Below are 122,848 nucleotides of genomic sequence, written 5' to 3'. Positions count from 1 at the left end.
CGGTCTGTTAGCGAGCAAATTGCGGCAGACATTTCAAAAATTCTCGAAGTATCCTGTTGAAAAAATTCTCGCGGACGAACAATGACTGTCATGCTACTGGCATTATGGATTACGCTGATGACGACGCTAGCCAACACTAGCTAACGCCAGCAAACAACACAGACAAGCGGCAAGCATCGCTCAAAGGAAAAATAGAAGAAAAATCATCAAGACGAACGAAGCTATCAATCTGTGTGGACACCTCTACAATGTTTTGGATCTGCTCCCGATTAATTCTTAGCCGGTAAAGTGCATTTCTCATTTCTGAATAAATTGTAACTTGTTATTGGTGTTATTAGATATTAGCGCACATATGTCATGATTATTAATCACAAGCATAGTACATACGTTTCTTATTCTGATTTTACTTCATAAATTTATGTTCCCAAGGGCAACGCGCACATAAACTCATACTGTAGTTATATCTTATATTTGTTCTGCGTAATCCACGCATCATAATCATAATCGAGAAATTCAATTTGAACTAAAAGTTAATGTATTCCTTATTCCCCTATCGACTTCTATCTATACTTATTTTTCAATATCATGTTTTGTGGTAGATGATTTTTTTATTTTATTTTTATTTGCATGGACACAGGCTAACTAAGCCAAATACTTATCAACGGTCACTTTCACCCCATTGTCTACCTACAAAGCATTCTTTTAATCTTTTCTTACGCTAAGCACTTTTAGCTACATTATATTAACCCACCTTTATTGCTTCATAAATGACTTACATTAAGTACAAGCGTTAACCCACGCCGTACGATTATTTTGCCTTGTTTGTCATCATATACCAGGTTGCAAGCTGCCACCCTGTATAAGTCAGAATCTGTTAATTTGTGACTGTCCCGATATAGCCTCGATTTACACATAGGGTACCGCTAAACTTGCATACAACAAATGCAAGGAGAAAACGAATTGAGGCGAATCGCGATATTAAGCTTATTATTCAGACTGATCGAACTTTTATTTTCTTCTTTTGCATTGCAAACCCTCTTAACCTTACCCACCCTTATAGCCTACTTACATTTTCTTGCAATAAAAATTCGGAAAACCAAACGCGTTGTCCGATATCAGTTGTGTCAAAATATTGAAATGCATTTAGTTATAATGGCAATCATTTCATTCAAACTGTTTGTGTTAGGTTTTGTGTGCAATTACATTTACGATACTTTTATGTTACTTGGGTTGTGGTAAAAGCTATAAAAAAATATCAAAATATTTAAAAACCCTTCTATACAATATAGTATTAGTGAAGAATGTTTACTGCTATTTTTTTTCTTTTGCATGTTTCCATTTGTGTACGTTCGTTGACCGCAAGAATCTGGCTGGAGAGAACACAAATGCTGCATTCTCATTGCAAGCTGCCAACAAGAAACTCTTGCAAGCTGCCAGCGCCGACATTCCTACCTCGAAGCTTTTCTGAGTTGGGGGAGTTACTGTGGCGTTTAGATATAATCAAATTAAACAAGTTCTATAATTGGCATTTGTTAAGCAATTTTTGTGTTCCCAGTCAAATTCTAAACAAATTTGAAATGTATTGTTACTAGTTTAACCTTTGTCCTACTGCATAATTTTACACCGCTAAAAGGCGGTATGGGTACAATTGTACCCACATACATTTTGTATTGAAATTCCTAAGTTGGTTATACTTTTTGTGCGGTGTGCCGTATTTAATAGTCCGAACGTTTAAATATTGTGCTCTACGGAAGTATCACACGTGTTGTTAGGCCACGTAGGCATTGGACAACGCTATATGATATGTTATCTTTGTGACCTCGGTTATACTCAAAAAAACAGCTCAATATGCCCCTGTACTCAACTCTCATAAATTTCCGCTGATATTGCATGGCATTTCACTGATTTGAAATTTACCATAGATTCTTTAGCATTTATTGGCATCCTTATTGTTGCTGGTGTACGCAGAAATAACAAAGATAATCTGGAAGCTATGTGGAAAGTAGATGCTTTGCCTCTTGTACGTGCAGCTATGTTTCGAGATCGCTTCAAGATGATGCTTAGATTTATTAGATTTGACAACGAAAATACCTGTGCAGAGCATGTGTAAAAAGATAAAGCTGCACCAATACGAGATATTTGCCTCATGCTGAATAAAAATTAGGAGAGTGCCTACAAACCACATTAATGCATCACCATAGATGAACAATTGTTTCCATATCGAGGACATACTCAATTTACACAGTATATACCATCAAAACAAGCTAAATATGGCATCAAGGATTTCTGGGCTTGTGATGCATCAAACTCCTACCCGCTACATGGTCAGATTTATACTGGTAAACCAGTAGATGGTCCCAGACAAGCTGAACCTGGCCTGTTTGTATAAAGGCTCTGGAAGAAATGTCACCACCGATAATTTCTTTCTTCGTCACAGGCACAGCTAGCTAATGTAATGAACACATGATACATGACTTTAGTTGGAACAGTCAGAAAAAACAAAAGGTTTTTGCCTAGCAATATGCAGCCTGCCAAGGAAAGGGCTGTTTACTTGACCAATTCGTCTACCATCAAGATGCAGGAGTCTGTTCATATGTGCCAAAGAAAAAAAAATCGGTCGTGCTCTTCTATCATCCATGCACATGACTGGAGAAGTCAAAGCGACGCAACCAAGCAAACCCTAGATAATCAAGTTTTATGTCAAAACCAAAGGTGGGTTGGACACGATGGACAAAATGCTGGGTGAGTAAACGACGGACATTGCGTTGGCCATTGACGTTTTTATGATCGACTTCACTGGCTTAGCGTCGTTTATCATCTACAGGGAGCACAACCAAGAGTTCTGAAAAAAGGACCAAAGGAGAAAGTTTCTGAAAGATCTTGCGAAACAGCTATGTATGCCTTCAGGGGAACCTCGCTCTGCCAACCGGATGGTGATGAGATATCGTTTCCTTCGTGCTGCAGTGGAAATGGTTCTAGGACGGCACACTGCGACACCACCAGAAGGCGAACTAACTCCAAAGAACCTCATGGAAATCGTGGAGCTACACTGATTGTTGGTAACTGCTATGTTGCAGACACCAGAAACGAAAACGACGTTAGACCAGGAAAAACTGCGTGGTTTGCGTTCAGCCTGTTGGCGACGAACACTCAGTAACAAATACAAAGTGTATTACTTGTGAAACGGACTTAAACCACCTCGATTAAGTTTTCTTTCATATTTCTGTATCAAATAAATCATTTCTGTAATCTGTTTCATTGAACATTCGAAAAATTGTCTTTGTTTTATGTATTCCGGCGTCATTTCGATACAAAATGTGTAAGGGTACAATTGTACCCATGCCGCCTCTTAAGGGTGTAAAAACAACTCGATCCTCTATCTCGGTAACGTGTAAAGATTTTTTTTTTGAAATTTAGTTTACCTAATCTAACACAAAAATGTAGAGATGTCAGGAAATTTCAGGTCTCTCAGGTTTCTAGAAAAAATACTGTCTTAATTTAAAATTGGAAAGGTTACAATTGTACCCATGCAGTAGGACAAAGGTTAATCCTTATTCGATCTTAGTTGCAAATCGACATGTGACGTAGTTAAGTGTGTCAAGTGGTTTTCTGTACCCGATGTAAATCGATTTTAATTCTTTGTGATAAAAGCTTAGAATGTAACATGGACAAGTGTATACGTGTGATGGTAAAGCTAGCTTGGCATTCGCTCATTGGTTAAAATACGGGAGTATAAAAGCTAATGTTTCGTTTTAAATCGCTCTCTTCTAAACTTCTCTTCTCTTAGGATTTCTTTTGTTCTGCTGAATTGAAGCTATTACTGAATTATTCGGAATTGGAATCATTACTGAATTCGAGTTATAGCGATGTTTAAATGTGGAAAGATGGTGTAAATGTTTCTAATTTGATACAACCTATTCGGACAATATATCAATTAGACTTTATGAAGCTGGTATTGATTTGAAGAAACATTATAGAGACAGTAAACGCAACGGAGTCAAAGACAATTATCTCGGAGTCTAACGGTAAGACTATTAGTCTTGGCTTTAGGCCAACCTAAAAGCAAACTACACCACCATCATCCCCATACAGGTATGCATAATATATCTTTTATAAACTTATTAGCCTGATTGCATTTCATAACATTTTTACTGATTTATGACTAGCATCTTTATTTATTTTGTATTGTATTGTAACCTATTATTTTTTGTGAGGCATCAAAAATAAAATGCAAACTTTTTTACCAATATAGCGAGATGACATGATAACTTTGCAAATAAACATTACATTGAATTAAAATAATAATGTTTATCTATAGAGTTAGATTGATCTATCGTGTTATATTAAATGTAGTGTAAAATATAAGACATTATGAACTTGACCGCCAACACAACTATTGGGACGTTTACTTCATTTAGTGAAGGAAGTGGTGGATTTGTGGATATTCCATTAGCAATAAAACATCCATTACAACCACATCTACAATTTTCTCCACAAATACTTCAGTTTCATCGACTGGTGTTGTGCTGGTAACTAGGTCTGACCCTGTTACCATTGACACACAAGAAGTTGGGACACCAGATTATACTGGGAATCCACTTGTGTCTGCAACAGTTATAATTGTGGTCACTATAGTGATATTTTTGTTGTTATTAGCTGCTATAGTTGCATGTCGTTCTAAGAAACAGAAACACCAATTTAGTCCTCATCGCATGCCTATAATTGAATACAAGGATGACAATATAAGTGTTTTAGGATATTCAAATGGTGGTTATGGAACTTACAGTGACTTAGAAGATGGTTACTTATCACCTGATGTTCCTAGCAAAATAGATGGCCAATTAAAACTGGGCTTCTTCGGCACAAAGAAGGAGGCAGTGTATGTAACCACTTTAATAGAGTTACATTGCTTTCATTTATAGTGGTCAGTTTGACATTGTGATTTATGTTTATATGTTTGACTATAGCCTGTATGTCTGCACAGAAAATAGTAGATTTACCTAATGATACCTGTATCATTATAAATTCAGATACTATTGGTGATATGTATTCTCTGATACAGCCAGCTGCCTAGTAATGTCTTGTGCTAATAGTGTGATTTTTATTGAGGCATATATATTTGTTTTTTTTTAGTTGGTATCTTTTTCAAATGTTGTTTCAGTTGTCAGTTTTTTCTGTAACATATAGATTTGTTTCTATATTTCATGAACTGCTTTCATAAGATAACTTAGTGATGCCGTAGGCTTTCATTCTGTATACTAACGTGTGGTGTTACACGTACTAGTTTTTGGTTTGGTGACAGTTAATCACGCGACACTTAATCACGCGACACATAATCACCGACACATAATCACTAGGACATTTAATCACGCGACATTTAATCACGCGACACATAATCACTAGGACATTTAATCACGCGACACATAATCACTAGGACATTTAATCACGCGACATTTAATCACACATTTACAATATTTTTTTACATTTACAATTTACAGCAATGTTATGCATAGGAAATGTAAGCAACTGCACTTCGGTTGTTATACGAGCCTGGCACCGACTTTTCTGGTAGAGTTTGCAACGCCACTGAATCGTTCCGTTTGCGTACTCACGGTGTTTGACAAACTCGTACTGTTTGTGCAGCACCGATTGATTCCCTTTCGATGTTAAGCTAAACTGCACTGTCTTATTAGTCATAGTAGCCCTAATGTCCGTTCGCCCCGACATTTCTGGTAGAGTTTGCCACGCCACTGAATCGTTCCGTTTTTATTAGTCATAGTAATGTCCGTTAAATTAAAATAATCACGATTTACAACGGTAAGACAGCGGCAGGCTATAGTATAGACAAAGACACTGTATAAATGTCGTGTGATTAACTGTCTAGTCATAGTAATGTCCCCTGAATTGAAATAACCACGAGTTACAACGGTAAGACAGCGGCAAGCTATAGAGTATAGACCAAGGGTCCGCAACCTAGGGCCCGCGGGCCGTATCCGGAACGAGATTGTCTGTAGACTGGACTAGTCGTTATAGATACAAAGAGATGTGGCGGTCGTGATAGTAAATTGTAATAATTTATTCATTGGCATTGTTCCAGAGTTCCAAAACCGACACAAAACAAGTAGCATTGTATTTTACGGTGTAACGTTTTGATGGTACTTTGGTCAAGAGCTTCGGTGACAATACAGTAGAATAATGTTAGATATTACATAGGTTATACTTTCGGACAATATAACAATTAGACTTTATGAAGCTGGTGTTGATTTAAAGAAACATTATAGAGAAAGCTGGCGCAACGGAGTCAAAACAATTGTCGGGGAGTCGCATCCAAGTGATTATGTGTCGCGTGATTAAATGTCGCGTGATTATGTGTCGGTGATTAAATGTCCTAGTGATTATGTGTCGCGTGATTAAATGTCCTAGTGATTATGTGTCGGTGATTAAATGTCGCGTGATTATGTGTCGCGTGATTAAGTGTCGGTACACCCTAGTTTTTCACAAATACGATTTTACAGTATGGATAAAGAGCTTATTAATTATTTACTGTGGATCAATTTTCTCTTCAGCCACAGATGTTTCAGGTTATATTTTTGTTGCTTTCAGCTTAATATAAGTTACAGTTTTTTGTGTATAATGTCATTTTTGTAAGTTATTTTTATTCATTATTTTTACTTGTTAGTTTGCATCAAAGTTTACACAACTATCATCGCTTCTTCAAATTTTGATAGTCTACAGAAGTATTGCTAAAAGGCCTATTACATATTCTTTGAAAGATTTTTACTTTTTCAATAATGTTGTTCCAGCATAATGTGCAATATGGATTCTACTTTTACTTTAATTATATAGCCAGTGATATTATGATTTATGACAGTTCACATTGAATGTGTATTCGAGTACCTGTGACAAAAAACTAGAATGACACATGATGACATTTAAGAATGAATGTATATATAATGTATGTTATATGCTATTTGTTGCATTTCTACCAATGGTGTTGACTCCACACTAGATAAACTACTGTCTGATGCATAGGCCTAAAGCTTATGCTTGCCTAAAGAATTACACAAACGTTTTTCCAACAGCCATTGTGATTTCAGAATTTAGTTAAATTGTATGATACTTTTGTATTTTTGATACATGTTGTCAGGAAGCATGCTGCTGTTTTCCAATTGTATTTTTTACCTAAGGTTCATTAAAATGATATTCATATTTCATACTATGTGTACTAAAGGCATTTTGCCTATGATTTCCTTGCTGTATCTGCCGAATTAATTATCTAGCTGGCTAACACTGTTAAGATGTTATCTGTATACTTTTATTGCATACTGTTCAATTTTCTTGAACGCTTTCACCATTAGGTCTGGGGTTTCCAACTTTTTTAGATCGCAGGTCGCAAAACCAAAATGACAAGTAGCAGGGAGTTGCACCCAAAGAAAAAAAATCGTAGAAAAACTGAGTGAATAATCATGTTAAGTTTACATGCTCATGTAGAAGATGCTAAAAGATCATCAAATGCTTGTTTATCGCATATTCCGCTATTTTTAATTGCTGCACTGTAACATATGATATGTCACAGTGAAACCACAATGGAAAAAAAGCAGTTTATTTGCGGTCAAAATCGACAAGCATAGCTGTAACGTATTACACAATCTCTGGTAACAACATGAATCAAAATTGTGAAGGCAGAAACTGACAAAATAATTGCTTGTACCTTGTTTCTCGGTCTGGTTGGCTACTCAGCATTAGGATTTTGCAGTGAGTAAATTATGTTGCATTGTGATGTCAAACTTAATAACTGTGATGCGTGAAAAATGTCATTTTGTCATGTATTGTGAATAGAAGTGTTGCTGTACTTATCTCTGAATGCGACATTGTATATCAGAATACGTTAGTGGCTTCAAGCAAGTATAGAACCAAAGAATTTCAATAAATTTTAATGTATCAACATACAAATTTGCATTTATACTATAGTCATGAAGTAACTACATTACCAACCGCCTAAAATAGAGACTGAAATAAAAAAGCAGAATAGAAAATTCACACAACACAATTTAGTGAATGGCAGAGATATTACAGAAAATTACTGAAAAGTTTGTCAAAAAATGAATGAAAAAATGTTTTGTCTATGTTTGTTTTTTTGGATCTTGTTACTTTCAAAAGTGCTTGTGTAAAATACAATTATTTAATTTTACACTACAAAAATATTCAAACTGTGTTGATTGATATGTAGCCAGATGCCTGCTTCTGTGATCCATTTGTAACAGGCGCAGTTCAGTACTACGAAATATCACTTTAGTATAGATAAAGTAACATTTAATCTGTATCAGTTTATCTTCAATGGTTTTGCATAGACTGGTTGCATAAAATGATTCACAGTGACGTATCCCAAAGCGACTAAAGCCACCAATCCTCCAACGGCTATAAAACAACATCTCAGGATGAATAAGTTATCGTATAAAATCACTGTGCTGGTGGCAGTTTCAGTTCCCTCTAATGGAAGAACGAGCAGTATGATTGTAATTAGTACAACAAGCACGAATACTACAACAGCCAACGTCTGTGCTACTCCACTAGCTCGAGCTAAAATCAAGCAGCACAAAAGTGCCAATGCCCACATGAAGGTCAAAATCCACACTCCAGGTCCAATTCCCAGCCAAAGCACCATTTTAAAAAGATTATTCTAAGACAGATGGACCTTAATCCTTGATGTGTTATATAAACAAAAGAATCTGTCCTGAATGAAAGGTCTACAGTAAAGTATAGGCAACAATATATATATAACGAACATAATTATTAGAAAATGTAGATTTGAAGACAGAGAAATATTGCGAATACATACAGTAGAAGCCATTGGATGAAACTCCCTTAGACCAGAACAGTTTTATTATAATACCTAAAGCCAGTTTTTCTAGATCTGGATCAACACGGTTAGCAACAAATGTACCAAAGACCATGTTTTGGTTATTTGCAGGTAAGCTGCATGACATTTTAAGCCACAATCCTCAACACTATTGTCACAATGAAGAAAACATTGACTGCTATGGATTGACCTCAACTGTCACGCATGCATACAAACAGGGCAAAGTAAAAATTTACAGGTGAAACTAAACGGTAACACCCATATGTAATTACCCAGTTTTGTAGTTGGAAAGAAATGGGAAAGGAAAAAAATAGTTACAACAGACATTTTTATATTGTGGAAAAATTTGGTACTGCTACAAAATGGTCAAAAAGTGTACAGTCATATCATCTATGCTACATATTATGCAGTTTCCACTGTATTATTTAATGGAAGGTATAGTATATATACAAGGAAGATTAAAATGCAAAAAAAAACTAAAAAATCCAACTCTTTTTTGTTTGAGTTACTAATTTAAGATAAATATCACCAATTTAATCACTAATGTCTAGCCGTTTTGTAAATGCTTTTTACAATTGTATATAAATTCTGTGCCACGTTTGGCAAAATAAATTTTTATCTGTCATGTGACAACAACTAAAATAAAAATGTCCACTTTGGGTACTGATAATTACTTAGCATGAAATCCCTCCAACTTTCTTGTTATAGACTTCATGGTCGGCCAGGTGGAAGCAGATCAGTTAAAGCGCCTGGTTGATAATAATACAATCTTGGTTCAACTTCGATGCGCTGCACATCTTTACAACTCCGCTGCTGGTGTAGTGTTGTTTCAAAATACTTGGGCAAGGTACTAACAATGCTTCTTTCTATTCAGGGGTGCAGATGAACAGGTCCAAATTTAATATACAAATCGAAGTAAAAATGTATGTGTCTGTCACAACTTACACAAAAACGAATTTGCTAACTGGGATTCAAGCGGTAAGGAATCATCGCAAATTTTAACTCATGCAAATTGTGCACAGTTAGCAGAAGTCAAAAGACTCAACTCATTGGCATCATAGCATTTTATAAAAACTTGAACTGAGTTTCTTTGATAAAACGACTTCATTTGTGTCAAAGTTTTATTTTTGTTGACTTGACCGGAGCAGGGCAGCACCCTAGGGTAAAGTTTGCTTTCAGTGCGCCGGATAAATGCTCTAAAAATTGTAATACCAAAATCTGCACCACATCAACCTATTGCTACTAATACAGAATATGGGGCACTACAGCAATTATACGCCAGAAAATTGGCGCAGAAGCCAACTTTCCGCTACTGCAGTTGGAGGGCAGCACTCAAGCATTAGAACTTAACTGTCATGGAAAAATAGAATCAATTTTTAGGTAAGAAACATTTTGTTTCCACAATTGCTTCCGAACACATTATTTTCAATACGAAAAAAATGTCATGCTGTCAAGAATGGATCGGCGTAACCAATTTAAAATTCAGACTTCAGACACTCGTACCTTTATGCTACGTTTACTTTTAAATTGACTGATTTGGCTCTGGAAAAATAACTTGATTTGATTGAGTTGTAATCGTCGATGACTATAGTTACATACTAAGTAAATGGGGTTATGGAAACCTTTATTTTGAAAGATTTGATGTTTATAAAATACCAACGTTAAATTTCCCAAATATCTTACCTAAGAGCTTTAAATTGAATGAGGCAACTCTAACTTTAGATTTTACCGGTTGTAAGTTAGGAATAAAGTTTTTTAAAGTATAGAAAATTTTCAATTTATTTAACTGTTCAAAAAAACAATGATATGGTCACGTTGAATAAAAATACCAGCCTGTTTTGAATTTAGGTAATTATATTTGGTTTTAGGTACCAGGTTAACTTCAATCCTCATCTAGTTTAGTATCAAAACTTCGCGTGTTTATTTTAGCGCCGCTTGTGGCTGCGCGTCTCTTGTGATTATTCTCACGCTGATTGAGTTTTAGGGTAGAATAAAATTGATAAACGAGACTGATAAGTTGGGAGTTACCATTTACCAATCAAAGAAAAATGACAACTCCAGTGACAGTTGCAACAATTTTTCTGAAACAACAAAACCACTTAATTTTTTGACAACTGTAGCACCACATTACAAAATAAGAAACGCTTTTAATCACATGCTAAAAGTAGTGTTATTCGCCCTTCACGTTGAAGTTCTCAGAAAACGACTTAAGAAGAAAAAAAGGCTGCCTTGGTGTATTATGCAATATTTTTTGTAAATCAATAAAAAATTAATGGCAAAAAGTTTTACTTAGTTTCATTTAATCAATCTAATCGTCAGCATATAAGCAGAACAATAATTTCTATAACTCAGCGTATGGTTGCACTGAAAAGATGCCAAGCCCATATTGTCAATAAAGGCTGTTTAATAAAGCCGATTTGTTTAACCATACTTTTGTGTGATTAATAAATTTAACAAACTCTACTCTGAATACCTTCGGTACGCAAGATGGAGTTGAGTGTTAGCAAACAATGTTAGGGAAAGACGTAGATGAGATTGCAAGTAGGCCTAATAGTTTCCATAAGAATGCGGCGAGTGTAGAAATAGACATTGGTTACATACATTCTGTGATTAACGTGCGCCTCACCAATAGCAAAACAAGACGAAGCATTTAACTTATAGGGTATAGAAAACAGTAATCGTTCGCTGTCTATCGCTCGTAGCTTCTCAAAATAAATGGGTATTATATTATTGAGAGACTTCCGCAAAACGCGTGTCAGCATCATATCTGATAGGCTAAATCGTTGACATTAATGCTGGTGGAAGTGGGTAAAGGTTGCAATGGTAGACTTCGCAACAAACGCTGGAATTAAAATTCTTCACTTTTAAAACTGATAAAGGAGTTTTGAAACTGTTCCGATAAAGGAGTTTTGAATCATTTTTCTATAGTAGCCTGCGATAATAAATAATTTGGGTTTCTTGCAAGTTTCTTGAAGGCAAATGCTTGGTAGGCTATATCCTCTATGCAGGCTACAGCTTAAGCTTCTGAAATTTTCAAGGAAGAACAGTACAGGATACTTATTTGTTACGAAAGCACAGTAGTGTAAATAGAGTTTTATGGGTGGTTTAGAATAACCAAGAGGCTTTGCACTTGTTGAAAACAAAAACCATTTCACTTTCAGTTTGGTTTGATTTACCAAAAATGTTTGATTTATTAGCCATCATGACTAAGGCTTAGCTTGTTTCAGAACAAAGTTAATAGGCTATTACTAAAAAGATCCGAACAACATATTAAATCTTAGGCTAATATGGCAGAGCTGTAAAATCCTCGGAATGAGAAAGTTTCGATGCTTCAATCGCTACACTACATCGATCCAAAATATTACATCGATATAGGCTGCAAAAAATAAAGCATTAGTTTAAGCCTATTTTGTCTTGAAGCTCTTGTTAACTGCATGGCAATGTTATTTCATAACTTCAGAGGAAAATAAAACTAAGTTACAGTCTACCTCGAAAATTGATAATAGTGTTCTCCGTTATAAATGTTCCCGTTTATTTTTACTGTTCCTTTATTACCAGTTCCCGTTCATTTGTCTTTTTCCGCTCACATTCTACAATACACCATTGCAGTTGTTGAAAAGATGCAGCCTACAAAGCTAATGTGTGTGAGAAAACTCGTTGAAAAACAACAAAAAATTTGTGAATAACGACATTTGTCTTTATTAAATTTGTAGCATAGGCAACATAGAAGAGTCAACGAACGCACCAATTCAATATGTTACGCCACTACGCCTACGTTCAATACGGATTTCCTGTAATTCTTCCCCTGCGCGACTCTTTGATTTGCGTTCAATAGGGTATCTAGGCATAGAAGACCAACGTACCCTTCCACGTATAACTAGGCTACCAAAAAGTTATCTGATGTTAGAAGTACGTATTTTTGCTCAATTAAGGCGGACCATAACTCTCTGTCCGGCAAAAATCGTAGGAGCGTGATGTTTGAAGCGGTATGAAGGAGAAGGATTAATATTCCTGGCAAACGTATGTTTGCTTAAGGGGGTGACCGGTAGAGGAACTCGCTATAATATACTTTTAATTGAGCAAAGCTCTTTAAGCAAACTCGAATCGACAGCGTCCTGTTTGCTTTCAGTTTACCAGGATTAAGTGATTTGTCTTATTAAGGAAAGTAAGTTATTTCTGAAAGGAATAAGCAAAAGTCTTAGTTCAAAGCGAATTCCTGTGCATTTTTGTGTTTTAAAGCTGATTTCGTCAACGCTTTTTGGACAATGAATAACCTTTGCCGTACTTAGTAGGTTATGCTTAGATTGAAAATTTCGAGTGTACAGAGAAGGCGATATTTGATCTCTAAACGTGCTTCCTATCGGATACTTCTGCTGCTGCGCTTTGCTCGATTGTATCACAGCGTTGAAGAGTTTTTGATTTACTAAAATAACGCAGATAAGCATAATATCAAGTCATTGCTTTCATAGCAATTTGTAGGCTTCCTTTCGTACGGCATCGAATGCCTCGAATCGTCATGTGAAGCGCAGGAGTGACAGCTCTGCAAAATAAAATCTTAGTGGTGTATACATGGCTTCGGATGTGTAGGACACCTTTGGAAGCATTTGACGACGATTGTCTGCTCATTAGATGCAATTGCATTGTTCATTCCCGGTGTGCGCCGTGCGCATATGGTGTGCAGTACCGGTAGTTGCATTAAACGGAGCTATAGATGCAAAATAGAACTTTCATAACACTGAACCAGTTGGTTGTATTATAGGCTACGTCAGTTTCAAATTAGCAATATGTGTTCAGGCTTTTGATTAAGGAAGATCATCATAAATTTTTGCTCTTTGGCCTTTGCGCTCGCACGCATTAGTCAGACAAAGTTTCCGATGAATGTTCCTAAACAGGCAAAGCTAAACAGGAAAAACCTCTCATGGAAACGGAAAAGCTATTAATTTATAGCTATTATTTAGCTATTAATTTATCGCATAGTTTGCCTTCCGCATTGGTAAGTGTACTTTTAGTTGGCGTTTTGGCATAGTCGCTTAAAATACGCCAGAAAGCATTTTTGAGACTTTTTCGAACATCGGATAACACAAGAAACGAGCTTAGCCTATAGGCACTTTGATAATTTACAGTTTTTGAATACAATCGAACTGTTACTTTTTTTTAGCAAAATACTTTGTGCAGCAAAAACATTGCAAAAAGATTTTTGAGGTCATCCGTCCAAGACGTGTAGATTAACCTAATATTTTCCTACACAGAAACATTTATACAGCGTTCATATATAAACGCTATATAGGGTGCCACAGGACATTGGTGTCAGCAAAGATAATCTTTCTAGGTAGTCCATGGCCACTATAATTGTGTGCGTGGATTTATGCGCCCTCGTGTTGACGCGTCGTTTAGTTTCACAAATAAGTTCCTCGATAAGACTAGGAAATTGATCGATCATATGCGTGGAGCGTTGCTTGAAGTCTGAAGTCATGGGGATTGTTTGCCTGTGATATCCTGAGGTTTTAGTAAAGCGTGAGGAGAAAGCAAACAGGGGATGACTTTGTTTTTAACTTGAGACGTCGTAAAACCTAAGGTAGACGAATAAGTATAAATCATACGCCGTCAGAGCAAACACGGGCAGAGATTACATTTACTTTTGTCTGATTTACTGCTACTACATTATAAGGTATGAACTTTCAAATATTAATCTTTGTTGTCGTTTTTTCAGCATGATGTTGCCCGCATAGCCTATAAATTTATTTAAGATGACCGAGGTCAAGATTAAAGTGGTCCGGGCTGACCTGGGCAAAAGTGCCAAAATAAAGTCTCCCTTCGTGTCTCTTACTTTGAAAGGTGAGTAAGCTAATCACTTACGTCTGTGTGTAGTGTTGTAGCATGCCCTGATCACTGGGCTTTCTGTATTAGTATAGGTTTACCTGCTTGTCAACTGTGAACATTATTTACCAAACAAATCTAAACCAAATTCAATGTGATTGTTTTTTTTATATCAGTGCTCAATATGATGTATATAGCACACGAACTTCCTGTACACTTATGAGTCCAATAATTCTATATTCTACATACTCACTGGCTGCTGAGAAAGCAGTAAACAAATGATTACGGCAATTTTGAAGTCTCTTTTTTCAGGAAGACTCCACTCTGACAAAATATTACAGTAAACGTCACGCCAACAATACAAAATGTATTCTTCCAATTTGCTTGTCAACGACATGGTTATTCAGAGTGTGTCAAGTACCACGAGCAATCTTTTATGTTCGCTAGAGTGTGCAGAAGAGCAATAATTTAACGTCGTAAATAGCGACAATTTTAGTGTTAAAGCAAAGACATTCCTTTTAATTATATGCATGCAATACTACTACTGCATCTCTTTATAGGAAAGCAATGAGGTATTTCTCTCTAAAAAGCTTGTGTTAGGAAACCAAATGCCGTAGAGGCCGTTATTAGGCTCATTCTTACCAGAAATGGAATGAGGTGGCGGAATTTTGCTGAACCAAATAACAAACTCTTTGTCAACGAGAAAGAACAGTGCCGTTTATTTGCAATAGCAGATTTAGATGACACAACTTTAACCTGTTATATGTTTGGCAAATGGGCGTTGCTTCCTTTTGCCTTTGTGTAGATTAGCAAGCAAAGAAAGTTTGTTTTGCGGTTTCTGAATTCGTTCCACTTAAACACAGGTACTAGGAACGCTGAGCTTATGAAAAGCAACCAAGTCCAACACATAATAAGCTACTCCGTATCTTATTTCAATGTTAAATGCTTTATGAGATTTCATTTGATAAACATGATTTTGATTTCAATCAATAGGTCTACGTATTTCATTTTGCCTTAGTTTCTCCGTATTTTTTCAAATTATTCAAGATTTATGTCAACGTTTGTTCAACACTTGAAAGTTGTAATTTGTTGTTGGCAATGAGACACGCCCGTCTTTTAAACTCAGGGCACTTTGAAAACGCTTCACTGGAAGCTGTGTTGTAGTGATTTGTATTCAAAGCTGAATTGCTTTTTTGTCTTGCGGTGCACTAGTGTTTGTAAAAGTGAAAAAGATCAGTTTCAACTTTTCAAGTGAGATGTACATTATATCTGCATCTAAGTGGTTAAAAAGTATCTTTTGCAGAGTTCTGAGTTTTTGTTTGACTTGAGAAATCTTGAAAGTTTGTGCAATGGTTGGTTCGGATGATAGTATGTACAAGTATACATGATTACCGTTTTTGAAGGGATTACAAATAAAACCATATGCACGTAAAAATACTGTATTATACGCAAGTCATTTTAGAATTACGTGAAGAGGGCTTCCTTGTTCAATAACGCGGTGTAACTGTCAAAGTCAGCCGCTTGCTCTGTAAGCTTTCGTATTTCGCATGCCCATAACCGTTTTTTGACATGTGACAAAGACAGACTGCGAAAACCACCTTTCGTATATTACACTGTTGTTTAGCTATACACACTGAAATGTACACACTGTGAGATTTAGACCATAGATAGACAACTTACTATGAGTTCGAGAATTGGTAGCTACTGTGTCTTTTTCCATGAGTTTATGATTGCGTAATTGTGAGTAGATTGGTTTAGGTAAATGTATGACATGAGGATTTAATTTTTGATCTTACATGTAGCATGTTGCTTTATGAAAACGTTTTAGACTCAAAACGATAAAAAGTAAGTTCACTTTGAAACATTCAATTCGCTAACAGTAAGAAAGCATTACACAAATTTATCACAAAATGCTCAATATATTTCGACTAAATTAAATTCACTGTATAAAGCGGTTCGAGTTTTCTATGATCTTTTACATTTTTATGTCTCACCCGTAGGTTGGAGGTTTTATTATTTGCTTTTCTTATATGAACTTAGATACATTATACATACAACTTCTAAACAATTTCAACGAAATTGGTCCCATTTTCGTCAATGTACAGCTGATTTTCTGCATTTTTTGACAGGCCAAACAAAGAAAACCCAATCACTTAGCGGGACTTCCCCGAATTGGAATGAGGTTCGTTTGAACTTAGCTGTTTAGAACTTAGCTGTCCGACTGTGTGAACAGACGATCCCGATCATCGTATCCATCGTATCCAATAGAAACAGAATTTATCCAAGAATAATATTATTTGTGTGTGTTTTATGCAGCTGTTAACGTTTAACCTTTCTGAAGTACCAGCACCCACAGACGAGATAAAGGTAGAAGTGTATGATGACGACGGTTTTCTGGGCATTGACAAGTAAGTCTCATACATTTCAGTATGTACAGTTTGTATATGGGGTCTGTTGGCACAATGTAGATAGCACCTACTACAAGTTACGCCGTGCTTGCCAGATTAAACCAACCAGCCTTAGAAATGTCGTTTTCAAAACTTGTGTGAGCTATCTTTGTCGTGCAAGTCTTTACCATATTTGTGAGTTTGTAAAAACTTTGCCATGTTATTCCGCTCGTTGACAATATTCAATTACAATTTTTTTGAGTATAATTCGGAAAACTGTTTAGTTATACATAATTTTGGAGAAGTTTTTTTATTTATTATTCTGTTAACAGCTTTAACATTTTCTTGAACACCATAGACGTAAACATGAAAAAGATTTACCCGAACAAGACTAATCCGTCCTGATTGCTTTAATACGGTTTAACGTGCTTCGCCACCCGCAGGCTATTGACGTATAGCCAGCATGAAAGCTGACAACCTGCTTTATCTACTTATTCTTTACTAGACAGGTTACCGGGTTTACCAACCACGTTGCTTGCAAATGCTGGATTATAAACTTGAAATGCTTGTCGTTGTCATCGGGAAATTGATATTAGTTTAGTGTGTTTAGTTTTATGTTGGCCGACAACGTTTCCATTGACCAAATACAGAGAAAGATTTTGTATAGTGAAAGTTATATTACGATTGTTTTTGCATATGTGAAGATTATTCGGCCATGGATCGGTGACTTACAACGGCTTGAAGCTCAGTAAAGAGAAAGGTGTCGACCTAAAAATGAAAAAAGGAATATTAATACCGGTAAGGACAACTCCTATGTTAAATACGCTATACGAACGGTTAGGTTGACGCACTGATGTTATTAAAACTTGACAGATGCATACAGAGTTAAACTTGCAATATGAGGAATTAGGTTTTGAAAAGAAGCCGCGTCGCTGTTTACATATTTATGTCGCGGTTATTTTAAATCGCATACCTTATGTAATCGAGCAAGATCTCTATCGTGGCAGGAAGATCTAAGACCGGTTTTGTTGAAAACAAAGTGCGTGGAGTATTAATGTAACAGGATGACTGAGATTTTGAAGTCAGTAAATTTTTTAAAGGGAGCTCGCGTGATTCTCAGTACTCCGGATGATGGAAAAGATGGCGGGGAAGGAGATTCCAAGGAAGCTCGGAGGAAGAGCAGTGTTGGTGAGATTGCCGTACCTGACCTTAACCGATCTCGTTATTTAACATTGGCCTCTTTGTATTTATCGGGTCTCCTTTAGAAAGCAAAATGTAATGACAGTAATGGGCGTATTTGTTCACTGCGTTTGCGGGTGAACTTTGTGTGATAGCAAGTTTCTCAAAACGTATTGCATTCAGGAGCTAAAAAAGATAAGGAAGGAAAGGATGATAAAGTGGATGAGGGATTTTCCGAAGGTGGTGAAAAGCATGACTTGAACGGAGGCAGTGGCGGTGGCGCCCACGTTAGCGGAGGGTAAAAAATATTTCTCTGAAATTTTGCAACCGTAGCGGTTCATTCATCAAACATATAACTGCTTAAAGCACTTAAAGTGTCATCTTGATGTGGGTTCGGTGTACTTTTTCTTAAGTAAATTTTTATTAATTGTACTCAGCGCTGACCGGTCGAGTCTGTCAGAGAAACCTGAAGACTTCCAAGTCCGAGTCAGACTTGTTTGCGGACGACAACTCTCAGGTTCCAATATCAAGCCAGTTGTGAAGGTCACGGCCGGAAAGAGTCAAGTGAAAACGTCGAGAATAAGAAAAGGGTCATCACCCATTTGGAACGAGGTTTGTGGAATCATTGTATTCAGTTATTAAGTGCAAAACAGATAATGTTGGTGATGTTTGGTTGATATGTGTTCTATACTTAACGCATGAACCATTGATTATGCATCATCTCGATTTTACTTTTAATTTTCTTTGTTTTTTTTGCCTTATTTAGATGCTAATGTTCAACTTTCACGAGTCACTTAAAGATCTTTACGATTTTATTTTCGAATTCTCGGTGAACAACTCGAGGAAGATGAGATCGGATTCTCTGATCGGATCTTTCAAACTGGATGTCGGGAGCGTATACGATCAACCTGGTAACGTTTAAACTATAAAGAGCTTTCAGTTCTCACTAAACCTATAGTAAAAATAGGCAAATCGTCTTGCTGAGTTTGATTGACAAGTAGGCGAGTGTGAGCTCTTTGACCCTGTCAAACCAATGCTACTAACATGAACGCGTGGAAAAATTAGATTTTATTCTATTCTTAATACACCTACTCGTTGAGTCTTCAAAAATAAATTGCGTCATGCAGAGAGACGTCATAAATGTTTCTTTATCTTGGCGCAGGACACGCATACGTGAGGAAGTGGATTCTTCTCACTGATCCGGAGGACGCCTCCAACACACCAAAGGGTTACCTGAAAATCACCATCTGCGTTCTAGGAGCCGGTGATCAACCTCCGGTTAGCATCCGTATCAATTACCTGTCTCCTTAGAATTGTAGTAGGATTATGTAGATCAGAACAGCAAAGGCATTGCAGTAAAGCATATAGACGTAAATAATGCCGTGTGGCGCTGGTATTGTTTGCAGTAAAAAATGGAAACATTTGCCACTATGCCTGTTTCAATGTCTTCTATTTTTGCTACTACAACTTACTGGCGGCCCTGAAAATATTGAGCATGAACTGATGACCAATGATGATTTGATGATCGTTTGATTGTCAATGAATGATGATGATTTTAATCGCTCTTTAATATTTGCTACTTTACTTGTTTAGGAAGACAAGGGAGACGGGGATGATGATGACGTAGAAGGGTAACTTGCCTTTTTTTTAAATTTTCTCGTATTTTTTTTAATAGCAGAAAGTTTTTTCCCCGAATAGGTTATAAACAGGATGCAAAGTAACTTCTAACTGTCAAAGATTTATCAAATGTTATTACTTTTGTTCACGTTTTGTTTGTGGTTACAAAAGTTCTCAAATACTTTAAAACGTTTTCAGAAATCTTCTAACACCGGCCGGGGCCTCGTTACGGTCTGCCACTTTTACTATGAGGATATTTAGCGCTGAGGATCTTCCTCAAAGTGAGTTAATGTTAAATATACAAAGCTGCTGATACGTGTAGTGCATAAAAACTGTGAAGTTTATTTCAATGATAACAATAGTTTTAAAGGCAATTGTAGGCTATATTTACGTGATATAAAGTGGATATAATAAAGTGATATAAAGTGGATACTGTATATAGTATATCCACTTTAACCATATCCACTGTATCAACTTATAGTGGATTCATCTGCTTTCAAAAGCATGAAAAAGTTTATGGGAATGGGGGAAGATGTGGATATATCTAAAACACTGGTCGATCCGTACGTCGTATTTTCGTAAGTATCATTCCATTTAAATCCTTTACTTACGACAACAAACACCGAAACCCTTTTTATGGCAAAAAACGACGATAAAATGTATGAGCGCCAATTGCCCCGTAACCACAGTGGTCTTATTTGCAGATTTGCTGGAAAGAAACGAAAGACACGTGTCGTGGAAGGGAAAAATAATCCGGAGTGGAATCAAGAACTCTCGCTTCCAATCAAGTTTCCCTCGATGTGTGAATCCATTCGGATTGTTATAAGAGATTGGTAAGTTGAACATATGCTAAGTAAATCTTTAAGTTTCTAGGCCTTAATTGCGCATTTTTTCTGCTCTGATGAGTTTAACATTAAATGAAAGTTGAACTGCATGGTGGTGAGAAAAACATCTTGCATTATACTGTATCTGCCAACTGTTTTCACAATGGTTGTCACCTCACCGGTACGAAGCTAGTCTTTCGGTTACCTGGGTACTTATTCACTCACGTATTCAAAACCTGAATTTTATCATCTTAGCTATGTTCTTTTTTGTTTACTCTATTGCTTATACTATTTGCAGATAAAGTTGACTGCTTATCCTACTTTATCTTTAGTTACTTATTTCTTCACTTATTGTTATGGATGAAACTGTTTTCCTGTTAACGAATAAGTAACCAAATAAGTAACCAAAAGACCGGTAACTAATTCCACGTCGGTGGTGACATATGACGTTTAAATTTCAGGGACAGAGTCGGCGCTGACGACACAGTTGGTACATTCGTCATTCCAATATCAAGAATATCGTCAACTGGTGAAGACGCTAGCGGCGCTGGTATGCATAGAGAATGCTTTTAAATTTGCGCTGAATTAATCGTTCACTTTTTCTTTATTTTTATTTTTGTGTTAGCATGTTTCTTTGTCACACAACCTGCTTGACACGTGCATGTTTTTTTGGCTGTTTTGAACCGTTTTTCGTTTGTGTCTTTAATTTTTTTTCGTTTTTGTTTTCTCTCGATGATTACGTGACCAGACATGGACGAAGATGATTTCGATGACCTGGAAGGTTTGATGACATCATGTTCTCAGTTTTATTATATTTTTTGTTGGATTGTTTTGCTTTACGTTTACAAACAACATGTCATGAAGTTTTATGTGATTGCAATGCATGCAAACTCTTTCTCCGACTTAGACTTAATAAAAATTATCATATAAACATCGCAGGCTTTTTGCCCACGTTTGGACCAACGTTTGTCAATTTTTACGGATCACCGCGAGAATTTTCGGAGATCAGCGACCCCCTCGACGCATTGAATTTAGGCAAAGTACGTAGGAGGCTTTGCAAGGTTTCCAAGCTGCATAGATTAGTGCATAGTAGAAGGACATTAGATCTCAGGACAAACAACACCATTAAAGATATAGCCTACTTACAGTGAACACGATTAAATCTATGAAAACTTCGGGCCACTTTGGCAAAATCATCTTGATTTTTCATCGCGATTCTTTCGCAGGGAGTCGGATGTGCATACCGAGGAAGAGCAATGGTCGAACTCACAACTTCCATTGATGAGGAAGGATCAGAGCCTATTCCTCCCATCCAGGAGGTTGCCGAGGATCACATCGCACTCACCCAGGTTGAATTCTTGCGCCTTTCATCTTCCTACTCCACATCTTGGTTTTATGTGGTTTCACCTTCTGCGATTCAACCCCTAACATTGATCTGTTTACTTTAATAGATTCATTTCAATGATAGTTTTTCAAGTCTCTTTTTTCAACGTGTGTTCATCTAAGCAGTAATGTCGTTCCATATGCCAGCTTTTATTGCAGAAATACCTCCGCCGTCGTCGATACAGATTGGTCATGGGCTTTGAGAGCGCTGATCTCATCGACAAGGCTTATGAGAACGTTGAATTCGAAGTATCGATGGGTAACTATGGCAACAAGTTTGATGTTGACCTCGGGACGTCATGTTCGCTTACCGAAGCAACAAACCCCATCTTCGACGGTAAAACATATAAAATAATAAATAACCATTTTTTAATTTTTTAATCTGGGAATTGGATCTTTTATGCTGGGATGTTAAGCTTTGTTATAAATTTGAATACATTAAGCAATTTTAGTTTTAGTTGCTACTGTTAGCGAACACACAGCACTGCAATGAGCACCGTTCTAACTTTAATTGCCCGTGGGCATTGCAATGTAGGATGTAAATATCATTTCTGTCCTTGGGCCTCAAAGAAGCCTGTTATGATGGTTACGTCACAATGGGAAGACATCAATTTTCGATTGCATGCTGTCAACGTCATCCTACGCTTGGCCGATAGAATTGTAAGTCGTTATGACATTTATTACTTTCAGCCTTTTCGCATATTTAATGCTGGTCGCGACTTTGCTGTAATGAATAATTTGATTCTATACCTGTTCAATGTAATGTGACAATGCTACGCGTAGGTTGAGAATTTCACTTCAATCACGTTCAATTTGTTTATATTATCATGTACTAGTTAATATTATAGGCCTATTATTACCGGCGTAACTTACTTTCAGGACATGGAAGTTGAAAAAGTGAAAGATTTGATAGAGAATGGAGGAACTGACATTGAAATTGCTTCCGAAATCGTGGCCGTACTTGACATGTTAATTCTAGAAACTGCGTAAGCTTGTAACAATTATATAGTTTCGCATCTTTGCTGCTACCATTACTTTCGTTTAAGTCAGCTAGTACTGTTTTAACCAATCAGAAAACGACTTCCTGATCCACGTGGCCGCCCGGAGGCCAATCAGCTTGATTTACGTATCCACCAGCAGAGGACAAAGACGTTTAAAGCAATCGCTGACGAAGCTGCGGATCTGAGGCAGAATTGTACAGATGCTCACGTGGCTATGCAGGCCATTACCGACTTCCAAGAACGCCTACATATCGTGGCCTACGAGGTAAAACATGCTGATTGTGATGTTTCACTGCTGTCGTAGATTAGATTTTTTGTCGCTTGCTTAATTTTATGAGAGTGTCTAAGGTAGCTGCATTAGTTTAAATGTGGATGATTCTTCATACGAAATTTTGTCGATATTCAGCCTCAGAATAGCTTACCTGATGTCATCATATGGATGATAACCGGAAACAAACGAATCGCGTTTGCCAGGTTCGTGAATTTCGCTGTTGCTCTAAACTGCAATCTGCATTACCTGCTGTTTGAAGACACACATCAGAATTATTTCTATACTCAACGAGATCCAAAAAGCAATTGCTGGCTCCCAGTTTTTCTCAATCTTTGCCATTTTTTATTAGAATTCCAGCTTACAACATTTTGCACGCTCGAGAGAAGCCGGAATATTCCGGAAGGTTTTGTTCAAAACCACAAACTATTTGCTTACGGGTGAGCCAACGACCGATTAATTGCACTTTAAAAATCAATAGTGTTGCAAATATACTGCCCAGTGCAGGTTATTTTGGATTTTCCGCAAAGAAGCAATTCGACTTTGATCAACAATTTTTTTCATTTCCAGAAAAGTCATTTTGTATGTTTCTTTGCAGTATCCCACCTCAAAAACAACCGGTAAAAAGCAGTACAAGATTCCGTGCCAACTGCGCATCATTGCCTGGCTGGGTCTTGCTCGGGAACAGGATGATTTTGATTTCTACACGAGGGGTCAGATTTCAGTCTACGCTGATACTGTGAGTTGCTGAAGCAATGTGTTTTTAACCAATTGTGACTGCGCTCCGTATATTTTTGTCTATAACAGAGAATGTAGGCATGTAAATATGTAATTTGCATTTGAGTAACGCTGTGTAAGTTTTTAACAATTTCAAAAACTAATTTAACTTTTTCATGCGATTTGTGTTGACAGTTTGAAATTGAAAACAGTATTCCTATTCGTGGTTGGACTCCAGATGGATTTAAAGATATAACTGGAGAGGTGATGTGATACGACATTGAGTAAAACCGATATGCTGTTTCTTATCTGTGTTTCTACTTTTGATTTCTGGATATGCGTTTTGTTTTATGAGTTTTGATAACTATCTGAAATTATATCAGCAATGTTAATAAAAATTGCTATAGCTGTGATCGTCGCAACCATTGCTACACTTCGTGATATTTGACCAATTTTACTCACTTTGTTAATTTTTGTATGTCTTGTATAGATCCCTCTTCCAAAGAACTCGTTCGAATGTCCTTCCGGATGGGAGTGGGAAGGAGATTGGGAGAAAAGTAGCGAGCTCAATCTTCTTCGGGACGCTGGCCATTCTACTTATATGGAAGTGAGATTGCAAAAATGTTGACATTTTGACCTTAACTGACCTTGATAACTGTTCCTGCAGAATACTGTATATATCGGCTTTCTTAAAGTGGGTCTATTTTTGTTCTTTTGTTTAAAACAGATCTTTGCGTTTTCCCATATAGAGACTTCCCCATTATGGACTTTCTGCATATTGTATATTAGATTTTACAATTGTTGACTGGTTTTAATTATCATGAAACGCATTTATGTGTGTTTGGGTTCCTTCACGGCAATTTCAAAAATTTATAATTTTTCATGTATTTCAAGGAATGCTTTGAACATGAGGCGCGCACTTCATCCGGTGATTGGGTTCCGCAGAAATACGTGAACGGAAGTGGAGATATTGTGGAAAGCACGGAGAGCATCTCGTGCGCTAAGGGATGGGAGTGGGACGACAACTGGAAGATTGACACCAACAGAGCTTGTGATGAAGACGGTAAATAAGTATAGACAGCAGAATACTGTAACAGGCCTAGTGGTTAGCAGAACTCTTTCCACTGATCACAATGGTCTACAGTATTTTGTTTTCTAATTTTGCTTCCTTTTTACGTTAGTCGCTATGGTAAGTTTGATATTGTTCTAATACAAACAGTAATCCGACAATCTTTTCTAAATGGCAATACTTGAAGTCAATTAAAATGCGTCCCGAGATCACATGCCTAGTTTAATATTCCCAGGTTGGGAATACAGCGCACCCGTGGAAGACTTTGGCCAGTTGGCTTGGATTGCGGTCGAGAAGTCTTTTCATGTTATGAGGAGAAGACGGCTGGTTCGAAACAGGAAATGTGTGGACCCCAAAGTTATAAAACGCGATGACGTAAGTATTCAAAATTGTATCCACAATATCTTTTTACTTATCCATCTCCAAATAAATTAACGTTAAGTTAAAAATATTCCAGTTTGTTGGGTTTGCAAAGGTTAACGTCTTAAGATACTTGGTAATTAAGCTTGGTCATTACAATTAGACGTTGCCTGAACGTTTTCTTTGCAAGTGATTTCTTCAACAGAAAACAGAGCAAATGCTTGGTGAGGGTTGGGAATACGCAACTACATTGGGGAGTCAATTTCATTTAATGCCAAAGATGTTGGACCTGGTGAGAAGAAGAAGATGGATTCGCAAAATGGTCACATCCGGGACCGGTGGGTCTTCGGCAATTTTCAATCTTGACACGGCCCTCATTGTAAGTATTGCGTTGTAACAGAAAAAATAACGTTTTTTTGCATAATTACGAATTTGCATCTCTCTCCCTTTTTCTTTCTTTCTCTTTTCTTTTTCCCTCTCTTGTTTGGAAACAGACTTACAATTTTCTTTCCACAATCTCAGAAAGGAACAATGGATTTCGAACCCACTCCGATACCAACTCCGATAAGAGAATCAGAAGAGAGCAGGAAGGCTCTGGCTATTCTTGGTGCAACGGAAGGTAACTTACGTCTAATTAGCATCCAGTATCCAAGCCAAGAATGTTTTTGACGCTCAACCATTCGCAATGCAGTAGTAGTTTGTTCTTTACAAAGTTACAATGTACGTTTGCTACATACGCTGTCACTAATGCCAAGAGATACGAGCACAACCTGCTTCTAAGCTTTGCGTGTTTGCTGTTGTATACAATGCTATGCCCTTTTAGCTTTGATCTCTAGTGCTTTTTGCCAACACTAGTTAATAAAAGCAGAAACTAGATTTACAGTTAGCAATGGCATTGTATAGCAATGCTACTATATGCGAAGCAATGCTAATGCTAATGCTAATGCTAATGCTATGCTTTATAATGTATATATGTATGTATGTAATGCTTTGTATAGCATTGTATAGTATGGCTGGCTATTAGAAGCTTATAGGTGCCACCACGTAATGCTTTAAAATACATCAAAGCTGCCTTGAAATATATGTAATTGTTATATGGACCCAGAGGCAGAGATGGATGTCTCTGATATTCCAGCAGTAGAAACAGAAGACGGTTCTCCTCTTCACATTAGTAGGTCGGTGTCGGCACCACCTACATCCACTTATAAGAGACTCTCGTCCGTATTTTCATCCAAGTCCAAAAGCGATTTATTTGGTAAATGTCAACGAGTGACATTTAAGAAACACACGGTTGAAATTTAGTGCACCCAAACTCATAATTTACGCTCCGTTGTTAATCTGTGCATGAGGGTAATATACGCTGTATAAGGTTAGCAAAATATCGGTCATGGAATTTAATTAAAAAACATAAATTGAGTAATTCAGCCAAACTGTATTTGCTAAACATCATAAATTAAAAGTACTCTAACCTAATTATTAAATGAACTAATTCCATTGGTATTGATCTAATTTATTTAAGGGTAATTGTCAGTAATTGGTGATGTTGGGGATAGCTTACAGGTTATTGTAGGTCTGTAGAGTGTTCGTTTCTTTTCGCAAGGATGCAATGCAATTGTAATTTGCCTTGTATTTGTAGGAGTTGTTCTATGTTGCATGGACTGTAAATGATTTATTGTTTTTACCTTTACACTCTTTCAAATGCTTGCAACGCAAACACACCGTCAAAAGACCTGTGACTCATGTTTCCTTCGTCCAAAAGATTAATAACCCTTATTACGTGCAAAGTGTTGGAAATTTAAATGTGTTTAACTTAAGTAATTTTCATCCTAAAATGTTTATGCTGCCAATTTTTTCAATGCTCAGAAGCACAAGAGGAGGAGAGAGACAGAGCTGGAAAGAAGTTTTTCGGAAGAAAGAAGTCAAAAGCCGATCCCGTTTTGGCCGCAGCTGCCGGTAAGTGCGTGTTCAAATTTTTTACTCAAATATTTCTACAGATGAACAAAGTCATCAGTAAACTTGAGTTAAAGTTTTGGCAAGTTTAGCAACTTCTTTACAAGACGTTTAGATTTTTGGAAAGACAAAGTGTGTTGCTACGACTAGTTTTTTAACTTCTGCAATTTTGTTAGCTGAGAGGAAGAAAAAACTGAAAATGCCCGCCCCGAAAATTTACATCATGTTCAGTGTCGCCTCGAAGCTGCAACTCCGAGCTTATGTATATCAAGCAAGAGACCTGTTAGCCATGGACCAAGATAATTTTTCAGGTATAGATACAAACGTTGATAGCTACTATGACGATACTTAATTGTCCTGATAATTGATTGTTGTAGTGAATGTAAAGCGTAATTTGAAACGGATTCGAAAGGAATATTGTTCTAAACTAATATAAGTCTACTGTATATAATAACATTTTCAGTACTTAAGCTACAGATCATAAAACTCCATAAAACAACTACGCTGGATGAAGCTTACAATTAAACAAATACCCACTGCATCAAAATTTGCATAAAAACTTTAAAGTTTTAATTTAAAATAATTTTAATTTCAATTTTAAAAATCTTTAAAATAGTCTTAAAATTATCCTATTACTGCTTCAGATCCTGTGATTTTTGTATCGTTCCTCAACCAGTGTAGGCGCACTGTTGTAATGAGCAGGACTTTAAATCCTGTCTGGGACCAAACTCTAATGATGGACATCACCTACTACGGAGATCTCCAATTGTTACGTCAGTACTGCAATGACGTAGTGATTGAAGTTTATGACAAAGATGACGTGGTGAGCTTTTATTGGCTGACATATTTTTATTACGTTAAGACATTATGTCATATCCATGGATCTACCGAACTTAACATAAAATCGATTTAAAGCGAAGATTTAACTTAAATAGTTTTCAATATTGTTTGCTTGCAACGTTCTTTTTGAAGTTGGGGTTAATTTGTTACAAATTATGGCAAAGTTTAACCTTTACTTAGCGAGCTTAGGCGGCATCTTTTTTAGTTTTTAGTTTCATAATAGAACCTTAGTTAAGCAAGATAAGCTAAGCTTTGTGTTGTCATAAAAACCGAACGTATAATTATTTACTTAAACTTTAATGTCGATTTAACTCATTCAACTTGAAGACTTAACGATTTGCAACAGTCTCATGATAGAGCCAAGAAGGAGAGGGCAAACGCAAGGGAATACGCATGCGAAGTACCCGGCTGTTTTGCCGAAAGAAACCTTCACGTATTTCGCCACACAAAAGCCAAATCTAAAAAGGTCGTGTGCTTCGACCACAAGCACTACTACGGGGACAAAAAAGGGGCCGTGTACAAGTTGTCCGACGAGGACGGTTATAGCTCAGATAGCTTGACCCCCTCTTACGACGTCACGCAATGGAAAGGTCATGTGTCTCAACGGAAGGGGAATTTCCAGAGGGCCACGACTGTACGGAATAGCGGGAGTAAACGGTTTAGGCAGATTTTCTCAAAGTCAGCGAAAAATACGGCTTTCGAAATCATGAGTGCCACCAGCAGCATAAGAAAGTCCTTGAGACATCGGAAATACAGAATACCCACGGTTGGTTTGAGCAAATACCGCAGTAATTCTTTGTACCTCCAAGCCACTTGAAGCATGACATGATGGTGCCTTAGGGAAGGCTTGCTATACGTCAGTAGTGATGACGTTATTGATCGATAACGTATGCGACACACGCCTGTTGGCGAAATAACGGCTTGCGATAATTGACGCTAAAATAGTCTTCAAAAGCTTAGAGATTGCAATAGTGTGAATACGTTTCTAATTTTTACCTGATTATGTTCGATATAGTTCCAAATTTTACCTTAAAAATAATCTCACTAGAAGCTTAATTTACAACTTTAACATTCACGTTCAAACAGATCTTCAGCAAACGTAGCAGTTTATCAAAAGCCGTTTATCATTTGAAATCATGTTCAATGCCTAAAACGCAAGAGAAAGACGCTCGATCTATAACGAGATTAAAATCGCAAGAAAAAGTACGGAAGAAGCTGCCACGGCAAACTAGGGCCAGACAGTCGTTTCAAATTTGCCCGTGCGAAACAAAACCAAAGGTTTGTTGGAAAAACGACTTTCGAACGCAAGCATTTCTGCTTCTAAGTAATCAAACTAAAATCGTCATTTTCATCTTTAGTTTTAACAAGTGGCTTGGAGTGACAGTGACATTACCGGTACATAACAGAGGTGAACATTGGTGAACATTGGTGCGAGGTTGGGTTGTTTAGCCAGACTGAGCATGCTACTTGTGTAACTTGTTTGTGCTCACAAATAAACTCAGTGGCTGGAAATGTGTTTGGCCCTTTCATCGAATGTATCGATCTTACAATGGTCAGTATAAACAGCATAATGAGTAACACTCCGGCACGTTTGGTGTGAATTAATCCGACTGAAATAAGAAAGTCTGATTCAGTGTACAAATTTCAACATCTTACTAACATACTTACTTATGTTTTGCTGCTATACTCTCATTAACACAAATTTCATAGATTTCCTGAGTTTTTTGAACACTGAAAATTACTTACATTGACACTCAATTCATACATGAAAAGGTCTTGTCTGTTTAGATTAGTATTATTATTATTATGTTTCTAGTGAAATACTTATGAGCAGTATAAATTACTACATGTAAACTGGGTCAATTATTTGTTAACTAAACAGAGGTTAAATAAACTGACTAAATAAAGTGACTCTGAAACGTAGCAAACGCCACAAAAGCCTTTGGTGTTTGGTGGATATATGACGTCATTTTTGTTAGTAGTCAAACGAGTGTTGTCTTGTGCTATTTGCAGTTTTCTTACACGTTCTTGTTAATTAGCTTGTTTTACTGGTTACCTTAAGATACCGGTGTTACCACCATCTAAACGAAAACCAAGAAAAATCAACAGAACTCAAGAGATGAAGGAAGTTAAAGTAATATTTATGAGACAATTAAGTTGGAATGTGTCCCAGCTAGATCACAATCACACAGCTCCACAGTCTGTCTTCGTTTTGTTCATGTCATTACAAGCGTAGGCTTATACCGCATGTAGATAAAATTGAAGGCTTAAGTTGGTTTCTTAAGAAATTTGTGGATGGTCCTATACAGTAAGTATACACCACTATATATATATCGTTTCATCACCCGATTGTTTATTTCGTAACAAACCGGGTTTCATTACGAGCACTGAGATAAATGTGCAAGCATGAACGAATTTCACGATTCAAAGATTTCTTTTCATCGTGATCGGCGGTTCATGAATGTTTGATCTTGACATTCTCAACGTCTAACATTCACTTTGTCATCGTTTGGTGTGCATTTATTACACATAACATTCTTTGGTGTTTCATTACATCAGTGTTACCATGGCAACGTTTACCCATGGTAATTACTGGTAGTTTTTTAGCATGATAGTATGGTGACTATTTATGGTGTCTAATGCATTGCTTGTTTCTATAACGGGAAGTTACAATAATTGTAGAAATTATATCTCAATACCGTTGAAACTTCCCAAAATTTAACTCCCATTCTCAAAACTTAATATCCTGTATACATATGATTCATGTTTTCTGTTTTCGGCTTGTTTCTGGTAGGTTTAACTGTCCGTCTTATTTCGAAGGGCAACATGGAATTTATGGGGCGGACAAGGGGACAGCCCGTCATAAAATTTGGCGCAGAGGACGAGGACAGAGCCGTGTTATCTTGGCACGAAGTGAAAAAGAATAAGGTTTTTGGGGGAAGCATCTTGGCCGCATTTGAACTCTTCCTAGTAAGTGCTGAGAGTTTTAAGCTCATTTTAGAAGTTTTTAGGAAAGTTCAATTTATTGGGTAATGCTTGCTAACTTATAACCTTTGATTGTGTCACTTATTTTGCAGAAACATGAAAAGCAGGAAATGCCATTGCCCCCACCTCGGCGCAAGGACGTCCACATGGTGCCGTACGGTATACGACCTGTATTACAACGGACAGCAATTGAGTTTCTGATATGGGGAGTACGCAACATGCAACCATTTCAAATGCTTAGTGTTGATACCCCCAGCGTTTTAATCCAGGTAACACTCGTGTTGGTAACAAGGTAACACTGGTAACACTGGTGTTTCGGATTATATTCTTGCTGCAGCTTTAATGTGAACTAAAGCGTGTTGCATGCTGCAGTCAAGAGAGAATTTGTTGCAATCAAATCAATCGAATGTTGAATGTTGAAATTTATTTTGATAGGTCGGAGAAGTGGAAATCAAAACAAGAATCATAAAAAGCTTAAAGAAAAATCCAAACTTTTCCCAACCTCTTTTCTTTGCTACCGCTGTGAGTTGACTGGTTGCTCAAAATGCTCAAAATAATCTTCAAGATTTTTTTCTTGAATTATATCAGCCGAATGTACTTAAGGAAAAAACTTTCGACTGCGTTGAAAGTTGAATTTTGTTTTATAGAATTTGCCTCTTGAGCAACTTTACTTTCCGCCTATCGTCATCCGTGTGAAAGACAATAGGAAGTTCGGTAGAAGACCAACGGTCGGTCAGCACATTATCACCAACGTCTCCGGATATCGCATCAAGCCAATTGCGGCCAAACTTCAGACTACCAATGATGGGAACGAAGGTAAAACCATATTTTATTAAGCTTTTGGTGTTCTTCACAGTCCGGCTTTTTTGCTTTACCCTTTTTCTCTCGTTGGGAAGAAGCGGAATGGATGGAAAAGTGTAATAGGCTGAATGTTATTTCAGAAGCGCGATTCATTTACAGCCAAATTTAGATGACTTGTTGTCGATCATTTATCGACAAACAATTGTCGAACTAAATATTTTGGATTATTATTAACAAGTTACTTTCTGGTTTTTCTCATTAAGACGAAGGAATACAGGAAGACGGAATCAGCCAAGATGTTGCAATTGAAGTTGAGCGGCCGAGGATGCCTTCTTTAGGTATCTCATTTGGAAAACTGAAGACAGTAAGTTAAGGGATTCGTAACTTCAAGTTTATATCAATTAGTTTTACGCACCGTCAGTTTGATCATTTTTCACACTCTTCGACCTGTGTCTTTATATAGGTAGAAGAGGTAGTATTTGCACCGAGAGGTAGTGGCTGATTTGTTTAAATCATGAAAATAATTTTTGCTGGCAAATTATTTTCATCATTTTGGATGGTGATTTTAATTTTGAAAGTTTTAGTTGCTGCACATAGGGTTTGCCCAATCTGGAAACGCTGAAATTATATTGTATTAACATTAAAGAATTAACTTTTATTTACACTCAGGCATTCTCGTTAAAAAAGGATGGAAAGGTTCAGTAAAATTATTTTTAATTTTTGTCACAGCCATATGTTATCAGTTATTTCATCACGGTTAATGTGCCTGTTTGTAACTTTGCAAAATTCAGTGATTAAACAAATCTCCACATTATATCAAAACGTAACAAATTTTGTTTGGTTTTGTGATTTTGTCTGTTTTTTTGTTTGTTTTGTTTTTGCAAATTTTAGCCGATCAAGGCATGTTTGCGTAGCTTGGTTTTTTTCTTTTATTACTCTAGCTTTGATATATTCACTTTACAATTTTATTCATATTGCAAATTTAAATATGGATTTATTAATTTGATTCTTTTGATTTTCGGAGAATTTTTTTAGTGCTTTTGGGTTAAACTTGGAGAAAAAATGTTATTTAGAGTTGACAAATTTTGCACGAAAAACTTGATGCTGCAGTTTAAACGTTTTTTAAGTTTATTTTTAGGTTTGTTTGTCAATTCTTCTAAAATTATAATTATCCATAAATTTTTAACACTTCGTTTTTAACGTATAAATAGACCTGTTTTGAATTAGCCCCTCTATACATTCTAGCGATCATAACATATAGGCTTTAGAGTAATTGGGAAAAACAATTTTGGCATTATTATGATTTGGTATTTATTACAGAAAAAAAAAATTACAAAAGCTAAATCATCTAACATCTCACTCACTTGTAACTGTAGACCATAAGGAAAGAAGAAATCGACTGGTGGTCAAAATATTATGCTTCAATTGGCGAGACTGACAAATGTGGAGACTTCGACAAATCCGGTCTGGATAAGATTAAGGTGCAACAGCTGATGACCACGCTAGTCCAACGAAACCTTATAGTGCAACTAAGCAAAAAAAATGTATTTCAATTTGTTTTCACAGATTTATAAAAATGAGCTGGAAAAGCAGGAAAACTACAACCACTTCCATGATTTCATTGAGACATTCAAACTATCACGAGGGAAGGTCGAAGAAGACGAGGAACCAGAGTTTGCTGGAGAGTTTAAAGTACGATTTTTTCAGCTTTAATCTCCAAATTTTCATTGGACGATTACAAAAGTCTAGAAAAAAGTTTACCTAAGCGGTAGTCTATAGTTGTTTATTTTTGCAAGTTTTTTTTACAAGTGTGTGTATTCCAATTGTTTGGTGATGTTTTAGGGGTCATTTCGGATTTATGAACTTCCTGCGGATCCAAACGCTCCTTTTCCGCCTCGATACTTTGAGAAGATACCATCAACTGAAGCCGTTGTAAGCGGGAATATTCTAAAATTCTATTCTGTTAAAATTAAACGATTAATATTCACTGACACGGTTTTATCTCAGGATGTCAAAGTTCGAATCTACGTCATCCGTGGCTTCGATCTGGCTCCTCAGGATTCAAATGGACTCGCCGATCCCTACTTGAAGATCAAAGTTGGAAAGAAGAGGATCGACGACAGAGACAACTACCTCGCAAACACTCTGGAGCCTACGTTTGGAAGGTAAGGTCTCACTCTATCATAGAAATGTTCTCACCTCCGGATCACCGTTAATATTTTTCAAGAAAAACCAACTTTGCTTTCCTGCCATTCTTATATTGAAGTTTTTCTTCCAGCTTCAGTTAAAATGTTCCCTGTACAGCGTTTTAGACCTTTTAGTTTTGTGCAGAATGTTTGAAGTTGATCTTAAACTTCCGATGGAGAAAGATCTTTACGTGCAAGTATATGACTGGGACCTGATCGGAACAGATGATAAGATTGGCGAAACCAAAATCGACATCGAAAACAGATACTTAAGCAAGTACAAAGCTTGGTGTTCACTGCCAGAGTCTTACTACACGTAAGAACCAAGTTCATTTCCAGTCAAAACCTGCACTTAGCAACCGCTCCAGCAACCTAAGTACTTTGCTTCATCCAGGTCTGGGCCAACGCCCTGGCGCGATCAGATGACGCCGAAAGACTGGTTGTATGACAAGGCAAGAAGGGAAGGCTGGGACGAGCCAATATGGAACGGCAATACGTGTGTCATGTTGAACAGGAAGACTTACAAGCTTTCCGATCTCGAGTCAAAAAAGGTAAACAAAAGCGATGACGATTTACATGACGACGCGTTTACATTAAGCGAAACCACGGAGTTATCGCACAATAACCATACAGCTGTGTAATAACATTATAATAGGTCTGTAGTCTATACCATGTTAAGCCAACGTGTTGCCAAAACTTAAATCATAGTGTTACGTCTTTTCTGTCATTTGTAGGCCTACTACAGCGTGACAAGTAAAAACGGTACAGTAAGTTACAACATCAAGTGATACTTTTACAGAAACCGTCGCCATACTGGGGCGACCCTGACGAAAGATTAGCTCTGTACATCCTTCGCACCTTCCCCCATGTTTCTGAACACGTGGAAACTAGGCCGTTGTTTTCAAAGTTGCTGCCAGGAATCGAACAGGTAAGCTTTTATTAGATTTTAGTCTTTTAAATCTTTACAATACAATATTTCCTAAGTTATTATTGAAGAAAGATTAAAAAGAAAGTTGGTCACCACGTTCCACATGAACTTTATACACAGAACTGTGAAACATCGTAAACAATTGAAAAAGGCAACATATGCATACCAGAAAGCCCAACTGATACATATAACATACTTTTTAACTTGCAAGGGCCGAGTGCACCTTTGGATCGACATGTTCCCAAAAGACTACGGTGATCCTGGCGAACCGTTCAACGTCACACCAAGAACACCATCCAAGTAGGAGAGTTTCTATTTTGCCCAATTTCTAATTGTTTATCTTTTAATCGAACTTTAAGCACCTTGGCGCCTTCTCTCTAGATACTACGCAAGGGTTATCATTTGGAACTGCAGCGACATTCCTATGATGGATACGTCAATGTTGGGAGACGAAATGACTGATATTTACTTTAAAGGATGGCTGAGTGGTCTTGAGCATAAGAAACAGAAAACAGATGTCCATTACAGGTTTCGTATTAAACTGTATTTAAAACTGACATGTGAAGTTACTTCTTAGAAAGACCAATCATTATGTTCACGTCATATTTTTTTATTTCATTTTAGGTCATTGGACGGGACTGGAATGTTTAACTGGCGTTTTCTTTTTCCTTTTGAATATTTGCCACAAGAGAAACTGCATTATGTGTCAAAGAAGGAACATCTTTGGAGCTTAGACAAAACTGTCTCCAAATTCCCACCGGTGCTCAATATACAAGTGTGGGACAACGACTTGTTTGGACCAAACGAATACATTAGTTAGTAATTTGAGATTGCTACTACAAACATTTTCTTACAGTCTATGAGCCAATTTTTTTTTTTAGGCGAGCTTTCTCTCCCTCTCAATAACATGGCAAAATGCTGCAAGTTTCGACGAAGCTGTACCATCGACAACGTTCCCGATCTGCAGGGAAATTGCAACATGGACATGATATCAATGTTTGATCAGAAGCTTCTAAAGGGATGGTGGCCGCTTTACCGAATGGTCGATGGAGAAAAGCAACAAGCGGTTTGTTTATTGCAGATGGTTACGTACAGATAGATGCATTAGACATATTTCTGGAGCTCGATGTAGTTCATTTTAGGGGTTAACAGGCCTTTAAAAATTTAACATGATCAAATAATATGGAAATTCTACATCTTTTCTGTTCAACTTACCCGACCTCTCCCAAGCATACTGCAGTGGTAACCACGTCCGTCATTCAAATGTGTTGTACAGGGAAAGCTAGAAATGTCGTTGGAAATCGTCACGGAGGATGAACACGAAGAGAAACCAGCTGGTCAGGGAAGAGACGAACCCAACCAAAACCCAAAACTTGACAAGCCAAAGTAGGTTGTCATTTGTGCCTGGCTAACACAACAGGGAAGGAAGACAATTACAACCCTGCTACTTATTCGTCATTGCTACTAAAGGCAATGCATTAGCAAGTGCTATTGGTGTACAGAATATGGCTTAATTTATTGTGGCAGTTTGCTAACTTATATGAGATTATTGAAACACTTTCTCTCCTTGCAGTCGGCCGGCCACTTCATTCGCTTGGTTCAGTTCCCCGTTCAAGTCATTTCGTTACATAATATGGAGAAAGTATAAGTGGATTATGATTGGCCTGTTGGTCTTGATTCTAGTGGTTATTTTCCTCATTCTCTTTTTTTACTCCTTCCCGGTAAGTGAAAATTTTTTGTCCACGTCATTTCAATACAGATGTCAACGTAGTATGGTACACTATGGGTGTATATTCCTCATCCTTTCTAGATGTGTATTTTTCGCTGTTGTAACTACGGTAGCGTAATTTGTTTCACTTATTTTATTTCAAAACCTTCTCAGTGATCAATTGATAATGTGCGATTATAATACGCATCTCATGTCAAGGTGACACACTTCAATATGTTTGATCCATATCATTCTTGTTCATACCGACACATGTAAAATAAAGAGCACTGCGTGCATGGTTGTTACCCATAACTTCACCTTTTACAAGGGATTCACCGAACCTGTTAAGATAGAAAGTCATGACAGCTACTTGTTATTTTTTTCTGGTGATGAATTTATCTCTTCCGCAGGGTGCCATCACTTCCAAAGTAGTGTGAACGTAAGACAGATTTGCTGCATTATACGTGTGTTGCATGACGGCATGTTTGAAGCTTTCTGTATTTACGTGTCTTCTATGTTTAACGCAAACGAGTGGCAAAAACTAACTCACGTTATTTAACATAATGTTCAGCGGTCAGAAATCCCTCCGCTTCAATGTTAAGTGTTTATGTCGGTTTCAAGTTAATGTCTTTTGTTGCATTTATCACTTGACATTTCACCTTGTTCATTTCATCCATCTCAATTGTGCCATGTATCGTATACAATAGTTACATGATTTGGCCCGTTTTTAGCATTGAAAGCTAATTAGAGTAAATAAGTTGTGATTTTTTTTTGTTTTCCTCCCAGTTTCTTGATAACTTTGATCAGCATGTGGCATGAGTGTTGGAATATAATTACAGCAAAGTTATCCCACTTGTCAGTTTTATATTTACCTTTATTTGGGTAGGCAATGGGTTAGACATAGCTGGCCCAAAACATTATAGCAACTACTTATTGTTTTCTCAAAACGTTACCTTGCTTTTTATTGTCCTGTTTGAACAACTTAAAACGATTTTAATCCAACTATTTTTCCCAAAATAGAACGAAATATCGAAGAAAGTTGTTGATCTATTCTGAAAGAATGAAAATGTTTCCAAGACTTTGAGATGGTCGTTTCTACTTCTTGGAAAGCGTCTACATGCAGAGCTGGCCATATAAGTCTTGTATTATTTGCACATAAAACAGAGATTTTATTTCTTGTCTAAGGAAAATATGATGCTGTGAAATTTACTCTCTGAATTGTTGAGTTTCCATTGCAATTAACGACGTTGTTCAGACTTATATGAATGTTAACGCGCAGATTATTATTGTCTGCTGTATAGCCCTATAGTACTTATACATGAGAACATAAATATGTTAAAACAACGATGCCCTGCCGAGGTTGATGTTCTCTAATGTTGTATCATCCTCTGTCTCGTGTAAACGCTTTCAGCAGTTACAATAGTTTAGAAATTTACTTATTGCTGTGTTTCATTTTTTATACGGTTTTGAATCGCAACTTCAAGCAATGTGTAGAGTATGATTTTATAGAAGTTACTATTTGTTTATTTAACTTAAAACAGGTGAGATGCTAGCAATTATATTGTTCCGTCTTTTGATAAATTGCCTATGCTTTTAGTTGTACTATATGCCCGAATATTTTTCCTATTATATAAGTATAGTGCCTTCTTACTACCGTGTATTGCATTCCATTTATAACTTCGCTTATCCTGAAAACTTTGGTTCAAACCCATTTGATATGAAATCTAAAGTAAAGCTTTATCATGTTCAAGGAATCTTTGTATCAATTATTATCTTTGGTTTAAAATTGTTGTTAACGTAACATAATTATACATTTTTAGAAAAGATTTGCAATATTTATAGTAGCGATTCCATTTATTACTAGGCTGTAGCAACTAGAAACGTATATGGCCATTAATGAATCTTTGATCTTGTCCGCTCTGATATGGTCGGTATTTTACGCTCATCTGGTATCTTGCAAAAAATGTTTGATGATTTACAGTGGCTGCTATACAAACATTTGTTTTGGAGATACTCAATTTTAAGTTGTTCATATTCGGGTTTTAAATTTGTAAAAACTTTGTAATGTTGTCAAACTTGTCAGAACTGAAATAAAATCAGTAATTCTTCCGTTTAGAAAGTTATAGAAAGCGAGCAATATCGCTCTCCTTTGGGTGCTGAGAAGTTTCTGGGGTCGTTTTGAAAAAGAAAAATGGGCGGCAGGTGGCACATTTGAAATTAGGATGTTTTTATTATATGCGTCGGTATGAGTTTTCAATAAGGAAAACAGTTACTTAACATTTTGCCAAGGCCCAAATCTCTCCTAAATGTAATATAGTGGATCTAGATCTGCTATCGAAATCAACGTTACGTAAGCCTGTCGAAAGCCATTAAGTAAAGTATAAAAGCATATGAAAAAAGCCGGTATATTAAAAATGGGCTTGTGACGCGTAATCAACAATTTGCAGTATAGCACGGCTCAACATTATAAAAAATAAAATCTTGTTTGTAAGCTGTATGTCGTTGCTCAGCAAAACGACACTTCGCACTCGTTCACCACAGTTCAGCAATACATTTTTAACACAAACACTGCTTACTCGAGAGTGAAGCAAAAGATAATAAAGAAACAAAGTCAGGATGAGTGTTGATTTCCTACCACTTCCGCATATCTTTTAGTTTATTCTGGCAAAGGGGTTTTTCAGTAGTTTTTCCATGACGTCATTGAAAAGGCATCGTTGGAACTATTTTGATACTTTTAAGATGGAAAAGAAAAAAATGAGAAAAATGTTTTGAGAAAACAGTGAAAAAACGGCGCTCAATTGGCACAAAAGTCGAGCATCAGGATCTCTTTTCAAAAACTGAGGAATTTCAACCATTTTTTAGAGTATACACCTTTTATCCTTTGAAATAAAGTAGTTGATACCATTCATTACGACGCATATGGTGAATTTAGTAAGAAGTTTTGTACTCTTGTAGTCAGTGGTGGAAATTGCGCAATGAAAATTGAATGAATTATCGTAAGTAAATGTTTGTGGAGGTTTAAGCACGTGTCAAGAGGAAGAAGCAGTTTTATGTTTCAAATTTGAATTGTGATTAGAAAAGGTAGGGAAGAACTGCATGGGTTAACTTTTTACTCTTTGTACTAAATAGATTCACTGAGTATTGGGTATTAATTCAATTTCTGCCAGACAGTTCCTTTGCTACCAAACACAGAAAATGCGTTAGCGCCAACGCAAACGAAGCTATAGCATAGACGGGAAATGCGCACACAAAACAATTTATCTTTGCTGTAGGAAAGCTGCTATAATTTACAAGAACTAGTCAACTCATTGAAAATTACGCTGTATTTCTCATTCAGCCAAACTAAGTTATTACTCTCTAGTCTACGTGGTGGCTTAGGTGCAAAGTTATCTTTAATATTGATTTTTCATTAGCAGTCGAAGATGTTGAAACTATTTATGTTCTGTCTTGCAGTTGTTGGCTTGGGTGAGTTTCAGTATGTGCAGCAACCAATTTAAAAATACTGTAGTTTTTGACTAGATATTGTTATTCCAAAGGAAATTTAAATTCAACTTTTCTCTTTTAACAGTGGTCGGTCAAAGTTTGAGGAAATCATCCTGTGTTGACCGTTGTGGCATTCGCTTCGACCGTAGGCTACCTTGCCAGTGCAACAAAAAGTGCCCAATTTACGGAAACTGCTGTCCCGATTATTCCACAAAATGCGAACTCACCAATAGCAAGAGATGCCGTAAGAAAAAGCAAACAATTTAAGGCGATTTAATCTTTTCGTTGCTTTTCTCTCATTAACTCAGTTCAGATTGGAGTTAGTTGTTAGATCAGTTTCAAATTTATCCTTTTTCACCTGTACAGAGACATCGGAGGTCACGCAAAACGACCTTTCTTCAATTTCGTTAAAATTGTATGACCTTGATGTAAACCGAGCTTCCCCTGATGACTACGTAATCAATCCCCAAGCGATGACCACTAGCTGGCATCTTCGGGACATGTCTCCGAACAGGTGCTTCGTCGTATTCAGTTGAAAGTAAATAAATTGCATTTGCATTTTTAAACGTTTAACTTTAAATCTTGGTTTTAGATTTTTCACTTCTGTAAACCAGAATTTACTCAACAAACCAACTTACCAAGCCTTGATCAATCTTCTTGACAACTATGAGATGATTCAAGGAAAAGACGAATATGTTACCCGGGCTGAAACAGATGAGATTTACACTTTCCTCAACGCATTTATGAGCACCAGCATAGGAAGAAAACTGTACGAATTTCTCAGTGAAAAAGGTAGTTGCATGCATGTGGAAGAGTTAACCGCACTGCCCAGATTTATCTCAGTTAAGGATAGGATTGTACCGGCAAAAAAAAGATACTCTAATAAGTAATTAGCAGTCAGAAATACGGAAAACGGAATTCAATATATATTTAACCCTTTAGAAACGTTACTTTTAACAGAGAAATAGACTTAGATAAAAATCACTTACCTTAGAAATGCTATAAACAAGAAAGCTCATTGTGTATTGAAACATTGCATTAGAAATATAGCAAGCTTAATTAGGCTACTTCAAATTTTGTCAACAGGTCTGTCTGGATGTGAGAACAAGATCACGTTTATAGAAAACCTGAAGAAAATGTGGTTTGATTTGTACAGCCGAGGAAGTCATGGCATGGATACCAGCGGGTAACACAAACGTTTACCTTATACTATACTTGCCTGCACCTTTTAGCAGTTGTGCTCTAACATTTTCTTATTTATTGTTAGTTTTGAGCACGTGTTTGTCGGTGAGATTAAAGGTAGTAAAGTGTCTGGACTTCACAACTGGGTTCAAATTTATCTTCAAGAAAATTCACGAAGGTTGAATTACTACGGGTATCCGGGGAAGGCGGAAGTAATTCCACAAAAAGTTTTAAATTAAAATTTACAACCAGCAAATATGATAACTTTTTTTCTATGCATTTTCTTTTTCTCGTTTTAGCCTAGTTTTTATTATGTACGCTTTGAATGAAATGGATACAAGAAACATCGTTCAGGCACTTTCATTGGTTCTAGTCCAGAATACGACTTTGCCATCTTCACGCTGTGCCATTTAACACGGTCTGGATCAGAGTAAGTATATCAATTATATATTAGTATTTTGAGGGTAACTATGTAACTGAGAACTCATTCTTAATATTAATTTCGCTGGTGTTTAGCTGCAAAGTCAAGCTGAGGAACAGCTTGAACCAAATAATTAGGCGCAGCGTTCAAACCTATGCTTGGACCAATAACTCTCCAACAGGTGATGGACTGAAATATGTGGCCTCTGCGTACTTCGATTTTTAGATCAAAAACACCGCCGGCATGAAAATGTCCATTGAGATGAAAAAAATGAATTTTTGTTATTGAGAAAGATAATAAAAGTCATTTACATGTGTTGGTTTATGAAAACGTATGCTTGTAAAGAGCAGTTTTATAACTTTCCGCGCTTACAATAATTTTTATATCATTATTGACGATTTCCTATTTATCATCACGTCATGCGCATTTGTGCGTCATTGTATTGCCTACAACGCCCATTTGTGCATCGTTGTATTCCCGTGTAGGCAATACAAAGGCACACAAATGCGCATGAATCATTGATAAACAATGCAAATAATGATGTAATAATTATTGTAAGCTCGGAAAATTTTTGTTTATAAGGTGTTTATGGCAGTTTTATCTTTTGCGCTGAAAAAAAGCGCTTTGCTCCTTAGCAGCGCTATCAAACCATAAGTTTAAGGCGATTTCAGTTTTCGATGACGATTGTTTGTCATGTTGATTATGACAAGTAAACTATATGTTAAGTTTCTTTCAAACACTAAGACACTTTCTTTGACGAATAAAGAGGTGTAGTTAATAGTTATAATTCCATTTTCATTGGCTTTAGAGGTTTTATCTGTTACACAAATTTATGACACAGGCTAAAGCGAAACATGAGCAGTCTTTTAAACCAACTTCTGTGCTACACTGGAAGTGTCATATAAAATAGTCTAAGAAAATTATTGTTTATGAATCCAACAGCAACGCGTGATCTTTAGACATGTAACTTATATGGAATGATGTAACCCCTAGGCAGAGGTGGGCAGTCGGTACTCTGAAAGTACCGTCGGTAACGGTACTGCTAGTTGACAAAAAATGTACCGACGGTTCCGATATTCGGTACTATTTTAAAAAAGTAGTATTTTGTCGGTACTCGGTACCGATATTTTTTGTATAAAAGATGTTGCTGCAAATGCAATGTTTTCCGCTATTCTATGCCCCCGGTAAAGTTTACTCCAGGTCAAAACACATGTAACGTTAATCGCTTGCAATTTTACTTGACATTTCTAGTTTAAAAACGATCAACAGATGCTAAAATTAGTATTAAGGATTAATTAACATGTATTTTTGAAAACATACTTGTTAAAATTTTGAAATTATCACGTGAAAAGTACCGAGTACCGGGACCGACTGAAATTTCTTGACAAAAGTACTTATAGGCTATACTTGTAGAAGTTGATAACTGCAGTATTCGTGCAGCTGTATTTCCCGTTGTCAACTGCTGTATTTCGCCCAGTAAAGCCGTAAACAGCAGATAATCGTGTAAGATACAAATGAAAGCTGTTTTTAGCCATATTGATGTAACAAACGGTGAACCTTGCCTAATAAACCATTTCCGAGTTACAGTCTGGGTGGCAAGATTTTTTCGATCACCGAAACTTAAAAGAAGTTTTTCGAAACTTAACAATGGAAAATGTCGGTCTACTTTCATTCTTTTCTAAATTACAAGCGTTTTAGCGATTGGATTGTAATGATTTTGCTCAGGTAAGTAGCATGCGAATTCCTTTACGCAATAAAGAAAACATTTTGAAATTATATTGCCTAGTTCTTACTTTACAGCGGTTTGAATCCTACGCACTGGACTTGTTCGGTATGACATCTGGATACGTGGCCAGCGAAGCACGCAACGTAAAATACATAAGAAATTGCGTATTATCTGCGGCGCGTTACGTAGGCTAATAAACGCTCCAACGCTCAGCGAAGATTATAATTCAACAATAATACTCTAACTAATTAATTTCATTCATGAGCTTTACCAAAACAATCACCATGTTGTAGTATGACCGCCTCGACCAAAATCATAAAACGGTTTTTCTTCAGTCCTGTCGCAAAACATAATAAGTTTGCTTTTTAGGAAAATTGAATAAATTAACAATATAAATGTATAAACATCAAGTATATATAAACATATACATCTAAATATAGCCTAGATATTTGTTGGACTTTAAAAATATAGTTTTAAATATCACATTGTGTAAATGATACCAGCTCGTACTGCTTGGTAGTGTTGTTTGTATAGCATATTTTTTATTTCTCTATAATATGGCCAGCAAAATTTGTTTCACATTTCATGTTACGGAAATTATTCTTGGATCAACTTTCCTTTGTGCGGGCTTTCTGTTTCTATTAATATCTCATTTAAAGATTTATCGTTTCCTGTCATTGCCAACAAAAACAGTTGTATCTTTTTGACAATGGTAGGCCTACGCTGCAAAGAATACCGAATTACAAAACCAACATGTCTGTCGCATATTAATGCCAGTAATTAGAAACTGGCTGAAATATGACCCTGATATTTAAACATGAAACGTTCGTAACGCGGATGAGCTTTCGTTGTTTATTAATAAACAACATGTATGATACTGTTTCAAGCCAAAACACACCACGATTGTGCTCCAACAACATCGTCTTTTTTACCTTGCCATGTCATGCAGGCGAGATAGTCATATTACATATTTTGGAGATATTGCAGTTGTCAGATATGAAATGTAATTCAGAAAAGGGCAGTATGGAATTGTATCTTGGAAGATTTTTGTATATACTAAACTTATACTGAATTATAGGATAATCATAAAATAATCAGGTTAAAATTTAACTGAAATTAAATGCGTTGACAAAATTTTTTTAAACCTTATTGTTATAGAAGTAAAGTAAATTGGGTATTCGTGATTGCATTACTTGTAAAATTTCATGATTCGAATAGATTTTCAACAAAGCTTGTAATCATAAAGCATCACATTTACAAAGTAGCACTAGTATATTCTTCATACTTTGCAGTATATTACGGAGCTAGTATAAAGCTTATGTTGTACTAGTATATATAAGTTACTGTATGTAGCTTTAGTTATATAAAGTTTGCATATTCTGTACCTGGTACATACTAAACATGATGTTAAAAGGTCCATGGATTTTAATTTGTTTCTTTTCAATGAAATGTTATTCTCTAGGTAAGCTTATTTTTAAATTTTGCAATATTTTAGTCCTTATGATGTGAGATCACCAAACAGGCAAAAAATGTTAAAGAACTTCATCAAGCTGTCAATAAATAACAATTTACGTATTTTTGTGGGATCTTTTGATTATTTTGATTTCATGATTGTGCCAAAGTTTGCTTCGCGTTTGCGAGACATTTCTTCAACAGAAATATCAAGTATACTGAAATTATGAAAACCTTTGCTTTAACTTGTTAATATGTGACTTTCTATACATAAACAAACTTTTATTTCAGAATATCCTTTCTTGCCGATGCATGGAAAAACTTACACTACTGATGACAACGCAGTCAACACACGTGAAGGTACATATATGCGCAAAACATTTTTAAAAAGTGTTTTTGTGGAGCGGATCTTGTTATCTGGTATATGAATTAAGGTATGAAGTTAACGAAGTGTAATATAAATTCATTCAAGCAGCCGAAACACAAAGTTGTACCTACGTATTTCATGCAAGTTGACATGAAAGTAAAACGATCTTTGTTTCAGGTTCCACCTTTTCATCAGGAAATGACTTCGCACAAAATTACAACGAAAACACAAATTACGAATCGTCAAACAATATTGAAAGTATGAGCCCTCTACTTCAAAGACAAATTCTTAGCCGATTAACTTTCAACCATGTATTATGACAGGTTGCGATGATTTTCCAAACAACTATAATAATGAAAACGAGGTAGATCTTACCTTCATGGAGCTCACAGCGGATGGTTCGCAAGCGGCAGTTGTGTTGTGCACCGAAGGTCCTCTTTCTAGTCCTGATTGCATCAGTGAGCGGTTTGTTTGCAGTGATGGTCGTTGGATCAAAAGTTTACCTTTCAGCTCATATGGTAAGTGTCGATTCTGTTGATTGAGTATTTACAGTATATAACAAGAAAACTGAATGCATATAGATTAAGATTATTTTCTAATAAACTATCCTTGGTTTTATCATTTTTTTCTTAGACTGCGGTGTGCCACCACCTGTAGCAAATGCAAAAGTTTATGGTGTAAATACTCGAGAACTTTCGCATGCCAGGTATTTCTGTGATCCAGGTTTTATTACCATGGACAAAACGTTAACCGTATGTTACAAAAATCAGTGGAACCTTTCACCATTACCTATTTGTTTAGAGCCTGAAGCAGGTTAGTTATAGTTGTAGATAGATAAAAACATTTTTATTCTTGGAAGCAACATGATTTTCAGCAAAATCTCATTAAACATTTATGTTAAACAATTTTAATTTTGAGTATATTTGCTACTTTATGATATATATAAATTTCTTAATGATCCTATTTGTGTAAAGTGTATCATTGAAAAGTTTCATATATATGATAGGTTGTGGTAATCCTAAACCTCTTCCAAATGGAAGAATAACCCGTTCTTTGTCGACGTCTACGTTTTTACCTTCAGAGGTGATTAAATATACATGCCGTGACGGTTTTGTTTTAAATGATCCAGAGAGTGAATTTAGCTACTGCTTTATAGGAAATATATGGAGCCTAGAAACAGATTTTAAACGTTTTCCAGAATGCAAAAGAGGTAAGATATTGTTTTTGATCTAACTTAAGTTTGGAAAAAGTTTTTTAAAATACGTTACTTAAAAATCCAGCTTTGAACTACTTAAAAAGCTAGTTTTGCACTATATGTAACTAAGTTGCATTTGTAGATTGTGGTTCACCACCTGACGTGGCAAACGCATCAGTAAAGCTATCATTAACCCACGTCGGATCCAAAGCTAAATATATTTGTGATCCTGGTTTGATAACGATCGATCCTGCCATGAACGTGTGTGGAGATAACGGGACTTGGAATCTAAAGAAGCTCCCAAAGTGTATTTTGCCCAAAAGTGGTAAAACGATGGCATCAGAATCGTTTGAATTGTTATAGTGTTTGGGCATGTTCTTGAACTGTTTTCATAAACTTGTTAAGCTTTTTCAAAACCAATAGTTCACTTGATTAAGATTGATTTCTTAACATTTGAATTTGTTAAAAAAAACATCACTGGTTTACTGCACAAAGAAATTTTGTAGAAAATATTTGCCTTAGTATGATAACATAACAGCACTTCATGTTTCGAAGGATGTGGAAACCCACGTCCTTTAAATAATGGAGTTTTCTTGAGCTTTTCACCGTTTATGGAAGATGAAAACATCACATATGTTTGCAACAAGGGATATAAATTACTTGCCCCATTTGGTCCCTTCAGTACTTGTACATCAAAAGGTTCCTGGAGTTTAGAAGTTAAAGACAAGTTTCCATATTGTCAATCGGGTTTGTAAGATTTTTTTGTTTGGACAATATTATTATAGTGACTGTTTTAATTGCAAAATGGTTTACCAGTTTATTTTGCAGATTGTTCCAAGTTACCAACAGCGCCAAGGGGTGGTGAATATTTTATTGATGGAAAGGTCATCAATCAAAATGAATCATTCGGAGATGAAATTTTAATAACCTTTGCATGCCAAAAAAGTTTTGTAATGTTTAGAAATGCATCTTTATATTGCAAAAAAGGAGTATGGCAGTGGATAAAAGACGGCAACAAAGCTGATCCACCTCTTTGTGGAATAGGTTCGTCAAAAAACAATTAGAATTTTTAAAATGCATTGCGATTGTTTTATTTTACAAGTTGTTTTGCGGGCCAATGATTACTAATAGAAAATTCAGAGTTTAAATAATGATGATTCTTAGTTTTTATTTTGACATGCATATGTGGCATTTTGGTCAAAATTTTCAGCTATACGTACTGCTGTAATCCTATTAAGCCAAACTGGTACAAATGGTTGCTTATTCTTAAAAAATAGATTGGAAAATTGAGGAAAATTTGCATGAATTCAGCGTTAGTTCTCTAACTTAAGAAACAGGGGGCCACATTATTGCTAGTTACAACCAAATGTTTTTCTGACAGTTAGTATAAGTTTTCCTAACCTTGTTTCATAAAATATTAGATTGTGGACCACTTCCGACAGTATTGAATGCTGCATTACATTTAACATCAACATCTGCAGGGTCAGAAGCTTATTATGTCTGTAAAACAGGATTTTACACAACTGACAAGACGGTATCTTTTTGCCGTGTTGATGGAAAATGGTCTTTAAAATCTCTACCATCGTGTTTGTCTCCAACTCACGGTACGATGTTTCCAGTTTTTTTCCTGGTTAAAACATTTGCAAGAGTTAAGAAACTTCCTATCAACGATGGGAAATAGAAAGCAATAACAAACTTCAGTTTTGAAACCTCTTGCTCTCTTCTGGTATCCGTCAATTGCCCTTTGACATGCATCCTGGGTTAATAATAACTTTAATCCATTTTCGGTGAAACAATAGTACAAATGCAGTGTTAATCAGCCCTTTTGTAACAAAATTTCATGAAAATCTACAAATACTAAACAAACAAATACACCTCTACTAACGATATTTAGGATGTGGTAATCCACCATGGTTGATAAATGGAAGATACGATACTGTTGGATACGATGGCAAATGGCCAATTGCAGAAGGTGGAGCAATTACATATTCATGTGAAGATGGTTATTCCATCATCGCTCCAAACGGAACCATCAACACTTGCCTTGCTGGGAATAAATGGAGTCTCAAGGACACATCGCTAAACTTTCCACTATGTCAATCAAGTCAGTCTGAGTTCAGTCGATTTATAAATTGTCCATGATTGTACGTATGATTATGGCGTCATGCAACAGAAGGAATTCGAATCCATTTATTGCAAAACGATAAAATCGTATATTTCAGCAAAATTTGCACTTGGTCAAAAACCGTTTATTAAGAATAACTTGATCTCGCTCAGAATGTGTTTCATCTGATCCCATTTATCACCTCAAATCCTTAAAGTTTGACGGTCAAACAAAAGGACAAATAGTCGTTGCTGGGTGTACAGGACACACGATTGAAAGTGACCAAACAATTTGCAATGGAGATTCTTGGATTCCGCCGAAAATAACTTGTAGCTCAGGTGAGTCTTTCACCTATTTGTACGTTTTTAAAGGAAATCTACAGGTCTAAATAGTTTTTATAACCGTCTTTTTTAGTCTAACAATTTTTACATTTATTTATTTACTTATAATATATAACTATATGTAACATATAACATAATATATATATATATATATAATATAAAACTAATTATAACTATAACTTATACTTATAACTTATAAGTTAATTATAATTTTTATTATTATAATTTTACAATTTTTACAATTATTTTACAATTTTTCTAACAAAACAAAAATGCAATAAAAATCTTGTATAAACTACCTCAAAGCGTATTGCTGCTCATGTGATGATAAGTTTGGTTTAATCGGTTAAATGTTTTTTCAAGGGTGTGAATCACCGTCTTTGGTAAAGAACGCCACAATCATTGCTATCAACGAAAGCTTTGTGTCTTACGTTTGTGATCCCGGTTTCATAACAATTGATCCAACAGAATCATTCTGTTCAAGTAACGGTAGTTGGGATTTAAATCCTCTTCCAAAGTGCCTTATTCCTGCAACTGGTAAACTTGTTTACTACTTTTTCATTACTTGGACAAAGTTAAACTTGGAGCTATTCATTTTAATGCTTTCGAACATTTGGTTTTCGTACGATCACAAACTATCTAATTATATTTACATCTCCTTAACAGGTTGTGGAAATCCTCCTACGCTCCTTCACGGTTATTACCTTGGCGACCCACCATACGACAAAGGGGAAGTTGTTACCTATTACTGCAACAAAGACTTTATGCCATTTGCTCCTAATGGTTTTATAAATACATGCATGGGAGCAAACATCTGGAGTCAGTTGAATAATTTTGAAAGTTTCCCGAAATGTTTGGCAGTTAAGTAAAATAGTATAACTTACTTTTTTTCATATTTCAAAACGTTTATAGCGAACAGTTGTCATTAAGTATATCATTTTCGTTACGGGCACAATGCATTTCTTGCTATTATTGGACCTTGTGGAAATATTATTTCATTATGTCACTTTTAGTACTTGCATTTTGACAGAAATATTCTCTGCTTTATTATCTAATTACTGCTTATCATTTTACAGTTTGCAGCCATTGGCCCAACATCTTTTCTTCTGCAGAAATAGTAAAATACCCAGTGTTAGATGAGAGTGGGTATTATCTAACCGGGTCAAGTTATAAATTTCGTTGTGGTAAAGAAATCATAGGACCTGTTACATGTCGGGATGGTTTATGGTCTCCGCAGTATTTAAAGAGTTTTTATGATGACTGTTATTGTAAGTAATAATACGGTATCAAAAATAATTCTATGCATTATCACTAAACACACATTCCATCTTAATTGCTTCTAATGTAAGGAATTGCATTGCATTGCATTACAGTGTTTTGACATTTTTCAGGGGTTGTTAATACCATTCTGTTGGACTTAGCAAGCAGTTCTGTAATAATCTTGGAAAATAAAGCAAGCAAACGTAAAATTATTCATGATGGTAGGGCAGGATTTATTTAGAAAATTTCCTCATTTGAAAGGTAAACTTTTTCGACGCATTTTTATCATTTCCTTTATTTATTTTCTTTAGAAATATCCAACTCGAGCGATGCTGTTTCGTTTGTCAACCTAACTTGGTATCTTTGCGAATTTCCTGGATTTTGTCGTGGTTCTCGTTCCGAAATAGTGACTGAATGCCGCAACACAACATTGATCTCTTGCGATGCTTGTGGAATGGTCGGAGCTGCCGTTTTCTTATCGTTTGCTGTGTTGCTTGGACTCGCAATCTTGGTCGGTAATGCTCTCGTCATCATGGTGGAGGTCCGACGTTATCGGAGAAATGCGATCAATAAAATAGGAATTTGTAAATGTTCATTGGCTCTTGCTGATATATTGACAGGTGAAGCATTGGTATAATTGTTTTTATTAAAAAGGAAATTATTTGACCTTATGCACAACTTTATTAAAGCAAACGTCTTAATCAAAACTTTTTCAATGGTTTTTATTTGATTTAGTTTTTTACCTGCTCTTCTTGATTGCATTAAATGTTTGCTAGTTATGTGTTGATTTTGAAGTGATATTTTTAACTCTTTCATTATATGGACGATTAAAAACGTGATGGTTATCATAATGGAGCCAAGCAATAAATTGCCTTGTTTTCTATGGTATTGCCTTGTTGAATTATTTTCTTTCCATTTGCCTTGTTTCCTTTGTAGGTTTACAAATACTGGTGGTTGCCGTCTACAACGTCAGCTGGACGATGAATTCCACTTCGTATGAGCTTATACAAGAGCAACTTGCACTACGAGGTTCACCAGTAGCTTACGTGTTCGGATGCCTCTTAGTATTTGGTGTAATGTCTTCCCTTTATCATCTTGTGTACATGGGAGGAGAACGTGTGTATGCTATCACCGTACCACTCAAGTACAGAATGCAGAGCAAAAATTCTGTGTATTTAAGTATACTGCTTGTTTGGATATTATCGATAATCAGCTCAACGATCTTAGGTTTGTTACATTTTGGATTAAAAACATTGGTTTTTACTGTTTTTAAAGTAATTTTAGAATGCTTTAAAAGAAAAAGAAAAAATATAGGTTATTTATAGTTTTAAATTTGATATTTTTTACTTTATATTTGACAGCTTGGTTTCCTGACAAATTTACTTTCACCTATTTTGCTTCGACATTTCTCTATTACCCCACCATCCAGGAATTTGCTTCAGACACAAACTTCACTGCCTCCATAATACTGCTGGTTGTATTTTACGTTTCGCCATACATAGTGATGGTACGTTTTTCAAAGAAATCAAGTATTGGTAGTAAATATTGTTGGTCATGTTGGAATTTTTTTGTTGATCAGTGTTTTAGCGATCACGATCAGTTGAACGTCACATTGTACTAGTTTTTGGTTTTGCTTATAGCACTTAAACCAGGGAGTCGAACCGCAGTGGAAAATGATTCAACTCCGTTTCAGGTTTTACAAAGTTTTACTTAACGTTTCTACTCCGGTTCAGACTTGCATCGGATACACACATCCATTCCGCTCCGGGTTTACATTCAGCTAACTTGGTTATATACGGTTCGCTCCGGGTTCGAATAATCTTATCCAGCTAATCATACTTTTAAATTCGTCAACTATACTGCCCAAGTAGCAATTCGTTAGCTCAAGGAAATTCATCATGACTGGGTAAAGTTTTTCCACGTTTTGAAATAAGCAAAAGAAACGCGTTTTTTTATAACTATTGGATGAAATTATTGTACTGAAAAAGTGGTTACATTTGAGAAAGGTTCGGATTTTTTCTCGTCGTCTTCAATGTATCAGGTTCCGTTTCGGTTCAGACAAATTTAATATATATGGTTCTGGTTCTGGTTCAGGTTCGGTTTTCATACAATGTCCGCTCAAACGGGTTTAAAGGTTCAATTCAGTTCTGCTTCGACACAATAAACAATAAAAGACCAAACTGTTTATATGGTAAACTTACGTTCATATAAAAATTATTTGATTTATTCGCATAATGCCTATATAGAATTAAAACTATAAATTATGTTTTTGTAGAGTATTCTATGCGTTGGCAGCGCTATGCTGATCTTCAGAAATAACAAGTTAACGGCAAAGAAACTACAGACTGAACGATCACAACATTTGGCTGCAGCAAGGAAGCGTCAGTTGTCGATCATGATGACGGTGGCTATCATGCAACTCGGATTCACCGTCACGTTAAGTGGGCGAGGACCTTTCATATTTGTTGATGACGATCTTTGGCTTGATATAAGTGTTATTATAAGTTATAGATATATATATAAATATGTGTATATATATGCAGTAGAACTCGCCCAAGTCGTCTTCGTCTATGTCGTCAGTTTGCCTAACCTAAGTCACCGTCCTTTGCTTGCTACTGGCGGAAAGCCTGTTGTTTTCTGTAGTATCAAGTTTGGCTAAGTCGTCTTTGCCAAATTCTTTTATTTGCTTAACTCGCAAATTTAAGCGACTTAGACAAATTCTACTGTATGTAGATATACATAGGTTTTTGATATTGATCAAAACACTTGAATCAAAAATTTTTCCTTCGCTTCAGGCGACCCAGCAAGTAATTTAAAGACTCACTTCAAATTCACACAAAATACATGCCAAGTGTGCTGGAATGTCGACAGAGGCGACACGTACGTTAGTTATTCGCCCCTTTCGGTTCTAGGCGTAGGGTAAAGTAGAAAACCATTTCGGTAATAACAAAGCAAGCAACCTAATGTTCTTGATTTGGGTAAGCCTGTATCTAATTTCATGCAAAGTTTTTTGGGCAGATAACCGAAGTGAACACCGATTAAGCATGCCGGCATGCGCAGAAGATACTTTAAAGATTATTGTTATTGAAGCATGGTTCTTGACGACTTGCTAAAGTTCCTTGAAGCGATTACCTATTTGATTCGGGTGTTTTTTACTCATAACCGGTCATAATAAAGTTGAATAGCTTTAACAGATACTATAACGCTTTCAGTACCTTTGGCTGTGGTTGTTGCATTGCATTATGCTGGTCATCTCAATTGTACACAGCTCGCAGTGGCACACATGATCACATTTTATCTTAGCATGGCCAACAGGTACGTTTCAATAACTATTGCATATCACGCATTAATATTTGTTCATGCTTGGGCTAATCGATTTATATTATTTCGTTGTAAATGATTTTGAGAAGAACTAACAATGCATCATTATGATACAGGAACGGCTTGCATTGATATGTTTAAAATAAACAAACTTGTTTCTTTAATTTGAAATTATTTTCTGTAAAATTTTTCAGCTTTGTAAATGTTCCAATTTACAGTCTTCGAGAGAGGGAGTTTTGTCTTGAAATAGCAAAAATCTTCGGAAGAAATCTCAAACAAATTCATGTATAGCCGTTTAAAAAAATGTATTGCTGATTTTTGTAAACGTATGTATGTAAGCGGATCTTATAAAACTAAAAAAATGTTTATTATTGTGAAATTACAAAATTACAGTTGTGAACTTGACTTTAAAAATAAAATAAAATTGAGATAAACTTTAAACTATGTCAGAAGTTGGAGAATTTTGTCCAAGTCGGATTACTCCAAAGTATGCAAAATTTATGTCGATATTTTAAACGGCTGAGCATCAAAAGAGATCCAATTTCTCACGCAAGATTCACGAGTAAACTCGAACATGCCCAAAAATAAAAAATTTGATTATAACATGCTTGTTCTTTGTCATCAAAGGTAATTGCTCGCAGGATTTTGCACACATTCAATATAATCAACAGAAAACACAATTTTGTACAGGTTGTAATTTCCTGCTATAGCACTTCTTGCAGGGAGATAGGCAATGACTGTTATTGGTCTATCTGGTTACTCAAGTAAGACACCACATTTTAGTTAAAATCTGGTTGCCACTGACGGTATAGTTCACTACCTATTTTCTTTTACGTATTAATCCTCTCCACTTACACATCGTTCGCACCACGGTGAAAATCGGAAAATAAGAAATCACACAATATTACGTGAAATACATTTTGATTTAAATGGGTATAATTATTTCTGTACACCAGTTTCAACTTAACTGCCGCTATATGCCTAACTGTCTAACTGCCTTCTCAAGTTATATGATAAAAATGATTTTTCTTGGAAAAAAAGGCTAAATAAATTTAACCAGCTTTCCTGCATGAACAAAGCATATCACACTCCTGCTTGGCAGTTAAAGTATTTAGACCTGAATTTGTATAACAACATTCGATTGTAAGTTTTTTTTTTATTAAGTTCAATTGTAATTGTATTCACAATTCGAAACTTTAATCTCTTATTGAGGAATCTCATCAAAGTCAACGTCAATTGTGGTAATCCTTTCCAGTATTCTGTCCAGCACAACTTCTACTTCGCTTTTGCTGATGAGAGCAGTCGGAAACCTAAATTCAGATTTTGCTTATTCTAAGTGCCAAGTGATTATTCTTATGTTAGTATTAGTCTATACTGAAAAATATTTTCATGTTGTAAATACCATAAAGTACACCAGACAAAAGTATGAAGACTAGTGTATTTGGCGTACATATATTTCGTGTGTTATAGATATTTATCACTTACTTGGACAACAACGTGTACCCCATCATGACGTTGCGGGGATTTCCCACAAGCTGTACAGAGTTGTCCAAGATTTGCGTAGAAGTCGTAAAGCGACTTACGGTAAATGCAGCCGGCGTCGAATTCCAAAGCTACAAAGTGAATCAGAGAATAATCATAAATAAATAAAATTAAACTATTTAAATTTTTGGGTTGTGCTGATGGAGAAGATGCTTGGAAACAACTTTGGAATTCTTCAAATGGAACATTCTTGGTTATTTGATAATTTCATCCGGGATCGAATGAGCGAAAAACAGACGATCACATTTCATTCCGTCGTAAAGTTAGTTTTCTAAATTTCCTATTTTTTATGTATCCTTTAAGTGATTGCGTACTCACAGCAGTGTTGTGCACTGCAAAGTAAACTTCACAAATCGTCGGGTCTGTTGCTCCGTGCATTTCAAAAACATGGTAACTCATTCGGTAATCTCCAGAAGTCAAATTTCCACTTAAATTTGTTATTTCTCCAGATCCGTCAGCTCCAGGGTTTCCTGTGACCTAAAAATTTTTAATAAAATGACTTGAAGGTGATTAAAAAAAATGTAAAGACAAAACATAAAGATAAACGTAAAAATACCTCGAAATATAATGCTAGAAATATAATATAATCGTAAGGGATAGATTATTGCACCCATTAAATTACTTGTAGCTCTGCCTGACAATCATCATAAAATTACCAAAAAACTAACAGTGATTTTTAGCCAAAGTTACCTGAGAAGTAATTTTACCTGCAATGTGATATTTAAGGGTCGGTTGTTATCGTTAAAAACCCAAAGAATGGAAAGGAAAGGTTCACCTGCTGAGCTTTGGAATTCGAAGTTAAATGACCTGAAGGAACCACTTGTTAGTTGTATCGTGTGCAACTATATTACCGTGAAATTAACATACGTTATATAAACCAATGCCTATATAGCAGACTGTTTCTTACAGTTAATAAAAGCTCTACGGTGAAATTTTTGCTAAATATTGGACAAAAACTATAAATAAGATGCTTTAAAACAGCGTAAAGAAGAGGTTGTCATACTTGTAAAGTTGATTATACAACACATCAGCTATGTCAAGAATACCATCTTCATAAATGGATATCTAAGGTTAAGATAAAAAAAATTATAAATTATGAAAAATAAACATCTCGTTTTTAGTATTCTGCAAAATCACAGACTTTATTAAATAAACCAAAAATAGAGGATGCAGTTAGATATCTACCCTGTTCGCTCCATCAAACATGTCATTTCCACCATCGTTTATGAAGTTCGGACCCCCGTCATATGTGTAATTGTACCAGTTGGGGTAGGAAGTTGTGAGATCTAGGTTTGATCTTTTGATAGCATCCAAGGTTTGGTTTACAACTAAAATGAGCATCATGGTTTTAACAAGGGAACAGTTGTACTTTGTTTAATGCACTAGTACTTTACTCGTAGAAGCAAGATTTCAACCAACTCCTAATGAGTTTCTAAACGAGTAGCAAGCTGGCAAGGATGTCTTTACTTCATTGTATCAAAACAAACATTAAATGTTTCTTATTATACTGTAATTTAGAGCAGGATGTGGAAATATTATATGTGAGAAAAACCTTTTGATTTTAGTTCCTCCAAGTTCGAAGCCTGTCCTGTAAATGCAAACACAAAGTACATACACTCAGCCATAGCATTGTAGTAAAAACCAAATTAATATACTGCACAGAAAACATCAGAAATATGCACAAAAATGTCAATATACCTTGTAAACGTTGCATTAAACTAATCAACGTTCTTTGGACTTCACTGCCGTGAATAAGGCCACCAGATATTCTAAAATTATATTTTGTGCCATTAGAACAAAGATTGTTTCATGAAAACAAAAACAAAATAAAAGATATGTATGTGCTTTTGACATGTTAAAAAGTAAAATTTCAGAAATATTATACTAAACATTTTCAAATGCACTGAGCAGATTTTTTAAGGCTGCTGTATAAATCATTTGCTATAAGATATGTATATACATATGTATGTGGGTTCGTTACAAACACAAATCTGCAACATTAAGTCAGTTAAGTATACCTTGACAATAGCATGTACCCCATTAACACATTGCTGGGTGTTCCCGATAAAGTCACTGAATTTGCAGTGGGATCAGTCACAGCTGAAAAAGCGACCACATCAAACGAATCCCCTGGAATAGACGCCCATTTTGCCTAAATGAAACAGGTCATTCGTTGAAAACAAAACATCTGTCTAACTTGAAATTTAATTCATTTGTTTCTTTTATTAAACTGCATTCGTGGTCATTTAGAAGTTACTTAACCACCTGGCTGTACATGGTGAAGTAAACCTCGCAAATGGAAGGATCAGACGCTCCATGTATTTGGAAAGAATGATATTCCACTGTGACACTTTCTTCCGTAAGGGTCCCGTTATAAATAGCAATGCTTCCGCCACCGTCTGCGCCAGTTGCACTTCTCACCTAAATTGTTTAAAAAATTTAAGGAAAGATGACGACAATTAAGAACTACAATTTTTAGCGCCTTACATCTATGTAAAGTTAGAACTGGAATTATGTACCAGCTTAAACTTTCAAATAAACAATTAAACTGTTTGACAATAGTTGATAATAACTTACGTCAATTGTGTATGAATGACGTGTCCTATTTTTATTGGTTATCCAAGCCAGCATCATAAAAGGGTGAGTCGTTCCTCCAACTTGCAGATGAAAGGTTGAGCCTCTAAGAAAAATGCAAGCAGATTTCAATACCATAAACCTTTTCTATTTTTGGCTAAAAACCTTTCAAATTACTATGAAGATGATTTTGTTAACAATGCTTAAGCTTACATGAGTTCAGAGTTGTACGGGAGAGGATTTTCTGGTTCAGCACTGTCTTCATAAAACCTTACCTATTCATAGTTATTAATTATCATAACTGCGTTGGCAAAACCTGTTCTTAAGTACATTTACTGTTTACAGTAGATCCTATAAAAAGTAGTTGTGTTCGAAACAGCTATTTTCAGTACATGACTATAGCTATTGTGGTTCTTAAATTCATTGTAATTTGTTTAAATTACAAACATTTAACTTACTTATCAGCGGACGCGAAATTAAAGTTGACTATAACATAATATTAAAACTAATTAAAAATAACAAATAGAAACATTTCAGAAAACATCTAAGTCGTCATAAAAAGCATCACATACCATTAAATCAAAATTGGTAAGAGTGATCTTCGACTTACCAAATTTCCATTGTCGTACATATCATTCCCACCATCAACAATTGTGATTTGTGGAGTTCTTACATCATCATAAACATAATTGTTCCACCTTTGGATGACGCTGGTTATATCGTTGGATAGGAGAGATGTTCTGTTCCAGAATAATCCTAGGGATATGTTTCCACCTAAAAAAACACAATTCATTATTCCAAAGTATTAATGCATACTTACTGACGCAATTTCAAGTGTTCCAATATGTTGGTAGCTATGCGCTACAATGTCACCTCAGACAAACAACTTTTTGCGATATAGCACCATGGACACGCCACCGTTGCCAAATGTGATTGATAAACAGAAAAACTATAACTGTCACTCTTAACAATCCTGTAGGTGTCAATCTCAAAATATATGAAATAGGTTCGGTGCAATGCTCGCATTTCTACTAGATTCAAAAAAAGCATATTCAGCAATTTTAATTCATCAAACTTTATTATTCCCAACTAACGAGCGTTTCTTAAAACAAAAACAATGGTTTCAAGATACGTGTTACCTATACGTGACAATCCAGTTTGAGTAGTTATTTTGCTCTCACTTTGCCTTGACTGCCAAACGCACAACGTCCGCAAAAGTGTAAGTTTTTTTGACTTATGCAACGTTTTAAGGTTAAATTAACATAATTTGGCTTCTATTGGAACAAACGGATCTGTTTAATGTTTCGTTTCAAGTAATATATTTGCGGCTTTGGGTCATGATATTGTTATATTGAGAGTTTTATATCTTTATTATCTCCCATCTATAAGTAAGATGTTTGTGTACAACTTCATCGTTGTGAGTTTACTACCAAACAGTTACGTGGCCAATAGCTCATAAGTAGATGCACGTGAAAAGAGTGATGTCAAATGTATCCGTACTGTAATAACTATTAACCTTTTATTTGTTTTTAGATGTATGTCCTATTTTTAGTTAATTAAAACCCTAAAACGTGGGTCTCTAATTGTTTGCTTTTAACAAAGCTAATGTAAGGTATATTTCGTGAAAACTACCGCGTCGAGATGCGATTCCAACAAATTAACCTCCGCTGCATGATTCTGGCCAACACCAGGCTGCAAGGAAAAATTTATCGTATTTTTCACCCTAACCTACCCTCCTAGATACAAGATAAGAAAAATGGAAAGATATGGACAATATATATAGCACCGGTATAAGGATATACCTGAAGGACAGCAGTATCGAATCTCGTAGTCGTCACAACTGACATTAGGTTGGTTGAAACACGCAAAGCCGAATCCCAGTCCGGCTCGAATATTTGGCTGGTTGGGATTGTACGGAATATGGCTACCAACTGTACGAGCTTCGAAGTTGATCGGCGACGAGCAGACGGGATTAGAAAACCGTTCTTGAAGGAATTCAAAATTCTCACAATCGCAGTCACCGGTAGGATCGTCAACATCAAACCATTGTGTCCAACTGTCAGCTGGACACGGCAACACCAGCACTAAAGCGCGTAAAGGATGTGTTTAAAATGATGAAGTGTAGCAGGTTGCAAAACAATCGTACCGTTTTTAAAATTAATAATAATTCTTTCCTATTCGTAGCTTAAAAACAACCACCTACAGTAATATTAGCAGTTGTTATACAGCCCGCGCAGCTATTAAGCTCATTTCACGACTAAGTTTACAATTAGAAGACATTGGACAGATTCAAAACGGGAACTTGCCTTCTGCGGATGATACTTCCGGTGTCGTGCTTACGGGAACAGGTGTGGTCGTTAGAGGAATGTCAATCTCTGTAAAACGAAAAAATTCATTTTCAAGAGGTTATTGGCAAAAATTATTTTGTTACTACAACCGTCCATAAAGATAAAATATATCGGAAAATCGGAAAATACTTCACAGTCAATCTATTTCAACAAAAGTAGTGATACAGCATTAGCTTTGCGTTTATTGCAACGAACAGTTCAAATACCGAGTAAATGCTGAACCAAACGTCGAAGGAAATATTCAACTTTTTCGACCGGAATTCTGGCTCCCTGGGTCCTAAAATTGCAGTTTGAAAGCAAAAGAAGGCAAAAACCATTCAAACATCTCATTACTTAAATCGTCCAGTTTATAGGGAGCTATACTGTAGCTTACACGGATAAAAGTGCATAACCCATTGCCACGTCCTGTGCAACTCCTTCCAACCGTACTGCATTATTCAGGACTTCTGTTCCATTCGAAAATCGAAGGATGTTGAAATCACCATCCAATACTGACTCCCATTCCTGCGCGCAACAAGTTAACACAGTTCTAATGCCAGGCAAGTATATTTCATTTCAATCGCAGGAAGTGACGTACGAAACTAGCCTCATACCCCGTAGTGCTAAAATAAAAGTAGGAACAGTTTTAACCTCGTGTTCAATGACGAAGTAGACTTCGCATATAGTTGGGTCGTTTCCAGCATTATTAAGCTGAAACATATGATACTTCAAATTCGCTCCGAAGTCAACAATGCGTCCGCTGGCCGTGTTGATGTTCCCGTTCCCGTCTGCTCCGGCTTCTCCGCTCACCTTCACATGATTAAAACGGTTAAAACTATGGGCAAGTGTATAACATATTTGCAATCCAACCACGATCAACAACTCACAACAGTTCAAAAGCAGCATTAAAGATAACAACCTACTATAACATCTAATGTAATAGCAGGTATCTTTGTAGAAGACAACGAAGACAACAGGTGGTAGTTTGTATACGCAAGAAAAGAAGATCGAAAAAACTGTCTTGCCTGCAATGTGTAAGTTTTCGATTCACCAGATGGATTGCTAATCCAGGAAAGGGCCAAGAATGGGTAAATGCTTCCTCCTAGCCTGACTGAAAAACTTGGGAATCTACGGAATGCAAAAAACTTAAATTAAATCGAAAGCAGTTTTCCAGTATTAATCAATGAAGACCAACGAAATTTTCGATTGTATGTTAGTTTGTTTAATAACGGTTTTGGTTAACGGTACACTTTCACAAAAGGTAAGTTCGGACACGTTGTTCGTCTATAAGCCATACAGTGTACACTTACGTATGAAGTTTGTTGTATGCAAGCGGTGACGTAGGTTCTGCTTTTCCTTCATAAAACTTCACCTGTGACAATTCTTTCAATGATTCGAGCGTATAATGCGCTAACTTATTAACTCATACATGCTATAAATCATATTAGGCAAAAGTCAGTGATGTATATAATCACAGACGGTCACGAAGAATACTACCTTTTAAAATTCACTGCATGATTAGCTTGCACAGTGTACACGAAACTATAGGATATAGGTATATGTGGAAATAACTTGTTTCATATCAAGAGCAAAAGTTAATTTCAAAGCTAACTAAATTTATGAACATAAAGTAATGTTATCTTTTAAGTTGGATAGTGTTTCCTTATACCTTGTTTCAAATAACGCTTTCTTCATCTCTTACCATATTGCCAGTGTCGTACATATCGTCTCCGCCATCTCCAATTGAAGTCACTTCGTTCCCAGTATGTCCAGCTTTCCCAGCGTGGTCGTATCTGTAGTTATGCCAGCCAGGAAAAATGGAGGACACTTCCCTGTTCAAAACAGTTGTCCTTCCCCATAACTTCTGCAATTCCTTTTCACCTGATAAGAAAAAAGTTTCTTTCGTCGTCGCTATGTAGTTTGACTTCAAGTCTTTTTTCTTACTGTTTCAACTCTTTTGTTTCTTTTCATGAAAGTGACCAATAAGTATTAATTTACCACCACTTTGGCTGACGTAGACACCATTTTCGGTCGTTCCGCATTCTGTCTTACGGATGCAAATATTCTGGTCTCGAACGTAACCGACGTCACATACACAATCTTCAACAAATCCAGGAATAGCGCAACTAATCAAATTAAGCGATATATTTTCAACTTGTCAAACTTTTACATGTTTCAACAATCTTAGACCAAGCCATAGACAGAAAGCTTCACATTTTACAGTAAATAAATGACCAATGGAGTTATTTTAAATCATCAATCTACTTTGCAGAAGCAAATGGCGATGGACAAGTATCGGGACAAGGCGAGGCACAGCCATCGTAGTGACTGTGTGATGGACACTGGATGTTCTCCGTGGGGTTGTTGCTACGCCAGTTACATAACTTCACTCCCTTGCTTTGACATTCAGCAGCATAGGTTTCCAGCGCCTGTACAGTTTAAGCACAAGAGATGAGAAGAAGGCCCATCACCAGCGTAGTGAAGAAATTAATACTTTCATTTGTAAAGTATTTCAGAATTGAAGGCGGAAATACAAGAAGTACTGAATGGTTTCATCGGTTTGTAGTTTTTCACCAAGGTTTGAACTTGCCTGATCCTAACCTGACTTGCTTCGTACGTGACGAATTATTTTATACAAATTTACCTTACATAGGTCATAATTCAAAGTCTACTGAAAGTTTTAAACTATAAATGAAAGTACCTGAGACAAAGTGAATTGATCGCCGTCAGTCGCACAAACATCAAACACGCATTTTTCAAAGAAGCTTTGTACGTCCACTGTACCATGACAGGAGGCAAGCACTCCCTCATCCTTGGTCAGTGCTCCACATGCTTCATCACTTCCCCTACATAAAGGAAGACGTGACTAACTTGAAAGTAGCAAACAATCATGTTATTTAGCTATTGACCTATTACTGGGTGTATCTTGTTAGTTATGTTACTGAATTTCTAAAAACACCAATCTGACTTTTTAGTTGAAACTAATTTTCACTGAAAGCATAAAAATTGACCAAAACATTAAGCATATAAAAGTCTATATACAGAACTAGTGAATGGTTGGAACGGCCAGGTTATATAAGCTTGGACGCTAGCAAAGTTACATATAAAATGAAATCCACAACACGAATGCTAGATTCAAAAGAATTTGGTTTACCATCTTAGTTGGTTTTCGTCACTACAAACAAATGGTTCTGGAAGATCCGGTGTCGGACAATTCCCAACTATGTAGCTCTGAGCGAATACGTTGAAATCGTTTGTAACCACTCCAGACATTGTTTCCAAATCGTCCTCTCGGAGGTTGCTGTAATTTCCGCAAAGGCCTTGTACCTATGATTGAGAATCAAATATCATTAGTATAAATATTAACGTAACATTGCTAACATTACATGTAATAAAAATTATTGCTTGTCTAGAAACAAGTGAAGCTGTTACCTTCTTCATGTATGTACTTGGTAGAGTTATCTGCAGCCTACTTCCATCAAATTTAACAGTCAAACCATAAACGGTCTTCAGAAGAATTGTTCTTCCAGACGGTGAGATTGTCACCTGATCTGAAGCGTAACTTTGGATAACTTTATCGTTGAACTGTGTAGAAAAATCCTGATTGTTAGTTCAAACATCTATTTTGAAATAACTTAAATTCTTAGGTCAACATTGAAAGATTATAAACGGCCGATAATTAGCTTATCGTAATCGTACAATTAACAAAAACTCTCCTCACCTTAATAACCCCGTTTTTTTCTAAATCGAATACCACTTCTCCTCCAAAGAACCCTACCGTAACGTTTCGCAAGTAAGACACCCTGGTATTACTTCCTCTATGCTCGTTCGAAGCTTTGATGGAGAACCAAGAGGGATCGGAACCAGGAATCCTGTGCGTACGCGCCATGTAATATTCGCAAATTCCCATAAAGTCAAACCAGCCACTGCCGTCGAAGGTCATGTAATGGGGATCTCCCCATGCTATGCATGTTCCAAATCCTGAAAAAATGTGTTTGAATTGGTGATTAAGAGATTGAGTAACTTGGAATTATTTTGGTACTAAGTGTTATGGCTTTAGTCAGTTCCATAGCAACATAATAATATATATGGTATAGTAAGTGACTTACTACAGTAGCCCACAAATAGACATTTATAGGGCGTTTGTTTAACTTCTATAACTTATTTTTGATAAAAATTAACAGAAATGTTGACACAAACAGAATATGTATGAATAAAACGCGAAAGTAAACAATATATTACTCAGGAGACGTCAGTGTTTGTGATTTGCCTTGATCTCGTACGACCTAAATTGTTAATTGAACTTGCAAGCTATGTCTATTTTCATGTCACCTGCTGGTACGCAAGATCTTATTCCTCTTGCATCTCTCCCACATTCCTCTCCTTCTCCGCAGAAAAATTCTTCACAATTGATCGTTCCGCTTTCGCAGGTGCATTTTCTGGAGCAGTCCTTGTCATAATAGCTTTCTCCGGCCTAAAAGCAAAACATGGGTTTACTGTTTTGCTAAATTATTCGGTAACGTTTGCTTGCAAATAAATAAATAAACTATCTCCTTTTATATGATAATTTTTGAAGGAAGGTATCCAAAACTGTTAGTTATGGCTGTAAGTGCATTATATACGTTATTCGTAGCAAGTATAGGCTACTTAATTGGACTAAACCGCTAAATGGTAAAATGGAAAAAAATACCCATGTACCTTGTAATATCGAGCTCCTCTCGTGCATCCACATTCTGATTTCAACACACATTCGTCTCCTGACAACACATAGCCTTCGTTGCATTCACATCCTTCAACACAGGTGCGATCTGTGCACGTTGATTCTGCGCATGTTGCCGGGCAACGAGACATGCAGTTCGAATAAGCAGAGTTCGGAGGACACGTGATCTCTGATGAAAGACAATTCAACTTTATATGAGTGCAGCATTCAATAAAATCTGCAGTATACTTTTAGAAAATACTTAAAATTAGGGTAGGGTAAAATAAGATGAAATCAAATGAATTACATTTCCCATTAGAGTGGGATGAAAGAAATGTTAACCATTAAGTCTTATGAATTTCGCCATAGAAAACCATTGGAGGCTAAATATAAAAAAATCGCGTTGAACTGGTCTGTGTTGTGTTAAGTTTTGTTTTTGCCCATTTGAACTGGGAATTTAACATGAGCCTTATACAGAGCTTTTATGCTTGAGAATCCATGACAATTCGGGTAAATCGCAAAGGATGCAATGTCACGTGTAATAACCTGTATTTGTTTCCTGTCTCCACGTCGGGCAAATGACGACACCAAAATCTTGACATTTCTTCGCGTATGAGCCCACATTGTTTTCAAGCGATGCTTGAGGATCATTGTAAGCACAGGCGTCAAACACACAGTCCTGCAAACATGCATTGTCAAAAACGCTCTCACTTGACACTCTAACGGTACGAACAGACACCGTGCAGACCGACTCACGTCATAGGATGGCTGAGGGTCGAAAACCTGGTGACACTTTGCAAAGCAACCGTCTTCATCTATCAAAATATGGCATCTATCAGCAAAGCTCTCTCTCTGCGGACATTCTATATTGTTTTCTTCATCTGACAATACTTGACACCTAAAATTCAAAATAAATCAATCAGGCTATGTAGCTTTACAACTAGGCAAAGTTTCTCAAAGTTAATCTGGTCTGCTGGGCAAAACGTAAAACAAGATTGGTACTATGACAAAAGATTGAGACAATGTTTTTTGATTTATCCACTGCAAATACCATCATAGACTTGTTTATAGCTTTACATCTTTAGCAAATCACTACCTTTTATGATACTGTAGGTTACAAAAATTAATGAAGATTTAGGTGCACATCAAGTTAATAACCAAATAATATTAACTCACTCCTGCTTTGTAGGGGTCTGGAATTGATTTCCAAATGAAGCAACCTGATTATCAGGATATATTTCACCATTCTCAAGATTTTCAAAATCATCTGAACTGTCTTCGTTGTTGTTTCCACACAGACCTGCAAAACGTGTACAAATTCTAATATTCACTTTTAATGTTCTACTAAAGACTAACAAAGATTTGGTGCCCCTTGTCCCTATAGCTATAAATGTCACCAAGGACAGCTTTAAAGGGGCTGGCTTGCGCAAAAACAAGTTGATCCCATATCAAAGAACTCTGTTCACGAAATAAACTGAAATAAAACACTTTTGAAACATAGACTACTTCTGGCAATAATCTCCTAACCATTTTTTTGCCTGTTTATTCAGTTGTACATGTAGCCATTGAAATAAGACAAACTTTTCACACAAAATAATAGCGGCCTTTAAAAGTATTCTCCAGCGTTCACTTAGAAAAAAAACAATATCCTACATACCGTTAACCCGGCTCATGTATTGTTCAGGTAGCCCAACAGCAATGTAAGAATTCCCATCGTAATCTACGACTAGACCAATCGACGTCTCGATCCGGACGAACCTTCCGTTTCGACGAATTTCTACACCATGTACTGCTTTTACATATGGTAAGTTAACCGTTCCCGGGCCAACCTACGACAAGAAACCTTTACTTAATCCAATTTATTTTTATACTTATGGTACATCAGTAATAAGTTTAAAAATATGAACCAAGTCCGGTCAAAAAAGATGGTAATTTTATGATGCTATTGTCATCGTTGAAGTGAATAATCTACGTAAACATTTATACTACAGTATAGGTCTAACCTTAACAGTTGGTCCTTTTGTCAACTCTATAGGTGGTGTATTTCCAATGTAAACCATTGCTTTACGCAACCATGCTACTCTGCTGTTACCACCTCTGTGTTCGTTATCAACCTAATAACATACTAGTCTGGTAAAATTTGTACATGCAAAAATTTTTTCTAAAGTATAAATGTCCACTTTAACAAAATACGATAGACCTAAGCTACAACTCATTTTGCCAAAAATACGTCAGCTTTATTTCTCTCAGTCACAAATATTTTGATGGAAAAGTAAGTCCAACGCAGCATTAATTACTCCTCATTTACTACAAAGCTTCTGCATAGACTGCTGTATTATTAAAAAGTCCAAATTACCTCGACTTGGAATGGAGTAGGAGTGTTTGTCGAATTCTGCACCAGGATGTAAGAACACGTTCCCTGGAAGTCGAATCTCTTCCCATCGAATGACGTATAGTGGGGATCTCCCGATCCGTAGCAAAATCTAATTCTTGGAAGATCTACAGATGAAGCAAAACGTTCCTAATAAACAGCTCATCTATGACACTGGTGTCACGACCTGACTTTGGCCACACAGGCTAACTTTCTGCAATGATTGTGTATTACATCAGGGCAAAAGGTATGTAGCCTAGTGTGTAAGTTAAAATGAGCAAGTTATTGCATTATTAAAATAACCTCTACGTTAAACCAACGTTAGACTATCGTCTAACCTTTTTCTATAAAATAGCAACCATTATATAAACGTTCAGGAAAACAAAAAACGACAAATTTTTGTTTTACATTCCTACCGCAGGCGGTCGGAAGTGATCCGTTCCAAGTTCCATCATCCTGGCAGAGAAGGACATTATTTCCTTGCAAAGTAGCCCGGTCATTTAGGCAGGAAAATTGCACTGTGGTCCCTTCATCCACCTGCAAGTTGGAGAGAATGAGTCCTTGGTGGGACGTCGCAGCGGCTACACCATTTGGGAAGCTGGGGATTGTGCAGACCCTCACTTAACGAAATAAAAAGTTTTGATAAATTTGTTAAAATACTTCTTCAAGCATTCTTTTCTTTTACGGCGATAATCGAAAATGCTGCGGTTGCCAAGTTTTTTTAAGCCCAAAGTTTCGTGACGTAGGCTATATTTGATGTAAACGTATAAATATAAGTCTAGTTTTTTGTAGAATCCGATTTCTGGAGTAAGGTAGTACTGTATTGCAAAACAATATTTACCCCACAACATCATGCTTTCACTTATATATTATCCGAAGTTTCTCACCGCATCCAGTGGGCACATCTCCAGACCATGAGCCATTGGTTTGACAGGTGATAGCACTATTTCCTCTTATAAATTCTTCATCGTTCAAGCACGAAAACCTGATCTCCGTTGGCGGAAAGAACTTAGTATTAGCCAACGCTTCTGTCCCGTTTGCAATGACAGCTGATACGTCGCTGGGATAAGGCGGTACCGTACACAAGCGCACTGAAACAATAACAAAGAAACCGTTTAAATAGTGTACCACTGAGTAAAAACAAACAAATTGTTCTTTTAGACAAAACATTTGTAATTGAAATGAAGTATCAAACAACATTTAAGTAATACTCTTACCGCATCCGGTAGGATAGGGATGACTGAAAGTGCCATCCAAAAGACAAGTGACAGATGCTCTTCCTTGCAATGTTGCCAGCTCATCAATGCAGGAAAAATGAAGGATCTCATAAGCTTCCACTTCAATGCCTTCCTCCAGTAGAGGGAGACTAGTGCTGCGAGAATCGACGCCAGGTGGTATGCTCAGAACCCGGCAAGTAGCGGCTGCGTATCAGAAGAAACTTGTGAATTGTTAATGTGACTATTGGGCCATAATTTGATTTTAATTTAACCTGATTTACATAAAGTTGATAAAAGGAGTGAATAGTAACTTTTCCAAGCTCAAGTTTAATTGGGAACAGATAGTGGTTAACAAAGCAATGCTCTACCTTCTATACATGTAACTGTAGTGTTTGCTGGTTCGTTCACCAATCGGTTCCTGCACTGCGTACAACATATCATAAACAGTTAAAGTCGTTTACAGTACATCCACAACAATGCTAAGCACATCAATAGTCAGAATAAAAACACATTATCATTATCACTTGCTTACACGTTGAATCCAGTGAAAGACCGTGGAGACATCGGCGTAATATCCCGGGTAGGTGTAGTCTCCGACTCTGTATGCGCATCCGTAGCCAAAACTGACCACTCCCAATTGGACCCAGCAACGATCACCGGGTGAAGAATTGACGATCTTTTTTAATGATTTATAAAAATAAATATAACATACCATACAATAAAATACTTTTTGATAACTATGAGGAATGCCCATGTATGCTATGTTGTATGACTTGCTATATAAAGGGCATAGCCTGCGGTTTCTTACGTAGGGCGTAATAGCGTTTAAGCGTTTTACATGAACGTACGTTTACGTATTTTAAGGTATAAATTGAGATAACTAATTTAAAGTTTGAAGCTTAGTTTGAGAGCATAATTACTACTCCACCTCTCTCACAACAGAACCTCCGCTGTCTCCTTGGCAAGCATCAACGTCCTCATCAAGCATCCCAGATCGAGCGCAGAGCATCTGAGGAGTGAACAAGATCTCGACGTTGAATCCGGGAAAAGCTTCTGCTTGCAATCGGTTGATTTTGCTCAACGCACTTTTGCACCTGTGAGTTTATCATTTAAAAATATTCAACTCAGTTTTACTTTTTTGCACACTGCCCGTATGACGTTTTAAGTCTGTGATGCGCGGGTTTAACAACGCGTGCAGTACAAATCGGATACCTGAAGGTCGATATAAGGCTCACTATTTGCAGTCATCTCAACTTATATACAAAAACAAACTATATTAAAGAATTCATCTTTTAAATCTGACAAAACATCTTTATTTAAAAACTCAGACCTTGACCACTACGCAGAAAAAGTGCATTTTTAGTGGCAGTTTTGGCTGGTTGTTTCTTAAACTTCTCTATTAAACTTACTCGTCATCGTTTTGAAATTTCAAAACTCCTTGTTGCAAAGTGAGAGCCGGTGTCGCAAAAGAATAGGAATTTCCTGATCTTTGTCTGGTGCTTCCGAAACCAGTGACGATCGCTTCTACATTGTCGCTGGAACTCTTGCGTCCCGACAGCCATTCTCCTGCATATTTAGTCTTTATCATGAAGAGATTTGCTAGAAGTTATCTCTACAAATAATAGTAACCAGTAATTGAAGCCATAGAAGTAATCAGTAACTTGCTAGAACTTCACACACCTTCGATCCTACAAGCTTCCTCCGGAGTTTCGTCTCCGCGGAGAAGAGATGTTCCATCCTCATCCACGAGAAGATTCGGAGTGATGCAGGTACCGCTGCAGGGGAGACAGACAGGGCGGATGAAGTTGGTAAATTCCACTTCACCGTCTGCTCCTCCGTTCAAAGCTGCAAATCGGTTCCTGGAGTCAATCGTTATTTCTTTTCCGAGTCGGACCTAAAATAAATGACCGTGAAGCGAAGCAACAAGAGTGATATATCAATAAAATATTTACGAAATTGGCTCACTAAAGCGATGTCGAAGTCAAATAATCCCGCAATTTCGTATTTCGGATGTTTAACAATGAAACGGGGACGGAAGAGTTTTGCTTTTCTCGTAAAAGGCAATTCCTGGTTTGGAAGTTCGTTGAAACCTTCACGAAAACAAAAAAATGTACAGTGACGTGAACAACAGCTTAGATGTTTTGAACTATAAAAAGACTAATATGTTGAGCACACCAAACGCTCGATCTTACCTAAGGCAATGACCGTATCTTCGAGATAATCTTCGTAAGTTTCCAGTTCTGCAATCACGTGAGCTGCAGTAAGCACCCAGTGCTCACTAATAAGGGAACCTCCGCCTTTCAAGCCTGTTTGGAAGCTCTGTAACACAAAAACCGCTCTTAAGCCTGTCGATGACTAGTAAAGATTTGAATTACTGCGATCAGTTGTATCGTTTCCATTCTAAAAATTACGTTCATATTTAGAGCAAGTATATACATAGGCCAAGATGCTAATACTGTGAGTTTCGCGCCTCGTCGTAGTGACGCAATCAAATAAAACATTCCCTTGTTACCGAATATGCATTTGAATGGCCGAAAACCAAAACAGCTTGCCACGGCCAGGCACCTTCCTCAGCGTCGATGCCACCAACAACTCTCGTCAAGATGGCCACTTGTTCTCTGACGCCGCCAAAATTCAGAGATTGGCCGCATCTGTTCAACGCTTAAAAAGAAGACCGACTATTATGCTAATTTATCATACAACCGAGAAGCTTGAACCTTAAACGAAGGCCGAGTGTTTGATGGACCATGGAGTTTTAAAACTTAAAACCCCATGCAGTTCACATTTTATATAATCATGATAATAAACAGACGTTTCTACAAAAGACGCCTTGGAGTCAAACGTATTGTTGCGCACGTTAATGATGGTGCATCACGTGAGTAGAACATGTATCGTTTTGAAAGTCTACATTACCGTTAGTTTTAAACACCAAGTCATCGTAATTACAATCTCGTCGATTATTCGCTATAAAAATCTTTCCAGAAATCTGAAAGGTGACAGGTCTACTGAGTTAAAATATGCGTTGATCACATTCCTGATACTGATTTCATCATAACAATCTTGTACCAATCTATAACACTTAAAAAGGTAAACCAAAAAGTAAATACAGTATTAGTCATAATTTTCTACCTAACTGAACCCATAAGCATCTCTTATACACAAAACAAACAATTAAAAGCTCCATATACAAGGAACGAGCGATATAGCAACCAACGCGATTAATCATGCGTGAAAAGATGGCTGCGCAAAACGCTCTACGCGCCGAAGCACGTTTCGTGCTGTAATCGTACAAGTATTAAACAATTAAACCCATAAAAACATTTAAACCGGTAATTTAGGCCACTTTGGGTTGTTTTAATGGAATGTGAGAATTGTTTTTAAGTAATTATTGTGAAGGCGAATTTGCTACAGCACCGCTACTAACCTCTACAAGTTACCTGTGGAATAAACAAAAGGCAAGGTGCATGCATAAAAAACTTAAAACTTCACAAGCTAATATCCACAGAATTTAAGTAAACCGCATTTGTTGCTCTCACACTGTATGATAGCAAAGAATGCGATTTGAAATGTTGTGGATAAATTGATTGCAATTAAAACAACACCCGAATCTTTGCTTTTCCACAACAAAATAGTCTTCAGGGTTCCATAAATCACAATGACCCATCGAAACGTTCATTTCCTTACGTCAGATATTGATGATCAATCGCATTTCCGCAAAATTTAAACCCAACAAAAAAAGAGCTTAAATGGATCTGCTGGTGCCTTCAGGTGCCTGACTTTACAGTCAAGTGCTGCTGCCGTACGCTTTGTTGTTTAGCTTGCGGTTTATAAGATATAGCAATGTGCCTGATGGCTATATACACTCTTCAGGGTTTTTGACGTTTTGTTGCACATTTTGAAATCTCAAACCGGATTACTAAATGGATTTTCACAAATATATGTCACAATATTAGCAAGTATTGTTTAGGCAGTTTGGGAAAATCACACAATTTGTAAAACATTGTAAAACACAGCAGCAAACACGACAATCAAACATTCACTTACAAATGCAGATAGGTGCTTCCCCAGACCACTTCTTATCGCTTTGGCATGTCCTTAAATCGACTCCGCGAATCGTGAATCCTTCATCACACTGGTATCTTGCCGTTGTCCTCCATCTTTTTGTCTGATGCGAGTAAGTGATTGTTCCATTCGCTATATCTGGAAGTGTGAGACAAGCAGCCACTGGAAAATAAATGAGTCGTTATCGTCAAGGTAAGCAACGTCTTTTACAACTAACATCATCAAAATTTGCAACAAACCGCGTTAAAAGTTTGGATTTCATACTGACATGGATTAAAGCAGGAAAGTCCGCAAACTCCGTCGCATCTGCATCTTTTCCTCCGACCTCGGCAATCTCGGTTTTTCTTGCACGGCTTTCTGCATCTTCTTCCCTCGGCTACTTGATCCAACTGACGTGGACAATATCTGCTCAAGTAACCTGGAAATTTGTTCTACAGTAAATTTTTTACATCGTTTTTAACTGTGGTAATCATAAGATCAAAGATTCTTCGTAATATTATTGATGGAAGTTGTACCAATAGGTGTCGATATATTAGCTTACTAATTGATCTAACATTTCTATCAAACCAACTCATACAGAGATTATTTCAGTTTTGCTGCGTACCTTGACACTCTGCTTCATAGACAACGTACAGCAGTAAGAAAAGTAAAGTCAGTGCAAATTGATTCATATCAGTTCTGCAGCTTAATTAAACAACTACAATACAAATACACTCCTTGAAGTAAAAAACAGCACAATTTTCTCATCTTGTCTTTCATAAACTCATAATCCGTGCGCAGTTTATTGCATCTGCCGGTTTTCGTGAAAACAATTTAAGTTCTGAGCTATTTCATATTTGTTTCATCTTATTCTTACAAAATGCACACGTGAGCTTAAGTAGACGGCTAAGTAAAAATAAAAATTTGTGCCCGCGGGGATCTGCCGCAATGTTTTCGGGAACTTATTTGAACGTGATTCATGGAAACATCGCTCAATAATGCCAGAAAAAACGCACCTTTCTTCAAAACGGGAAGTTGACTAAACTGTTTTCCCAACAAACAAAAAACATTCGGAAACGCACCTGCTTTGAAATAGCGGAAATTCGTGACCAACAAGCTGCAAGTTGTTGTTGGTGAAAACAGGATTTCAAGCCGCGTGCTTTCCTTTGCGGAAAATTTTACCACTTTTGTAACGAGACAGTTTCCCTGTTGCACCTAACGCTGATGAGAAAACACACGCAATCGACGCTCATGCATAGATTTAGGCTGTTAAAATTTGTACACAAAAGACATTTTAACTTTGACATATAGCTGAGGTTGGTCCAAACATAATTGTTGAAAAAGCATGAGGTCACAATCGAGTTACCGCTCTTTGTAAAAATACGATTCAAGGACTGACGTGAACGAAATGGTTTTGATTGAGATGAATCACCGATATCAACTTCCGGCCGCAACTAGCCAGCTCACTTGCGTTTGAAAGCCGACAAACGTGACATAGCAACTGACGATTGTTTTGTTGCTGAACTGCGTAAAAATAGACTGGTCAATGCCGAGCCAGCAGCGTATATTAAATGGAATTGCGCTTAGTTGAAACGTGTCGGAATTCTTAAACCTACAGTACATTGCCTATAATAGGGCTATATTGTCACGTACTATGCTGAGTATGTCGCTTGAAGGGTTTCACGGTTCTTCTTGCTACGTAGGCCTTCTCGGTATTAAAAGGAACAATTTGAAGAAACAATGAATCAGTGAAACTCTAACGGAAGTTCCTCCGCTAGAGTCGTTGCATTAACACTGTTCATTTCTAACTTTACAACTGGGCATCACATATTATCAACAGATTCTTTTGGTTGCCTGCTAATCCACGTTGTTAAAATGTCGACGCGTCATTACGAATGCGAAGTGTATTTGGCCAAGACGTTTCAGCGGAATAAAGAAAAATAAAGAACACGAGAAAAAACGAACAAATGCAACTTCGCATATTCACTTGAAATCAACGCTTATTGTAGCAAGGTACAAGACATTAATGCAGATTGGGTAAAACTACAAGGATAGCAACAAACTCATACGGTCGGAAAAAGGTATCATTCTTTGATAGAAAACATGACGTCGTTATTACGTACTTCATGACGCAAACATATTACATAAGTTGAATTACGTTTTACATCAATATTTCCTGGCAAGGTTCATACTTCAAGTTAATTTTATAACTTTGAGTAAGTCTTTCTCGAACATTCGACATCCAGATCTCAAACACTGCAAGGACATTCACATTCAGCGGACAAGGCGACAAATACATACGAAGTTATCCAACGATTTTCGTGCAAGCTTTTATGAAACATTCGGAAAAGAATCGAGCGAAAAACTTTCAACCAAGCTTCGTTTGGAACAAAAAATAGCTTGAAAAAATAAAAATAGAACTTACAGAAACAACTCACATCAGTATCGGTACCTCTTATTGTAAACAATTATTATTATTTTGTCATCGCCATAAGATAGAAAGATTGTTGTGTCGGAAATGAAAGCAGAAATAGCACAGTTCCAAACCCTTGCTAACAGTGTTAAAAAACTTCATATCTTCCATCTGTGACACAGTTTCAATTGCAAATTATAAGTTTGCCAATAAAAAGGCAAATATCTCACAAACGCGTGTAACAGTTGCGTTGTAACTAAAATCAAAACATAGACACAAAAACTTGGCAAATTACTGCCAGTTTGTAGATAAAACAAAAAGTAAAAAAGGTGATTTGACAATAAGACTAACAACAATTGATATAAAACATTTCTACAACGATTATAAAGACGGGCAGTAGCACCAAGCCGTTTACATTGGAAAGTGAACGCATAAACTAACAAGTCAAAACGGCAAAAAATATGACATATGCTGATCATTATGGAGACTGGTAAAATTTTGCATGGTAATATCTGGCCTAATGTGTTCTAATTATATAAAATGTACGATAAATTTTAATTGAAACTATTTCATTATTGCCACAAATTGAATCGATTTATACTGAACTGAAAGTAAACGTACCAACAAAAGATCTAACGATTTTCGACAAAGGCTCAATAATATCTCTTGCGTCATAAAAATGCTTTTGTGTCGTAAGAGTTTGTGCAATAGACCAGTTACAAAAATAGGTTTTTCAAAGCTAGAAATAAAGCATAAAAAATGGTAATGTAATTTCGGATCAATTTGCTTGTCATCAAAGCATAGTAGTAAAAATATAACAGTGCAGGCTGTGGTAGGAACACGATCAGGACTATTAAAATCAATAAAATTGGATAAAAATATAAACAACTGGTACATCAAACACTTATAAGTCTCTTGAGGGAGGTAGAGAGCTACAGAATGGCTGCAGTGAGACGAGTTACCGTTCCAAAGCTGTCACCACTTTATGAAAACCGGGTGCTTTAATACTTCCGTCGCCATAGGTCGATCGCGTGGATTCGCTTGAAGACATCGGCGACATAAATCCTTTAACGCCGGAGATAGACGATCCGGAATCGGCGGAACCGTAGGAGAGCTCGCGATCTAAGGTAAAAACCAAAGTTTCAGTATTTAACGCGTGTTTGATGAAACCAGTTAAGTAAGCTTGATATTTAGCACTAGTTAGCTGATAGATAGTTAATTAGTTAGTTAGTAAGAACTTAAGCACCGACTTTAAATATCAAGGCAAGATGGTTGGAATGCATATCGGCTTCCCATGGGGGTTTCCCCGACGCCATCTCCGTTACCACGCAACCACAGCTCCATACGTCACAACTTCGTCCATACTGTTCGCCACGTAGCACCTGATCGCAGACAGAACTTTAACTTCTAAAAAATTCTCACCTACTACGATACCATTGTCACAACAATTATCCCAGAGTCACCAATGTACAATGATTGTTGTCGTAATCACAATATAAGAATTAAACTACCAATAATGCGTCATTAGAAAACTATTAACTAACTTCTAATTATGTTCGCAAACCTCTGGTGCCATAAACGCTATTGTGCCAAGAAGTTGTCCCTGGAATTCCCCGGCACCGGTACCTTTCGAAGCCAGGCGGGCGGCTGCGCCGAAATCACTGATGCGTAACCTCTGTCCAGTTGAATCGATGAGCAAATTGGCGCCTACCAAAGTATAATGTATGTGGTGCATTTGACATACAAGATACATCTTGCTAGTGGGGCCCAACAGTTGATGACACAACGTTACCCACCTTTGACATCCCTGTGTATGAGTTGCTGTTCATGGATATACGCGAGGCCTCGAAGTAGCTGCAGTGAGTAGTTGACTATCACCGTCTCATTAAAGGGACCATAACGAGAGAGCAGCGTTGATACCGATCCGCCTTTAAATATAAGTCGGCTTAATCGCGCTTTAAACTTCAATGATTGGAAACTTGGTATTGATCCAACATTTGCACGTTTAAAATAAATGACTATGGACGTACCAGCACACCATTCGATGAAAACGTTATACAAAGGTCCTTCTTTGGTCACGCCGTGCAAGCGAACAATGTTGGGATGTGATAATCTGCGCATCAGCTGAACTTCTTCTGATATCACCGCCAACACCTGACGTTCTTCGACCGCCGAACATCTCACGTGGTTTACCTGAAATAATGACGTAATAAACGACGTAAAACGCACGTCATTCGATCCCCAGAGCAACTGGTATATGGTCACAGACCTGTTTGACCGCCATCAGTGTACCGGTGAATACGTCGCGGGCCTGGTAGCAAGCCGCAAACGCACCCAGGCCTATCTGGGCACCCTTGGTCCACTGCTGGTTCTCTCTGTATTCTTGCTCCAAGCCGGTGTGCTTAAAATTAAAAGAATAATAAAACTTAGACAATCTCTAGTTGGTTGGGAGTTTGATGCTGAAGCCCATAAAGAACCAACACATTGTTTAAAAGACTCAATAGGCGACGTTTTATTGTAATTCTGGTCGTTTTTTTTTACTTGGTAATGGCAACTTACCTCATCCTGAACGCGCACTATGTCGTTTTCCTCGTCTTCAAAGCTCAAGTGCGGCACTAGTGGTAGAGCATCTTGCACGTAACTGACCGCTAAAGTGTGCGCGAATAACTTGTTCTCTTCTTCGGCAATTTGCATACGGCAAGTGCAATGCATTTCCAGATCGTCTTCGTACAATTCAGATACGCCATCGTTGGACGGTTGGCCACCTCTTGATGACGTAGGCGTACCCATGACCTCATTCGGGAAATTACCTGGAGTTTGCACTCCTATCGTGAAAAATAAATATAAAGGTTAAAATACAAACAAAATCGGATTAAATGAAACCATTAGAATAAAATTTGTTTAACCTTTAATTAATAAAATAAGGCATAGACAACAACGCAATACGCGGTTGATGAAATCGATTATATGATTATATTATTACTACGATGATGATGATTACTACGATTATTATATGATAATGAATTTTGAAAAAGTCCCAATTTCTCACCAATTTCAGATTTGAAGGTTATAGGCGTCTTCTCTGCCATGGAATGGTCAGATTCTTCTAACAAATCTTCGACACTTGAGCTCATCTGCGACTGTCCGCTGTTCTGCTTCTGTGACGAAATAATGAAGGCCTTTATTATAAAATCAAGATCTAAACTGTACAATTTATAGCCGAACTCGCACCCTGAGTTTGTTGTGGCCTTTGCGTTGCGACAAGGTCTTTGGTCGGGCAGGAAGCTTTCGTGCGTGAGAACGCCTGCTAACATAATACAAGACGATACATATACCTGCATAACATGTTACTGCACACGCTGTAAAGGCATTGGTAAGATTAGTGCTACAAAACTTAAGTTGCAAAGTGAACTAAGTACGGAAATATTTGTTACGTCACAATGTTGACTACCATCATCATAAGACAAAAAAATATCTTTTTCCATAACACTGGGGAAATTTAAAAACTTAAATGAACACTGAAAACATGAGCATATTGGTTAAATATTGCAAAATCACTTGCATAGGGCGAATGAAATGTGATGTTACCTTCGTGAACGAGATGACAGTTCAGACCAGGAGGAGACATCTGATGCGGTGGAGCACTCATCAAGAGCAGTGTCATCTTTAGAGTCGAAGAGTTGAGAATGATCAACGGGATCACAAAGGAGAGATGCAGCAGGAGCTGATGGACATCTACGACGATCTGACACTGAGGAAGAGCACGCCTCCTCCTCGACAGATCGAGTAAAGCTCACACTATCAGGATCGTTTTCATCATCTTCCAAGCCTCTGATGTTCTTCGGAAGAGAATTAGACTTCTGTTTATGCAGATCCACCTTGGACTTTGTGAGGTTACCGCCGCGATGCGGTCTGCGGAGCTGTTTTGGCCGTCGCAGTTTTTGCTGTAACGTTCTCTCCGACGATGGAGATTCGAAAGCAGAATCCTCCTTATGCGCAGCTTTCTGCACACGATTGAACAACCGCGTCTCATCCGATGGACTTTCACTGTCTGGTGACGTAAGCTGCTGTGTAGATTTCGAATGAACTGGTGATCGAGATGTGCTTGACATCAGTGACATACTATCCTGTGCTAAATCACAACCCAGTCCACTGTCGCTGGTGGTGGCAAAGCTTTCTGGAGTTGCGGATGCCCCAGAACTGGCCGATGATGGTAGACGTTTAGGGGGCGCCGGAGCCATAGGTATCCCACTGTTTTTAAGAATACCTCTAGCAGGGGGGCGAGAAGCGGGTCCATGAGACTGGCCATGAAAAGGTGACAGGTGAGGATCTGATCGTTTTTGATCTGACGGGTTTGATGTTTCCTCATCGGTCTTCGGTAGCAAATTTGACTTCCGATTATGAAAACCAGTTGGAAGATGGGAGCCATATTTAAGACCTTCTTTAAACCTCTCCATAGTTCCTCTTCTTTCTATAGCGCCCTTTAGTGGTAGTGGTTTGCTATACGCGAGCAAATCATCAACTTCATATTTGGATTCTTTGGGACTGTCGGACACATGGGGATTGGAGTTAGGACTGGAAGTAAAGTTCTTTTTTGTTCCTTTTGTCTCTAATTTTCTTGGTCTAGGCAGACTTGTGCTGGCGGATGGAGATTTGGTACTGCTCTTCTTCATGTCAGTTTTTGTCTTCTCATCTTGTTTGTTGTGTTTCCTGTTGATGCTGTCAGCAAGTTCTTTCACGCTCATCCTCCTTTCGGAAGCTCGCTGAAAGTCATTGCAACACGATGCAGAGGAGGTGGAAGATTCGCGGCTGCTGCTCCGATCCCTGGACGTTGTTGGCTGGAAACTAGAATCAAAAGCCTGTAGAGCGCGATGGGAGAAAGTATCACGAAATGCAGATGACTCGGAACGCAGCCGAAGTAGAGAAGGCCGAACAGGTCGATCAGTTGTCGGGGAAGGATTCGCTTGAGAGACCTCAGCATAGGAGGATGTGATCGTTTCCGATTTGAGAGTCTGAAGCGGATTTCGGATGAGAGCATCAGCGAACGAAAAACATCGAAGCTCTGATGCATTTTCAACTTCAGGAGTGCTCAAGACTTGTCCAACCATGAGCTCCTGGTGGTCATTTTGACTGGACATGGTAGCGATGTCGTTTGAATTTCTAACGACGGGAACTTGCGTCTCGGGTTTACTTGCATCTCGTCCGGGGCTAATGCATCGAATAGGACGAAAGAGTGACACCTAATAACACATTGCACAAATTGGTCAACTATCAAAATATCAACAGCAATGCGAGACCTTTATTTAATCTTCAACATATGCAACCCAGCTAGATATTGTCGTTAGCGAATTGAATTCAGTATAAAAATTATTTACAGACAGCAATTACATAATAAACATTATTATATTAATACTATTACCAGCATTAAGCAGTGTATAAATTATTTACCAATCAGACTGTCAAACAAGCAAATACTGAACATCATCAATAAGTGTAGAATACCTCAATAGCAGCCTCTAGATTAGCCGTGTCATTTGAAGATGGAGGCGGCGTGGGTGGATGGGTGACGGTGCACGGACTTGGTGGATGAAATATGTGGCGTTCGTTTATCACACCACGGTCGTGGCTTCTAGGTACCCAAGCGGGTTGTGGTACTCTATAGCTATCAGTTGGGTAAACAAGATTGCCGTTTCCATCAAGCGGCGCTTGTGTCGTTTGCCATGAGTTGTAGAGTGGGGTAGGGTCAATTGGGGCCGGTCCGCTCTGGCCAGGGTAACGAAAATGATGGGGAGGGGCTTGTGGTGAATGGATATCCAGGACTTCCCCATCTCCATCATCACTGTGAGACTGAGTGTAATCATATCTGTGGAGATTAAGAATTGGGCAAACTTAATGGAGGGAACTAATCACCCAATGTATCCTACATTCTTCTGCGTATTCAAATTCTCAGCAAGTTTATATTCCTATCTCAGAATTGTAAAAATGTTTGCGATAATGGTCCTTGTTGCAGTAATGTGCCATGTGACTGTTTGTTGCATTACCGTCATCGCATAACGAGCTTCGCATGAGTTGCAATAACACTTACTTCTCATCAGTAGCAGGTTGTTCAGATGTTTTCCGAACTCCCTTGAATATGTTGATCTTCCTCATCAATCGACGTCTTACTTCATATGGAATGTCGGCCAACATATCTTCCAAACACGATGTCAGTTCAGTGAACTTCGATACCAAGCTGAATGCCTGTCGGAAGGACAAGATGGATCAGCACTATGCTTGGGTTATGCTGTGTTTAGTAGTTTAAGATCTGAAAGAAAAACTTTCTACCTGTAGAAAAACTCGCCGTGCCATTTTAATCACTCGCGGTTGTGTGGTGTTTTTAAGGCAGGTTGCCGCAAAAGTAGCGATTTGTTTGAGTCGATGAACAGTCGGTGACTCACTTGCACTGGAAGCGGATGTTTCACTGAAAAACGAAGACACACACCCATGGAATAGATTCACTTTTGAGAACTTTTGTGTTAACTAGACTTCGCTTGTTCATTCGATTTTACTTGAGAAACTCTAACATACCTTGATGTACTAGGGCACTCATAAAGCATTCAAATTGACGAACAAGGAAATAACTTTTTCAATAGCAAACCTCAAATAGAGTTCAGATTTAAACTCTCGAAAGAGTTCTCCAAGAGCATTTAATCTTCCGAGCATCCACTGCCAGGACGAGGTGTCTGGACCGACATCGAACTCCAGGAAGGACAAAAGATACTTTACATCACCAACTCCACTTGCTTCTAAACAAACAAAAAAACTAAGTATGAAACTAAAATAATGGAATTGCAAGTTTAATCAATTTGGATGTTAAGTCGATGCAACCATTTGAGGATGATGATTAACACTAACAGAAGAAATGATAACCAACAGTAAATGGTGGTGTGAGTTTCAAAAAGCGACGGATGAAAAAATTTAGACGATAAATGTGTATGACGGTTTGAATTATCTGTTACCTTCGGAAACTAATTCTTTGCCAACAGCAAGTTCACCCGATTGTCCTCTGCATAATTCCATCACAGTGCTAACAGACAATTGAACCGTGCGCCTAAAAAAAAGAAAAACATTTTACACAGTTATCAGAATTAAAGCTGCACCACGAATACTTGCATGTTTTAAACTTAAATTACAAAAGACAAAAAGATTTGAAAACACTGATAAAACGCAAACCTGTTTGAATCTGCACATTTTAGCAAAATAGTTTCTATCACTGGGACGAGCAAACGTTGCAAAGCATGAACATCTTCATTGGTACGACAATGCGTGTATGCCATCATTGCTCTAAGGGTGCGCTGGATAAAGGCACACATTTAAATTGGATGCAATATTTTTAATAATGCTTTATTCATTATTAATTAACTGTGCTAACTATTAATTATTATCCAAGGCAAAATGAGTATTTTCTTAAAGTTTTGGTATTCGGACTCACTGCAGAAAAGCTTACCAAGGCAGTTATATAAACCCTATACTCTGGGTCAGCACAAACCATTGCAAGGATAGCACAGCACGATGCTAGGTTTGCGTTGGAGGAAATACTACTTTGTCCTGTCCCTGCCCTGCCATGCATAGATGAGCTGCAGTTCAAGAAAACAGGTTTAAATACAAAAATGCAGCAAAAATTCTTAATAAAATTAAAATTGTGCCCAGATGGTGATGCAAGCTTACGCAAACCACTTTGTCAATATTAATGGTGATAGAATTTGTTCAACTAATAGCAATATTTTTACCATCAAAATATTATAATAAAAGTTAAAACTAAATCATTTGTGTAAGTTCTTTGTGGTGAAAGATTTTGTGCAACCTTTGATCTTACCCTTCTGAGTCATCCGAATTTCTGTCGTCGTTTCCTTCCTCCAGCTGGCTGTTTGTGAGCAATGCTCCTGTGATGTCATGGGATAAACGACGCAATGCATTTTCTCGGACGTTGGGGTGAGAGGAAAAGAGATACGACACCATTTCCCAACCAAACGACTAACACAACAACAAATGATTCAACTTTTTCTACTGCATCATCAACTACCACTTGTAGCAACACACAATGCACAAGAAACAAAATGTCAATAAACCTAATGCATTTGATGCAGAATTCGACCATACCTGCATCCACTGATCTGCCACTTCCACATATTCGTGAGGAATTTGGACCATTAATGATCCCATCCCTGTACCGCGGGATGTGTCAGCTGGTTTCCATATCACCCTGCAAAGTGGACATTTGAGCGGTCCACCATTCCGTTTACATTCTTCAGCCCCTGTAGTAGAATTTGGTATGGTTAGCTCAGCAGTAAGTGATGTTAAACAAAGCTAATATAAATTAAATAAATGAAGAACATAAAAAATAAACAAAAACAAGACAATTACAAAAATAAATAATGAAATAAATTAACTAAAGCATTAATAAAAATGCGAATAAAAAATTACATCTTAAACCTACATATATTAACACAGTGGGTGTGAAGTTTGTTTCTGCAACCGACTTCACAAACAGTTACGGATTCTCCATCTACCATCTGCAGTAGACAAATCGGACAATTCTCTTCTTCCTCTTTCGATGAGCTAGGACAAAAGAAAATTTATTATTTATTTATAAAATTTAATAGAGAAAGAATTATTTTTAATTTACTATGTTTAATTACAGCAAGAAAAACATTGAATCGTGAAAAGAATAAAAATTACAACAACAACATCCATGTCCACAACATCACCAGGGATATTTACCTCTGATCATCACTATTGCTGGAACCATCCGGATGTTTATCTGCCCCTCCTGCCAGATGAGAAACCAGTCGTTGGACTCTCGATCTTTTCTTGGGAGAGATCCGAGAATTGCATCTCTCATGAAAACTCTTGAATAAACTTTCAACCTTCGCAACGAAACATTAAAACATTCATTTCGTTTAAGTTAAAAAGAAGTGTTGGGTGAAGTAAGCATGCCAGTAACATACCTAAGTGATAAAAAAAGAAAGTTACAATAACATGAAAGTGAGTATAATAAATAACAAGTAGGAAATGGCCTGGATTACTTGCTGAGAATATTCAGGCAGATGAAGTTCTTTGAACTGCTAGTGTTTTTACACCAAGCGCATTAAATTTTACACAATTAAGCTATTCTAACACCAGCACTGGGAAATGGCACTTGCCCAGGCAATAACCGGGTCGGTAAATCAAAGAAGATTAGTAGTTCCCAAGAAACAACAAATTTCCTTTTGGGAGGACATTCATGAGGTGAAACATACCAGTATATATGCCAAGGCACTTGGAGCTTTACTTGTGATGTCCATTAATAAGCTAAATCTTTAAGAGCCGCTCATATTCACAGTTAGGTTTCAAGAAATATACCAAAAATTAAAACCACAGACTTTTGCGATAAAGATGTTTCCTGTTATGCTGCGTTTCTCAAGTATTTTAAACACGGTTGCCCAACTTCTGCAAATGCTATCCAAGTGAATTAAGTTATGAAAACAATTTCACAAAAACCTTTTTAGAAATCAGAAAAATTGCTCAGAAGCGTTGTCGTTTTTGCATTTAACAGCCGAAAACAAAAAGAGCGTGACAAAACGAAATGCCATCGTGGTTCAGGGAAACGTACTTCATAGTTTTTGAGAGTCTTCCTCCAAAGCAAGGGACTGGTTGATTCAAGTTGAAAGACGCGCAACATCACAAAGAGGATGTGGATGCAGAATTGACCTCTTCCGCAATTGCACGTCTGGAAAGAAAACACAAAATTTGAGAGGTTTTAATGACTTGGTGGAACAGTCAAAATTTAAAACTCGGCAACAGACCTGGGGACCGACTATGACCAAATACTTGTGTTCAGGGGAGTCCCCGCCAATACGAAACGAATTTGGTCCGTTTTGCTGTAGAAGGTAAAGCCTTGCCTTTTGCACTCTGTTAACCTGTCACAGGCCAATATAAAACAATTAAGACCGTCGGTTGTCATTGCTAACTTAGTGCATATTATATCACTAACAGTTTAGCTGAGTTCTACTGCACAGAGGCATTAGTTAAGCTAAAATAAAAAGACAAAAATAATTAATCAAAACTTTAAACTTTAGCAAATCTAAACAGCAAGTTCAAAATAAGCGCTAACTTTTTTAGCAGTGATTTCTAGACTGTATGGTGAAATACCATCCATGTTTGGCGATGGTGGCCGTCGATTGGGTGAGGGGTTACGACCTTTAGGTGACGGGTTACGACCCCTAGCAAGCCCACGACTTGTTGGACTGGGCACTCTCTTATTGAAGGGACTCGAGCGCCCGCTCTAGAAATAAAAAGGAAAACTTGTGTTAGGATTAATAATGCGGAAATTCGCAAAAAAGGGCAATTTAAAGTGATGTGTATTACAGGTAGCAATTAATGATGGAGAAATGGTAAACACATTCCCTGGAGCTGTGATTAAATTCATCTAAGCACAGAAAATTAGCCGGGGATGAAGCCGTTCTTATCACCACAACACTGCAATCTTGAGGCTAATACAAGTCACGATTTTCTAGGGTACTTCCAAGTTGGCGAAGAAATCAGGATCGCACAAGATGCTCGCTCGTTATGCGGCTTTCTCGAGGAGGTTTAAACGACATCAAGACAATGCCTTTATTATTCATATTGCGATGCGGAAACTGTCAAGTCCTTTTAACGTCGCAATTTGATCAGCTGGGCATCGCAGCCGCTGGCACCACCCACCGAGTATATGACAACAACAGAAAAAAACTACCAATTAAAAAGAACCCAAAACCAAACCATAAATCAAAACTGTTCGCATGACGACGGCCTAGCCGCCTTCAGCTGGTACAAGCACTTTGATAAGCCGCAGTAAACGAGCCAGAAAGATCAAAAGAAGGAAACTTAACGAGAGTACTTGACGTCCACAACCACAAAACCGTCTATGCGATTCGAGTTGATAAAATTTAAACTTCAAGACGGAATATTCAAATGCAGAAAAGCATTCGGTTCCAGCGCTGTAAAACGTAGCTCGGGTCGTAAATATCGACGCTCACACGCAGGTTACGTTGTAACTTGTATTCTCAATGAATTATTTAAACAAAGCGATCATGTGACCCGCTTTGTAGCAGCCACGTATTTGTTTCCAATTGCAAGAAACTTTATTTTTTAATAAACTTTCCATGCAAATGTGGCGCTGGTTATCCAAGTCACAGCAAACCTTTAGCCTAAATGGTACACAGCCGTAGGTAGAGCTCGTTATACTTTAAACAACATATCCCAATGCTTTTAACCGAATAGGCTATCACAACATACATTCCATATACCTCGTTAAACGGGAAATACGGGGATATATTTATTTCGTAGTTTCGCTGTAATTTGTTCGAGAAATCAAAACATAGTGTGATTTGGACTCTTTGGAGGAATGCGACCTTTGTAAACAGACGAAGTGCTTGAAATTAACATTGCCAGCGAACACAGGAACCGCATAAAACATGAACTACTTGGCCATTTGCAAATTGCAGTAATATGCAAGAAAAAATGATAGGTTCGAAATAGTTTGCATTTTGTTCATGGATTTTCCTTTTTTTAGAATAATGCACTTGAAAACATTATAATGAAGCAATCTATATTTTAGAAGCAAAAAGACACGCGTCATTGCCCTTCCACACATCACTTGCGCCAAAAATTCTGCAAAAATGTGGATAGCTGGGGGAGGTGGACGGAAGTGATTAAGTATCACAAATTATGGAATATGGCACCAAAATAATCCCGCACAACTCCTGTTGTTTATAAAATCGATCACCTACATTATGAGGTGCACATTGAAAACAAGATACGATTCGGCGAATGAAGCTTCTATTGGACAAAGGTGAAAACCAGGTCGAAAGCCTACCCTGCACGGTTCAAGGCTTTTCTGCAAACTTGGTGAGAAGGGCGGTTAACACGGGTCAAATAAACGTCCCCTGATGCGTTTGAAGTTGTAAATTACGGTCCAGTGGGTAACAACAGTGTCACACAAAGGACTGGAAATATATCAGAAGAAAAGAAACAAAAAATCGAGCGGATTTTGTGCGTTTTCACAAAAATGCGGATCCGTTCTATAGCTCGGAGCTGAAACACGAGTTCGACTTGGCCCTACTTGTCAGGAGGAACGGAAATAACAACAAACACGACAAGACGGTGCTGCGGTGAGTTGGTGACTTTAAACTCAATTTATTCACTTTGTCGGATAAATTTAGTCAGTTAGCTGACTAAGTGCTGACTTGATATATATAAAATCGTTTAAATGCATTTACAAAAAAAAACGGCAAAACTCTTAAAAAATACGGAAAGTTGAGAACAACCATAACAACACACGAAAGCAACAATATTTTGTTAAACCATGGCACCAAGTAATATGCTTCATCCCCAAGGCGTAAACCTGACTTGGTTATGTATCACTACAAAAGTATTTGTGAAATAATTTTAAAAGGCTATATATAAGCGAGTGATAAGCACCTTATGCTTGTAACATTTTAAATTAAATTGGACGACGATTTCGGAAATATTTCCCATTTGCATTAAGCTAGTAGCACACGCCTATAACTTGGTTAACCGCAAGTGGCTCGCTTTTGAACTTTTGAGTAATTTTTGTGAAATATCGAAAACATTTCATTTGATGTCGACATCGTCCGCTTTGAAGACGAATCAATAAACGGTATATGAAAACTACAGCTCTCGCGTATTGGTCGTTTTCACTTGGGCCCTACAGACAGCATCGGAATTTTGCGGTTTTATACCGAGCTTTTGGGAGGATTTTAAAAAGCCTTGGAGGCTTTCTTCCTTGTACAAACTCACAAAAACCTCACAAGTCAAATATATCGACAGAAAACATTTGAGAGCAGAACGACGATTTTGTTCATTATAATGTGTCATTGTGCCAAGATAGCAAAACAAAACTTGTATATTTTCGAAAATGACATGGTAATGAAACGTGATTTTGGCGATATATCAACCAGACTTCCATATTCTGCGCAACCACGACTGAAAACTAACTTACAAACCGCCAAACGGAAGTAAAAACTGTTAAAACTGGTACTGGTGATAGTTGGCCAAATACAGTCATGCAAAGTACTTTTACATTTTACACAATGCCGAAAATTTAATAGTCCTGGCACCGACGCGGCGACAGAAAACACAAGCGAACGTTCAAATAAACGGCATCCAAATACAAAGTGGTTTCCGTTCGTTCCCTTCGCAATCTGGAAGGCTGCATCTTACAGATTTCAGCTTGTATTTTTCGTCCATACCATTTGACCTAATCATTCTTTTTACAAGAAGGCATATTATTAGTTTAGTAGTGTAATGATTTACGCCGTATAGGTGTCCCGCTGTGTCGCTGAGGACTGCCAACGCTGTTTTTGTCAATGATTTCCATTGGGTTGCGTGATTTTAGCAACAAACGGAACGCTTCACGTTGACTTCGGGCAATATTTCTGATTAAACGCTATAGGCGTGTATTTGTCAATATAGATTGATTGACAGGTGGAGCAAATTGAAACTGGCCTGGATATGAAATTTGGACATTAGCAACATCACTGATATCAAAGCGAATTGGAGAAAGGTAGGAGAAATGGATATCACAAAAATCACGACCAGATCGGCGCAACAAAGATCTCCAACGCATACGAGTTCCAACGAAGAAAATGCCGGAATCATAAAAACACCATATAATTCCGGTCCGACAGTATAATCAGGTTAATGACGCCAAACTTTTTACTGTTATGTATTGATTGAACCGGTTAATCTAAGAAATTCGTTGCCTAAACAGAGCACAGTTTGGTTTGACGGTATGTTTAACTGCTAAAATTGGCAACTGTAATTAAAATTAGGCTACTCGTTGCGTCGTCGCGTTGGCGTCAAAACCGTCGAAAAAAGTTAAAATAATGAAGCCTTTTATAGCTTAATTCAAGCAAATTGAACAGCGCTCGACTTTCACAGTTTAAGCCTTTGGGGATTCGCCGAACAAAGCGATGGAAGGTAAGACGATAAAGCCACTTGCCAGTTGCCACGCTTGATGGAGAACGTCGTTTGAAAAACAACATTCCATTGAAGGAAAATTTCTCTACTTGATAGGTTTTTATATTGTACAGATGTGGGACGAAGAGATGCAAAATTCGGCATTCTTTGGTCAAAACTTCGGGGTAGAAATCTATAATTTGAGTAACTTGGCATCACACCGTTTGTAACGATGTAGGGCTACTTATAGTCGAATCCTAAATATAGGGTTATATTTTCTTGCATTATTCTGTTTTTTCTTTTAAACCAAAATAGCGTTGGTTGACGTCACGATATTTTAGTTTCTGAGCAACTGTCAAAGTTACGAAACTTCTAATATTTTATGTTGAACGAATTCGTGATGTTGATCGAAGCATGCAAATAGAAGCAGTAAACAAAAACGTGACGAAAAACGAATAAATTTGACCTTTTCAAACAGAAAACTGCACAAATTTGGAAAAGCTTGTAAAGATAGCAGATCACATGGCTCATCTACATTATTATATTCTTCAACGCGTGTACTTGGTAAGTTCTTGTATGTTAATAGTTGCCTCAATCTAAACGTTTAATCATTCGTTCGCCTCCGCAAACACCTTATCCGGATGTTATCCACTTGTGATAGAGTGGGTAATTATAAGATGGCAGATTTCTGCTGCATCGTTATAAAACTTGAAGCATATTATCAAGCCTTTGATTGCATCCCATATCTACTATCCTAATGTTTGTTATATTAATGGATCTCCATTGTGAAGGGAGACGCTACATGTATCACGCTATCTACGATTTAATAGTTAGGAAAGTGTGTGGTGTTCAATGCTCAACTCTACCGAACAAAACATACAAGCCGTGTTTGCATCAGTTCATCTACAATAACCACAACTCTTTCTTCATACATAAAGACAATGTTGATTCTGTTTATGATAAGAAGTTAGTTAAAGAAGTTAAAAAGATAAAGACACTCACTGGTGATCCTTTTCGCCTCGGATTTCGTGGAGATCCAGGTCTGCTTGATGCCTAACATGATACAGCGAAAAACTATTTTCAATTGGATTCTTACAGATAAGTTGACATTGAGTGTGTAGCCTTAACACAGTTTTGCTTATGTACAGAGTAAGCTTCTGGTTAAGTGGGCAACGTTTATTTGCAATTGACAACATTTTAGCACAAATTTACAGTTATTTTATCACAGCTTTACCTTAGCCTACATATAAAACAGCATTTTTTGCTTAAGTTTAACTATGGCAATATATTATTGAACAATCACTACAATCTGCCTGTGATTGGGATGGTAGAAGCAAATCAAGAGACGAGAATAACAGAAGCATGAGTCACCTTGCTGCCAGCAGATGTTGTGGCAAGGCCTTTTCTCGACAATCTTGCCTGGTCACTTTCTGCTTCATCAACAACTTGCTTGTTGAATCGCTTTGCAACCTTTAATGTAAGAATACAGGTGTCAGAATACATCCACAGCTTATCACTATCATGGTCATGCTGCAAGTTGCTTTCTAAGACAGGTATATTCTTCAAATTTTTAATAACATTTAAATTGTACATGTTGCATTTTTATAAAATTATTAACCATTCACAACAAATACGTAAATATAGAAGACATTGCAAGGATCGTCTTACCATTGGGCCCTTTTGTCTGATTTTATTTAAAATGTTATGATTGGCCGATGGTGGTGTTGGTATATTCGACGATGTATTTGGCACATTAACTGGGGTATCTACAAAATCATAAACACTACAATCACATAAATTTTACAACAATGTTTTTGAGAAAAATCGCCCGAATGTAGAAATAACCCATACCAAACATCACAGACAAACCAAAAACTTAGAAATGTTAATAATAACAAGATTAACAACTTATGCAAAAAATGTTTTCTACACTTTTCTCTCAGTCCAAATTATTAATACAGCAACAAGGACAACAGTTAGCACTTATTATATAATACAAATATACATCGTCCTAAAAATACAACAAGTCATCTTCAGGTTTACAATGAAACATAGTTCGATTTATTGCTTACTGTAATCTAAACACTAATAAGTTTAATACAAGAGTATAACAATTAACTAGTTCCACCTGCGCTGTTGCTGCTGGTATCTTGACTTTTGTCATAAACAGGTTCAGCAGCAGAGTTGTCTTTTCTTGGAGAGCGCACCTGCATGTTGTGGCGATAATGCTGCCGTAGCTTTTCCCTGATGTTGGAAGCTCCAACACCTGTAGGTAGTAGACTGGCTGATGGTATTTGACTTGTTGGTGACGTTGGTTTTTCTACCGTTTTATTGCTCTCATCAGTGGAACTTAAATTACCCAGTTCTTTTGGTGATTTCGCTTTCTCAGATTTTCCCCGGTCAGCAGGAGGACTTTTCATTTCCCTTGTCAGAACGTTATCTAAAACATGTCGAGCAGAAGACGAGATCTGCATTTGCATTGCTCTCGACTTTGCCTGCCGTGGTTGCACTGGTCTTTGTCTATCCAGATTACTTGATTTGCTGTTTGATAAAGAACTACTAATAGCAGGGTTTCTTGACGAATTTGGCAAAGGTGGGTGAGCAGAATTGTCTAACAAAGCTTTATTCAGCCGAGAACTTATTCTGTCATCTTTTTCCAGCTGGTGCACTAAGCTTGAGACATTATTGCTTTGTAAGTTGAAGTTCTGTGCTGGTGGTGCATGTGGTTGCTAGAAACAACACACAAAAATAATATTTATATAACCTATCTATATTATATTAAGAAACGTGGGTATCGTTACACAAAACACTCAATATTTTGTTGTGAAATGCTGCTTTTCTACCGGGTCTCTCTGTGAATTTTAACAAAACTTCAAAGTTATCTGACAAACCTGGACCAGTGAGTTTGATGCATTTGCTTCAATTTGGCCCGGACTTCTTGAAGGTGATTCAGTCATGTTAGTCACTTTATGTGGCGATGGCAAAGTCCTTCTGCCTAATTTTCTGTTAAACTGCCGCTTCATCGTTTCTAAACGACTATTGTGAGGCTTGCGAATTGCACTGCTAGCGTCACAGGATGATGAATTTATTTCAGCACCCTGCAATTTATTGCTAACTCTGACTTTTGACCCACATCCAAACAACTGACCATCATCATCAATATTCACATCCATGACAAAACAAATATCAAGCTTCGTAATCCGTTCGTCCAACAATTTGATCAAAAACAGTTGCAAGAAGTTTATTATCCAGAAGTAAACACAATGCGAGCCATTTTTCGAATTATTATTAAGTAATGATGGCTCATCGTAACAAGCAAGATGGTGGCCCCTTTTGTCCTTTATAAAACGGCTAAAGTTAAGCTATATAAACAATAGACTTCATGTTTAGTCACCAAGCAGAAGACCAGGCCTTAGTGCGAAAACACAGTACTGTAATCCGGTAATTTGGTCAAAATTAAATTAAAATCAATAGTCTATAATAGTCTAAATGCACAAGATTCATAATCAAAATGTACACCAAACTTTTAAATAACATTTATGACGATTTGTAACAAATGAGCCAAAGTTGGTTGTTTAAATGCTAAATTATAATACCATAAATAAACAATTCTGTGTCTGAATTGAGGTTTTAGTAATCGGCGTCACACCAGAATTCTTGTCTCTGCACACAGAATTTCTTCTAAAAAACTACCACACTTTCCGAGTCTAGTACACATGTGCACAATCAGATGTCACAATTTGAGTAGCTGGGGTCTAGTATACGAAAGCATCCTATGTTTGTGCATTTGTAAACTAGACCCCACTTTCCAGTCTGCCAATTTGGATATACAGAAATAATCCAATGACATACTGCATAGCTGACACAAATTTCTCAAGTGAAATACAATAAGTTAATGACAGACGACAGACTAACTGCTGCATGGCCTAAAATTGTTAATCATGCAAAAAAGTCATTATGACTAGATGAGCTAACCAATTATCCACAATGAAAAGTGTGACACAAGCAAGCACGAGATTCATCAACACGAATCACCTCGAACATTTTACTCGTAACACCAATTTATATTAAATAAAAGATGGTTGTTTGACCGACAAATTATAATAAATAAATAAGGAATTGAGGCTTCAGTACACGCCATCATGCCAAAATTTGCGTGTTTGCGCGCACAATTTCTCATCCAAAATTGCCGTACTTTCCAGTCTGCCAGTCGGGCCAAAAGCCACACCGCAAACTGTCCGATATTTACTGTCCAATGTAATTGTCCGCAAACTGTCGGAGTAAACCTGCATAGCTATTGTATATGCACAGATTTACGCTTGACTAATTAGGCTATTTTAATTAAAATTTTTGATGATACAATTGCAAAATTCACTAGTGTAACAGCCTAGGCTAGGCTATAAGGAGCAGCGTCGCTGGATCACGCTGTCAAGGGAGCTGGAACTTAATCAACCGTATCTTTTTGAAGCAGGTCTTACTGTCATGCTTAGTTTACAAATGGCTCAAATTAGGCTTACTGAATTATCTCAAACCTATAACAGGATGTTAACTTCATGAGCAGACATAACGCTGATTGTCAACTTTGCAAAAGGCGCCCCGAAAACCGGAAGAAAGTAAAAAACGGAATAAACACTCATTTTTACGGATTTGATAAGACAGAAAAAGGCAGACCTCTCCCGAAATTTACCTACTTACAAGCTTTGTAGAATCTTCAAATGCAATTTTTATGACTTGTACCCAGCAACAAAAGGGCACCATTGTGTTTCGACACTGCCAAATAAAATTTTTCATTTCGCACTTCAATACAAATACATAGTCTACAGACTTTTCGAGGTTGATGGTGGCTATGCTGTGTTAACTCAGTATATAATCAGTACTATAGTAAAATAAAAATAAAACAGAATATTGGATGGCACTCTAAGGTTAACATTTATTTCTAATTTCTCTTCACCATAATTTTTTGGGGTGTGATTAATTTAGCTAGGATACTAGCTTTCTTATAGTAAGACGTTTACTTAAGATTTCGTTGTACTGTAGCATATTATTTTAATAAATTGCTTACGGACTTTTTGCAAAGTGACAAATAAAAATGGTTTGTTTTAACAATGAACAATTTTGAACTGAGACCTATACACTCAAACGTTCATTGAGTATTATTTTAATGCAACTGCATCTGGACTTTTTATAAGATGATAAATAAACACTAACAATTGACACTTGACAGGCCAATTTCAATATGAACCGAAGTCGATGTCTCTGTGGCAATCGTGATAACAAATTATAACAAGTTCTATAATTGGCATTTGTTAAGTAATTTTTGTGTTTCCAGTCAAACTCTAAACAAATTTCAAATGTATTGTTCCTGGTAATCCTTATTCAATATTAGTACAAATCGACATGTGACGTAGTTAAGTGTGTCAAGTGGTTTTCTGTACCCGATGTAAATCGGTTTGAATTCTTTGTGATAAAGGCTTGGAATGTAACATGGACAAGTAGATACGTGTCATTGTATGGCTAGTTTGGCATTCGCTCATTGGTTAAAATACGGGAATATAAAAGCTAATGTTTGGTTTAAATCGCTCTCTTAGAAAACTCTCTTCTAAACTCTCGGATTTTGGCTATTTCTTCTGTTCTGTTGAATTGAAGTATTGCTGAATTATTCGGAATTGGAATCATTACTGAAGTCGAGTTATAGCGATGTTTAAATGTGGAAGATGGTGTAAATGTTTCTAATTCGATACAACCTATTCGGACAATATAACAATTAGACTTTATGAAGTTGGTGTTGATTTGAAGAAACATTATAGAGACAGTAAACGCAACGGAGTCTAAGACAATTATCTCGGAGTCAAACAGTAAGACTATTAGTCTTGGCTGTAGGCCAACCTAGAAGCAATCCACCATCACCATCATCCCCATATCTCAATCTTCTTTTCATTTGGATTTTAATAGCAAGCCTACTGCAATTCGTCAATCTTGTTACGTTTACAGTGTAAGCGGGAATGTAGTACAATAGCTGGTATTCAGACTTGTCTTGTTTTAAAAGGTTTTTAAACTTTTTTCTTATCCAAGCCAATTCGATCGGCATTCGGCACTTTTGTAGGTCCGCATTGTGTGTGCCATGCTATTTGCCACATTACCCTGGACTTGTACCTTGGCGGGCGGCAAAATATTATGCTAAAATCGTATCTGGCTGGCTGGCTTATCCGCCAGTAGCCTACCGGTATGTATCATCAAACCGGTTATATGTTTTATTATTTATTTCCTTGTTTTTTGACAGTTTAAATTGGAAAACTTGATTAAACTATAACCGCCAACCAATTCACACAATTAGATTCAACTATATCAAAATTATATTATTCAAAGGCACCACAAACGCATATTTGTGTATAGGTATACACTCGACCATTGGAAATATCCATCGAGATGTAAGTCGGCCGAATCTCCGGATATTATCAAGTGGCAGGCGAGCCCAATCGCTACAGTACATTTTATGCGGTAACTATGCATATTAACTATACAGTTTGTAATGAAATGGTTGTTTATCGTTCCTTAGCCTGTAAGGACGACCACTTCAATTACAAAGTTTGTCTGTAGAATTGTTGTCTGTCCTCGAAGTGAAATGAGTCTCAGGTCGTTGTTTCGCTTCTCTTAATCTTAGAATCAATTGTATACCATGACAACTGTATAAACTGTTTATATTGTTACTTGTTTAAACGATTACATTAAATAAGACATTGTGACAGCTACATAATAAAGTCGACCACTTTCTATGGTTAACTTCGTAGACTGTGACGCAACGAATAGCTATAAATGAAAGAATAACTCACGTCACGAATTATAACGATACACCGGAAGTCATGCATAGGCGACACGTAATGCAATGCTTTGCTTTGCCGATTCCCGTTTTCTATGCGGCATTTGATTTGCAAACAATTGTATAAAATCATCACAAGTTATACAGTTAAAATAAAGATGCTTTTCCCTGAAACACATTTTTTGTTATAGCCTACTTTGTTCAATTGTACCAGTCAGTGTGCCCAGCACTTGGACCAAAGTGTTGACAAATGACAATCGTTTGAAAATATTTTGCCACGTCAGCAAAATGAAGAGAGAAAAGAACGATTCAAAAACCTTTAGGTCAAAGACGAGAAGAATGCAGAAACCTTGCAGAAGCGCTTTCCTGATGAGGATGGGTTTACAGAGAGAGACCACTTGTGAGCATAACTTGCGATTAGGCCTATATTGCCCGTACCAAATGAACATGCAAGCAGATGAAAAATCTCAGCGTGGGCCCAACCTATCAAGAAACTTACAAAACTTGATGTTTTAAATTCCAAGCTTTACTGACGTCTTTCTAACATTGCTATAATATTTTTGCAATATGTGTGTATGTTTTCGCAACCATACTTGCAGAAAGGATGAATGTGCAAACAAAAGCAGGCTGCTGTTGCTAACTGTTTTGAATGATTGAATGTTGAATTTTGTTACCAATATCAGTACAGTGCACAGCAAGATAACCGGTCATTACTACCGTTACAAAAAGCTCTTTCAGTGAATTCTGGGATCAATTCGATACGGCAAAGCGAATAAATTTTGTATTGCACAAGACAAACCGAACGCCGACTTACGAGCAATTAAGCAATTTTATGTTTGCTTTAACATATGCTTATGATCTCACAATGAGGCAACACTCCCACGAGTGCAATGACTTTTGAAGATTGTTTCTGGCACAAGTCAGTGTGTTTTGGCGTATATGAGGTGCAAGTTGCTTCATCGAAATGAAAATCTTTGTAGTTTTCGCCGTTTCCCTGGTTGCTGTTCTATCTTCACCTGTGGGAGAAGAGAGGATTGTTCCCGAAAGTAATACTGTACTTAGCTATAGATTTCATACCAAGTTAAAAAAAAATTGAAACTTTTTTCTTTCTTTCGACATCAACTAATGCACTAAATTAACCTGTTTTCTGAAACAGTAATTCTTCACCTAACCTTTGCTTTAGACTTTGGCTAAGTTGTCACGATTTAGGTGGATTGGCAGCTATTCGAAAAGTTGGCGGTACAGCAGCCGGGATTTGTTAATACGAAAGAATTTCTTTTGCAGGTTACGCGCAGACAGTCTACGAACCAACTGGTACAATCGCCAGCGTTGGATACCCGGATGGTTACACCAGTTCTGCAGCAGAAAGCTGGAAATTTCGAGTTCCTGGAGCCTTCTTCTACACAATCACTTTCACTGATGTCGATCTGGATCAAGATGGTTGCTATGACTACTTGGTCATATACGACGACACCGACTATTTAGCCCCTGGAAGTAAGCTTGTGAATGACTTATAGAGCCATGAAATTGCTTTTAACAGGAACTTTATAAATATTTCACTTTGCAAGTTAACTGTTGTTTACCGTTTACTCGTTTTAAGGCCCTATGCAGAATTGCTTGCAGTAAGAGGTAGTCCATTTTATTAAAATGGTAATATTTTTGTCCCTCGCAGAAACCATATGCGACTTACCAAGCGCGCCGATAAAAATCGATTCGTCGAAGATAACCATCACTTTCAACACCGCGTCGGCGTTTGCTGCTGGCAAGCGAGGAGCAGGATTTCGATTTGTTTACACGACAAATGATAACGGTAGGGTATGGATAAAGAGATTTATCGTTTTTCTGAATTAAAACCGTTTATGACCAAATTAGAGGTTCACTGTTGGACTTTTCTAGCTCCTCCTTCCTCTACCAGCGCGGCATTTACGACCACCGTAGAACCAACTCCACCTAGCACCATCGTAATAACTAGCGAACAACCACCATCTCCCACTACCACCACTAGTGGAGTGTCGGTAACCACAACGACGGTAGCTAACACAGCACCTCCGGCTGGTGGAAATTTTCCAAGTAGCTAGGTTTTCATTAAAATGATACGGCAGAGTGAGCCCTGTTTTATTTCTTCTCTAAATCTTTCACCTCTATTGTATTCGACTTATCCAATTAGTCTTGGATTGTGATGCTAAGTTTTCGAAAATGAATAACGCAATGAAAATGTGCAGGCTGTATATTTTTATTAAATTATTCTCCCCGTTTCTTCCAAATAACGCGTATTTCTTCCAGCTGACGGGCAAGACGACAGTCAATGTGGAAATCCGGCAAGGCAGCCCCAAATAACTGGATTTGACTACAAGGCCCAAGCAGCCGCTCTTTCCCAGTACCAAGTGTCGTCGTCTAATCGCGTGGTGAACGGCGAAGAGGCAATTCCACACAGCTGGCCTTGGCAGGTACGTAAAGCGCATGCTTGGTGTAAATGCGTAAACGTAACCGTACGTAAACGCGTTTGTTATGAAATGTGAAACGGTGTGAGTTACGTTAAATCTTCAACTAAAGAATAAATCTTATTTCTAGTACAAGCACTTGCAGTGTATAGAGATATTATAAGTAATTGTATTTTGACAAGGTGGGCCTCCAAGGTTCCTATGGTTCGCTGTATTGCGGTGGAACATTAGTAGATGCCGAATGGGTGGTGACAGCTGCCCACTGCGCTCCTCTTATCTTGTATGTGCGTATGGATCAAATTGAACACACCTGAGAAATTTACCAAAAAACACAAAGTACAATGTCAAAGATTGCTACTTGTTTGTTGTTATTTTCGTTGTTTTATCTCAGCATCGGAACCTACGGAAGCGATCAAGTGGCACTGGGCATGCACGATCGGAGAGGAAACGAAGCGTCCAAACAATTAATTGATGTCGCTGCGGTCTACGTCCATCCTCAATACGACAGCCCTGACAGAAGTCACGATGTCGGTATGAAATCAGCGCCTGGCAAACCATTGTGTGCCCGTCTGACTGACGACTTGAAACTGTCCTTAATTACACAAGTAGACAAAGGCTTTAAATGATAAAAAGCGTCCCTTTTCTTTCAGCTATGGTTAAACTAAAGACACCAGCTGTTCTTAATGACGACGTGTCTGTTGCTTGCGAGGCTCACAAAGACTGGGACTTTCCGGCCAACACGCAATGTGTTGTGACCGGTTGGGGAGTCACAGTGGAAGGTGTGCCAAAACTTTTGTATCAAAATCTGTTGTTTTTGAGTTTTTGCTGAACCGCCATGAACAAATTTTTATAAAAATGACGGCAACAACACAAATAGAAAACATATTGGTTTTTGATAAGAAACTCTTGAATTAGTTTTGTTGGCAAATTTTCCAAATGTAATTTAGTATTTTTACCTTGCAGGAGGAAACCAGGTGACAGACAAATTGCAGCAGGCTCCTTTGCCGTTGTTAAGTGACCAAGATTGTTACGACTTGTACCAAGAAGCCAACCTTGACACTACGCCCGACATGCAATGCGCTGGAGGTCAGGGGAAGGGAGCATGCAATGTGAGTGACAAGCCAGGAAAATGCTCAGGAAATTGACAAAAAACGGGGCGCCGTGTTTCCTGCCGTTTAGAAAACATGTGGCGTAATGCCTTCTCACAATTTCACGTTTTTCATTTCCCTTTTAGTAAGCATGGCGCGCTGGTACAGTCACTACTTGTCAAACTTGTACATTGCATCCAAGTTCTTTTCATCTTTGGGGGTTTTATTTCATTATGGTTATTTTAAAGCACTTTTAGGCTCAACTAATTTGCCATGTTACACAAGAATTTACCAAATTCTATTTGAAACAGGGCGACAGCGGTGGTCCGCTCAATTGTTACGTGAAGGACCGCTGGTACCACATGGGAATAGTGAGCTTCGGTGAGGCCAGCTGCGACACTGAGATCGCCAGCATCTTTGCCCGAATTGCTGAGCTGCGAGATTTCATCGATGGAACTATTGCTCAATACTCGTAATGAAATGAAATATTAAACGGTCAAATGGTTATCATTAATAATGGTTATGTCATAATTAGTGACTACAGACGAAAACGTAGAACATTGTCTGCGATGGCTAATGGCCTACGCATGAATGAATGGCAATACAAGGCAATCTTTTCAGTTCGTTATTTTCTGAGAAAAGGAAACGCAAACGGATTTAAATCATCACCAACCCAATTAACTTTCCTTGTCAAAATTTAACCAAAGTCCTTCCTTGAAAGCAGGAAATGATTTCAAGCGCTTCAATGATGCCACAAGTGACGTATACTATAAGCTGTATGAAAAGTGCAAGCACGCAAGGAAGCAAGACCTTTGTAACTTACCCAAATTCTACCGCTTTGAATAACGACCTAAAAGGAAAAAGGAATTTTAATCTTACAAAATTGTTAATTCTGCCACAAAGTCAAGGTGGTATATACCTGTATCTCAATTCCAAGGTCAAACACAATTCAAACAACGCTAAAAGAATCCCACTTTAACAATTACGGAAATTCTTTTAATCTGTTTCAAACTAATCCCAGGACCAACCCAAACTCTTTCCTGTTGTGCCGGTTTTGAATGCAATATTGTTATAATGCCAAAAATTACTACAGTTAGCTTAAGTTTTCTCATGTACACAAATTAAAAACGACCGATTGGTCCCTTTTTTCAATCAAACGTTTTCTTTTGTCTGTTTAAAGCAAACTCATAATAAGTGAGAGAACTCTGTGAGGAACTTTCACAGTAAAATACTTTCTAAACTTGTGAAACAAAAAGCTACGGTAGATGTCTCAATCTAGTGTCTCTATTAACAAAAATGAATGTATTCCATTGTAGGTATATGTAGGAATGTAGGTATATGTAATCCATTGTAGGAATGTATTCCATTGTAGGTAGGTATATATATCTGTTTCTCAAAAAAGCTCCTATTTTTCCATAACAGTTTGTCGAAACAATTTCCTTTGCAAGAGTAGGCCTACCGTATAGCCCATTATATTTAGGTACCCTTATTTTTTAGAATAAACACTTCATCAAAAAACAATAAAAGTCTTTTATCCGAAAACTTAGGAAATCTCACAATATAGAGGAAGTTAGACACCGAAAACAATTTAAGAAACATTTTAACAAGGTACCCAGTGATGTCACAATACAGATCACTTCCTTCTATTCGATATTGGATAGAAACATCCTTAGCGTAGGGTTATGACCTTTGTAACTCTGTGCGTCATAAACGTAATGTATGTTCTATAATCACCGCATCTGCGACGTCATTGTTAATTCACAGATCATCAATTAGGGAGCATTTGCGAGGATAAAGTTTGCAATTTCAATAAACTAAATAAGATAAAAAACTTGCTGTTATGATGATCAAGAAAAGGCTGAGTTGCTACAAGCTCCTATCCAAAGTTTGTTATAAAAAATGATTGTCCGACTTTTCTGATTATTTCAATGTAGAAGTGGGTATCTCGTTCGTTTACCACTCATTGTATTAAGATAATATAAGGATCGCAATGTGTTTTACCGAAAACGTGCGACTTTTTGCGACTTCTTCACTTGGTGCCCAGCATGAGGAAATGTAAATATTGTAGAGAGTGGACACGCATTGGTACCAGGAGACCTGCTCCTCACTATCGTGGCAATCACTCCACAAGCAGCTGAGTGACCAGACGGCAACGAAACGGGGATAGACTTCACCCTGTACGCAAGGCGATGCACATGGGACAGCTTTTCGTATTTGCTTAATGTCTTTGGTATAAAGAACATTTCCCGCTGTCAATCAAATGATGTTATTAATAGTCATCGAGTGTGATGATTGTCGTAGAAGCATCTGGAGTTGTTCAATTACTTTATTAGGAGCTACACCACACCACATGATATGCCCTTGTATGTAAAACATGAAAAGTTAATTTTTTCTGTAGACGACAAATACGTTCATCACAGTTGCGTGTTGTTGTTGAGCAACATGAATGCTGTCTGGAGGAATTTTCCATTCAACATTTTAAATGGTGTAAAGGGCAACAGACAAAAACGTGGACAGATGAGACAGGAAATTAAAGAATTTTTTTATTAAATGATATATTGTCTTATAGAGAACGACATGCGACTTCCGAGAAGTTCCATATATGGAAGCAATGTCCTTTCTTTGTTTTACAAACTGTCCCAATTGGCACAAAAGTGTTAAATCTCTCCAGAACCAACGCGGAGTGTAGACACTTTATTAGCCAAATAACGCAACATAAGCGCGATGTGTAATGTCTGCTGTACAAAAAGTGGAAACAAACCACGGGTCAAGTATCAAAAACGAGTTTCTTGCCAAAAGCTTGGAAATTTTTGACAAAACGTCTGCGTGTGCAATTCACTTTCTACACGCAAATAGATAAGGACGTGTCGAGCATGACAAATTTGGGCAAGTTTATCAATAACTCTTTGCCTGATGACATGGCTAACAAGTCCGTCGTGTAAAGTCAACATGCGCAGTCTTTGGTCTTTGCGCAGTCAACATGCGCAGTCTCAAAACATTTTTTTCCCAGAAGTAGAAAAGCGTTAATTATTATCTGTGACGCTATTAAGCGTTATTTCGTATTTATTTCTTCTAAATCGAGAGACAGCTTTCTCGGTTCTCTGCGCAACGCTGCAAAGAGTATTTGCAAAATACGAAAACATTTGAAAAGTGCCCTTTTAGCTAATCATAATATAAACGATTTCTACAGAAGGTATTTCCGTAAACCTTTCTGCTTTCTGCTGCAAAATACCAGGCGTCTTAGCTCGTTGCACGTTTTTGATATTAACTGAAAATCGACGGCCGGAAAAACAACAATTAATAAACATATTTCAAAGGTTAGAGAATAATTAAATCCTTTAATCTTCCTGCAACAGCTGGACGAGACACATTTTTATTTTACCTTTCATGATTAATCTATAGGCAGTTTTCACATTTCTTTTGTATTATATCTTCCATGTTGTTGGCTTGTTAAACTTTTTCTCATGTCAAACAAAAGAGATAATCAAAGTTACAATTTATAATTTTTACAATTACAATTACAACTTAAAGTTTATGGTCTTTGAAAATTTCAAAACCGAAAGCGGAATTTACCTGACAGCTAGATGACACAAACCATGAAATTTTACGATCACTGTCATCTAAGAATTAAGACAAAAAACCAACACCCAGTTGAAATCATCCTTCACACCATAAGCCTGTTGTATTTACCTACAGTATTTACGAGCAAACAAAACAAACTGTTACACATAAAATACTTTATTTTTTCTAATGGCCTCGCGGTCGACTTGGGATCTGTCCGCGGACCATTGGTAGACAGCGAACGACTGGTTGGGCAAGCCTGGTATAAGTTATAAAAAAATTTTTTTTAGCAAGTTTGAAAAACTGCAAACAAACAAAATGCAACAACAAAAATCCAAATAATAATCTTCAGTATGAAACTTATCAAAATATAGTACAGGTGTCATAGTTTGTCTAAGAACATTCAGAAAAGATCATCCTCCAAATATTTTGCGTTCAAATTGAAGATCTTGGATATGATCAGTCCGGGATCAAGTTTGATTAAGATTTATAAATACCTATTTCCTGTCCTGAGGACAAGGCACTTAAAAATCAAAGTGAACTACCTGGTTGTTATTAGTTATTATAATAGCCTAATAACCTGTAGAAAATGCAATTTTTCGTGGTTGGCTTTGCAAATAGTTAAGATGTAGTTTTTATTTACGTAATAGTACAGACGGAAAAGTTTAACTGCTCGATGACGTATAATCTTTTGCATGTGACGTAGGACTGAGAGACATAAGTGTGGCTGAAGCAAGTATTGCCTGAAAAACTAAGAAAGAAAAAAATGTAATTCTTCCAATGCATTAATTTTCGAATCACGAACACTCAGACAAGAAGAAGCATGACACATAACGTAAGACACAAATGTCATCTGCTTACATAACTGGAAAATAAAACAATAAAGTTGCTTTTTCATCTGATTTTTCGTCACGTTGATTTCACACCATAACCAAAACCTTTCCTGCCTAAACGTAGCGGTTTATAAAACGCTGGCTCACCAACACTTCCGCAGGTGGACCAAGAATGGCTACAACAGATTTCAGCACACTGTAATAAAAGTCCATCGTAGGTTGTAATGCTTGACGTGTATAACGTAGCCCGAAGCAAGAAGCAAGACCATTGCCTTAAAAAGCAGTGGTTCTAAATGAGACAGTTTTAATAATTTATAGTCATACAGAATGTGTGAGTATACATTTTATTGACCGTAATAATGAACCAGACTTTTTGCAGACATTAAAATCTAGTATTGTACGGTTATGTAAGCTCAGTGATACTAGACCAGCAAGAAAACTTTACAATGAAATTTCAACTTTTGTCTGTTTTACTGTTGATGTTGGCGACAAGACGTGTTTATTCTGTCGCCGTTGGACACCATCCTAGAGAGGATCACGATCACGATCAAGAGAATGATGATCACGATCACGGTGAAGTAAACGGCAAAGATCACGAAATTGCTCTAACAAAGATCGAGGAGAAATTAGAATACAAAATGACTTTAAATTCATTGAATATTTTGTTGGAGAATCTCAATGAAGAGGTAAGGATACAGATGCAGAGATACGTATGAGCTTGGAATAAAATGATCATAAATTTACTTAATATATGAAGTAAACCTGACCATAATTGTTATGAAACCTATAGACCAATTTTAGCTAAATCTGGGGCTCCTAAAATTACGTATTAAACGTGAATTGGTTTAAAATTTTCAAGTCATACGTTATCGCGAATGTGCTTGTGCAAAAAAAGTTGCTAGTTTTCGTGCCTGATCGCTATTATTGCCACAAGGTTGTAATGTACAATACACTCTAGGTTCATTTTTGTGTAGTAAAGTATAGTATACAAACCATGGAATGTTATAAGATAAAACATGAAATGCTGATATTAAATATTTGTCCCTGCTTTGTTACAATTACCAAAAGTCGAACCTTATTGGACACTTTCAGTGTCTTACGGCTGATAGCTTGTTTGAATCTTTTGGAACCAACTTGGACGCTAACTTGAGCCAAGAGCAGGTATATGATGTCTATGCGATTGTTGCCTACTATCTCCAAACATCAGAATCTTTTAAATGCAACGATTCAAGTAAGGCTCATTCAAAAAAGCAACAACTTTCAAGTATCATGTTATTCTTAGACTTAATGCCTATTTTTGGTGTTAACTCTGCTTATGCATAACTTTATTAATCACAGGGGACGACACTTCATACAACATTGAAGACAACTAATTTGAAATATTTTATTTAAACTTGTTTATTATTCTTGGTTTTTAGAGAGTTTAGTCTCAGCATCTACAGCTCGAGAAACGCTCTTTGTGGAAGGCACAATTTGTGCCGGACAACTTACAAAACTTATCGATTCCATATCTGCCAATCGAAGAGTTTCTCAATCTGCGACATCCTGCAAGGTTGGTTGATGATGTCTTTATTTAGTGCAAAACAATCAATCAAACGTTCAAAGCCGACGTACTGGGAACCATGTTTCTTTTCTTAATTCACAAACCGTCCACATCGGGGTGTTTTAAGGCGCTATTACGTAATGCAAATTGCGACATATATCATTATTTTTGGTAACATTTTTCCAAAAATTTAACTTAAGTTTACAAAGTTTTTATCTGTGTATAATTTCAAACTCAGGAAGTTCTGTTGAGTTTGAAAAGTATTAATTTATTCTTCATTGTGTTACGTGTCTTTTTCTAGTGCTACGGTATCTCATCAATCATAGCGCAATGCACTTCAGACCCAGATGAAATAAACCAGGCCTTGGCAAAAATAGTCGTAGCACTCGCTGACGGCATCTGCCTTCTTCCTGGCGTCTCGTATTTCCAGGATATACTTTTGGCGGAATTCGTGTCAGCAGAAAGCCAGGTTGTATCTGAGGAAGGTAGGTAGTACACTTTATCTAATCGCTAAACATGACAGTTTTGGTGCTCAAACTTCATGTTTGGTAAAACATTTAGCGGCATTTCTTTGACGTAACCCGATATGAAATGTTACGAACAATTACATATATAAAGTTTTAACTCATTTGAAAAATTCATCGTTATCAGATAACAACTTTTCCATTTAATTATCATGTAAGTGATGTAACAAGCCATCTATGTTTGATCACAGATTTTGGTCGATTTCTCGCCCAGCTGAGCATTGGTGAGATACCATCGTCGGATGATCATGATGGTCACGATCACGGCAAGGATGAAGATGATCACGATACAGATAATGATCATGAATATCATGATCATGAAACTGATCCCGATCGTGAAAAAGATAGCGACCATGAAGATCATGATCACGATATGAACAACAATGGTGATCATGATTTCGGAGTTGATGAGAATCACGAAGAAGAAAATGATCATGAAAATCACGATCACGGAGTTGATGAGAATCACGAAGAAGAAAGTAATCATGAAGAACACGAAGATCATGACAGTCACAACAATGTTGAACATAATAACGTTAATGACACCAGTGATGGTGATCTTGGAAACGGTGTTGACCATGATGATCATGATGATCATGATGATCATGATGATCACGATCACGAAGATGAACATGAAACTGACAATAAACCTGTTGAAGCTGAAACCCCCCCAACACGGACGAGAAGAAATGCTAACAACACTGCAGTACGCTCAAAGGTGTGTTAATGTTTTACGCTGAACAATATCTTTAAAAATGTACCAATTTCAACAAAGTACTAATCTGGAAAGGGTGTTACAATTGCAAAATACAAAACAACAACTAACGCTTACAAAATGTTCCAGTGCCTATCAAGCAGTGAAATGAAGGCCATTGCCATGTCGGAAAGAACGGCAAATAAGAGCGAAAATCAACTTATGGTCAACGACATTATTGCTCTGTACCCAGTGTTCCTGCAACAAATCGCTAGCGGAGCGTGCCAAGAGCTGGACAGCTCCCATGTATCTGGACGACAAGATCTAACTTACACTACAGCACAAAGTAAGGGAATAACTTATCTTGATTGCTGGACACCTTTTCCCTAGTCGTTGCAGATTATAGAGACTGCATTGGTTTAGTGCCTAAAAATTACTCTGTCAGGTTTTGAAATTATTACTTAACTAGTTCGTTCACCTTTGATTAAAACTTTCAATTGTTTTGTTAGAGTACGGATACGGTACACTTGCAGTTTTGGTTATAAAACTTTTGGCGTTTGGTGGTTTATTACTTTTTCCTGCCATTGGAAGTGTCGGATACCAACTTACAATGCAGTTTTTCATTGCTCTTGGTGTGGGATCATTATCAGGGGATGCTCTGCTCCATCTCATTCCCGAGGTTGGTTACTGCTTTACCAAATCTAAACGTTTCAATAAAAATAATACCCCACACAGAAGACCTTTGTCATTTACATACTTGATATGTACAAATATGGTTATTTTTACTGTAGTCGTAATTGTCAGTTAAGCTTAGATATTCTACAAGTCTAATTTTAAGAAAAAATCCCGTTTATTTTATGTAAATCGGGGAATTTTCAACTTAATGTATTTAAAAAGGTCCAATTGTTGCAACAAATAAACTCCAAATTTTTGCTTTGTCGCGTCATAACAGCGGTTGTTACGCCACAAATATTTTATTTAAAGGTTTTGGGTCTGCACGGTCACGAGGAGGGAGACTCGCATGACCATGGAGAAAAAGAGGAAGATAAAACTTACATCTATCGCCTCCTGGTGGTCATAGGAGGAATATATTTGTTTTTCTTGTTCGAAAATGTGCTCCGGCTTTGGAACCAAATTCGCGGAGTAAGTTGACGATATATTCAGGCTTCTGTTTACGTGCTAGTGTTGAATCCCATTTTGACTGAAATATAGTCTTTCGTCCACAGACTGTGACATAATTTACAATTCTTTCAGAATATAATAACCATTTATTAATTTTCAGTCAACTGTTTCTTTCCATCACCATGGCGACGATGGTCAAGCTCACATGGAGGAAGGCAAGAAAAGAGGAGAGCATCATGGCGTCGTCCAAACACTCTCATTGGATAAAGTGGATGAGCATCCGGATGAGAAGAAAAAACCATCAACGGTAAGAACAACTTGTCCAACATTTGACTTTAGAGCAAAATTTTGCGACATTTTTCATAAACTGATTGTGTTCATAGGGTATGGACTCTGTTGAGTCAGAGAACATTCTCTCGGAAGGAAGACAGACAGTTTGCTGTGGTAAGAACTTGTTGCGTTAGAAATGATATAACTTTTCAGCAAGTTGTACTTCCTATATCACTATAGTGATATCATACTAAACTTCTAAACTCTTTTGTATAAAACATCGCTCCTTGATTTTCAGGCATTACACCAGTAGGAGTCATGGTTCTAATAGGAGACATTCTACATAATTTTGGCGACGGCTTGGCTCTTGGTGTGGCTTTTAGCTCAAGTTGGTTTGGTGGCCTAGGAGCCTCAATCGCTATCTTTTGCCACGAGATACCACACGAGTTCGGTAGGTAAAATGTTAAAAACCTAATTATATCCGGAAGGTTCTCAAAATAAGAAGTCTGTAATTACCCGTCTATTGAACAGGTGACTTTGCCATCTACTTAAAAAACGGCATGTCAAAGTGGAAAGCGCTTGGTTTAAACTTCCTCGCCGCTTGCTTTGCCTTTGTTGGACTCTACATTGGCCTCAGCGTTGCTGACAACCCCGAAGTCAGGCAATGGCTTTTGGCTGTTATTGCCGGGATGTTTCTTTACATATCTCTAGTTGATGTGGTAAGTAAGCAAAGTCGTGGTCGCCTTAAAGTTATTTTGACTTGAGCTATTAGAAAAGTCATTCTTCATTTTTATGACCGTACTCCCTGGCTTGGAAAGAAATGAATGAAAGATGTCTCTATAAATTTTAGTTACACGAAATGATCGAAGAGAAATCAGAAAAGCATCCCATTCTTCAATTCTTCCTCCAGAATCTCGGAATATGTCTGGGATGGGCAATTCTGCTTTTACTGGCTCTCTATGAAGATCAAATCCGTACTTCCATAAACGCTTAGGTTTCAATTTTTGTACACTACTTACTAATCTACGCCATTTTTATAATTCATATATTTATTGATTAATTATTATTTCGTTACAACTTTTAGGGAACTTAATTTACTTTCACGTATCTGCGATTTCAGGTTTACTGCTAGTGGCCATATTTTTTCTGTTTTTTTTTATCACTTTTGTTGAATGAGAAATTGTATAGTAAGTTATAACCTTATTTGTTTTTGTATACCAGTGTTTAAATTTGTTAGTGCAATATTTCGAAATGAGTGAAAATTGTTTTGTTGTATCAACAAACCTGGTTGGTTGAAATTTAACTTTTTATTTTAATGATTTATTGTTTTCATGTTTCGAATTCACTTTTTAAGCTTTAGCAAGATTTTACACAAGTTTGTTGAAAGTTAAAACGACTGCCTTCTACGCGGGATACTCAATTTTTATCCCTTGGTTGGGTGAAAAAACTTTCAAAAATAGTTTTCGCGACTTCTTCACTTGGCGCTCAGCATTAGGAAATGTAAATACTGTAGAGAGTGGACACGCATTGGTACCAGGAGACCTGCTCTCCACTATTGTGGTAATCACTCCACAAGCAGCTGAGTGACCAGATGGCGACGAAACGGGGATCGATTTCACCCTGAACGCAAGACGATGTACATGGGACAACTTTACGTACTTGCTTAACGTCTTTGATGTAACGAATATTTTCCGCTGTTTTTTTGACGTAAAGCAAATGAAGTAATAGTCATCGACTGTGATGTTTGTCGGAGAAGCATCTGGAGTTTTACAATTACTTTATTAGGAGCTATACCGCACCCCATGATATATCCTTGTACGGAAAACATAAAAAAAGTTGATTTTTCTGTAGACGACAAATACGTTCATCACAGTTGCGTGTTGTTGTTGAGCAACATGAATGCTGTCAGGGGGAATTTTCCATTCAACATTTTAAATGGTGTAAAGGGCAACAGACAAAAACGTGGACAGATGAGACAGGAAATTAAAGAATTTTTTTATTAAATGATATATTGTCTTATAGAGAACGACATGCGACTTCCGAGAAGTTCCATATATGGAAGCAATGTCCTTTCTTTGTTTTACAAACTGTCCCAATTGGCACAAAAGTGTTAAATCTCTCCAGAACCAACGCGGAGTGTAGACACTTTATTAGCCAAATAACGCAACATAAGCGCGATATGTAATGTCCGCTGTACAAAAAGTGGAAACAAACCACGGGCCAAGTATCAAAAACGAGTTTTTTGACAGAAGCTTGAAACTTTTTGACAAAACGTCTGCGTGTGCAATTCACTTTCTACACGCAAATAGATAAGGACGTGTCGAGCATGACAAGTTTGGGCAAGTTTATCAATAACTCTTTGATGACATGGCTAACATAAGTCCGTCATGTAAAGTCAACATGCGCAGTCTTTCCATCAAAACATTTTTTTCCCAGAAGTAAAGAAGTGTTAATTATTATCTGTGACGCTATTAAGCGTTATTTCGTATTTATTTCTTCTAAATCGAGATACCGCTTTCTCGGTTTTCTGCGCAACGCTGCAAAGAATATTTACAAAATATGACGACATTTGAAAATTGACGTTTTAACTCATCATAATAAAAACGATTTCTACAGAAGGTATTTCCGCAAACCTTTCTGCTTTCTGCTGCAAAATACCAGGCGTCTTAGCTCGTTGCACGTTTGTGATATTAACTGAAAATCGGAGGCCAGAAAAACAACAATTAATAAAAAAATTTCAAAGGTTACATAATATTTAAATCCTTTAATCTTCGTGCAGCAGCAGGACGAGACACGTTTCCATTTTACCTTTAATGATTAACCTATAGGCAATTTTCACATTTCTTTTATATTTTACCTTCTATGTTGTAAGGTACCTGTACCGAATAAGGCCCACCTAACACTTTTTTGAAAATAACTCAAGAACCATAAATGAGAATAGACTGAAAAATCGTATTCTATTAGTGAGGGTATATGACTACAACATATTAAAACCACAATACCTGACAACCCCCAAAAAATTTTTATAAAGAAATTAAAAATTCCAAAAAATGGGCCTTATTAGGAGCATAGGCTCCTAATAAGGCCCACCAATTTTGTGAGTATTTTGATTCAAAACATAGTAATAGACAACATATAACATTATTAGAAATTTCACATTTTAAGTTGTACAAACATTTAAAAAGATTCCACTAGGCGCATCAAAGTAACTGCAACAACTTGCCAACTGATGACTGGAACCACTCTTGAAGTCTGGACATCAATTAGCCAAGCATCTTGTATGGGCCTTATTAGGCGCATGTGGCATCCACGAAAAAAATGTCACATTTTTATCATCAGAAAAATTTTAGCAAAAAAAGTGCATTATCCTTTTCAATACTAAGTTGGTTGTTACATGAAAACTTCAGCCGGCTGACAACAGTTCATTTAAACCGGCCAAATTCTCACTTACTTTTTTTCTAAATTAACAAAACCACCTTAACTGCAAATATCAAATTTTTGTTGTGCTCTAGCGAATCGGTTGATCACGTGACAAGGATGAAATCTGGTAAACCCTCATGAATTTATATTAGTTTTTATGTAGGGACAAAATCTTTCATTTATTTGCACGGGTTTGCGAAATATGAGCAATGGGCCTTATTAGGGACCGGGCCTTATTCGGTACAGGTACCTTAGGTTTGTAAAACTTTTTCTCTTGTCAAATAAAAGAGATGATCAAAGTTACTATTTATAATTCTTTTTCTACTTGATAATGAATCGAAAGTTTTAGGTGCTTCGTAACGCTCACCCACACAGAGAAAAGTAGGTTTTTTTTGGACAAACTTAAACACGCTTAAACCCTCCGACTATGTGAAATACTCTTATAAAGAACATTTAAACAACTAACAATAATTGTTCTTCGCTCGATTAGAATTTTGCAAAGTCGTGTTTCCTTTGAACACAGCGTATGCAATTATTTGTAGGAGCTGCTCTCGCAAGGCCGATTTGCCTTAGGCACAGATTACAGGCTGGTTTCATTGAGAGGGTTGTTTACTAATCACGTTATACACAAGAGATATAAATTATCTTCTCTAAACCTGTCTTCATTACCTTGATTTACGGTATCACGAAAGTCATGTATTTAGCATAGGTCAACTTAGGTTCAACGTAGTTAACTACAAATTGCAATAACGACGTTTTGTGTTTTTGTCGGTTGGTGCTCGCCCAAGCAAGAGCACAATCTCCGCAATTTGAAAGAGATATTTTGTATAATTTGCATATAAGCGCCATTCGTGCCGCACATGCAGGGATATGTTGTTTGCATTAAGGGATCGTTTTCTTTGGCAAATAACCTATTGTTTTTCTTACGAAATGAATTTGTAATCATTCCAGCTTTTTTTCTTATACCGTTAAGCGGAGTATACTTATATATAGTACGCGCGTCAATAAAGTGAAATTATAGAGCAGTCGAATGCACAAACGTGTTTGAAATAAACAATTTATGGTATCGCTTATTTGCAGACGTCCAACTTCAAATTACGATTTGAGAATTGAAAGCCAAAAATATTTTCCACCAAGGTCCAGTCCATTTGCTAATTTCCGTTGTTTGATGAATGACGTCGCCGTCTATATTGCAAATTGTACAATTGCATTTAATTTTAGCTTTAACATTTGCCAAACACACGGCAGTTATGTCCATTAAAATAATTACTGTAATTATTATCAGACTGAAGCTGCAGCAATTGTACTGAACTAACAATTAACATAAAAAATTGCTGCTCTTAAGTTCTGATCAAAAAATAGCAGTGGCTCGAAAAATTTTAATTATATTTTCCACCGCCCTGTTGCCTGTTTACATAAAAAAATTTGTTATAGATAGAAAAATTGGTGAATAAATCGATTGCTAACTTTACAATCAGGCAGTAAAGACTTACTCAAATATTCATTGTACTAAGGACAAAAGCCTTGGCAATGATACCCACGCATATTTCATTCCACATTGGTATCGTCAAATGAAACAACGTAATCCAAACCACTTGCAAATTATAATTACAAGTTAAGATACTTTTGTATTTGTGTTGATGGTCTAACGCAAGTTTTTGGTCTTTGAAAATTTCAAAGCCGAAAGCGGAATTTACTTGACAGCTAGAAGAAACAAACCATGAAATTGTACGATCACTGTCATCTACGAATGACGAATTAAGACGAAAATCCAACACCCAGTTGAAATCATCCTTCACACAATAAGCTTGTTGTATTTACCTACAGTATTTACGAGGAAACAAATTAAAGAGTGAAACAAAAACCGCATCCGCCATGACTATTTGACAAGGTTGAATTTTGAATTTTAGTCTAACAAGTCTAGTTATTAAGTCTGTAAATACACGAAAAAGTGATTATAACTCATTGATTGAATTTCAACTGTCGTTGTAATTATCCCGGTGAGTATACCCAAGCTTGTTTACGTCGGAAAACAAATGTTTTCTTTGAAGAAAACCTTAAATAGAACATGTTGTTCGATACATGTTAGCTTTTGGTTAATAAAATGTTAATACCTGCTTTTATGGCACTTTTTGCAAACATGTAGTTACCTAAAATGCAACGCAACCAAAATTAAAATAAACAAACCAACGCAAGGTGATTTCCTGCAGTGCGGCTTATGCGGCTCCAGTATAAAGCGAACCTTGTGTATAAAGCACAGATTTGTATGGATTTACTGCTCTCGAATTTATACCAAAGGTAAAAACTAGATTTCCCCTTTATATACGCTTAAGTTATAAACTAAGCTTTTCTATCCTAATATCTTAGCTCTGGGCTATAAATCGAATGTCAGTAATATAAGCACAAGCGATTGATTTAGACCACTCGGTTATGTTATAAAACTTTACCAAGTATGAGGGCCTTGTGTCAATTAAATAAATTTTATTCTTGAAACGTTGTGGTTCTAACCAGATATAACAAACGTAAAAACACATTGATAAAACGTTTGTTGCATAGACTTTACGGCAAATCGATTTGCAATGCAGTTGCTACGGACACGTGATATTAAACTAGCCAAAAAATAATCTTGAAATGAAATGTTACCATAAAGGTGACATTAAAAATCAAGAAAACGTTGATCAGGCTGCAGCACTGGCATTAAAGTGGTGATTTGGGTTTGATTTGAAAAACAACAAAATATAAACCAGGGACGCCCAATCTTTATTAACCCAATGTCTACTTTTCAAATAGCAAACTTCCAGTGGTCTACCAATCCAGTGTGAACATCGCAAATCCACATACATCATTTCCGGTGTATCTTACTTGCTAATTTCAAACGTTTTCAAGTCCCTCCAACATAACCTTGCACGTATCGTTAAATACATCGTGGTGTCACAATAAAATTTATATAGCAAACTTAACTCGGACGCAAAATTCGAACGAATGGAAATGCGCTCAAACCATTAAAAGAAAAGGTTAAATTTTTTCATGAAACAATGACACGTTTAGCGTATTTAAAGATGCAATCACCGTGTTAGTGGTTTAGCGGGTAACTAGATTTTATTATTGAAACGGTGTGATCGCAGAAGCAATAAAACTGAAAACGTCCCCATTTCCTTCATTGCGCACTTGTATTGAATTTCTTTCCGAAGTTTAAATCTCTCCGTTGGCCCAGGTATAGACATCACATCACACACTTAACCTCTCTCAAGCACATACATACAGGAAACCTTCCATAAACAGAGTTAAGGTGAAGCCTTTTTCGTAAAAGTGTAAGTTGGTCAATCGTTAGCATTTTTGGTAATCAAATTTTATTCGAATAATTTGATCAATAGTCGCCATAGTAGGCCTAAGTCAGTTGATTACTGGATTGTTTAGTTACCAAAGACAAAGTAATCAGTTGATTATTCAATTTTAAAGTTTAGTAATTTTGTGTTTGACACAGCAACTAATAAAGAGTTGTGTTGGTCACACCGTCAAAGTAACAATAGTAACGTAATGTAACACTAGTCCACAACGACTATTAAAAATTGATTTAAACAAGTTATTTAACACTTACTCGATTATTTGGTAGTCGTTGTGCCGAGTCACAAAACAAACTGTCACACATAAAATAGTTTGATTTTTCTAATGGCCTCGCGGTCCACTTGGGATTTGTCCGCGGACCATTGGTAGACTGCGAACGGCTGGTTGGGCAGTCCTGCTATAAATCTTAAAAAGTTTTTAGCAAGTTTGAAAAACTGCAAACAAGCAAAATGCAACTACAAAAATCCAAATAATAATCTTCAGTATGGAATTTATGAAAATATAGCACAGGTGTCATAGTTTGTCGGCGAACATTCAGAAAAGATCATCCTCCAAACGTTATTATTATAGCCTAATCGCCCATAATAACCGGTCGCAAATGCAATTTTTCGTGTTTGGCTTTGCAAATAATTAAGAAGTAGCTTTTATTTACGTAACAGTACAGACGGAAAAGTTTCACTGCTCGATGACGTATAATCTTTTGCATGTGACGTAGGGCTGAGAGACGTAAGTTTGGCTGAAGCAAATATTGCCTGAAAAACTAAGAAAGAAAAAAATGTAATTCTGCCAATGCAATTATTTTCGAATCACGAACACCCAGACAAGAAGAAGCATGACACATAACGCATGACGCATGACACAAATGTCATCTGCTTACGTATTTGGAACATAATACAATAAAGTTGCTTTATCGTCTAATTTTACGTCACGTTGATTTCACAACATAACCAAAAACTTTCATGCCTAAACGTAGCGGTTTATAAAACGCTGGACACACCAACACTTCCGCAGATGGACCAAGAATAGCTACAACAGAATTCAGCCCACGGTCATAAATGTCCATCGTAGGTTGTAATGCTTGACGTGTATAACGTAGCCCGAAGCAAGAAGCGTCTTCAAGCCGTATTTTGATTAACAACATTCCTATTTTATTTTTTTGCGATGCGTTAACGGTACGCAGCAAGTTCGAAGTCAGAAAGGTTATGTTTCGTTTTATGGGAAGTTGCAACGACCAGGAGTTAGACTATTGCCTTAAAGCAGTGGTTCTAAATGAGACAGTTTTAATAATTTATAGTCATACAGAATGTGTGAGTATACATTTTATTGACCGTTTTAATGAACCAGACTTTTTGCAGACATTAAAATCTAGTATTGTACGGTTGTGTAAGCTCAGTGATACTATACCAGCAAGAAAACTTTACAATGAAATTTCAACTTTTGTCTGTTTTACTGTTGATGTTGGCGACAAGATGTGTTTATTCTGTCGCCGTTGGACACCAGCCTGGAGAGGATCACGATCACGATCACGATCACGAGAATGATGATCACGATCAAGATGAAGTAAACGGCAAAGATCACGAAAGTGCTCTAACAAAAATCGAGGAGAAATTAGAAGACAAAATGACTTTAAATTCATTGAATATTTTGTTGGAGAATCTCAATGAAGAGGTAAGGATACAGATGCAGAGATGCATATGAGCTTGGAAACAAATGATTAGAAATTTACTTAATATATGAAGTAAACCTGACCATAATTGTTATGAAACCTATAGACCAATTTTAGCTAAATCTGGGGCTCCTAATATTACGTATTAAACGTTGGTAGGTTTGAAATTTTCACGTCATACGTTATCGCAAATGTGCTTGTGCAGAAATAAAAGGAATTCATGAATAAAGAAACGGCCTTAACGCCGTCTCTAATATTCTTCAAGCCGCTGAAAACTTGCAATGCGCCGTAAATAATGAATAAAAGAATGATCAATGCTAGAAATCAATATGACGGATTTACAAAGTGTACGGTTAAACGCAATTTTTTGCGATTTGTGGATCCTTTAACACTCAATCACCTGATCGGGATATATGCACTTTTGCGCCGGTTATACCCATGTTTTTGCGATCAGGTTAGCGCACAAAAAAAGTTGCTAGTTTTCGTGCCTGATCGCTAACACTGCCACAAGGTTGTAATATACAATACACTCCAGGTTCATTTTTGTGTAGTAACAAACCATAGAATGCTATAAGATAAAACATGAAATGCTGATGATAAATATTTGTCCTTGCTTTATTACAATTTCTAAATGTCGAACCTCACTTGATACTTTCAGTGTCTTACGGCTGATAGCTTGTTTGAATCTTTTGGAACGAACTTGGACGCTGAATTGAGCCAAGAGCAGGTATATGATGTCTATGCGATTGTTGCCTACTATCTCCAAACATCAGAATCTTTTAAATGCAACGATTCAAGTAAGGCTCATTCAAAAAGCAACAACTTTCATGCATAATGTTATTCTTAAACTTAATAATATTTTTTTTGGGGTTAACTCTGCTTATGCATAACTTTATTGATCACAGGAGACGACACTTCATATAACGTCGAAGACAATTAATTTCAAATATTTTATTTAACCTTTTTTATTATTCTTGGTTTTCAGCGAGTTTAGTTTCAGCATCTACAGCTCGAGAAACGCTCTTTATGGAAGGCACAATTTGTGCCGGACAACTTACAAAACTTATAGATTCCATATCTGCCAATCGAAGAATTTCTCAATCTGCGACATCCAGCAAGGTTGGCTTATATATTGATTGTTTTTATTTAGTTTAAATGCAAAACAATTAATCAAATGTACAAAGCTGACGTACCGGAAACCATGTTTCTTTTCTTAATTCACAAAACGTCTACTTCGGGGTGTTTTAGGGCACTATTACGTAATTCAATAAGCGACATATATCATTATTTTTGGTAACATTTTTCCAAAATTTAACTTAAGTTTACAAAGTTTTTATCGGTGTATGATTTCAAACTCAAAGAAGTTCTGTTGAATTTGAAAAGTATTAATTTATTCTTCATTGTGTTACATGTCTTTTTCTAGTGCTACGGTATCTCATCAATCGTAGCGCAATGCACTTCAGACCCAGATGAAATAAACCAGGCCTTGGCAAAAATAGTCGTAGCACTCGCTGACGGCGTCTGCCTTCTGCCTGGCGTCTCGTATTTCCAGGATATACTTTTGGCGGAATTCGTGTCAGCAGAAAGCCAGGTTGTATCTGAGGAAGGTAGGTAGTAGGCCTACACTTTATCTAATCGCTAAATATGACAGTTTTGGTGCTCGAACTTCATGTTTGATAACACATTTAGCCGCATTTCTTTGACGTCACCCGATGTAAAATGTTATGATCAGTTACACATATAAAGTTTTAAATAATTTGAAAAATTCATCGTTATCAGATAACAACTTTTCCATTTAACTGTTCTGTAAATGTAAGTGATGTAACAAGCCATCTATGTTTGATCACAGATTTTGGTCGATTTCTCGCCCAGCTGAGCATTGGTGAGATACCTTCGTCGGATGGTCATGATGGTCACGATCACGGCAAGGATGAAGATAATCACGATACGGATAATGATCATGAAGGTCATGATCATGAAACTGATCCCGAACGCGAAGAAGATGGCGACCATGAAGATCATGATCACGGAGTTGATGAGAATCACGAAGAAGAAAGTGATCATGAAGATCACGATCACGGAGTTCATGAGAATCACGAAGAAGAAAGTGATCATGAACATCACGATCACGGAGTTGATGAGAATCACGAAGAAGAAAGTGATCATGAAGATCACGATCATGAAGTTGATGAGAATCACGAAGAAGAAAGTGATCATGAAGATCACGATCACGGAGTTGATGAGAATCCCGAAGAAGAAAGTGATCATGAAGATCACGATCACGAAGAACACGAAGATCATGACAGTCACAACGAAGACGACAACAATATTGAACATAATAACGTTAATTACACCAGTGATGGTGATCTTGGAAACGGTGTTGATCATGATGATCATGATGACCACGATCACGATCAAGAAGATGAACATGAAACTGACAATAAACCTGTTGAAGCTGAAATTCCCCCAACACGGACAAGAAGAAATGCTGATGACGCTGCTGTACGCTCAAAGGTATGTTAATGTTTTACGCTGAACAATATCTTTAAAAATGTACCAATTCAAGAAAATACTAATCTGAAAAGAGTATTACAATTGCAAATTCCAAAAAAACAACTAACGTTTACAAATTGTTCCAGTGCCTATCAAGCAGTGAAATGAAGGCCATTGTCATGTCGGAAAGAACGGCAAATAAGAGCGAAAATCAACTTATGGTCAACGACATTATTGCTCTGTACCCAGTGTTCCTGCAACAAATCTCTAGCGGAGCGTGCCAAGAGCTGGACGGCTCCCATGTAACTAGGCGACAAGATCTAACTTACACTACAGCGCAAAGTAAGGGAATAACTTATTCATATAGCTGGACACCTTTACCCCAGTCGTTGCTGACTATAGATATTGCATTGGTTTAGTGCTTAAAGTAACTTTGTGAGATTGCCTTTGTCAGATTTTGAAATTATTAGTTAACTAGTTCGTTCACCTTTGATTAAAACTTTCAATTGTTTTGTTAGAGTACGGATACAGTACACTTGCAGTTTTGGTTATAAGTCTTTTGGCCTTTGGTGGTTTATTACTTTTTCCTTCCATTGGAAGTGTCGGATACCAACTTACAATGCAGTTTTTCATTGCTCTTGGTGTGGGATCATTATCAGGGGATGCTCTGCTCCATCTCATTCCCGAGGTTGGTTACTGCTTTATCAAATCTAAACGTTTCAATAAAAATAATACCCCACACAGAAGACCTTTGTCATTTACGTGCTTGATATGTACAATTATGGTTATTTTTATTGTGGTCATATCTGTCAGTTGAGTTTAGACATTCTACAAGTCTAATTTTTGGAAACAAATCCGGTTTATTTTATGTAAATTGGAGAATTTTTAACTTAATGTATTTAAAAAGGTCAAATCGTTGTCACGAAAAAAACTCCCACTTTTTGCTGTGTCGCGTCATAACATCCGTTGTTACGTCACAAATATTCTATTTAAAGGTTTTGGGTCTGCACGGTCACGAGGAGGGAGACTCGCATGACCATGGAGAAGAAGAGGAAGATAAAACTTACATCTATCGCCTCCTGGTGGTCATAGGAGGAATTTATTTGTTTTTCTTGTTCGAAAATGTGCTCCGGCTTTGGAATCAACTTCGCGGAGTAAGTTGAGAACATATAGAGGCTTCTGTTTACGTGCTAGTGTTGAATCCCGTTTTGACTGAAATATAGTCTTTCATCCACAGACTGTGACATAATTTACAATTCTTTCAGAATATGATAACCATTTTTTACTTTTCAGACAAATGTTACTTTCCATCACCATGGCGACGATGGTCACGCTCACATGGAGGAAGGCAAGAAGAGAGGAGAGCATCATGGCATCGTCCGAACACTCTCATTGGATAAAGTGGATGAGCATCCGGATGAGGAGATAAAACCATCAAAGGTAAGAACAACTTGTCCAACAATTGACTTTTAGAGCAATATTTTGCGACACTTTTCGTAAACTGATTGTGTTCATAGGGTATGGACTCTGTTGGGTCAGAGAACATTCTCTCGGAAGGAAGACAGACAGTTTGCTGTGGTAAGAACTTGTTGCGTTATAAATGATGTAAATTTTCAGCAAGTTGTACTTCCTAGTGACATCATACTAAACTTGTAAACGCTTTTGTATAAAACATCGCTCCTTGATTTTCAGGCATTACACCAGTAGGAGTCATGGTTCTAATAGGAGACATTCTACATAATTTTGGCGACGGCTTGGCTCTTGGTGTGGCTTTTAGCTCAAGTTGGTTTGGTGGCCTAGGAGCCGCAATCGCTATCTTTTGTCACGAACTACCACACGAGTTCGGTAGGTAAAATGTTAAAAACCTAATTATACCCGGAAGGCTCTCAAAATAAGAAGTCTGTAATTACCCGTGTATTGAACAGGTGACTTTGCCATCTACTTAAAAAACGGCATGTCAAAGTGGAAAGCGCTTGGTTTAAACTTCCTCGCCGCTTGCTTCGCCTTTGTTGGACTCTACATTGGCCTCAGCGTTGCTGAAAACCCCGAAGTCAGGCAATGGCTTTTGGCTGTTATTGCCGGGATGTTTCTTTACATATCTCTAGTTGATGTGGTAAGTAAATGAAGTCATGGTAGCCTTGAAGTTATTTTGATTTGAGCTATTAGAAAAGCCATTCTTCATTTTTATGACTTCTTCATTTTATGCTTCCTGGCTGGGAAAGGAATGAATTAAAGATGTCTCTGTAATTTTTAGTTGCATGAAATGATCGAAGAGAAATCAGAAAAGCATCCCATCCTTCAATTCTTCCTCCAGAATCTCGGAATATGTCTTGGATGGGCAATTCTGCTGTTACTGGCTCTCTATGAAGATCAAATCCGTACTTCCATAAAAGCTTAGGTTGCAATTTTTTTTACAGTACATCTCTGTCATTTTTATAATTCATATATTTATTGAGTATTATTTCAGTACTACAGGCAACTTTTAGTGGACTTTCAAGAAATTTAATTTTCGTCCGCGTATCTGCGATTTCAGATTTACAGCTGCTAATGGCCATATTTTGTCTGTTTTACGTTTACATTTTTGTTGAATGAGAAATTGTAACTTATAGTATAACCGTATTAGTTTTTGTATACCAGTGTTTAAACTTGTTTCTGTATCATACATTGACACAATATTTCGAAATGAGTGAAAATTGTTTTGTTACCTATCAACAAACCTCGTTGGTTGAAATATAACTTTTTATTTTCATGATTTATTGTTTTCATGTCTCGAAATCACTTTTTAAGCTTTAGCAAGTTTTTACACAAGTTTATTGAAACGTAGAATTTCTTACGCTTATGCTTAATAAAACCAAATTTTAAGCATGTTTTTTTTTCTACCGCGTTTGTTTGCTTCCCGATGCAAAATCAAAACTTTATTACAGCACTAAATGGTTTATTCGAAATACTGAAGAAAAAAGTTGATCATAACTATTCACTGAGATACTAATTTAAGGGACAGTAAAAAGTCGATTGTGAAATTCAAGAAAATCTGGAAATTCATAATGATTTTTATAACAATCAATAGGGTTTTTCGATATACTGAGTTTCTATCGCTTAGTGCAGGCCTGGCGAACCCGCGTCTCCTTGCCCGGTATTATGCGGCACTTTCGTTCATATTGGAACCTCCGAAAGAGAGCACATTTTACCCATTTTAGGCAGATAAATAATACAGAAAAGCAATCTCTACTTGCTAATCTTCAATTGATATTTGCTAAATAATGACTGATTACATCAGATTTCGACCCAGAATAAAGATGATGAAACTGAAACAAAATCTGATGCAGTATTATGACGTAATAAGAAAAAGCGTCATAAAACATAATTTGTATGATGTGGCTCTTTGCGGTTAACACAGTAAGAAGTGAGGCTCTTAGTCTCTGACTGGTTGGCCACCCCTGGCTTAGTGATACGTATCAGACCACTTATAGTTTCAGCTATTCTAACACTTTGCAGTATTAACTTAAAAGTTCGCATTTTTTTTAAATAAAATGGTTGACACAATTTCTGTTATCTAAGATTCAGATTACATCTACCGAGATTTCTAAAAATTTATAACACCAAGTTCATCTCGGGTTGAAAGCTTCAGCAATCTATAACTTACTGAAGAAAAAACCCGCAAATTTTTTTTGCACACGGCACTAAGTGGCGAACTACTTTGCGCACGTTCTCGAAGGTTAAGATCATGACTTTTATACAAATCTACCAAGTAAATTGGGTTTTGTAAATCATGAAAATGTCACAAAATACTCAGGGCAAAGATCAACATAAATGTCACGTCTACCACTATGAAAAGCGTAAACTTGGACGTAAACGGTTAATGTAAGCTAATGCGAGTTTATTGTGCACCCTTCGGTTACAGAGTCATGAAGACGCGAGGTCTTTAGATTTTGTGAGCTGGGGACCACTGACACAAATGTTACTTTATTTACTTGATTAAAAAGCGCATGAAATGTTAAAGTTACTCTACAGTACTAAAAATCTTGCAGCGTACGACTTGGAAGTGTAAAAACGTTGCCTTACCAACAAAGAAAACCCGACGACGTGAGCGTAACTATAGCCAATTCCTATCTACCTGTACTGTAGCCTACCTAAC

General features: G+C 37.0%; 8 protein-coding genes across 16 annotated transcripts; 6 read left to right on the top strand and 2 right to left on the bottom strand.

Annotated features, from left to right (window-relative positions):
- Positions 1 to 14,568: 14,568 nt before the first annotated feature.
- Positions 14,569 to 38,989, top strand: LOC143468374 (myoferlin-like). 7 transcript variants are annotated; one of them, XM_076965551.1, is made up of 55 exons: positions 14,569 to 14,695; positions 16,807 to 16,859; positions 16,994 to 17,085; positions 17,769 to 17,862; positions 18,165 to 18,252; positions 18,427 to 18,541; positions 18,681 to 18,855; positions 19,010 to 19,154; positions 19,406 to 19,521; positions 19,837 to 19,874; positions 20,059 to 20,141; positions 20,342 to 20,438; positions 20,565 to 20,693; positions 21,146 to 21,234; positions 21,433 to 21,465; positions 21,624 to 21,724; positions 21,911 to 22,033; positions 22,227 to 22,404; positions 22,603 to 22,727; positions 22,947 to 23,053; positions 23,141 to 23,333; positions 23,475 to 23,542; positions 23,689 to 23,776; positions 23,935 to 24,075; positions 24,249 to 24,317; positions 24,544 to 24,660; positions 24,948 to 25,116; positions 25,358 to 25,497; positions 25,688 to 25,861; positions 26,005 to 26,101; positions 27,346 to 27,435; positions 27,609 to 27,743; positions 28,077 to 28,255; positions 28,619 to 29,038; positions 31,093 to 31,242; positions 31,350 to 31,526; positions 31,693 to 31,779; positions 31,905 to 32,073; positions 32,322 to 32,422; positions 32,728 to 32,754; positions 33,435 to 33,539; positions 33,625 to 33,750; positions 33,901 to 33,990; positions 34,066 to 34,223; positions 34,390 to 34,560; positions 34,639 to 34,795; positions 35,044 to 35,172; positions 35,384 to 35,472; positions 35,554 to 35,700; positions 35,797 to 35,987; positions 36,054 to 36,238; positions 36,449 to 36,558; positions 36,746 to 36,893; positions 37,291 to 37,319; positions 37,901 to 38,989. In XM_076965551.1, exons 1-54 carry the CDS (start codon positions 14,608 to 14,610, stop codon positions 37,315 to 37,317), a joined length of 6,693 nt encoding a protein of 2,230 aa, XP_076821666.1. In that variant the 5' UTR covers positions 14,569 to 14,607; the 3' UTR covers positions 37,318 to 37,319; positions 37,901 to 38,989. The 7 variants fall into 7 exon arrangements, with proteins under 7 accessions (XP_076821666.1, XP_076821670.1, XP_076821669.1 ...); XM_076965555.1 differs by lacking the exons at positions 28,619 to 29,038; positions 37,291 to 37,319 and adding an exon at positions 30,335 to 30,406; XM_076965554.1 differs by lacking the exons at positions 28,619 to 29,038; positions 37,291 to 37,319 and adding an exon at positions 29,359 to 29,550.
- Positions 32,988 to 42,282, top strand: LOC143468403 (uridylate-specific endoribonuclease-like). 2 transcript variants are annotated; one of them, XM_076965595.1, is made up of 9 exons: positions 32,988 to 32,997; positions 40,243 to 40,345; positions 40,449 to 40,607; positions 40,730 to 40,877; positions 40,956 to 41,155; positions 41,450 to 41,549; positions 41,631 to 41,757; positions 41,845 to 41,975; positions 42,062 to 42,282. In XM_076965595.1, exons 2-8 carry the CDS (start codon positions 40,303 to 40,305, stop codon positions 41,872 to 41,874), a joined length of 807 nt encoding a protein of 268 aa, XP_076821710.1. In that variant the 5' UTR covers positions 32,988 to 32,997; positions 40,243 to 40,302; the 3' UTR covers positions 41,875 to 41,975; positions 42,062 to 42,282. The 2 variants fall into 2 exon arrangements, with proteins under 2 accessions (XP_076821710.1, XP_076821709.1); XM_076965594.1 differs by lacking the exon at positions 32,988 to 32,997 and having other exon boundaries at positions 40,200 to 40,345.
- Positions 42,283 to 45,084: 2,802 nt separating this feature from the next.
- Positions 45,085 to 50,394, top strand: LOC143468384 (C4b-binding protein alpha chain-like). Its single transcript, XM_076965565.1, has 15 exons — positions 45,085 to 45,154; positions 45,436 to 45,504; positions 45,689 to 45,769; positions 45,835 to 46,029; positions 46,145 to 46,324; positions 46,518 to 46,721; positions 46,849 to 47,031; positions 47,262 to 47,453; positions 47,535 to 47,750; positions 48,128 to 48,310; positions 48,601 to 48,810; positions 48,984 to 49,148; positions 49,515 to 49,688; positions 49,818 to 50,011; positions 50,228 to 50,394. The coding sequence occupies exons 1-15, from the start codon at positions 45,094 to 45,096 to the stop codon at positions 50,267 to 50,269; spliced, it is 2,349 nt and encodes a 782-aa protein (XP_076821680.1). The 5' UTR covers positions 45,085 to 45,093; the 3' UTR covers positions 50,270 to 50,394.
- Positions 50,395 to 54,827: 4,433 nt separating this feature from the next.
- Positions 54,828 to 73,288, bottom strand: LOC143468373 (uncharacterized). Its single transcript, XM_076965549.1, has 49 exons — positions 73,129 to 73,288; positions 72,793 to 72,942; positions 72,507 to 72,686; positions 70,975 to 71,123; positions 70,655 to 70,781; positions 70,428 to 70,552; positions 70,143 to 70,356; positions 69,872 to 70,028; positions 69,391 to 69,556; positions 68,995 to 69,138; positions 68,831 to 68,885; positions 68,463 to 68,666; positions 68,133 to 68,336; positions 67,662 to 67,865; positions 67,231 to 67,373; positions 66,878 to 66,988; positions 66,532 to 66,703; positions 66,051 to 66,174; positions 65,631 to 65,772; positions 65,421 to 65,553; positions 64,874 to 65,064; positions 64,508 to 64,649; positions 63,897 to 64,156; positions 63,608 to 63,760; positions 63,330 to 63,502; positions 62,877 to 63,021; positions 62,441 to 62,604; positions 62,174 to 62,301; positions 61,878 to 62,056; positions 61,486 to 61,547; positions 61,201 to 61,303; positions 60,827 to 60,985; positions 60,570 to 60,700; positions 60,403 to 60,473; positions 60,155 to 60,223; positions 59,651 to 59,932; positions 58,459 to 58,622; positions 58,062 to 58,123; positions 57,852 to 57,954; positions 57,540 to 57,695; positions 57,293 to 57,426; positions 56,973 to 57,043; positions 56,827 to 56,862; positions 56,460 to 56,602; positions 56,278 to 56,339; positions 55,982 to 56,081; positions 55,593 to 55,751; positions 55,218 to 55,345; positions 54,828 to 55,042 (listed from the first exon to the last, which is right to left on the bottom strand). The coding sequence occupies exons 1-49, from the start codon at positions 73,193 to 73,195 to the stop codon at positions 54,937 to 54,939; spliced, it is 6,807 nt and encodes a 2,268-aa protein (XP_076821664.1). The 5' UTR covers positions 73,196 to 73,288; the 3' UTR covers positions 54,828 to 54,936.
- Positions 73,289 to 74,392: 1,104 nt separating this feature from the next.
- On the bottom strand, positions 74,393 to 93,466 carry LOC143468376 (mitogen-activated protein kinase kinase kinase 1-like). Of its 2 annotated transcripts, none has more exons than XM_076965557.1 (29): positions 91,788 to 93,466; positions 91,025 to 91,625; positions 90,565 to 90,662; positions 90,268 to 90,366; positions 89,899 to 89,949; positions 85,049 to 85,219; positions 84,741 to 84,854; positions 84,548 to 84,664; positions 83,677 to 83,822; positions 83,393 to 83,514; positions 83,056 to 83,210; positions 82,772 to 82,929; positions 82,403 to 82,532; positions 82,129 to 82,250; positions 81,915 to 82,006; positions 81,554 to 81,701; positions 81,241 to 81,376; positions 81,002 to 81,156; positions 80,419 to 80,779; positions 78,505 to 80,156; positions 78,148 to 78,223; positions 77,966 to 78,074; positions 77,476 to 77,741; positions 77,186 to 77,317; positions 76,947 to 77,109; positions 76,713 to 76,844; positions 76,481 to 76,623; positions 76,167 to 76,298; positions 74,393 to 76,038 (listed from the first exon to the last, which is right to left on the bottom strand). In XM_076965557.1, exons 1-29 carry the CDS (start codon positions 92,067 to 92,069, stop codon positions 75,892 to 75,894), a joined length of 6,210 nt encoding a protein of 2,069 aa, XP_076821672.1. In that variant the 5' UTR covers positions 92,070 to 93,466; the 3' UTR covers positions 74,393 to 75,891. The 2 variants fall into 2 exon arrangements, with proteins under 2 accessions (XP_076821672.1, XP_076821673.1); XM_076965558.1 differs by having other exon boundaries at positions 78,148 to 78,220.
- Positions 93,467 to 96,610: 3,144 nt separating this feature from the next.
- LOC143468390 (chymotrypsin B-like) lies at positions 96,611 to 99,862 on the top strand. The gene is made up of 10 exons (XM_076965576.1): positions 96,611 to 96,759; positions 96,998 to 97,207; positions 97,386 to 97,523; positions 97,610 to 97,783; positions 97,997 to 98,160; positions 98,337 to 98,434; positions 98,546 to 98,685; positions 98,805 to 98,933; positions 99,118 to 99,263; positions 99,554 to 99,862. The coding sequence occupies exons 1-10, from the start codon at positions 96,678 to 96,680 to the stop codon at positions 99,716 to 99,718; spliced, it is 1,446 nt and encodes a 481-aa protein (XP_076821691.1). The 5' UTR covers positions 96,611 to 96,677; the 3' UTR covers positions 99,719 to 99,862.
- Positions 99,863 to 104,024: 4,162 nt separating this feature from the next.
- LOC143468381 (uncharacterized) lies at positions 104,025 to 109,246 on the top strand. The gene is made up of 13 exons (XM_076965563.1): positions 104,025 to 104,322; positions 104,729 to 104,867; positions 105,055 to 105,188; positions 105,481 to 105,664; positions 105,895 to 106,421; positions 106,548 to 106,743; positions 106,907 to 107,076; positions 107,382 to 107,540; positions 107,680 to 107,826; positions 107,903 to 107,963; positions 108,088 to 108,240; positions 108,321 to 108,508; positions 108,640 to 109,246. The coding sequence occupies exons 1-13, from the start codon at positions 104,083 to 104,085 to the stop codon at positions 108,781 to 108,783; spliced, it is 2,442 nt and encodes an 813-aa protein (XP_076821678.1). The 5' UTR covers positions 104,025 to 104,082; the 3' UTR covers positions 108,784 to 109,246.
- Positions 109,247 to 115,888: 6,642 nt separating this feature from the next.
- LOC143468380 (uncharacterized) lies at positions 115,889 to 121,580 on the top strand. Its single transcript, XM_076965562.1, has 13 exons — positions 115,889 to 116,222; positions 116,879 to 117,017; positions 117,206 to 117,339; positions 117,644 to 117,827; positions 118,070 to 118,734; positions 118,860 to 119,055; positions 119,232 to 119,401; positions 119,709 to 119,867; positions 120,007 to 120,153; positions 120,231 to 120,291; positions 120,406 to 120,558; positions 120,639 to 120,826; positions 120,968 to 121,580. Exons 1-13 carry the CDS (start codon positions 115,977 to 115,979, stop codon positions 121,109 to 121,111), a joined length of 2,586 nt encoding a protein of 861 aa, XP_076821677.1. The 5' UTR covers positions 115,889 to 115,976; the 3' UTR covers positions 121,112 to 121,580.
- The last annotated feature ends 1,268 nt before the right edge of the window (positions 121,581 to 122,848 follow it).

The sequence above is a fragment of the Clavelina lepadiformis genome, chromosome 8 (assembly GCF_947623445.1).
Source record: "Clavelina lepadiformis chromosome 8, kaClaLepa1.1, whole genome shotgun sequence".
NCBI classification, from domain to species: domain Eukaryota; kingdom Metazoa; phylum Chordata; class Ascidiacea; order Aplousobranchia; family Clavelinidae; genus Clavelina; species Clavelina lepadiformis.
Note: the sequence above shows the minus strand (reverse complement) of the source record. Positions and strands in the feature narration are given on the sequence as shown.

Coding starts and splice junctions, on each gene's coding strand:
- LOC143468374 (XM_076965550.1), top strand. CDS start 14,608: ATGACCGAGGTCAAGATTAAAGTGGTCCGGGCTGACCTGGGCAAAAGT. Junction 31,780..31,904: donor CTCTTTTCTTTGCTACCGCT/GTGAGTTGACTG, acceptor TTTGTTTTATAG/AATTTGCCTCTTGAGCAACT. Junction 36,559..36,745: donor CCAAAACTTGACAAGCCAAA/GTAGGTTGTCAT, acceptor CTCTCCTTGCAG/TCGGCCGGCCACTTCATTCG.
- LOC143468403 (XM_076965595.1), top strand. CDS start 40,303: ATGTTGAAACTATTTATGTTCTGTCTTGCAGTTGTTGGCTTGG. Junction 41,550..41,630: donor CATGGCATGGATACCAGCGG/GTAACACAAACG, acceptor ATTTATTGTTAG/TTTTGAGCACGTGTTTGTCG. Junction 41,758..41,844: donor GGTATCCGGGGAAGGCGGAA/GTAATTCCACAA, acceptor TTCTCGTTTTAG/CCTAGTTTTTATTATGTACG.
- LOC143468384 (XM_076965565.1), top strand. CDS start 45,094: ATGATGTTAAAAGGTCCATGGATTTTAATTTGTTTCTTTTCAATGAAA. Junction 47,454..47,534: donor GTTTCCATATTGTCAATCGG/GTTTGTAAGATT, acceptor TTTATTTTGCAG/ATTGTTCCAAGTTACCAACA. Junction 48,311..48,600: donor GTGTTTGTCTCCAACTCACG/GTACGATGTTTC, acceptor AACGATATTTAG/GATGTGGTAATCCACCATGG.
- LOC143468373 (XM_076965549.1), bottom strand. CDS start 73,195: ATGAATCAATTTGCACTGACTTTACTTTTCTTACTGCTGTACGTTGTC. Junction 68,667..68,830: donor TACAGTTACATGTATAGAAG/GTAGAGCATTGC, acceptor TCTGATACGCAG/CCGCTACTTGCCGGGTTCTG. Junction 63,761..63,896: donor AAAAAAACGGGGTTATTAAG/GTGAGGAGAGTT, acceptor TTTTCTACACAG/TTCAACGATAAAGTTATCCA.
- LOC143468376 (XM_076965557.1), bottom strand. CDS start 92,069: ATGGATGTGAATATTGATGATGATGGTCAGTTGTTTGGATGTGGGTCA. Junction 90,663..91,024: donor TACCAGCAGCAACAGCGCAG/GTGGAACTAGTT, acceptor ATGATTTTGTAG/ATACCCCAGTTAATGTGCCA. Junction 82,007..82,128: donor AAATGTGCAGATTCAAACAG/GTTTGCGTTTTA, acceptor TCTTTTTTTTAG/GCGCACGGTTCAATTGTCTG.
- LOC143468390 (XM_076965576.1), top strand. CDS start 96,678: ATGAAAATCTTTGTAGTTTTCGCCGTTTCCCTGGTTGCTGTTCTATCT. Junction 97,208..97,385: donor CGACTATTTAGCCCCTGGAA/GTAAGCTTGTGA, acceptor TGTCCCTCGCAG/AAACCATATGCGACTTACCA. Junction 98,686..98,804: donor TGACAGAAGTCACGATGTCG/GTATGAAATCAG, acceptor CTTTTCTTTCAG/CTATGGTTAAACTAAAGACA.
- LOC143468381 (XM_076965563.1), top strand. CDS start 104,083: ATGAAATTTCAACTTTTGTCTGTTTTACTGTTGATGTTGGCGACAAGA. Junction 105,189..105,480: donor AATCTGCGACATCCTGCAAG/GTTGGTTGATGA, acceptor GTCTTTTTCTAG/TGCTACGGTATCTCATCAAT. Junction 106,744..106,906: donor AACTTACACTACAGCACAAA/GTAAGGGAATAA, acceptor TTGTTTTGTTAG/AGTACGGATACGGTACACTT.
- LOC143468380 (XM_076965562.1), top strand. CDS start 115,977: ATGAAATTTCAACTTTTGTCTGTTTTACTGTTGATGTTGGCGACAAGA. Junction 118,735..118,859: donor ACGCTGCTGTACGCTCAAAG/GTATGTTAATGT, acceptor AAATTGTTCCAG/TGCCTATCAAGCAGTGAAAT. Junction 120,154..120,230: donor AGGAGATAAAACCATCAAAG/GTAAGAACAACT, acceptor TTGTGTTCATAG/GGTATGGACTCTGTTGGGTC.